This window comes from Psammomys obesus, unplaced genomic scaffold (genome assembly GCF_907164565.1).
Source record: "Psammomys obesus unplaced genomic scaffold, mPsaObe1.curated_primary_1811, whole genome shotgun sequence".
Taxonomy (NCBI): Eukaryota; Metazoa; Chordata; class Mammalia; order Rodentia; family Muridae; genus Psammomys; species Psammomys obesus.
The window spans coordinates 10,105,009-10,249,187 of NW_026589732.1; the positions used below are offsets into that span (position 1 = coordinate 10,105,009).

Genomic DNA, 144,179 nt, shown 5'->3' on the forward strand with positions numbered 1-144,179 from the left:
TAGAGAGTCAGCATTATAAAAAAAAGGCCAGAGGGATTCTTGTATGAGACATTTCTGGATTTCTGAAAGTCAGAAGGCAACATTCCAAATCTGCTGGGTCCTGGGATCTCGTGGTGTGTGTTGACTCAGGAATTTTAAATTGTTCATGTACAAAAGAGCCTCTTCCCACCCTGCTGTCATCGGGTGAGTTTCAGTCAAGCCCATTCTCACTTCCTGGGCTACTTTCCTCCTTGTCAGCTTCCGTGGATGTTTGTCTGTCCATCCCAGTGGGGGCAGGAAGCATAATCCTGTGGTAGGCATCTCTTCTCTTCCCAAGCGGGTGGACTCAGAGTAGTATCAATCTTCTTGTTAGTCAGAGATGTGAGGCCAGCGCAATCTCACCAGGTAAAGGTACTTGCCATGCAGGCCTGATAACATGAGTTTCATCCCTGCAATTCTCAAAAGGCTGGAAGAAGAAACCTGGCTCCACAAAGATGTGAGGTACCCCTTAGTGGCCTGTGATACACTCCCCCTCGCTGCCTGTCCATCCTGTATCAGGAAGTCCATGTCAGACAATGGCTTTACAATTGCAGAGTCTCAACAAACTTGATGGATCTCAGCCCACCTGTCTGGTCCAAGTCTGGTCCCCATTTTAACTTCCTAACCTAGTACTTTCTTGGGTGTCAGGATACCTTCTGGGTTCCCAGCTCCAGGTATGTTGGTTAGGTTCCAATGCCAATAGTTAATCTCTGTTTTGGCTGAGCATAGTCTGTTTTTATCTCCGATGACATCACCAGGGTCTGATGTTCTGTCTTGGCACATAGTAAGAACTGAGTAAATATTTATTGAATGAATAAATTGTAACCATTCAAGGGCAGTGGATATTGCAGAAATAGTTTGTGATCAGGTGTTTAGTTTCAAAGCCAGGATGATTTTAAAAGTTCTGTTTATTTTCACCCAAACTCTAGCCTGTTAAAGAAACATGCAGCTGATTTCCTTAGATTTTAAAAGGTGCCAGAGGACTTAATTTAACACGCTGAAGCTCCTCAGCTTCCAGAGCAGCTGCCCAGACACTCTCGCTACATCATCCCAAACCCTGTTCACATTCCCGTCATTTGGATTTGATCTGTGTTTCTGTTCAGCTGGGGATAAACAGCTTTTTAATAATTCTGCAATAAAATGACCGCATCTATCTCTGCTGTTTAAAGTCCAAGTCAACTCAAAATGTTTATTTAAGAGCAACCCCCTTCTCATGGTTTGAAGGGACTCAGATACTGTGGAGGTTTTTCGAATCTAAAACTTTGCTTTTAGAAAATAATTCTTTTGCTTTCTTTTCCGTGGGGAAACCAAACACTTTAGTGATGAAATGAAGGAGAATAAGTTGGTCAGGCACAGACTGAAAGTGAGGTCAACTTAAGGGAAGGAAGGTGTGGAAAATGTTCCATCAAGCCTTTCTCTCAGTGCCTCTTGCTCTATGACTATCACCAAGGGAAGTCTTGAAGCCCATTTAGGAAAATGGGCTTGCTTTCCAGAGCATTCCTTGTGAGAGTGAAGCTCTACCTGTTTACTACGGATCTAATGCATACTACATGGCCTGCATTATAAACCGAATTGTCCCAACTCTCTGCCAAACCCATATTTGGTGAAGCCCTGTTTGCAGTGTGGCAATGAGAATGTAGTGGAACAGTCTGTTGTGGAAGGAATCAAGATTGAGTGAGGTCAAGAGGACACTTCCCACGCCTTCTGTCCCTTTCTTAAGCTGGCCTCACATTCAGTCTGTGCCTGGCCACCTTATTCTCCCTAATCTCATGGCCATGCTCTTTAAAAGGAGGAAGACACGCAAAGAGCTCCCTCTGTGCATACCAAGGCCAGTAGAGGACACAGTAGGCATGCGTCATCCTCTAGCCAAGAAGATGTGACCAGAGACTGATGTTTGTGACAGGACCCTGACCCTGGCTTCTTGTATCTGCGTAAGCTAATCTCATGCTTTGTGTCCGCAGCCCAAGCAGGAGAAGCTAGCCACCTTCTGGGTTTCCTTTTCTGTTCAGTTTCGTTTTCCTAGGACAGTGGATTGCTTTCTGTGAAGGCTAATCTTGATTGTCAACTTGAGTGGCTCTGGAATCAGCTAAAGAATACACCTCAGGGCAGGTCTGCTGAAGGTGTTTTTAAGAAAGATAAATTGAGGGGAACGGACCTTTCCCCAGAACAAGTAACGCTGTGGCTGGAGAGGACCGAGGAGGAAAGGGTGCTGTCATCTGCTGCTTTCCCATCTGCTGGGGAGTGCTAGGCGGCAGCAGCAGAGCTACCATCACTTGCTGCCTTCAGGCAGAGCTACCATCACTTGCTGCCTTCAGGCTCCAGCTTCTTTGATTCCCACATGAACTGATAGTCACCGGCTCTCGGAGAACCTTCTAGGACTTTAGTTAGTACCCAGTTAGGGTTGCTGATGCATCCGGCCTTGTGAACTGAGCACTGTGGCTTCCCAGCCCCTCTAACATGTGCCATTTTTGGGCTACCAGGGCCTTATTTGGTTGTAAACTATTCTAGTAAGGACACACATACACACACTCTCTCTCTGTCACACACACACACATACATACACACTCTCACACACACTCACACTGCCTCTGTCTCTCACACGCTCATATACAAATATTTCTTGATAGATCGAGATACCCTTCAATACCTATGTGACCTTGACTAACACCCAGAGAGATGGCTTTCATCATCATCTTCATCCTACAGGGAAGAAGAGGAAGTTAAGTGACCTGCTCAAGGGCATGTCCTGGGACAATTAAATAGGTGCATTTTTAACTCAGGATTTTGATTTCTTGTCCCCAAGTTTCATGCCCTCGTTGTGTTCCACTGGCTCTCTCAGCATAGATAAAATGAAGACAGTACTACCAAGCAATATAGCTGGAAAGCTTACAGTGAATGCTTCATCGGGCCTGGCCTCAGGTTTTGTGAGTGTGGCTCTAGATGCCTGTGTGCCCACGTAGAGGTCAGAGGATAAGCTCCAGCCTCGGTGTCTCCTGTTGTTCACTGTTGTGTATTTCAGGCCAGCTGTTCTGAGAGCTTTTGCTGGTTGTTCCCGGATTACACACACTGTGCTACCGACCCCAGCTTCCTGTGCGTTCTGGAGATCTGAGCTCAGTTTGTGAGGCTGGGAGAGAGGTCCTTCCTCCCTGACCTGCCTTCACTGACACAGGTTTTGCTTGTGTTAGCCAATTCTCCCCATAACTCTGACAGGTACTGCTTATTCTTTCTGCCCTCAGTGCTGTGATTAGAATGCTCGCACCCCTCACACAAAATGGCGTGCCTGCAGGTCTTTTTCTTTAGTTCCTTGGTTTCCTTTCACTTATCCATTAATCAGATGAACACTGCCTTTGTCAGACAGTTAAAATTTTGCTCAAGAAAGGTGATGACACAGGTCTGCCAAGGTAGGGACAAATGCCCAGGCAGCCTGCCGAGTCCCGGGACTGAACAAATAATGATGGTGTTATAATTAGTAGCCATTTTACAGCTGACACTGAGCTACATCCTCACCTTTTTTTCCTGTATCTTAACCTGGGCCGCCCACCATAGGCTGCCAGCTCTCCGATGAATACTACTGTAAGAAATGATTTTAGGTATAGGATCACACATTAGGTCCCTCTGACCTGCAGAAGTTCATTCTGTCCTCCCAATGACTTGCTGCTCTTCCTATCTTACAGATGAGAAAATTGAGCTAAGAAGACCAGAGCTAGCTTCTCAGCTTAGATCTGAGACCGGTTTTGGTACAAGCACTTCAGCAAGATACCCGTTCCACAGACAGCAGAGGACTGGAGGGGACACTTGGCTCCGCCAGTAGCCTCATGTCTCATAGCGCGTGGGTTAGCTCTCTTCAGCTAGATCTTTTTCTAGTTGCCTCTACCCAAATGCTAGACAAACGTCCCCAGGTTTCCGGATGGTATGGGTAAAGCGGCTTGTGAACACACAAACTCTCCAGGCTGTGTTTGCATATTCACATGGCACTGCTGGCCGCTAAGATCCTCCATTTGGACAGCAGCCTGCCCAGCTGGCTTCTAGAGCAGCAGAGATGCACAAGCGTGCCATCGTTCTCGTGGCGCAGCGACTGCTCTTCCACTGCTGTGCTGCACTGAGGCCTCCCCCAGCTTTGACCACCTCTGTCGCCAGGGTGGAGAAGCAGGATTGGCGTCATGCTTCTGCGCCTGTACAGTGTCTAAAGTCCACGTACAGGGCAAGTCCCTGCTCTTGGCTTGACATTCTCCTGCCATTGTCTTGAGAGGCTCAATCATTTTTAATCAGTACCCCCACCCCCCAGCCATGGCAGTGGTTCCTCTAAAGGCAGCTTATCTCAATGTTATTCAACCCCAAATCCCATGTAGTTCAAAGCCTGAATTGTTCTTTAGATACTGGGTACGTAAACCGATCTGATGAAGTTTAATACTCCTACTTTCTCCATTTTTATTCTTTTGCCCTTGGCGCCATGATTAGAAGGTTTTTCCTCTATTCCCAAAATGATATGTGTATCATTTCTATGTCTTTTTATTAACTTCTTTGATTTTTTTTTCATTTATCCACTAATCGGAGGCTTCAGCTAAACACTGACTTTGCCAATCAGACAGTCAAAATTTTGCTCAAGAAGTACGATGACATAGGTCTCCCAAGGAAGGAACAGACGTCCAGTCAGCGTGCTGAGTCTTGGGACTGATCAAACTCTGAACTGGATTGGATTTAGAACAAGGGCTAGCATAGATGGACACGTGCTAGCCTTAATTCCTGGCCCTGGGCTGCCATCTTCATGTTCTCTCTCTCTGGAACACTGTGTGTTGACTTAGTGATGCTGTCTGGAGTACGACTTGGCTGAATTATCATCTGTACAATTTGTGGAAAGTTGATATAAAAACATGATAAAGAAACAAAGTCCCTGTCCTTTTAGAACTTAGAATTTAAGCAACAGAGTACACACAGGCAAATCACCAAACAGCTTAAACAGCGAACCTGCATGATAGACACAAAGAGGATGTCAGGGCACAGAAAAGCATCCAATAAGGAGTGTCACTGAAGACAGAGTGGAAGGAGGCCTTCCAGGGTGAGGACAGGAGACTGGGTGACAGAGACTGCAAAACCTCTGAGGTGGGCAAAGGTGTGGCTGTGTGAGGCACGGAACATACACAGGGGAGAGCAGGGCCACTGAAGGTCAGGAGGTGAGCTGTGATCCTGGAGAGGAAGGCCACATTCCAAACAGAAATTAGGATTCTTGTTTTGGTCTTTAAAATCAGACATCACTGAAATGCTTTAAGTTTTCTGTGGTTAAGATTGGCTCTTCTGAACTCAGGGGGGTGGGGAAGAGTGGCTTGATGGGAAAAGAAAGGGGAAGTGGTCCACATATGAGTTTATGCTGGGAGTTTAAACTTGCTAGTGCGTGGTGGAAAAATCGGAGGGACACTGAAAAGAGAGAGAACAGGACGGGTGAAAGACTGAGAAGCAAGGATGCAGTGGACCACGCCTGCGCACAGCAGACAGTAAAGAGTAGCTGTTTCCTCATCCTTGAATCTCGGTCTCTAAGGCTACCATCCCTTGAACACACCCTTAGCAATAGAGGCTTACCTAGGGGGTTCTGCAGAGACTGATGCATCATCAGAGGATCGTGCATGGAGAGGATCTAGACTGCCTGCTCAGATGTGGCCGATTGGCAGCTCAGTCTCCATGTGGATTTTCGAGTGAGGGGATCAGGGGATGCCTCTATCATGAACTCAGTTAACTGCCCCTGGCCCCTGGTGATGCTGCCTTGCCAGGCCACGGATGAAGAGGAGCCAGGCAGTCCTGATGAGACTTAACAAGCTATTGTCATACGGCAATAGTGGAGAACTCCCCCTTCATTGGACTAGGGGAAGGAGATGGGAAAAAGGGGGGGGAGGGTGAGACAGGGGGAGTTGAGGGAGGGGGCTTCAATCAAGATATATGATCAATTTTGAAGAAAAAAAGTCATAGACGCTTACATTTCTAAGTTCCAGCGTGGAATGCCCAGAAAGCTAGGGGTATCCCCCACCTCCTTTCTGGTTTCCATACCTCTTCTGCCAGGGATGCCCACCTTGCTGTAGGGTTAGTGAGCTGTTCTGTCTTCTATTGAGGTTACTGTCAGTCAGGGCATGTAGTCTTTTTCCTTATACTGCTGAGCCACACCTATGCCATCATAGAATTGTCAGACCCCACAGGCTCCATGTGAGGAGAAACCATGTGCAAGTAGGAGCCTCTAATGCTGAGGTGGAGCTGGGATCCCGAGAAGGTGTCCTTGGTCTCTGAGCCACGGAGTAGGCAGCCGTGAGTCCTCAGGGCAGGATTTGGTGCGGCAGAGATCTGAGGCTTCTGGGTTTATCTGGGAGGGTGGAAGTTACAAAAGGGGCCATGTGGAGTGGGGGACTCAACCAGGGACCACGGTATATGTCCCTACGCTTGTGCATGTGTGTACCTGTGTATTGAGTGTGTAAGCGGATGCACACGTCAGTATACGGCATTGTGTTAACGTCCATGTGCTTGCATTCTTAAGCTAAGGGCTTCGCGTGTGCATGTATGGACTTACCTAGCTCTGTATATGCACATGAACGTTTGTATGTGTGGGATGTGTGTTGTCGTGTATATAACGTGTGTAGTGCCTGTGTGTATGTGTGTACAGGAGCCCTGGCTTAAGCAGCTCCTCCCCCACAGTCACATATGCCCCTTACTGCCAGCAGGTGGCCCCTGAGCACCGTGTGCTGGGCTCTGGGGACATCAAGCCTTCTCCTTCTCACTCCTCCAAGGATCTTTCCCCTGGTCTGGCCTCTTCTCTCAAGGCTTTGGTTCTGAGGGATATGGACTGTGGAAGACAATTCTAACCTGGAGAACGGGTCTGAGAGTGGTGGGGTTGGACTTCGGGCGGGGCCGCTGAACTTTGGTGCTCCTGATCTGTGCTAGGCTTTCAGCTGTACCGATGTGGTCAGTTAGGCACATAGGCAAGAGCAGACCTGGGCTGAGCGAAGGAGTGTGGGCTAAGAACAGGAAGATGGCGTTTCTTGGGAAGGCGGAGAGCTGATACTCATGTCTCATAAAGAAAACAACCAAATGCCCAAAGGCAGCTAGCTAGTATCTATCACATCATGATCATCTGGTCTTTGAACAGTCGGGCTTGAGAAGGGAAATTGGATTCACGTACATGCTTCCGAGGTCCGTGAGAATTCTAAGAGGCTCCCTCAGCCCATGCTGCTCGACCTGTCTGTTGCTTAGGTTTTTCCTCGAGTGCGGCTGTGAGCAGAGAGAATCTTAGACTGTGCCTGATCTTTGGTGCTCATCCAGGGACAGTTAGGATGGGTGCTGGATGATGACTTGGTGAGTGCCTCGGAGGAATAGCGCCAGATAAGTTGGGGCTGTGAATGGGACGCATGGGGCTTGCAGCCAAGTTCTGGACCAAATATATTCTGGATGGAGTTGGAAAGAGTCTAAAGAAAGTGGGTATTCTCAGAATGGAGGGAAGCAGACCCTTGGAGACTGCACTGGAAAAACCAGAGTCAGTGGGCAATCCTGTGGTTTTTCTTTCAATTTCCTCCCAGACCTTGGGGCCTCTGGATGTAGCTCAGAGCAGCCAGTGGCCGTGGGGGGAAGAAGAGTGGGGGGGGGGGACGTTCAGTTGGTAGAGTGACTGCTCAGCACACTTGTAGCCCTGTGTTTGACATCGGGCACTGCCTAATCTGTGTGTGGTGGCACACTTCCACACTGAAGAGGAGGATCAGAAGTTCAAGACCATCCTCAACTACATAGTGTATTTGAGACTACCTGAGACTCTGCCTCAAAAGGCACAACAAATAAATGAAAGAAAATAAAGAAGAAGAGTGTTGCATAAGATTCTGGACCTGGGCTCTAATCAACTGTGGAAGTTTGTTTTATTATTATTGTTATTGTTATTGTTATTATTTTTAAAGATAAATTGGAGTCCATCAAAGAATTCATCATTTTGTGCCTGTGTATATTGTGTAAGTATGTTTATGCCTGTTTGAGTGGTGTAGGCACATGTGTGTATAGATCTTTATGCACAAGGTTCTGTGTGTATGCAAAGGTCAAAGATTGATGCCAGGAATTGTCATTGATTATCCTTTCACCTTCTTCATAAGTCAGGGCCTCTCAATCAAACCAAGAGCTCATCGATATGTCTGCAGTGTTCCTCAGGGTGTTCCCTGTGTCCTCTGTTTTTGGCTGGAATTACAGGTGGGTCATGAAGCCCACTTGGCATTTACATGGATTCTGGAGATCTGAACTCCATGCCTCACATCTATACAGTAAGCAACCATTGAGCTATTCCCCTTGCCCCTGGAATTCATTTAAAATTGGGAATATTTGTTTATTAAGATTCATGGTTCCAAATTTTACTCTTCTATGGATGGCCAGGTTCCTGTTTCCCTGATAGTACATTCTAGTCGGGAGACAAGGAAATAGATAAACGGACAAGTTAAGTCTGGGTGTGGAGTGGGAGGAGCATAGCAGAGCTCCTGGAAGGAGGACTCAGGGAGGAAGAGGGCATGAGCTCCTGTGGTTGGAGGCTGAGGCTGTACCATGTGAGGTGGAGATGGCTGAGCAGAGTCCTGTCTTGAGGCGAAAAGAACATTTCCTGAGCAAACCTTCTGGAAAAGGCTTTGTTTGAAGAAAAACGTGGACATCGGAAAATCATCACCCAGTCAGTCTTGTTTTAGTTATATTTATTTAAATTTAAGGTAATACAGATTCATTGTAAAAATGTCAAACTTTACACACACACACACACACACACACACACACACACGCACACACACACACACACATGCACTCACGTATATGGCAAAATGTTCTGGCAGTTTCTCTCTCTCCTATATCCCCTTCTCAAAAATCCCCAGATCAACCTACTGCATAGGCTTCTACATTGGTAGGTAGGTAACTGCTCAGACATTTTTCTGGTTTTTTTGCAAATATATTTCTTAATTACTGATTTCACTTATCTTTGAGGATGTTTGAACTTAACAAGCCCCGCATGGGACTGTTGATTCTCTCTACTAGACTTGCTCCTTATCCTGGCTTCTTATTTTAGTAAATTAGTGCTACCACTTCACAGAATCTTTCAGGCCCCAAGGTTCCTTCTTTGCTGTGGGGTCACAAGTTTAATGTCTTGGCAAGTTCTCAGGCTCTACTTTGCAAGCACACCCTGAGTCTGGGCACTTCATTGCCCTCAGCCAGGGGAGAACTCAGGATACCTTGCCAGCACCTTCTACCTGCTCTTTGTCCTCTCGGTGTTACTTTTTGCAGTTTGTTCTCCAACCAGCTTGCAGGGAGATCTTTCAAATACACTAAAGCAGGTCATATCCCTCCCTCCTTGATGCTCCAATGGCCTTCCTTTTCCTTCAGCAATAAAACCCAAACATTCCATCTGAAGTCTAAAATTCAGAGGCTAAATGCCTGGGCCCCTGCTTTCTTTCTAATCTCATCTTGTTTCTTTTCTCTTAAACACTAGCCTGAAACCACACTGCACACACTCTATTCACCCTTCCTATTGTGTATAGAGAGAGACCTTGGGCTTACTGGGATTCCTAAGAACATCATTCTTATCTGAGCCCCAGTGTTGCCCTCCAGGAAAGCCTTTCCCATGGCTGAAAAGTCTGCCCTCCTTCCTGCTTCCTCCCTCCACAGCCACCACTTTACTTGATTCCTGTTTTTTTCCCTTTACAATGCTTACATTACCAGACCTCCCCTTGCTCCTTATCTGTCTCTCTGCTCCCTTGAATTTCAGTTCCATTAGCAGAGATATGACAGCTAATGTATCTGCTATGATTCCTCCTGCAAATACTTTGACTAGAGAAAGTTAAGGACATGGTTTATTTTGGCTCAAAAGTCCAGGTTATAGTTTATCATGGCGAGGAAGTTACTATTGCAGGAGCTTGAGGTGGATGGTCAAATTGCGTCTACAATCAGGAAGCTGGGAGAGATGAACATTGATGCTCAGCCTACGTTATCACCTTTATTCACGTGCGAACCCCAACCCAGAGGATGCTGCCTCAGACATTCAGAGTAGATCTTTCCACATCAAGTAACCTAATCCATCACAGACATTTCGAGAGGCTAATCTAATCTCACTAATCTCCTGTAGTTATGCCCAGAATCTTGTCTTCTAGTAGACCCTCGATCTTGTCAATTAGCAATCAAAATTAACCACATACCTGGCTTTCTTATGGCTCTATTGATGAATGAATAAAATAATCTCCATGCTGCTGTTAATGCAAAAAGCTGTAGTGAACATTCTTGAAGATATATGCCTTTGGGAAACTGTGCAAGCATTTCTGTGCATGGATTCTTGGAAGTGGCTTCATAAATTTTAAAATTCAATAGATATTAAGAATTTCCATCCAAATCACTATATCAGTTTGAACTCCTGTTTACTTTGGTGGAGGGCTGTATTTCCATACATTCATCCCTATCAACTCTAGATAATAGTCATAGTTTTCTTCCATTTAGGCTGTGTTACAAACAAAACATGTGTATTTTATTTTGTTTTTATTTATGCTTTTCTTATTATATAATGTTGGATATAGCTTTATATATTCTTTGATCATTTGTAGTTTTTCTGTTATATGTGGGTATTAGCTTTTAAGTTTTTGGCTTATATGCTATAATCCAAATAACCACAGAGGTTAGGTACCTAGGGGACAAGAGGATCTTCAAAGTAAAAGGAAACAGAATACAGTGTTGTAGAGCATTGAAAGGGGACAATTTTACCTAGAATTGAAGAATTCAATAGGAATGGGTTTGAAAGAGGGTACAAGGAGAAATATGTGGAGGGACAACCAACACCAAAGGACATTGAAAAACAGTATGAAAGTGTGCTCCTGTAGAAGCTTCCTAAAATATATACATATACAAAGAGACTCTAAAATGAGTCACCAAATAGTAAGGGAGACAGTGGCCTAACTAGATGTTTTGTGCCATGAAGCAATACCTCCAGTGCCAGGAATGGATTACATCTTGATGAGTCATTGGCCAAAGGAGTCACATGGGCGCCCCCAACTTCCAACATCACAGGTGAATGCCAAAGCTCCTGGTTGTTCCCCTCGTCCCGATAGGAAGGTCCTACTGTTGAAAACAATACTTGCTTATGCCCTCAAACACAGAGAAGCCAAGTGAGTGGCTAACTAACTAGACGCTTCAACCTTCTAGCTAATGTTCATGGGGCTAGAAAGGTACTTTACATGGTGCTGGAGGAAAAAGGTAATCATAAATATCATCCACCTGCAAGTCGCATGATCCATAGCAGTGATCCGCTTGCAAGCTATCCTGATGCAAGTAGTGGCACAAATGTTATGGGAGTGATGCCACTTTTTGATTAGATTTAAGTCTCACACTATGAGATGGCATCCATGCCCGACATTGCTCAAGTGGCCAAAATCCTGACAGTAGACAGGTCATGGGCCTAGGGGAAACTTACTGGTATTACTCTGCTAAGGGGACATAGCAGTAAAATGACTCCTAATGACATGTCGGTACACTGGTAGAACAAGCCTCGTCTTGCAGTCGATGAGAATTAACAGAGAGACCCACAACTGGGACAATGTGAAGAGAGTGTGTGAGACTTTGAAACACTCCATCCTAAATGGGATATCTTTATCAAGATCCCCTTTTCAAGGCTCAGGAATTTATGTGGAAGAGAAAGCAGAAAGATTGCAAACATTAGAGGTGATGGACTCTAAGGAACAATGTCTTCCAGACGTAAAGGAACGAGGCACTTACGAAGTCACAGAGGTTGAGGTAACACACACAATCCTTGCACAGGTTCAGGCCAGGCAAGGTCCCAGCACCAAGAAGGAAAAAAATGGACACAAGATCCTAACCCCAACCAAGAAGCTATTTGCAATTGCTGCTTGCTGGCAAAGGTAAGATCAATGCTTTCAAATGGCGTTTCACTGGCTGTATCAACCATGCTCAACTGCAGGCCCCGTGTCCAGGAGTGGTTGGCTAGCAAACACCAGACTCTATGTTATGTTGTTATTTAATTTTTGGAAGTGGAATGTTTTGACTTATCGGTCTTTTGTTTGTTTTGATTTTTTTTTTTTTTAAGAGAGAGAAAGAGATCATAAAATTGGGTGAATAGGGGTATGGGAAGGATATAGGAGGAAGAGAAAAACATGAGCAAAATATATTGTATTGTACAAAAAATAAGTTTTTTTTATGAGTTTTTGCCACATATATGTGTATCACATGCACACTTGGTGCCTGAGGAGGCCAGAAGAGGGTGTTGAATCCCCTTGGCCTGGAATTACAGATGATTATGAGCTGCCCGGTTGGTGTAGGAAACCAAACCCAGGTCCTCTGCAAAAGCAGGCAATGCTCTTAAATGCTGAATCATCTCCCTAGTGTCTCTCCTCTTTAGTTTTTATATTGAGATACTTATTCTTTAAAAACATTTTAAATTGATTTTAAATTCTGATTTGCATGAATAGTTTTGTCTGTTATATGATTCTCAGATATTTCCTTCTATGATGTCATCCTCCTCCTGTCAATGCTGCTTAGGGTACAATCATACCTGTTTTGAGAGGGAAGACTGTGCAGAACAGGTCAATTTCCATTTAGAACACGTTCCTCTGTTGTCTTCCTGTAGATGCTGGAACATATATTTACGTAGTCTATTGTTTGTTTTCAACCACTGTTCTTACTGCAGAATGAGTCTCTCGCTGGCCTTGATGTTATTTCCTCTACCTTGACAGCACGTTCCACTATTGATTTGCATGTTTTCCTACAAGTGAAAGCATCTGGCTTTGTTCTCTAAACTATTAGGACTCATGCCTTTGTGTTAAATGCAGAACAATGCCTGGCTCCTCAGTCTTAGTTACCGTCATCATCTTAACAGCTATTCTATGGGTTCGTGGTGGTTTAGTGGCTGTGACTAGGGGTTCTTGTAGGGGTCCTATGCCTCTCCAGTCTGAATTGTGACCATTAGGCTTTTGTGTGATTTCATCTAAAGAAACCAATGGTCTCTGTGCTTGACCATATTGGTAGCTGCTGTTGTGGATCAGGGTCTTTATTTTCTAAAAGCTATGAATGTCTGAGGCCCTCAGTGTGATTTTATTTATTCTGTTATCTTTTTTTTCTGTTGATATGGAGCCTGTCATGAAATTCAGTGGTAACAGTAGCTCATGAAAGCTCATAGATGTTCAGCAGGAAGATTTGGATTGCTATTAAGCTGCCATCAGGTCATTTTATTTTTTTTCCATGAATTTTTTTTTATTAAGGTTGATTAATACCTTTTTTTTGAGCAGTCTTTGCCCATTCCCACTCAAATATGTGGTCTCAATTTAGCCAAGAAGTTCATTTGAGGCAAAAATAGAACAAGGGAGAAAGAGAGTGAGTCATAATTCATCAATCAAAGCCAATAACTTACTCAATAGTCATGCTGCTTTTGTTGGACTTGAGAACCCTGAGCATGAGGAAAATAGCAGTATCTTTTCAACAAGTCCAAGGTAGGGATGTTTCAGACTTAGTTAATCTCGCAGGTCAACTGGGACCAAGATTCTTAGCCTCTTGTATAAAATGGTGTTGGTAGTTCTCAGTTCAGGTGCAACACTGAACAATAGATTTTACTACTGGATGATTCTCTCAAAGTGAGGAAATCTCTCAGAGCCCCTTAAGTTGATTTCCTTATGTTTCATTTGTCAGAAATGAACCCTATATCCTCATCTAAGCAAGTCACTCCAAGGAAATGAAATTAGTCTGGCCAATGATGGCCTTCTAAGATTTTACCTTGAGCTAGAGAGGGCTGCTTGCTGATGAGTGGTGGTTGCCTGGCTAAAACATGAAGGCTGGTGTCAGCAAGAAAGCAGGGAATGGGTAGGTAACGAATAGGCAGATAGGATACTACCTTTATTTTAATTAATTCATTTTCTCCATAAAACATTTCATGATTATAGTTGAAACGATACAATCCAGTATTTTGAGATTTTTGTAGTACTTTTCCAGTATTAGTACATTAAGGGGTTGTGTCCTAACCCTGGTTCTGCTTGTTGAAGGGGCGCTCAGTGGGAAGAACAGAGTCTTGTTGTCAACACAGTTTTGCATTCAGGAGACTGAATAGTTGTTGCCAAGGAAGAAAACTGGAGATTCATTAGAAACAGAACTAGGTGTACAGTTCTTTCATATCCGCCACACTCTCTCTTCTTTGATACTTAACACACACCATCCAATTTTAGAATTTCATCTGTTTGAATTTTGCATCCATCCTGCATGGTAACAAAGCTGCCATGCATTAACACACATGTAAATTAATTGTTATTATTATTTTTTTAGAGGGGCTGAAAGGAATTTGGTCACAAGGCTGGTTAAACAGTGCCCAGCTGCTTTCATATCTTTCTTCTTCTATTCAATGAAGCCATGGCTTTTGCTTTCTCAGATGAAAAATTTCAGGTTCCACCAATTTTTTGGCCGAAGATAACAAGGGTGGTAAAATATGCTGACAGAATATTATATACATCCTGAAAGTTAGCTGTGTGGCAGGTTAAAGTGGCAAGGTACAGATTCCCAGTGGCAGACATGCGACTGAATGTATTCTGACTAGTGCTACCTTGGCGCTCTGAAGACACTGGGAATCGAGTTGTCACTTGCAGTGCATGCTGTTAGTGGCATGGCAAGGGTAACGAGAAGCTCTGCGCTCTGGGGCGGGGTGTTTGTGGCGCCCAGGGAATGCCACCAGCACCAGAGAACATGAATTATGCCATATGTACCTTCCAGCTATTTGTGCTAAATTGACCCTCCAGGGTCTGGAACCCAGCCCAAATTTCCCCCTGCTGTTATGCTGTGGAATGCAGGAATGAGAAGAGAAAACTCACCTCTTGCCATGCTTTTTATACTCTTTGAAAAGCAGCAGAAGTGATTTTTTTCTGATAATTTTTCTTCGTGTATCCAGACAGATGAGCAATGCAACCTAGAGTCAGATCCTGAGCTCCTATAGCAAACCATCCTGAAGTTAAAACCATTCTTAGGCTAGGCAAATATCCTCCACCCTCCCCACCCCACACTTTCTCAGAGCACCAGAGACCTGGTGGTCCTGACCTATTGGGGGTTTCAGAGGGTTGGGGAGACATCCTAAAGATGATGGTTTCAGCATGAGAATTGAGAGGCAAACAAAGGATGATGCTCCCCGAGAGAGAGAGAGAGAGAGAGAGAGAGAGAGAGAGAGAGAGAGGAGAGAGAGAGAGGAGAGAGAGAGAGGGGGGAGAGAGAGAGAGAGAGAGAGAGAGAGAGAGTGTGTGTGTGTGTGTGTGTGTGTGTGTGTGTGTGCTTGAGAGGTGGGGAGATAAAATGTGCCTGTTTCTAAGAGAAGCCCTGGTAACAGGTTTCTGGGTAAATGCACGTTGCATTGTCTTCAATCAGAGATGACTGGAAAGGAAAGTGCTTTAATGCTAATACTGCAGATGTCTGCAGGAAACTCAGCACTACACTGAACGTGGTAGTTAGATAGCTGTGCCGAAAAGTACATGAAGGAAAGGGCTAATGTGCAATACTTCTATTTAAGATAGAAGGAGGAAATAGAAATTGTGATAGCATGCTATTTCAAGTAATAATAGAAAGTACTTGATGTTTACATGGTGAATGGATCGATACTAATTCTGTAGTCAGTGCACATAGAGTCGTTTGGATTATACTAGTGACAAATGCACTCGGTATAGCAGAAATTTCCATCCTGAAACATTTATTTCTTGCTGCGTGTTAGATGGAATTTTCCACCCAAGTATCTGGAAAGATTTGCATAAGAATGGTGATGGAGCAGTATTCTCTAATGATGTGCTTTTCTTTGTTAAACTTCAAAAATGTCTATGGTTCATGATGAGGTTTGGGTGAATTGCCAAGCTAATGCTTTTATATTTTCTTTAAAGAGCTTATCTTCCCTGTGTTGTGGGAGTTACTTTATATTGTGGTTAGAAAGGCAGTGGCAGCAAAACTGAATCTGTAGCAACCCCAATAAATGTGTCCTCTTCCTCTTTCTCCTCCTCAAAAGCTGGGCCCTGGGAAGAAGGGAATTTGGAAAGGGGCTCAGCTACACTGGGTTCATTCTCAGCTCCCATACCTGGCTCTCCTGACCCAGAAGTGAGGATGCCATTCTCCAGCTCAAACAATGACCTCTTGTTAGCCTTCATCAGCAGTGGTCCTGTCAACGGGATTGAGATCGACCACGGCCTGGTGTGCTTGCTGAGGTAGAGTTGAATTATTCAGATGAGAGTCTGGGAGCAAATGCTGTTTGGAAAGTGACCTTTTTGTCCTTTCCACAAGAACCTAATGCTCACAAAGTGAGGAGGCTAAGGGACTGGAATCCTGGGAATTCCCGGAATGCAGCCACCAAGCAAAAGAAGACTCCTTAGATCCTGCTCCCCAGCAACTACAAAAGTAGAAAAACAAAGCCCCAAGCTGGAGCCCAGTCCAGTCAAGGACTGCACATTAACCTGGGGTTTAAGGAAACAAAGGCTTTGAAAGCCATGTGTGCGAGGAGACTCAGAGGTCGCCTAATCCACTCTAGTTTCTAATGCCCCAACCTGTTTCCCAGTACAGCTTTCCAGCTCACTGAACACCAACTGAGGCTTGACTACCTCTGAGGCCAAAGAACTCACTTCCTCACAAGGACAGCAGAAGACAACAGAGGACCTGCCACACTCTGGACACAGTGAGAAGCCCTCTAAACTCATGCTCTTCCTGAATGTACACAACAACCCTCTAACTTCACACATGGGGAAATGGAAACTGTATGTTGTAGAGAAAGGCTTTAAACCTCTCCATCTCCAGTGTCTGTGTTCGTAAGTCCTCTGCTTCCTTGCCCAAACTATACCATCATTGGTAGACCTGATTGTAACTCTTCTGAACTTTGGAGGCACGGTGACCAGAATTTTAGGCAAAAGCCCTCACGATAACAGCTTCAGCAGGCGAGGCTTGGCCGCATGTTCCAGCACCCCAGTTAAAGAGACTTGCAATAGTGAAAGGCAGAGACAGGAGATGTCAACACTGAGGGAAGAAGAACAAGAAAAGAAATCCTTTGACTCTAAGTTTATCTTTAAGTTGCTGATGTGAGTTGTAGGTGATAGAAGAGAAGGAATTTGGGCCATGGGCAACAGGCAAGCATGGTTCCTGTCATGGTGTGGTCTGGTTGGTCCTTGTTTTGGCCCTGCTTCTGTGAGATTTTCTGAAGAGGTCGTTAAGGGGTCCATCTAGTACATACAAGATGACCATTTTTGCTACCTCATCTTCTCAGATAACTGCCTATATCTGGAGGTAGGGATGTGTGTCTGCCTGGATAGCATTGCTGTTTCTTGCCTCTCTTTTGTTCATATATATATATATATATATATATATATATATATATATATATATATATATATATGTATTTAAAGAAAAACATGCCTATTTATGTCAGTCTAAAGAGAGTGTAGATTCATTTCCATTCCCTAAAGTTTTCAAAACATTATTACATTAGTAGCAATCCCTGTGTGTGTGTTTTCTGAACACAAATCATTAAAGATACAGTTAGCTTTTCTCATCCACTGCATTAGTTACTTTTTCAGCTGCTGAGATAAAAATACCCTGACAAAAGCAACTTAAAGGAGGAAGGTCTTATTTTTTTGACATGGTATGAAGTCCGTGATAGGGAAGTTCTTGCAGCAGTATCTGAGGCACTGGTTGTATCTGCAGCCAAGAAGCAGAGAGCAATGGATACTGACACTCAGTTCACTTTCTCCTTTTTATTTAGTCCAGAGCCCTAGACAACAGGAGGGCACCACTCACCACTCACACTTAAGAGGGGTCTTTCCACTTCATCTAACCTAATCTATTCATCTCTCAGAGGCATGCCCAGAAAGCCTCGTCTTCTAGGATAGTCTAACTCTTGCCAAGCTGATAGTATTAACCACCATTTTGTCTAGTCACCTTTCTTGAATTTATTTTTATTTTTTATTGCTTTAAACATTTATTAAATGCTGAAGGTATGATGGTATTTTGTTATTCATTTAGTTTTTTATAGTGCCGTGGTCACTTGTGTTTTTGTGAAATAAAGTACAGAGGAGGCTAGGCTGTGTTGGAGATCCAGTTCTAGGATGATTCTGTAAGACCTTGAGAAAAGCCCCCTCACTTTCTGGATCTCCCAGCCTGTCTTTGTTGAGTTTGGTGAATACGCTTGTCTCCAAATCCAGATGCCATATGTGCTTGTCAATGCTCTGTTGTTGTAACAAATGCCTGTAATAAATACACGTAAAAAGAAGAAAGGTTTATTGTGACTCAGAGTTCAAGAAGTTCAATCCAAGATGAGTTGACTTGATTGCTTTGGGGCTTGTGGGAAAGTAGTACGTAATGATGGGAATATGTAGTGGATCAAGGTATCTCATCTCATGGCTGGAAGTTGAAAGGAAGAGAAAGAGATGGACAACTCTCAATCCCCAGTGAGGGACTCATTTCTAATGGCCCGATACATTCCATTAGGCCCCATCTCTTAAATCTTCTACCCCCTCTGCATAGCATTGGGAGCTGAGGACCAACTCTCTTAACACATAAGCCTTTGGAAAGATTTCTGATCTGTACCGTGGCATCACTTTTCTCAGCAGCTCAAGGCCACAAACAGTCACTTTGGTCAAACCTATTGTAATCTCTATTAAGCACAGATGCTTATCCTGGGCATTGAGCCACAGAAAACAAAGCCAGAGACACAGAGATTCGGGCCAGCCCCAAGCTGCCCTGGGGTTATTTCATAGCATCACATCTTATTGTGAGAGAATTGATACCCATCAGTTTTTTTCCCCTCATTTCTTTAAGGGATTGTGCAAGAAAATTAATTATATCCATATCAAAGGTTTCCTTACCTATAGTGCTTAGCACCTTATAAACAATCAAATAATACTGATTAGGAAGATGTGAATCAAATAATCATACAAAAAGTGAAATATTTCAGTGTGCCAAGTGTCTTGAGGACCTGTATGTGGAGGATTTCCTTGGCATGGGATGTAGTAATAGAGGCTGTAGGGATTTGAATAAGAATGACTCATTTATTTGAATGATCTGTCCCTAGATGGTAGAGTTACTTTGGAAGGATTAGGAGGTATAGCCTTGTAGAAGGCATGTTGCTGGGGTTGGACAGAGTTTGAACCTAAGTCATTTCCATTTAGCTCTCTCTGCCTCCTACACTGAGGATAAGAATGTAAGCTCTGACTAGGGAACTCACATGGAGACTGAGCTGCCTGTTGGCTACATCTGAGCAGTTAACCTAGGTCCTCTGCATGCATGGTCCTTAGTGGTGCATCAGTCTCTGAAGGGCCCCCTGGGCCCAGATTTGTTGGCTCTATTGCTCTTCTTATGAAGCTCCTGTCTTCTCTGGGTCCTTCTACTCCCCACCCCCCACTCTTCCATAAGACTCCTTGCACTCTGCCCAAAGTTTGGCTGTGAGTCTCAGCATTTGCTTCAATCTCCTGCTGGTTGGAGTCTTTCAGAGGACATCTGTTGAAGACTTCCTTCCTGTTCCCTCTCTTCAACCATGTCTGGTATCTATTCTATTTGCCCTTTTGAATGAGAATTAAGCACCCTCCTTAGGGTCTTTCTTGTTAACTAGCTTCTTTAGGTCTGTGGATTCTAGTATAGTTTCTGTATTATATGGCTAATATCTGCTCATAAGTGAGTATATGCCATTTGTGTCTTTCTGGTTCTAGGTTATTTCACTCAGGATGCTCTTTTCCAGATCCATCCATCCATCCATCCATCCATCCATCTGCCTGCAAATTTGATGATGTCCTTCTCTAATAGTTGATTAGTATTCCATTGTATCGATGTACCACAGTTTCTTCATCTCTTCTTTGGTTGAGGGACATCTGGGTTGTTTCCAGTTTCTGGCTATTATGAAAAAAGGTGCTATGAACATAATTGAGCAAGTGTCCTTGTTGTATGGTGAAGTATCTTTTGGGTATATGCCCAGGAGTGGCATAGCTGGGTCTTGGGGTAGAGCTGTTCCCAATTTTCTGAGAAAGCATAGATTGTACAAGTGGTTGTACAAATTTGCACTCCCACCAGCAATGGAGGAGTGTTCCCCATTCTCCAGGGGCTGTCTCTGACATGGACTCTGTTACCTGCCATTTGATCAATTCCCCCTTGGTTGGGGGGGAGATGGCCTTGCCAGGCCACAGAGGAAGAGCAGGCAGTCCTGATGAGACCTGACAGGTTGGGGTTGGTTGGTAGGAAAGGAGGGTTTCCCCTTTCTGAAAACTAGGGGAGGGTGATGGGGGAGGAGGGAAGATGGGACTGGGAGGAGATGAGAGAGGGGGCTACAATTGGAATACAAAGTGAATAAATTAAACAAATAAATTAGAAATACAAAAAACAAGAACAAACACAAAACAAACAACAACAAAAGAAAGACTTCCTGGTGATGCAGTGTGTAGAAACACTGGAACTGGATTTTATAAGTTTCTTATTTAGTATTGTTTTGTGTTCAAAGTCTTACTGGATACTATACATAATACTAATCATCTAACTCTTATGTCTTTTAGTAAACTTTAAAAGAAAGAAGAAAAGAATTTAAGCTCTCAGCTACTGCTCCAGTGCTATGCCTCCCTGCTTGCTACTATGCTCCCCTACATGATGGTCAGGGACAAGAACTCTCTGGAACTGGAAGCAAGGCCCCAACAAACTCTGCCTTCTATAAACTGCCTAGGTCAAGGTGTTTTGTCACAGCAACTGAAAAGTAACCAAGACACAGGCTGAGACCTGAAATCAGTGCTCACTGGTTGGAGAGAGTAAATTAGAATCCCAGGTCATACAAAGGACAACAGCTCATCTCTTATGTTGGGAGAAGCACAAGTTTCTGGGAACTTATGGTATGCCAGAGGAAATATGAAGAAGGAGAAAGAAGATCTGGGAAGGTGGTCAGGGAGCAGGTTTGGCATGGACTCTGTCTTCTTGCCTAGAATGTAGAAAAATTATTTTGGGTGTGTTTCCTGAATTCAAAGTGTTGGATACCTGGTTCCCAGTTCAGCATACTGGGAAGTGGGACCGTGGGAGGTGTTTGGATCATGAGGGCTCGGGAATTATGGGTTATTGTAGCAGTGCTCTGCTGTGATGTCCTTAGACGTGCTCAGTTGTTCTCTGACAAGCTGGGTGAATGCCAGTGCCATGATTTTGCATTTCTCAACTTTCAGAACTGTGAGCTAAATGGACTTCTACTCTTATAAATCACCTAGTTCCAAACATTTTGTTATAACAATTGATATCAGGATAAGGTGAATTGATTTTCATTCATTTCTGGAGGTCAGTGTTTCAGTTATACTCATGACTTGGGCATCCTGAAATGATGGCTGACAAGGGTTTTGCTTCTTTCAGGGTAGAACCTAGCAGGAACCAGTTTCTGAGTTGTGGTCTAGAAGGGTTGGTGTCACCTGAACCATTATACATTTGGGCCACTCGGTATTCAAACTGTAGGCTGAGGTCAGATGATTTCTGTCCACTCTTCCTGTGAGTGGTGAGATCTAAATAGTCTTGAAGGATCAGACTGAATTTTTATCTGGAGTGCATTTTCAGGTTGGCTTTTTTGAGTCTTCCTCAAGTCCGGGTGTGGTCTCATATTTTGTCTTTCTATCATAAACAACATCTAACATGGAAGACTATGAGTTCTCACTCAGTATCTGTCTATTTTATCCTCTTACTATCATTGCTGTGATTTTGAACCCTCATACTTTCTCCTCGGGGCATGATAGTTTCCTTTGAATTTCTTTGTTTGGCTTTAATTTCTTATCATATCTCCAAATGAGCTCTATGCATATTCTAGAGAAAGAAGTTTTGTTGGGGTTTGGAATATTGTGAGATAAAAATTAATTAAATTGTAAATATTTATTTTCAGAATAAGGTAAATAAGGCATATTATAGGTGTTTTGGGAAATCTACACAAAGTGAAAGAATCCATGGTGTCAGCATCTACAGGCAACTAGTAGTACACATTTATAGCATTTTTTTTGTGACAAATATCTTATTTATAGCTGAGATCAAGCTGTATTTAGGTCTATTTTTACATTTAAATATTTTGCTTAATATCTTTTTTTTTTAGCCCAAAGGCATATGTGTATTCATCTATTTTTGTTACACAGTGTTTGATATACACAAAAGCAGAGGCCACATTATGATTTTCTCATTCCCACCACATACAAATATCTAGATTAAAAATTTCCCAGAATTGTAGCAGTGAGTTTTTGATGTGTAACAGCTGGTTCCCAAACCGTAACTATGCATTTGATTCATTATTCTCTAAAGCAGCTATTTGAGAGGGCTTAGCTTGGTTGATCTTGGGTGATCTCGGACATCTGGGCTTTGCAGTCCCTTGGGGAGGTGGGCTTTCCTTGGGGGACATCTTGGCTTGCAGGACAGATTGGTTCTTATATCTCTCATCACTCAGCAGGCTTTTCCACATGATGATGGAAAGCTTTCAGCCTGATCAGAGGACAAATGCTTTTCAAGTCCCTTCTTGTATCCCATTGACTAATATTTCATTGACTAACATAAGTCTTGGTGGAGAAATAAACTCTACTTCTGAAAAAATATTGTGCATCATGTTGTAAAGGTACGGCTATGGACAGAAGATGAATTTGTAGCCATGTTTATAACCTACCACAAATGTGCTGCTAATCTTTCATATCAGTAAATCATCGTTTTTATATGTTATTGGTGATTTGTCATGAATATAATTTAGATGGCTGCCTATATGTCACCCAGTAGATGTACCAAAGCTTGCATAACCATTCTTCTTTTGTTGGGTAGTGAGGTCATCGTCATTTTTCTATTGGTATGAATAAGGCTATCATAAATGCTTTTCATTGAAACTTTTTTTATTCTAGTTTTAGGATTATTTCCTTGGAGTAGTCACAGAAGTGATATTACTGTGTCAAACATTTTAGCACTCTTAGTACATTTTGCCAAATTGCTTTCCAAAAGGGTTGGATCAATTTATACTCCCTCCAGAGTGTGTGAGAGTACCCCATAGGGATCCTTCTAGAATGCAAATCTGATTATCTCAGGCCCAGTTTAAAAGTGCTCTCTGATGCTTTCACTGTAAAGACCATACTGTGGAAGAAAAAACTGCTTCTGCTATGTAACTTTAGAAAAACTAAGAGGCAGTTTTAACTGGAGAAGGTCATATATCCAAAGTTCATAGAACCGGGGGAGGATCGTCTGCTTTGGTTCTGAACAGAAAAAAGGATATTTTAATGTTATTCTTCAATGTAGGTGTCATGATTATGGAAGAACTGACTGAGAGAGAAAGTCGAAAACTTTTCTATCTTTGATATCAACTATTTTGTATTATATAATCTCTATATACATACACACACATATATATATACATATATATATATAATTAAATGCAGATTTAATCACAAATACTTTATACCATACATTTATTTTGTTGGTATGTGTGTGTATATGTGCATGTGGGTGCATGTGCACACGTGTTTACATGTATGTGGAGGCCAGAGGTCAACGCTGGGTGTCTTCTTCAATTGCTTTCCACATTAAAAAAAAGATTGTGAAAATTAGTGTGTGTGTGTGTGTGTGTGTGTGTGTGCGCGCGCAAGTGAGTGTGTGTGCTTGTGTGTGAGTGCAGTGCCCTCAGAGAGCAGAGGATCCCATGGAGCTGGTGTGAGTAGTGGTTGTGAGCTACCCAACAAGAACACTAGGAATCAAACTCAGGTTTGTTCCAGGAGCAGCATGTGTTCTCAACCTCTTAGCCATCTCTGCAGCCCTTGGCCTTAGTGTTTGGGACAGGGTCTCTCTTGACACCCAGAGCTCACCGATTTAACTAAATTAGCTTGCCAATGAGTACCAGTCATTGATTTGCTTGTGGCAAGACTCCAACATCAGGTCCTCATGGTTGGGCAACAAACATTCTACCAAATGAGCCATTTTCCCACAACATTCTTTAGCTTTTGACAGTTAAGGACCGTCAAAAATGAGATTGATTTGAATTCAGATTCTGTCAGATTTGTTAGCATTTGGTTAAGACAAGGTCTGTTAACCTCAACTTTGCTATCTGGTTCTGGGATGATAATACTTAGACTTCAGAAGGAATAAAATTATTGGAAATTGCAGACAAGCATCTTCCAAAACTAAGAGATGACAGAGAAAGTTTACTGTCTACTCAGTCACCAGTTTGTTCTCTATATTATTGAAGTATCATCTTCAGCCTTCTGGTCCAGTATGTCTGTCAGACATAATTGTGAAGCAGAAAATATGAAGAACTTGCTTACCCTGTCTTGGCACAGCTTGGCAGTCAACTTAGTCTGCATCCAAATCTTGTCCGTTTTGGACAGCATATTGTCTGTAGAGAGAGCTGGGGCATTTTTTGCCCTGTGGTTGGCTTGTAATAATTTCATTCCTTCTCAAGTCTCTGACAGGGTTCAAGACTAGATAGTTTAGTTTCACAGTTAGGCTTAAGTTGTTTAGAATTTAGGAAAATATTTTAAGGTCTAGAAAGATGTTTCTAGAAAGCTGATAAATATAAGATATGATAGAGAATGATTTAGGTACAAAACTTTACATTCACCTATGTAGAATAGATAGTATTTTCTTCCAGTTTGCCAAATACAAATGAGCTAAACATTTTTCAAAATATTTAAAAATTTTTTATCTTTTTGTATTAATTACAGTTTATTCATTTTTTATCCCAGCTGTAGCCCCTTCCCTCATTCCCTCCCAATTCCACCCTTTCACCCTCATCTCCTCCCATTCCTCTCTCCAAATCTACTGATAGGGGAGGTCCTCCTCCCCTTCCATCTGACCCTAGCTTATCAGGTCTCTTTGGGCTGGCTACACTGTCCTCCTCTGTGGCCTGGCAAGGCTGCTTCTCCCTCAGGGGGAGGTGATCAAAGAGCCAGCCACTGAGTTCATGTCAGAGACAGACCCTGTTCCCCTTACTAGGGTACCAATTGGATACTGAGCTGCCATGGGCTACATCTGATCAGGGGTTCTAGGCTATATCCATAAATGGTCCTTGGTTGAAGTATCAGTCTCAGAAAAGACCCTTGTGCCCAGATTTTTTGTTTCTGTTGCTCTCCTTGTGGAGCTCCTGACCTCTCCAGGTCTTACTATCTCCCCACTCTTTCCTAAGATTCCCTGCACTCTGCCCAAAGTTTGGTTATGAATAAGCATCTGCTTTGATACACTGCTGGGCAGAGTCTTTCAGAGGCCCTTTGTGGAAACAGGCTCCTGTCCTGTTTCCTGTTTTCTCCTTCTTCCAATGTTCATCCTGTTTGTCTTTCTGAGTGAGGATTGATCATCTTACCCAGGGTCCTCCTTCTTGATTAGCCTCTTTAGGTGTACAGATTTCAATATGTTTATCCTATATTATATGTCTAATATCCACTTATAAGTGAGTATATACTGTGTGTGTCTTTCTGATTCTGGGATACCTCACTCAAGATGATCTTTTCTAGATCCTACCATTTGCCTGCAAATTTCATGATTTCCTTGTTTTTACATTGTGTAAATGTACCACAATTTTTGTATCCATTCCTCAGTTGAGGGACATATGGGTTGTTTTCAGGTTCTGGCTATTACAAATAAAGCTGCTATGAACATGGTTGAGCAAATGTCCTTGTTGTGTACTTGAGCATCTTTTGGATAAATGCCTAGGAGTGGTATAGCTGGATCTTGAGGAAGCACTATTCCTAATTGTCTGAAAAAGCGCCAGATTGATTTCCAAAGTGGTTGTACAAGTTTCCATTCCCACCAGCAATGGAGGAGGGTTCCCGTTTCTCCACATCCTCTCCAGCATGTATTGTCACTTGAGTTTTTGATCTTAGCCATTCTGATGAGCATAATGTGAAATCTCAGGGTTGTTTTGATTTGCATTTCCCTGATGACTAAGGACATTGAGCATTTCTTTAAGTGTTTCTCTGCCTTTCTACATTTTTCTACAGAGAATTCTCTGTTTAGCTCTGCACCCCATTTTTAATTGGCTTACTTGATTTGTTGCTTTTAAACTTCTTTAGTTCTTTATATATACTGGATATTAGACCTCTGTCAGATATAGATTGGTGAATATCCTTTCCCAATCTGTAGGCTGTCATTTTGTTCTGATGAAGTGCCCTTTGTTTTACAGAAGCTTTTCAGTTTCATGAGGTCCCACTTATTGATTTTTGATCTCTGAGCCTGTGCTGTTGGTGTTCTGTTCAGGAAGTTGTCACCTGTGCCAATGAGTTCTATGCTCTTCCCCACTTTTTCTTCTAACGGATTTAGTGTGTCTGGTTTTATGTTGAGGTCTTTGATTCACTTGGACTTCAGTTTTGTGCAGGCTGATAAATATGCATCTATTTGTATTTTTCTACATGTAGACATCCAGTTAGACCAGCACCATTTGTTGAAGATACTGTCTTTTTTTTTTTTTTTTTTTCCTATTGTATGGTTTTGGCTTCTTTGTCAAAAAATCAAGTATCTGTAGGTGTGTGGGTTTATTTCTGGGGTTTCTAGTATATTCCATTGATCCACCATTCTGTTTCTATGGCAGGACCATGCAGTTTCTATTACTATTCCTCTGTAGTACAGCTTGAGATCAGGATGGAGACACCTCCAGATGATATGTTGTTGTACAGGATTGTTTTGGCAATTCTGGGTTTTTTTGTTTTTCCATATGGAGTTGAGAATTGTTCTTTCAAGGTCTGTAAAGAATTGTGTTGGTATTTTGATGGGAATTGCATTGAATCTGTAGATTACTTCTGGCAGGATGGCCATTTTCACTATGTTAATCCTACTGATCCATAAGCAAGGGAGATCTTTTCATCTTCTGATATCTCCTTCAATTTCTTCAGAGACTTCAAGTTTTTTTCAAACAGGTCTTTCATTTGCTTGGATAGAGTGTACCTAACCATTTTGAATGTAACTTTTACATATGGCTTTCCTGATTGTTTTATACTGTTCCTACTGTATATAGTTTATTATAAATAAATAAAATCCATAAATAAAATGCACTTGGAAAAAACATAATACTTACTGTTTGGGGAGTAGTGATGGTTGAACATATATGTGAAATATTTTGTAGACTCACTAAATAGTAATTTATTTATTATCAACGTTGTTGTTTGAGATGACTAAGTACAAAGGAAAAGTAAGTGACCAGATAAGGAGGCTCTAACAATTTAAGAATAAAACCGAAGTTAATATGTAACCATTTAATTTTAGGGTTGTGTGTCTGTGTGCCTGTTTATCCACACTTGTTTATGTGACTATAGAGACATGAAGCAGGCATTGAATCCCTTGGAGCTGGAGTTACAAGTGAGTGTGAGCTATGAAATGTGAGTGTAAGGAACCAAACTCAGGTCCTGTGGAAGAAAAGCAAGTGCAACAAATGCTCTTAACCACTGAGTCATCTCCACAGCCCCTGCATGTGACTTTAAAAACTTTAATCACCATGTTTGCAGGCCTAGTTTGTTTCCTGGTATTCTTATATTCTTGTATCCTTTCCGTAGTACTCTCTAGAGATCTCAGGTTCCTGAGTCATGTGTTTTCTTTGACCCGCATCTGCCTCCTTCCAGAGAAGGAGAATAGACATGAAGATGCTTTCTTGAGGTGAGATGTTCTTTATCAAAAGATTTTTAGTTAGCCCGTCTGCAGCCTTGTTGCCTCCAGCACCGTGTGGCAATGAACGGAGTAGGGAGTTGTTGAAGAGAGCTGGTTCCAAGCCTCAGCAATTTTCCAGAAAATGTCTGATGATGAAGGTTTCTGGGCCCAGGGTTCCCAGGTCTTGTTCACATGAATCTTTGTAATCTGCTGTGTGTTTTATAGCTCTCGTACTTCTCAAGGTGAAGTCACCGTATTTTAGGTGCTCAGTAGTCACAAATACTTTACAGGTTACCGTAACCCCAGAACAAAACTCTCCCTACTCACACCTGCTTTAACTCTCTGGGGAATATAGGTCTTGATACTTGATTTAATTCTGGAGCCTGAAAGCCATCTTCAGGCTCCAGCATGGATGGGTATGTAGGGTCAGTATTCTCTGTATGCAAGTCTGCTCATTTAGCCCGGGTTTCTCTCAGTGTCCTATAGTGTTTACTCTTTTAATTGCAATGGGCCTGATCTGTGAGAGAAAAGCGTTTTAAATCTTGAATATCAGCGTTTAGGAGATGGCTCGGAGTTCAGGTGTTTTCCTCCAACAAGGCTCTATTGCTCCTATGTGAATTTGTGGGAGATGTGTGGGAACCTGTAACCCAAGAGCATCAGGCCAGATGGGGACAATGGCCGGCAGTGTCTGAGCCTTAGGCAATGGCCCAGCTCAAGTGTCCTGTTACAGAAGTTAGAATGGTGTCCTTGGATGTGCTGTTAGATGGAGTGTAAAGGAATGACTGAGTGCAGAGAGGGAGAAGTTCTGGGCTGGGTGAGACTTCTTGGAGGTCGCATGCTGTGGAAAGAGTTCCCAACAATGACAGATAGGGTCATCAAAATTCTACTGTACATAAGAACTTCCGGGGCTTATTTGTTTCATAGGTGAAATAGTGAAGCTCAGAAGGTTACATAATGTACTTTAGGCCCCAAGAAAGCACCAGGGTCTAGAGTCTTCACATACCCTTCCCATCCATCATGTCATTGATGCTGCTGAACTGACTGACAGTCAACTGGGGGGGCCCGACTCTAGGGACCAGCTGGATCGAACCTAAGGACACTTAACTAGTGAACAAGAGATATTTCAGCAGGCAGTTGCTAAAGCACACCGCTGTGCTGTTGCTGTAGTAATACAGACGACTCTAAAAAAAAATGGCGTAAAATGACATCTTGAAATGTTCAGCAAAGAGAGAGGCTGTTCATTTCTGTTCTGTGTTACCCAGGTCCTCAGCTAGAAGACTCAGAGAAGAAGCGTGATCTGAGGTTTCAGATGGCACCTCCTCTGGTGTTTGGGGCTGGTTGCAGTGTGGACACCCCAGATGTCTCCATGTGGCCTCTGCGTATAGTCTGTCCATGTGGAATGACTTCAGCTCTTTCAGTCTGGTGGCTGGCTTCTTCAGGGTAAAAGTAAACATGAATCAATTGGTTGCTTCTTTCACCCCAGAAATACTGTACTGTGCACTGTATACATCATATTCAATAAGGTGCCAGCACAAAGGGGAGGGGAAATAGACCTGGACTTGTGTGTGTATGTGTGTGTGTGTGTGTGTGTGTGTGTGCATGTGCTTGTGCACAGATACATTGAACCCTCTGGAGCTGGAATTACAAATGGTTGTGAGCCATCTGACATAGTGCTTAGAAGCAAACCCAGGTGCCCTGGAAAGGCAACACGCACTCTTAGCTGCTGAGAAATCTCTCCAGTCTTACTGTATTTTCTGAGCCGGGGTCTCTCACCAAACCTGGAGCTCACCAACTGAGCTAAACTGGTGGGCCTGCAAAATCCAGGGATCCCCTCTGGATCCCAGCGCTGGCTGACAGGAGTGTGCTGTAAGGCCTGGCTTTTCACCCTTGCACGGGATCCAAACTTAGGTCCTTGTGGTTGTTTGTGGCAAGCACTTTACTGACTGAGCCACCTTTCCAGCCCTGGACTGAGTTTCCAGAAGGGCGTATGGGACGAGAAATACTGGCTGGAGCCAGCTTTTGGAAAATATAGTCAGAGCCATCAACATGTTTGCCAACAGCTGGCTGAAAGGTGGCTAGGTAACTAGGCTGGGAAAGAAAACGTTGTATTCAGATGCCATGGTCTCTAGTAAATGTCAACATGGTGAAAGAGAATTACGGAAATTCTAGAAAGGCAAATTAACTCAAATGAAAATGGAGAGGAATTTGAAAAGGCCTCTTCAGCTGAAGACCCTTCTAAAAGGCAGTTGACATCACCTTTGGCTCAGGCCACGGCCTTTATTTCTCAGGGGGAGAGCCCTGTGCTCTGGGGAATCTTCCAAAGCCCAGTCCCAGGCAGGGGTAACAAAGCTTGTGTTGGGCCTGCCCTCTTTCCTTCATGGCTTAACCCCCAGCTTCCTTTCCCTAGAGATTGGGGATTTCATTAAACCAGGGCTTGAACTCCGGAGTAACGACCACCTTTATATGCACTGGCTCTTTACTGGCAAGCTATTAGAGGGAAGACACCATCCTAAAACACCGCAGAAATAAAGCCCAGAAAATTATGCGAAAAGCTCCGCCACCCAGGATAAATGTTATAGGAGGCATTAACCTTCCATAAAAATCCCTTTGCTAGGCAGGAATTTAAATGACAGCCACTGTGAGAAAAGATATTTAGCCTGAGAAACGTATTATACTGCCACCTTCTCTTAGAATAGCGAGCTCTTTGGTTATCAGAAGTAGAATATTGTCCATCTTTTTCATAGGCATGCTAAGAAATAAAGCAACTCCTATTTCCCTGGAAGTCATATAGATAGTTTTTGCTTTTATTTAAGGAAACTGAATAAGAAATTAATATTCAAGCAGAGGTGAAACAAGCCCCCACATTGCCAGCCTTGAAAAAAAAAATTATTATTTTTTCTCCCTAAGGCTTTAAGTGTGATTCTGTAAGAGTGTGCTAGACCAGAAATTACAAAGATTATATAAGATTTCGGTCTTCCAGTAAACAAGCCAGGAGATAAACTCAATGAAGGTTTTTATACAGAAGCTTGTGCATGGTCTAAACTCAAGAAAGAGGCTTCTACCTTGAATGTTTGTTCTCATTGTCCCAGTGTGGAAGCCATCTGTCACAGAATGAGACCCTGGACTCTTCTCTGAGTCAGAGCAGCCCAGCTGCTGCTTATCTGCTTCTTACCTTCCGGAGTTTGATATGGGGAGATACTCCATGCCCCAAGAACTTGGTAAATGTGAACTGTAAACACTGAGCTGTGGCTTGCACTGTTCCTGTGAGCTTCTGGCCTGGGATTTCATAAACAGGGTAGTAATTTCTTTTCTGCTGATGGATTAGCTTCGCAAACAGGTTTGGGAGACCCAGAATAGAAACTTACTCTGGGAAGGGACTTACAGACCTATGCTTGCCTGTTCCTCACGTCATCAAGTGAGCACACTATGAGGTAATGAGGCAATATCTTGAAATATTTTAAGACTTTCTGTAGATAAAAAGCATAATAATAAAACCCACTGAGATTAATTATAGAAGGTGGAGACAATGTGAATAAGAAAAATTGGAGGAGGAAGTGGAAAAGAAAGAAGAAGAGAAGAAAAGAGAAGGAGGAGAAAGACGAGGAGGAGGAATAAGAGGAAGAGAAGGAGAAGGAGGAGGAGTAACAGCAGCAGCCATGACTTCCCTGAGAGGTAGGTAGTGCTTGCCTCTAATCCCAGCACTTGGGGGTAGGAGGATCAAAAGTTCAAGGTTATCTTTTGCCATGTTATAAGTTTGAGGCCAGTTTGGACCACATGAGACCTTGTCTTAACAAAATGAAGGGAAGGAAGAAATAGAAGCAAAAATAGAACGAAAGGAGAAAACAAGGAAGAAATGAAGGAAGGAAAAGACAGAAGAAAGGAAGGGGACAATGACAATAGGAAGGGCATTGAAAATAGTTCTTTGAAAGGCTTTGTGTGTTTTTCTTATGTAAAGTAATAATGCAACTTATTGAAATGTATTAGAAAAATTGTTAATCAGACAACTGGATGTCTTATATTTTACAGTGGATTAGGTTACAAAGGATGCTGTATCTTGTCTCAGTAAAATTTGTTGCTTCAGGAGTGCTCACTGCTGGCTGATACAGGCCAGGAATTATGCTCAGTCACTTCAATTGATTACTGTAGGTATTGCCACCTCACTTTCCAACATCAGAAAAACAAATCCCAAGAAGTCCAGCAGCCTCCCCAGGCTCCTGTTTACCTAGAGGAAATGGGATTTTGTCAGCTATCACTTAGAATCACTTTCCGTTTTTAGGAGTTCTCTGTTACTTCTTTCTTCTTCTTTTGAGACAGGGTCTCATATAACCCTGGTTAACCTTGAACACTGCACATAGCTGAGGTTGACTTGGAATTTCTGATCCTCCCACCTCCATCTTCCAAGGGCTGATATTATAGGCCTGTTTCATCACAACGGGTCTATGTGGTACTGGCTATCCACCCAAGGCTTTGTGCAGGTTAAGCAAGCCTTGTACCAACTAAGTCACATGTTTGGAATTTCATGGCCAGGACCTTTTTAATTTATAGGCTTAGGAGAAACATTTGATCCTTCATTCCGTGAAGTCGAATTGATTAACAAATCTTCGTAGTTTTAAAGAGTTGACCATTGTCTTCTGTCGTCTTCAGAGTCTCTGCTAGAGTCTGAGGCACCACTGTCGGCTTTTTGCCCAAGCTCTATCTTCACCATCACCCCAGAGCAGCCAGAATGATCTTTCAAAGAGTAAGGTAAGATGTCTCTTTCTCCTCTGCCTGGATTGTGTGTGTGTTGATGTCTATGTCTGTGTTCATGTTTATCCTTACACATGTGTACATGTGTACATGAGCACACGTATGTGCATGTGTGTGGAGGCCAGAGAGCAACCTGGGATCATATTCCTTAGCTGCTGGCTACCAAGGGTCTCTTGGCCTGGAGCTCACCGAATAGTTAGGCTGGCGGCCAGTGGGCTCCAGGAATCTGCCTGGTTCCACCTCCCCACTACCGAATTGGACTATGTTTGGCTTTTTATGTGGATTCTGGGGATCAAAACTGGGTCCTCATGCTTGCTAGGTAAGCATGCAATCTCCCCAGCCCTCTCTGCTGGCTTTCTATTGCATCTGGAGTAAAGTTGCAATTTTTAACCTTACTCTGTAATGCTCGGCATGGCTGTCTCAGTCCTGTTTGCTTCTTGTTCACTCCCACTCAACTTAGTGTATTTCTCCCCTGGCCCTTCCCATGGACGCATTCTTGCATGTCAGATCATAGCTCCTTAATGACACTCCTCCGGCCACCCTGTTTGAAGAAGGCTCTCAGCCCGTTAACTCCCCATCACAGCCCCTGCCCTGAGTACTTCTTGGCACAGCCTGACATTATTCAATGTGTCGACTTATTACTGATGTATGCTTATTACTGGTTCCTAATCCTGTGTGGTCTGTAAGCCACAGGAGCGCAGGAGCCCTGCCTATCCCGTTGTTTGCTGTTACATCAGTGCTGGACTCTTGGTTCTCAGCTGCGACCAACCTCTCAGTTCCAGTCTTGACATCTGGTGCTTTCTACTTTCCCTCCAGCTGTCCTCACACAATCAGCCTTCCTAGAAGTAGCTATTTCTACTGTTTTCCATGAAGAAATATAGCCTTGATTTGCCCAGGGGTACCTAGTGTTTCCCTCTGTTGGAGACTTCTTACACTGTGTTCAGGATTTGCCATGTGCCATTGTTCAGGTGGAAGATAAGCCTTAGACAGCGATGCCCAGGAGGACAGACAGATCTTTTTATTTGCCACCCATCACTGTGATAGTCAGAGGGGACCGGAGATTGGTCTGCCATTTTTAACACCTCAGCCTGGCTGAACAAGTATCGGGGAGGACGAGAACCTACTAAGATATAGTGTTGCTTATACATCACCCATCCCAGTTCACAACAGGCGTTTTCTCATCAGAAAACATAGTCTGACAAAGGCCATGGGAGGCTGAGGAAGGCAGGCTGCAGAGTGGTACCTGCGTCCGTGCTGTGTGGAGGATCCTAGGTGGCCGTCTCTCCTGCACTTCTACCTTTCGATGCTCTGTCCCCTTGCACGGTCTGTCTGATGCAGGGAGAATAAACTGGCTCTTTGCTGTGCTGGATGCGCTAAGGCATCATGTCACTGAATACTGAGACCCTCATTTCTGCGCAATGTCCACTTCCTTCGTAGAAAGATTAAGCACCGGTGTGAGAAGTGCTTACTCTGTAACCCCTCTGTCTCCATATTCCCAGGCTGGGACCATAGAAGGAAGAGCCACAGTAGCACATGCTTGAGAAGCCAGTGTGGTGGGTGGAGGGCGCTAGGATTGTAGCTGGCAAATTCCCAACAACCAAGCCTTATAGCTTAAAAAAGTGAAATTAGGCAAATTGCAGCAGATGTCAAGATAAAGGCCAATAAACCGGTATGAAGAATCTTCTGTTTAATAGGGAAAACAAAAACATTGGCGTGAACTCTAAAATTAGAACAAATAATGCTTCATTACGTTCTCATTGACATGGCCTTTGGCCATCATAATAAGTCTAAACATTTCTACTGAAAAGTGTGTGAGGGTCAGAAGGGGGAGACGCTGCCCGCTGTGGGGGGCCAGTGCTGGACTAGCTTCTGCTGTGTTGAAAAGATGGAGATGACACAGCCCTAACCCCTGGGATATCAGGCTAAAGTGGAGGCAGGGGACAGATACTGTGTGTGCGGTTGAATGTTCTGTGGTTCATGCTGCAACAGACCTGAAAATTAGGAGCCTAGGATAGTAGAAGGCAGGAAATTCTGAAGAGGAGGGAGCTCTGAGATGTGGCTTGAGAGGCAAGCAAGAGAGAAGGGGAGGGGGAGGGAGAAAAACAGAAGGATCAGATGGGGGAAATTATTCAGCCACAGACATGTGTTACTGAAGGCAGTAGGAAGGAGGCTGGAAGAGTTGGTCATATGTATTTCATTAGAAAAAAGTGTGTGTGTGTGTGTGTGTGTGTGTGTGTGTTGTGTTGGGGGTAGTATTTGCACTGGAGTGAAGGTGCTTGTGGTGGCCAAAAGAGGGCATCAGATACACTGGAGTTAGAATTACAAACAGTTGGGAGTCATCCAACATGAATTCTGTGACCAAATAAGGTTGTCTCCAAGAGCAATGTGAGTGCTGAGCCATCTCTCCAGCTCCTGGAGAAGTTGGTGAGAACCAGACTATGAATGCTGTGTGTGTCAACTTTTGGAATAGGTTAGGTAGAAGTTGCTTTACTAGTCCATGTGCATGTGAGACTAACACACTCTTCACTGTGGTGATAATAATTCAAAACTGAGGGGAAGAGTGGTCTCAAGCATTTGAGAAATTCTACTGTTGGGTTCTTCTACTAAAGTGGCAAAAGGGCACGAAATAGATGTTCACTGTATGAATGAAAGCATAGCATTACGGAGAGATCACCGGCGTACAATAGACATTTATATAGCAATCCACATTCACACATACCAGCTATATAATTTCTATGATAAATAGATATTTTAGTTAAAATATTTACTTTCATAACAGAAAGTGAATGCAAATTATGGCAATTTTAAAGCACCTAATGCTTCATACAGCATAATGACAAATTGTTCTTACCAAATAATTCATATTTAGTAACAAAGTTTTCTGCTTGATTGCTTATTATTTTGTTGTACTATTATAGATATTGTATTTGATCTTAGAGTGGAATTTGCTGTTCCATGTCATTAAATAAATTCTCTGGGATATAATTTATTTTGCTCCTTAGAGAATAGAAGGAATTCAGTAGCTCTGAGGCATATTTTCTAGGGAGCTAGGAAAATGCAAAACTCCTTTGCTGTGATTTTTTAAAATATACTAAAAAAGACAGGTTTCTTTCTTTGTCATTGATGATGCTGAGGACGGGATGTTTTTGTAGTCTGATGGAGGTAGGCTGCATTTTAGATTCATGACTATCTGACCTACAGGGATAGACAGCCACCTACCCAAGTGTCCTAAATTAGATGTGCACCCTTAGTCCTTCCCTTGGCATTCTGTTCTCGTCTTTCATAGCATTTCTCACAACCATAATTTCTATATCTGTGGTAGACTCTGTATGCCTGCACATTCTGCTTCCATGAGGAAGATGTGGGGTTTGTGTGTCTCTCCTTTGGATCTAGGCAGACATGGCAGAAGTTACGATGTGAGAATTTCTGAGCTCAGCCCTTAATAGCCTTGTAGCCCTTTCCTTCTCCCTTTCTCTTGGAAGACTTTTGGAACCTTGAGCCATGGAACAAAATGCCTGATGGTACTAGGAAGTGTCTGTATAGGAGTTCTGGTCAACTGCTCTCAAGGAGCCCCATAATTCATGTATTTCCACTAAGGTATAGACTGTGTTGGTAAATCACTTTGGATCTTCTAAACTGCACCCTATATGCCAAATAAATGGCAGGTAGCCTCTAACTGCACCATGTGGTACAGAGTGACCTAGCTGATGTTGGCCTGACTTTCTGATCTTCAGAACTGTGGCATGTAACAAAAAGGTTCTGCTTTAAGCCCTTACATTGGTTATGAACAAATTAACAACTAGAGCACTTTTCATTAGTGTTTATTGCTATTGTCTACTTAGTTCTTTAGACCATGGAACCATGAGGATAAAGGGGATCATACTTATTTTATTGATGCACTCAAACAGTTAGCTCAGTCTTAGCACACAGTGGGAACTAAATAAATATTTATTCAAACAAGGAAAGAACATTTCATGTCATATAACACACAAAGCCAGGTGTGGGTCCTTCTCTCACACCCTTTGGTTTTCCTCCCATGTGTTTTGATAATAAACTCTTCTATTTTATTTGTGTGTGCCATTCTAATATATAGATATATATGTGCATTTTAGTTATGGGTTCTATTTCTGTGATAAAACACCAAATACAGCTTGGGGAGGAAAGGACTTATTTCACTTACACTTCTGGCTAAAAGTCTACCACTAAGGGAAGTTAGGGCAGGAAGCTGGTAGCAGGAACTGATGACTTAAAGGCTATGGAGGACTACTGCTTACTGGATTGTTCTCCATGGCTTGCTCACCCCTCCTTTCTTGTTCTACTCAAGATCATCAGCCAGGTGTGATCCCACCTGTAGTGAACTGGTCCTCCCATATCAGTCATTAATCATAAAAGTGCACCAAAGGCTTCCTCCAGGCCGATCTTGTGGGGGAATTTTCCGAACTAAGGTTGCCTCTTCCAAAATGCCTCTACATTTTCACATAAAACCAGCCTGCACAATGTAGATAACTGCATATGTATGTAGATGGAAATATGACAATTATTAAACACATGTGTAAGTATTCATGTGCACAACTTCTTTTTCTAGAATATCTCACCCAGTTTTCTTTGAAAGGTGATGTAGAAAAGGAAAAGCATCATGTGAACATGTAATTACATATGAAGCAATCTATCATCTACTCATCATCTATTTATCATCTATTCATCATCTATCGTATCTTGTTCTTACATCTTTCAATTATCTGTCTACCTATTATCTATCATTTTTACCTACCTGTCAATTGTCTATCTAATCAATAATACTTTGGCTCAAATTAAAAATCTAGAAAATAATTAATTCTTGGTCTGATATTAGTATCTGATATGTCATTGTACATACAAGCAAGCATATTTATATAGTGGGAAAGATAGTTTCCTTACTTGAGTTGCTTTGACAGCCAAGCTTCTGTTCTGTCAGTACTCACAAATCATAGCTCTTAGGAAGACACTCATTAGACAGTGGAATGCTGGAACTGGGTGCTTTGTCTTTTCAGTACATAATTCTGCACCAGCGCCATCCATTCTAATTATTATAATTATTGTTGTGTTTGGTTTCAATTTCACCTTCTATACAACATCACCAAATAAACACTTGGTGACTCCTGAAGCATTTATTAACTTCTCTGCCCATCTTTTCTGTCTTGTAGATGGTAGCCTTTTGGAACTGGTCAAGCAGATGTGACTAGGGCAATTTGTTTGCTAGTATCGTTCTGTGTGGCTTCAATAACAGTCTTCATAGTAGCCCCTTATAATGAATGGGAATTGCTTTGTGACTTTTGAGCAGGCTGTTGTAATAAGTTCCCGCCTAAATGTTCATCATGAGTAGGGTCCCTCAAGATTTTCCAATTGTCCCAAGAGGGGCAATTGGATAATGCATCAGACTTACAGTCTGGCAATCAGACTAGTTTATGTTAGGTATATTGGTCTCTAAAAGCCTTGTTTTATGTGTATATACCTTTTTTTCTGAAAGAATTTGATTTCAATGTATTCAGAGATAATGTAAAAAACATCAATGCTTGGTAATAATTTATTAATATGATCAGTGCTATGGAGGAGGCAGGGAACACATCCATTTAGGGGAGAAGGTGTTCATGTTATCAGTGATTGTGTAGAAATCTAAGTTGTACCAAGAGAGCCTTAAAATTTCATTAACTGTGGAAAACAATCAAGAAGGAGTTGGGACTTCAGGAAAGATTCATTTGGTTACAAATGATAATATAATAAGATGTTCTTAAACAATTGATTAATATGATTGCTTTTTGTTTGTTTGTTTGTTTGTTTTGGCCTCATATCAGAGATCCACCTGGCTCTGCCTCGTAGGTGCTGGGATTAAAAGTGTGTGCTACCACTTCCCTGATGACTGGTATGATCAAAACCTAGGTCTTTCGTTGTGGTTCGATCTAGATGCTCAGATCAGTCTATTGTGTTGGACTTGCTGGAATCAAGTTTTACTAGGCGGCACAGGTGGTCGCTAGCAACCCAAGACCTTTAATAATCCTCAGTTTCCTGCAATAGAGAACTCAGAATAGAATATTTTTTTAAAAGTCCCAGCAATGATCCCAGAGGAGATTCTCGGTGACCTCACTTAGGTTATGTAACTGTCCCCAAGTTCATTGTGGCAGAAAAAGGGTTCCTCAGAGTTATCCAGGTTTGGGACATGCCCTTATCGCTGGCTATGAGAAGAGAGGTCAACCTAATTGATTAAATTAGGTAGTGATAGAGGACTCTGACCAGGAGAGCCTCAGATCTTCCCACACTAGTTATTTATTCATCTTCTGAGACACCAAGAGTGATAATACTTCATGAGTAGATATTTGAGTAGAGATCTACTCTGCCATTCATTCACTTCATATCTTTGGGGCTATCCCTTTCTCACATAGGGTCTCAGTGACCTTATTGTTTTAAAAGATTTACTTATTTTTATTTTATATGCATGGGTGTTTTGCATGCGTGCATCGCTTTATACCATGTGTGTGTAGAGCTCACAGTGGTCACAAAAAGGCATTCGATTCTTTGGAGCTAGAGTAACAAACAGTTGTCAGCCACCATGTGGGTACTGAAAGAGCAACAAGAGCTCTTAAATGCAGAGCCATCTGTCCATCACTCAGATTTCTTACTTTTATGGCAAAGTGAACTCTGAATGATGAGTCTGACACTCACATCCAACTTAAAGATTTCATAGTTTCTTCAGCTGGGAGGATTACTATAAATATCCAGGAAGGTGGTGATTTTTTATTCCAAGATAGGATCTCTCTATGTAGTCCTGGATGTCCTGGAACTCAATCCATATACCAGGCAGTCCTCAAACTCAGAGATCCAACTGCCTCTGCCTCCCTTGCACTGGGATTAAAGGCATGTGCCGCCACCACCACCTGGCAGGAAGATGAAAATGGTTCCAGAATGCCTAAATTCCCAGGGTGTTGTGGCTCATACCTTAATCCCAGAACTAGGGTGGCTGAGGCAGGAAGATTGTCATGGGTTTGAGGCCAGCCTAGGCTACATGGTAAGTAGTAGGACAGCACACTTCAGTGTGAAATCTAGGTTTTTCAATTACAATTACAAGAATCAACCAAGTTTATCCTTTTAAAATGAGTTAGAGGTAGTCTAGATTTTATTATAGCTTGTATCCAAACTCATGGAGTATCTGATGTGAGTGATGATGAGGTGACAGCTTCCTTTCCTCAAGTAGAAACAGGCCAGGTCTTCCCTGTTCTCAGAGACCTTGCTTCTGAGCTCTTCCTCCCCCACCCTCCCACTTCTCCATGGCTCAGCAGCAATCCTGTCAAGGCACTGTTTCATCATTGTAAGGTCACTGGGATAAATGGGAAGGCTGGCCGAGTGCCTGAAAATGAGTTTGGCTTGAAAGTTCCTTGCCCAAGAAATGGAAAGAAGAAGCCTGCTGGGATAGCCAAGGGGAGAGAGAAGAGTGAGTGGCCTCTTTTGAAAGAGCTGCAGCCCTGGAAATGTGGCTAATGGCTGGAGAGGGCTCATGATGATAACTCACAGCGGCCACTTGGATTTAATTATAGCAACATTTGCAGACAATAAGTGGGTCTTGAGTGAAGCCAGCCTGATGATATGGCAGTGACAAAAGCTCATCTCGATTTCTGGCCAAAAGGACAGATGAGAGATGACTTGGAAATGTTTCCTCTAGAATATACGTGTGTGTCCCCATCACCATGTTCAAATATTTATTAAGATTCCTGGAGTGGAGATGACAGTGTTCTAAACTGCGGAAAGAGCTGTGAACTTGGAGTTGGGCAGCCTAACCTCACTTCTGGCCTTTCTATTTGTCCACAGGAGTTCATTTTCAAAATGATCTTTGTTCTTTACCACCAGGAAAATTAGTAATTTTGAGACTAGAGATTTGTTGAGGTAAATTCTATTTTTAAAAACATTCTGTGCTTTAAAAAAAGCTTCTGTTGTTTACATATAATGAAAAGAAGATAAGATTTCTGACATCTACGTACTCTCAACAAAATGACTCATTAGAATAGTAGAACATTTAAGGATTTTTTATAATAAGGTGTCAGTAGAATTCTAAGAGAAAAACAGAGACTGAACAGCAAACATTATTCCTCCTGGCTTTCTCTTTACAGATTGTCTTTCCTATGTCAGCATTGTGCTTGGTTCTCTGTGATATGTTTTGTGAAATCCATTTTAAAGGGGAGGAACCTGAGGTCAGTCAGATTAAACAACCAGCTCTAAAAATTAACACTCCTTGACACATTTGTAGTCTCAAAAGTGTTGATTTTTGAGGCTGTAAAACATCAACCTTCTGTTTTTTTTTTTTTTTTTTTTTTTTTTTTTTTTTTTTTTTTTTTTTTTTGCCACTAAATAAAGTGGGGTTCAGTAACTGAAAACAAAAGGAATCCATGTTCCTCACTTCTGAGTTGTGGTAGTTTGGATGAAATGCCTCCCATTGTCTCAGCCACCAGCCAGTTGGTGGCACTATTTTGGAAGACTTAGGGAGTATGGCCTTGTTGGAGGAGGTGTGTCTCTGGAATCAAGCTTTGAGAGCTTAAAGACATTTTAGAGTTTGCTTCCTCTGCTTCCTCCTTGAGGTGCAACTCTCAGCTGCTCCTGTCCTGATGACTAGAGCCTGCTGCCCTGATTCCCTGCCGTGGTGGACTCCTGTCTCTCTGGAACCATAAGCCAAAATATACTCTTTCTTCTAAGAGTTGCCTTGGTAATGGTGTTTTTGTCATAGCAATTGAAAAATAAACTATTATATAACTCCAGTAAGTAATTTAATAAGGTATAGAATTGGAATTCAAACCTGTCTGAATCCAAGGGCTCACTACTCCTACCCCTTTTCTCTCCTCTCCTCTTATCTCCCCCTCTTTTCCCCTTCCCATCTCTTCCCCTCCCCTCACCCTTCCCATCCCTCATTCCCTCCTCTCTTCTCCCCTCCTGACAAGATCTCTTATAGCTTAGCATGACCCCAACTTCGCTATGCAGTAGAGGATGACCTCGAGTCAATTCTCTGGCCTCTACCTCCCAAGTGCTGGGGTCACAGGTGTGTGCCATCCACAACAGTTCCTAAGGCTTGTTTTCCTAACACTGTCTCCTTTTGCATTTCTTCTCTAGCTTTCTTTCAGTGCAGGTAGGTTTGGAGCTATGACCTTAGGAATCATGATTTAGAAGTAGGTTTTTTGTGAGATGCCAGTCTTTTGAACTCCAAACTTTCTGAATAGTGAAAACGAGGCTCCTTCGGAGTTCCACAGTGCATGTGAGGGAGTAGGACTCAATCAGATGTGGTTTAAGAATCTTGCACCTAGCTAACATTGCAAGAATATTAGCTGTTGCTGATTGCTTTTAATCCATTCAAATGACCTATTTTTTTAAAAAAAATGAAAATAAGGTGTTTTGTTTCTCTATACAATGAAGTAGTACATTCTGAAAGGATTCTCCTAAAAAGATTCTGATTATATCTCATATCTATCTAATATTCATGACTCTCACATGATTAGTTCATTTGGGTGAATGATTATTTTCCAGGCTTCATCTCAGTCACGGTACCAGTAAGAGCTTACTACTTACAAACCTTTCTCACATGTGATGGCTGAAAGCAACAAACAGGTGCTAGCTATTGGCTGGCGAGATGGGAACAACTCTGCCATATTGCTTTTGCCACCTAATGAATAACATGGCCTTGTTCCACAGTGTCGAACAGTCCACACTGTGGCTATACTGGATGCCATGAAAGAGTGGACCTGTTCAAACAATCCTGAGTTTTGAAACCGCCTTCTTCTTACTTCTGCTTTATTCTGTTTGCTGAAAGCAAGTCCCCATACCCACTTTGACTTCCATATCATTGTGATCTGCTGGAAACACTGAGTGGGAATAGTCTGGTAGACACATAAGGAGCTGGAGAGGTGGCTCAGTGTTGAGGAGAAGTTGCTATTCTTGCAGAGGACTTGGGTTCGGTTCCCATCATTCAGATGATGGCTCACATCTGTAACTAAGCACCTAAGAGGTTGGAGGCCATCTTGGTCTCCTCTTTGTCTGCATGTACACATATATGCAAATGGCACAGATGTGTACATGCAGGCAAAATGCTTACATGCTTATGAAAATAAAGAAGCCATAAAAATGACATGGTTTAAGGAACTATCAACTCTTTGAGGGAGAAAAGATGTAACAAGGATGATAGTGCAAAGATTAATTTTTCTCTTGCCCTCTTTTTTATGTGTATAATTTCTTTTGATTTTTCCAGCCTCCTTTAAGCTATTATCTCCTTTGAGCAGATGATTAACTGTTGTAGGTTCTTTTGTTATTGCTGTGGCAGAATACCCTGACAAAAGAAATGTACAGAAGGGAGAGTTTATTTTAGTTTACAGTTCAAAGTGTAGCTCATCATGGAGGGGAGGTCAAGGCTGTAGGAACTTGACTGATAACATCATGTCCACACTCACGAAGAAGGGAACACCGAGTGTACTCATTTACTTTTTACATTTATACTGTCCTGGTTCCCGCACAGAAAGAGATGTTATCCACAGCAAGCAGGCTTTTCCACCTTAGTCAATGCAGTCAAGATGATCCCTCACCAGCATTCTCAGAGGCCTGTCTCCAAGGTCATTCTAGATTCCATTAAGTTGATAATTAATACTAATCATCTCTTAAAGTGAGGCTTAAAAAGCATGAACAATTTGACTCTGATCTCCCAGGCGGTGGTGGCAACACTAAAGCGTAGTCTGAGGTCTTGTTCTTGTGTGTGATCCTGGAAACTTATCTCAGATTTTGGAAACCTTTTAATTAATGCTGGTTGAGACTGGGGCAGGGCTGGCATTAACAAGAGACACTGCGAGAGCATATAAACCAGTGTGGAAGCAGAATCTGGAGATCAGAACCGACACAGGCTGCTAAAGCCAACCAGTTGGAGAGAATAAATACAGGGGCATAGAGTCAGATGGACTGGCAAAGATATGGGTGGAAAGGAGAGGCTCAAAAGAAAATAAGGCAGAGAGGTGGTCAAGATGGCAGGGGATGGTCCAGACTGGTTCAGAGAGAGATCTGAGGGACTAGGTTCATGGTGATCTTTCCGAATTGCTGTTATTATATTAAAAGGGTACCATTTATACATTCATTCAACACAAATTAAAAGGGTTCCTTTTGAGTGGTGGGCAAAGATGGATTACATCTGAGCTGGACATTAAGAAAATCTCAAACAACCCTGAGAAAAATGGTGGAAGTTCTGGTTGACTAAATAATGGGGTGTTATCAGAATGAGGATCTTGGGATGGACTTTTGGGGAATAAGAAGAGAGATTAGAACAAATAAAAATAGAAACAAAACCAAAGAAGAATGCTAGCTATAAGAGAGTATAAGCCAGGTAAATATAAGAAGACATTTCTAGTGCCAATTGTTGACAGCTAGTAGCAAGACCCTTAGCTTTGAGGGTCATGGAGAAAGCCTAAGTCTGGCTCTCCAGGCAACTGAGGTAGAGAGTCTGAGAGCATACTGAATGTAAAGATGGGTTTGGAACCACTCTGAACCCTGGCTGCAAAGCATGGTTAGTGCTAAAATACATACTAATGTCTTACTGATTTTTTTCTTTTAAAACAAACAAAAACAACACACTGCTTTTTATGATAATAAAAGTTTATGAGTTCAAGGTTGGAGAGATGGCTTGGTGGTATGGAGCACTGTTTTCTCTTCCAGAGTATGGGGTTCAAGTCTTAGTACCTACATGGCAGCTCACAGCTGCCTGTCATTTCAGTTCCAGGGACTACAGACATCCATGCAGGCAAAACACCCACACCCATAAAAACAAGAAAGCAGCATGTATTCATTCCAAGACGTGTAAAAATGTCTAGGGAGCAGCAATGAAAGATGAAAACCACCCGCTAGTAGACCACGCCGATAGAAAGACTGTGAACTCCCTCATACTTTTACCTCTGTTACTTGTCCTTTGCAGCTGTACCCAGAGAGAACCTGGCCTCTGACCATCTTTTCAAGGCTCTCAGAAATGGTTGCATGGTTGCATTACAGTGACCTTATTACTAAAATTATTTCTAGGGAGAGTGTGACAATTTCTGCTCTCACGATACATGAGACTAGTGCTAAGTCACTCTTTACCATGACAAAACACATACTAAAAATTAACAGAAAAAAAGAAGTGGTTTGTTAGCTCATGGTTTCAAGCGTTACATGCCACAGTTGCTCGGCTCTACTGTGTCCTAGCCTGAGCATGCTGAGGTGGTGAGTTATGGAGAGTTTCAGGGGCAGACAGGAGGCAGAGGGACCAAGAGGAAATTGTCAGGGACAGGCATGCCCTGCTAAGGCACACAAAAGTGACCGCTTTTCTCTAACCAGGCTTCACTTCTTACTCTCTGTCACCTCACAGTAGGACCATGAAATTATGAATCCATCCGAGGACCCATTCATGAATGAGGTCAGAACCCTCACTTCTGTACCACCTCTCAGTGACTGGTGAGTCAGTACCAGCTGTGACCAAAACCTTCTGCAAGGAGCTCACAGAGACATTTCAAATCCAAACAACCACTCAATATAGTAAGGAGTGTAGTGATTAAGAATAAGTTCCCCAAGTTCAAAAACCCAGTATGGCCAAGAGTCAGACAATCTGACAGAGAGACACTTTGCAAAATACCTGACCATCTCTCCTCAGAACTGTCAGCATCAACAAAAACACTATAAACCCAAGAAACTGTCAGGCAGGAGGAGTCCAAAGAGACAGAGTGAGAAAATGTAATGTGGCATCCCAGAAGTGATGTGACGATAGAAAAATGACACTGGGTTAAGGGAGGAAACACTTCGAAGGTAGGCAGTTGGGGAATGTTCTCTATGTTGTTCCTCGGACGGAATGTCCAGCATGGGGAGAGCAGTGGAGGTATCTGGGGGGAGCAAGAATTTGATCCCGATGCACTCATATTGGTAAGTCAATCGGAGTAACCCGAAACTAACCGGGAAAATGTCGCCAGCAGAGAATCTGGGTGTAGGGTGTATCCTCTGTCAATGTAAAGCGATTCTGAAAGGTTATGGAAAAATAACTAAGGCATAAGAACGCTAAAGTGAATAGATGAGAAACACTTGGTATAAAACTGCTCAAAGTACAAGTCTGTATGTGCCTAACGGTGTGAGTCATGAGTGAGAGAACGAGCCAGAAATCACAGATGGAGTTGGTGAAGAGGGCGGCACAGTAGTACACAAGGTATGTTCTACTGTACAGTGGTCGAAAACAGAGACACCGAACCCAGAATATTCAGGTATAAACCGTTCTGCCGCTGACTGTTAGTCTTGGGTTAGTGATCTCACAAGTCTGTGCCTGGCTTGTTCAGTCTGTAAAGCGGTGACGAGACAGATTGGTTGTTCTGAGATTGAAATGTGTTGCTGTTCGTGTAGCAATTAGAACCATGCTAAGCATTTAGAGTTATGCACGTTTCTTAGTGAATAGCGAGAAAAAGTGCTACTCTCTTTGTGTATGGGTACGGCTATGTGTGTGATGCCTATGAACATTTGTGAAAGTGAATGCCGAAGCCAGAGGCTGATGTCATTCGTCTTCTTTAATCATTTTCAACTTTATTTTTGAGACAAGTGCTGTTGCTGAGGCTGAAGCTTGCCGCTTTAAGTTGGGTGGCCAGTAAACTCCAGGGTTTTCCCATCTTCTCCTCGAACACGGGGGTTGCAGGGAAGTGCGTCTGAGGTGTTTTTAACATTTTATTGCTTCTTTCTGAATTTCACATCATGCACTCCCCCAACCCCACTCATCCCACTGTTGCTTCGTACCTGCCCTCTACCCTTACACCCCCGACCCCACACCCCCAAAAAAGAAAAAAAAAACATGTCTTTTTGGAATCTGTAGTGTGTCACAATGTGTCTGCTGTATCTTTGCTTTTATTAGCACTTCTTTCTTTGCAAATGTTCATTGGCATGAGTCATCGGTGTGGTTCAAGGTCCCTCTCCCTGTCCACTGATAGGAGAGGTTCTCCTCCCCTTCCTTCTGATCCTAGACTATCAGGTCTCATCTAGACATTGTCTTCCTCTGTGTTCTGGCAAGGTTGCTCTCCCCTCAGAGGGGAGGTGGTCAAAGAGCCAGCCACTGAGTTCATGTCAGAGAAAGTCCCTGTTCCCCTTACTAGGAAACTTACTTGGAGACTGAGTTGCCATGGGCAACATCTGTGCAGGAGTTCTAGGTTATCTCCATGCATGGTCCTGGGTTGGACCCTTGTGCCCAGATTTTTTTTAAAAAGAGAAAAAATGTGAGTGGTAGGGATTTGAACTTAGGTCCTTTTACACATGCAGTTGTGCTCTTACCCACTGAGCCACTTCTCCTCCCCTAAATTATGGTTACCTTAGATGTTTATATTCACTTTTAAGTTAACTCATCTTTTTCTTTTGCGATAAGATATATTTTGCTATGTTTCACTTCTAACTTCTTTTGCTAAATACATTCTTGTTTTAGTCACAGTCACTTTGTTTAACACAATTTTTAAGGCTGTGAATTTGGTTGTAATTATATATTTGGCTGTATTACGTAAGTTTTATTTATGCAAGAAGCACATTGTCCACATTTTCTAAGTATGCTGTAATTATAGTTTGGTCTTTTCACCAATAATTTACATAAGATAGAATTTTAATAATTAAAAATGCTTATTTTTCTTTATTTTGTTATAAACATTGTAAGGGCTGAGAAGATGGATCCATGAATAAAATACTTGCTGTGAATGTATGGGGCCCCGAGTTCAGATCCCAAGCAACCATGAGAAAATGTGGGCATGACCCCGAGTACCTGTAAACCTTGTACAGGGAGGCAGAAACGGGGATTCCAGGGACTTGCTGGCGAGCTAGTCTGTACAACCTCTGAACTCCAGGTCAAGTAAGAGAAACTTTATCAAAAAGAGGTGAGAATGATTGAGGAAGACACCTAGCGTTGACCTCTGGCCTCACACCTGGGCACATGCAGCTGTGCTCATGTGCAACATAAGCACACACACACATACACACACACACTTTTTATTCATTTTTAGTTTTATTATTCTGTAGTCAGAAGCTGTGGCAAACCATTAATGATTTAGAGATTCATTTGAGTTTTCATCATCAAAAAATTTACATAATAATTTAAATATAAAAAGGAAATTTATACAGCTTGAAAAAAATGAGTAGCACAGTGAAGTTTTTTTTGTAAAATAGGAATAGGAGTTCCTCCTCAAGCCTTTGTCCCATTCTGTCTGTTGGCTTGCTGTCTGCTGCCTTTCTGTCTCTTGTGAATTTTAGGTTTTTGGAGGTCTCACCATGACTCCTTGTGATTGGTTCATTTCTTGGCTAATCCATTGTAAGTAATGCTAATGGGTTCTAGAGCATGTAATGGGACAGTTATCGCCTTTACATTATTTTTCTCCCCAGTTCTAAACTTTCTTTTTAAAAAAGTTTTAAGTGGGTGTGCGTGTGCGTGCGTGCGTGTGTGTGTGTGTGTGTGTGTGTGTGTGTGTGTGAGTGTACAGGCATGCAGGTGTCCACAGAGGCTGGAAGAGGGTGCTGAGTGCCCCTGGAACGTGAGCTATGGGCATGTGTATGTTGTTTCCTGTGGGCTCTGAACCCACCCCATCTTCCACAGGAGCAACAGTGGAAGAACAGAGATGGTCCCCTTAACTGCTGGACCATCCCTCCAGCCTCTGCCCCCTAATTTTTGATGGTAAAATGAGTCTTTTAATTATTTAATTAAGTGCCCGTACAACATTAAATCTCCCTGTTTGACTAAATAAATACGTTTATTTATTGCCAAAGGGATACAAATTTCTCTGTTTCAAATAATTTTACTTTTATTTATTTATATTGTTACATAATTCGACAGTAAAGCAACACAGTATTAGTTTTACACATTTCTTATCGTTTTACATATTTCATATTATTACATATTTCATTACAGGATAATGAACCTGCTCTTGTGGCTCCCACCTTTGTTTCTAAATATATTGACTTTATACTATTCATCTACACACCTTGTGAAAAATTTCAGTATAAATCAACATTTTCCATCAGATTGCATACTTTTTCTTAAATTCTAGAGTTTTAAAAATGTTAATGATACGGTTTGTATTCTTCTATTTCATGTTTTTCTCTTGATTTTGACCAAAATTAAAAAACAACAACAACTTTTAATTCTTTTCACTAGTGTTCTTGCTAAAAGCATTGTTTGCTATCTTAGCTACTGAGAGGAGATTTATCACACAGGCTAGAGAAATGGCTCAGTGGTAAAGAGCCCACACTGCTTTTGCAGAGGACCTGAGTTCAGTGTCCAGTGTTTACATTGGTGGCTCAGAAGCCCCTGTAACTTCAGCTCCAAGAGATTCAAAAGTTCCATGGAAACTCACACTCATAGGCACATACCTACACATACACACACACATGCGCACACACACATACACATAATTAAAAATTAAAAAATAAAAAAGATTTATTAGAATGTGGAAGTCTTTGTTAGATTTATCTATCATTTAATTTTGTGTTTCTGGTCTTTATACTTTCCTAAATTCTAAGTTTTTGCCATATGGATATGATTTTTTTATGTTTCTAATAATTCTACTTTTATTTATATTCTCCCACAGCTCAGCAGTAAAGCAATGCAGTGTTATTTTCACATTTTCTTAACTCAGGCCAGTGAGCGTGTTCTTACCTTGTGCTATGCTTGTCTGGCTTTCAGCGCAGCCTATGATTTGTAGACCCACGGTTTGCAGTAAGTCATCTTTTCACACTTGCATTTATTTGTAGGAAATTTTGTTTTCTGGGCATTTATTATTCTTACTTTGACTGTTATGTTTCTGATTTTATGTAAAGTCTATTCTTCTATACTATGCAAATATTTGAGTCTTTGTTTTAAGTTAATTCTTGATCAGTTGGAGTCAAACTTCAAGTATGTTTCTGAAGAGTGCTAAGGTTACAGGACTATGCCATCATACCTGGCTGTGCTGGAATTGTTATTAGCCTTCTGTTGAAACTACAGGTACATATGGAGACAGACACCTTAATCATGTTGACCCTTCTAATCTAAGAACACAATGTTTCTCTTCTCCATTTATTTAGATTTAATCTGCTAATTTGTTTCTGGAATATTCTGTCCTTTTTGGAATAACATTTATTTTTATTTCATTTATTTTGCTGTTGACTTCAAGGTTTAGTAAGATAATTATGAAGTAATTTTGCTGATCAATTAATATTTTCCTTTAAGTCTAAGGAATCTCTTAGGAATCTCTAGGGCTAGCTGCATTTGAGGACAGCACAAGGCTCCTCATCCCAGAAGCTGCTACATGAATCTGATATGAACTGTAGGAACTGCAAACACCTCTAAATCATGAAATGACATAATCTTAATTTTAAAAGAAATGACTCAGGAGGCTTACAGTAGGAAAATTATTTAAACCCAGAAATTCAAGTTCAGTGGGGACAACATAGTAAGACCGATGTCTCAGGAAAAAAAAAAGTAAAGTAAAAATAAAAGAAAAAAATATATTAGACATATAATGTAAGATAAACATACTCAAATCTGTACATCTAAAAAAGCTAAGCAAGGAGGAGGACCCTGGGTAAGATGATCAATCCTCACTCAGAAAGGCAAACAGGATGGACATCAGAAGAGGGAGAAAACACGAAACAGGACAGGAGTCAACCAACTTTGAGTGTCATGGTGAGTTTCAAGTCATTTCTGAGATCTAATACCTACATAAAGGTAGGTATTAGATTTAAGGGAGGAAATTTATTTTGACTCCCGGTTTTAGGTACCTGAGAGGATGGGGACTGGAGTTCCCTTTGCTGTATGGCCCAAGAGTGAGTCTGTTTACTCAGCTGGGCCGGGGACCAGGAGCAAGGGCAAGCTGGAAACAGGATTCCACTATAAACCTCAAGGTGGGTCCCACAGTGACCCGCTTCCGCCAGTGAGGCGTCATACTGGCAGGCCCAGCTTCAAAAGCCTGCGTGCTGCAAGTGTCCTCTGAGTGAGGAAAATCACAAAACCACAAAAGTTCTTAAAACATTAGGAGGTTCTTCTCTCTCACCGCTCTCTCCCTTTTTTTCCTTCCTATGTGTATGTGTGTGTGTGTTTGTGCCTGCGTGTGCATATGGAGACCAAAGGATAGTTTTGGGTATCATTCTCAGGTACGATTAACCTTGTTTTTGGAGAAAGAATATCTTGCTGGCTTGAAACTTGACAAATAGGCCATCTACATGTGCTAGGGTTATAAGCACATGCCTGTATACCTGGATTAAAAAAAAATTTTTAAATGAGGTTTCTGGGGCATCAATTTCAGGTCTCTATGCTTGATTGAGTTACCTCTCCAGTCTACCATTTCAGTACTATTGTTTAATTAAAACATTTTCATCTTATGTATATAAGTGTTTTGCCTGCATGTATGTCTGGGCAACACATGCATGCAAGGAGGCCAGAAAGGGGCATCAGACCTGGAAACTGGAATTACAGTCAGTTGTAGGTTGCCATATGCGGGTAGGGAATTGAACCTGGGTCTTCTGCAAGTGCCCCTAGTGGTCTTAACCACTGAACCATCTCTCCAGCCTCTTCCTTCTACTTTTTTTCTTATAATCATGCCACCTAAACTCTGAAAATCAGAGAACCAACGTTTTACGAAATGAGCAAGAGTGTACCTTCAAACCAATACATATCTAGCATAAAAATTAAGGCCATGAAAAAAAAAAAGATAGAAAAGGAAGGAAAGAAATAAAAGGGGTTAAAAAAATCATTTAAAAATCAATAATGAGTGGCTGGAGAGATGGCAGTTATTATTTATTTATTTATTTATTTTCAACATTAACCATTTTTTTCAACATTTCTAAAGGCGTTCCATAATCTTCCAGTGTTCCAGCTTCCAGTGTTTCTGCTGCGGTGTGCGACTCTCCTCACTGTTTCGCTGTGTGTGATGTTTCACTCAGCTGCTTTCACACTTCTGTCTTTGTCTCTGCTGCTCAGGACTTAGACAGTTCCTCACATTGAATTTTCTTTAGTTTCTTGACTCTGTAACTGTCTATCTTTTATAAATTTGGGTTTCTAAAATTTAACTAATTAATCAATCTTGAGAGAGGAGCTTTTTAGGTAGAACAGGATGGCCTCAAACTCACTGATATCTACCTGTTTCTGCTTCCTGAGTGCTGGGATTGAAAGCATGTGCCATCATGCCCAGCTTGAAATTTCTTTGTACTAAAATTTTTTCTGTCCTATTCTTTCCCAGGCAAAGCATTTTGAAACCACTAGTTCTTACATGGCTTCAAGAGTCCACTTATTTTCTTCAGCGTTTTCTTTTTAATCTCTTACTTGAGTTGAATGATTTATTTATTTGCATATAAAATTTGCTTTGTTAGTTTACATTTTATTTTGGCTGGCAACTAGCATAGCTTGACTTAACTGCTAAGCTGTAAACTCATTGATGGGTGGAAGTTCAGAATGCTTTATATCGGTAAGCCTTATCTGTTATCTGTTTTCCATTTGAGCTAATCATGTGTAATTCATGGGTCAGCCAGTTACCTATGCTGGGTTTAAATGACCAAAATTGGTGTATTTATTCCTAGCTCTTCTCTCTCCTTGCTCTCCTGTTGTCTAGTTTCCATAGCGCCCCACCCCCTTCATATCCTACCATACCATGTTGGCTATAATTTTGGCTGCCCTCAGGGAACACTTAAGAAATGGATGTAACAGTTTCCTGTACAACTTTGTCTGCCCTTGCACCTTAGAGATTTCTGGTATTTATATTGTTTTCTTATTCATTTCCATTTTACTGAAGCTAGTTTGATTGTGTTTCTGGTTTTTGTAAAACCGTAAGAGAAGCCATTCATCACAGAGTCCAGGACTGTTGCAGGCCTGGCAGAATGGTTCGGTAGCAAAGGTATAGCACTGAGAAACACAGTTATAATAGCAGTTAGCTTTATTATATCAGTGGGTTTTGAAGAACAGAAATTTGGCAGCTCTTTAGAATGAGATTTTTGTCTTGGATCCCTTATGAGGTTGCTGTCACATTTTTAAGCAAGTCACAGTACTAAAAACTTGACTAGGATGGTAAATTCTTTTTCTAAACACACTCTTGTCAAGATGGAGGTCTTTAGATTTTTTTTTTTTCTGCATTGACTGAGCTAGAGATACTTCTTGGAACATGGCGTCTCCCGGATAGTAGGAGACATAGACAGGAAGGCAGACTCCTGACTGACTTACTTTACAACAGCGCATCTGTCCTGGGCTTTTCTTGGTGGGGGGAGGCTCTTGGTTAGAGCCTCAGTCTCACTGCACACGATGGGTCTATTCGAGTTACTTATATCGTCTGCCTTTAATTTTGGTAGATAATACTTACCTAGAGACTTATCCATTTCATGTATGTTTTCCAGCTTTTTTTCTGAAGCATACATTTTCAAGTATTCTCATATGATGGCTTGGATTTCACTGGAGTCTGTGGCGAAGACACCCTTTCTTCTCTAATTTCACTTTTTTGTATGTTGGTCATGCTTTTGTCAGGCTGTCTAAGGATTTGTTAATCTTATAAACTTCACATAAATGAACCCCTTTTCTTATGGCACATTTAACAATTGGCTTTGAGTGGCTTTGGAATCTAAACTGCTAGATGGCTGCTTTACTTCCATTTTGGAACCACTTTGAAGCTGTTGAAGGGTCTGAGCTCTACCACCTAAGTCTCTAACTTGAGTTTTCTGTAATTTGTAAATAAGTTCATAAATATAAAAGAATCCCAAATGTCATATTTTAAGTTAGTAATAGCCCTAGAGTTCATTTTGTTTTTTCTGGAAGACCTCAGAGCAGAGCTAGCTACCCACAACAGTCTACTCTTCTTCACCCACAAATCTCCAGTTCCATCTCTCCTCATAACGTTCAACCTGCTCCACTTCTCTTTCTCTTCCATCTGTCCACCACATAATCACACATTGGGCTGGCCTCTGCTGCAGCCTGGCCAGGTGGCTGGCAGGCCCTTGGGCAACTTCCTGCATTTGGGCTGCTTGGTGTGGTGGCAAACAGGAAACAATGACCTGCCTGTGCCACACACTGGAGAGCAAGTCTGTGGATGGCATGGAGGTCTTCAAGTCTCTGTCTGCTTTCCTCCTCCTGTGCTGTGTTGCCTGGATTTGATTTGATTTGGTTTTCACAAGTTTTAGGCATAAGACAGCTTTGGCCACCAAACTAGGCATCAAGCTAGAATGAGCAAAGGACTCCCAACTGCTCTGCTCCTGACTGATAAAAGAACCATACCACCAACAAGGTGTCTCTTTGCCCATTTCTGAGGTGGGGGTGGGAGACTGTGGGTACTTTTGAAGCTGAATCAAATGCACTTTGCATCATAACATATCTGTGAGCTCATGCTCGCCAGGGATAAAACGTTATGGTTTGACTGTTATTGTCCAGGGGGCTCATGTGTTTAAAAGCTTGGTTCCAAACTGGTGGTACTGTTTTGGGAGGTTGGAGAAACTTGGAGACTGTGGCTCAGAAGAGGTGAGTCATGAGAGTAGGTGTTTGTTTAATTTCTTGGCTTTCTGATTTAAACAAGCCATGCTATAAGCTCTAACCATCTTGGACTGTTATGCCTCCCTGCCATGATGGGGGTAGGTTGGTGTGTATTTTTTACACTACTTTATTTTGGGGTTCCTTATGTTTCCAACTCCCTTCTCCACCCCAATCCCTTCTAATACCAGGAAGGAGAAAAAGAAGGTTAGTGGGGAGAGGGGGCATAGTTTTCTTTTGGATACTTCCTGCTGTTTAGAGTCATTGGGTTCCTCAGGGCAAGTTCAATATTTCTTTTAGGATATCTCCAACTTCTTGTTATCAAACTGCAACAATAGCACCCAGGAGCAGCAGGGGAGAGCAGCAGCAGGCTTCTTTTTCCTTGGCGTGTGCCTGACCCTCTCTGGACTCTGGCATTTATTCCCTCCCAGAGTCTTCAGAATTAAACTACTTAAATCTGGCAAAGATCACACCCTCCTTAGAGCCCACACGAGGCAAATAGTTTGCTGCTGTGGACAATCTGAAACAGCCCCACATCTCACACCTGGGATTAAAACAAAAACATGTTTACATAACATAACCGAGTTTAAAAAGAAACCAAAACGCCCACTAAATGTTTGTGTATGTGTATGTATATGCACACACATATAATATTGAACACAGATAGGTTAAATAACTCCAAGGTGTCACAGTTAGGAGTGAAACTATAACTAATGATCTAGATTCAGGCATTAGAATTTTATTGTTGGTGCTTTTAATATTTACCTCACATTGCTCCTCTTATACTGTAAGAAAAGGGTCATAAGGGGGAGTTAGTATGACGTGGAAAGGATAGGAGCTCCACAAGGACCAAACATATCTGGGCACAGGGGTCTTTTCTGAGACTGACACTCCACCAAGGACCATGTATGGCTATAACCTAGAACCTCTGCTCGGATGTAGCCCGTGGTAGCTCAGTAACCAATTGGTTTCCCATAGTAAGGGGAACAGGGACTATTTCTGACAGGATCTCAATAGCAGGCTTTTTGACCTCCCCACACCCCAAGGGAGGAGCAGTCCTGCTAGACCACAGAGGAGGACTTTGCAACCAGTCCCAAAGATACCTGATAAACCAGGGTCAGATGAAAGGGGAGGAGGTCCTCCCCAATCAGTGGACTTGGAAAGGGGCAGTGAGGAGATGAAGGAGGGAGGGAGGGTGGTATTGGAAAGGAATGAGGGAGGGGGATAGAGCTGGGATACAGAGTTAATAAAAATATAACTAATAAAAAAAAGAATAAAAACTTTCTTATTATTAAACTTTAATGTATTTGAAATATAAAAAAAAGGAAAGAAAAGGGTCTAGGTGTCTTGAAAATAGAAAACAACCTGAAGTCACTCTACACTGTGTCTGTCACCAGCCTGTTTCAGATTATGTCTGGACAGAAGATAAATTTAGAAGAAATGAAGAAGTGGCTTCAGCGAACATCAACCATGAAGGGGCCTGCTATGGACTGAATGTTTCCATCCTTCCAAGGTTTGTATGTTGAAATTCTGTCTCCTAACTTGTTGGCAACTGGAGTTAGATGCTCCAGGAGGTGTATTGTAGCCTAGTCTAGAGCACTTTGATTAGTGACATTAATACACTTATTCAAGAATACAGGGAAGCACACTTTCTCTTTCTTTCAGCCATGTAACTGTACAACATGGTAGTATCTATGAAAAGAGGAAGAGTGCCCTCACCAGACACAGCGTTTGTTGCTGTCATGTGTTTTTCGAGCCTCTTAATCTCCCGAACTGAGAGAAACACATATCTTTTATTTAAGGTCTGATTTGATGAATTAGCCCCAACCAAATACGGTGGTATTTGTTTATTCTCTGTCCTTTGGCTAAATATCCTAATGTGAATGCTGCTTGGGTTCACATCTGGTTTTCTTTTTTAAAAGCATCATGATGTTTCTTCCCAGTGGCTGTGACCTCATCTGTGGGATATTAGCATTTTGAACTTCTATAAGGTAAGCATCCCTCCCACAGCCAATCATATGGAATTCATAGGATTGACATTACCTGGATTCCAGTTTTGGCTTTGAATTTCTCATAAAAAAAAAAAATCTTCCCCCTTAATCCACTCTGACTGGCTTAGTGACTGGCACATGAGTAAATCTACTCCAATCAGAAGCTTACTCCTACGATGAAAATGCACACATGTTTTTTTCTTCATGGAAGTTGGTCATGGGAAGTTACCAGACAAGAAACTCCATGAAGGAAGACCTGCAATTCCTAGGAGGAGCTTAAAAGTGGAGTTATTCAGGTTTTATCCAGAGCCTGAAGACAGATTTATTCCCTAACCTTTTATTATATTTTGGATATAAAGTGTCCCTCAAAAGACTTGTTTTTTGTTTTGTTTTGTTTTGTTTTTTGCTTGTTGTTTGTTTGTTGAAGACCTGTTTTCAACTGGTATATCGAGTAATTGAGTAATGACTGCTGCTTCCTTATTAAAAGCATTCATCCGTATACTATAGAGACCAGGGAAATTTCTGTTTTGTGGCCTGACTCTTCAAAGAGGTGCTTCCGTGTTCCTGCACATTTCTCCTGACTTGGGTTTGCTGTTTCCTCAGTTGAAGAAATGATTCTGCCTCATTTTTCTTGTAGAATTATGGTAAAGCCAAAATGGCACATTCTGTATGCCCACAGTTGAACTTCTAGGTAGAGAAAGAGAGTGGCTCTCCCTGTAGGACTGACATCTTGCAGAGCACTCACAGCTCTAGTTCGTTTAGTGGGGTAGAACAAAGCACTCCAGAACTTCCTCAGTTGCTTCCTTGGCTATTGTCTAGGGTTGAAAGATGCCATTTGTGTATTGGTTAATAGGCACCTTACTCTCCTAGTGTCTATAGGAAAGGTTTTATCTTCAGTTTTCTCAGATTTTTCTACTTTATGTCAGGACTAGAGGACAAGAAAGGAGCAGATGACCAAGGGCACTGTCATGCTGCTGCCTTAGATGATGGCTAGATGGCCATGTTTTAGGGATGCCTAGAGGGTACATCTCAACCTGCATCAGACATTCATTCCTTGATGGAAAATTCTGTGTAGTTAGCACAGCATTAGACTAGAGACAGATATCCCCACTTTCCATCCAGGTACAACCCTTCTCTTCCACTTCTGGAAGCCTAGGTTTCCTTATCTGTCTGATAGGAATCTAGGGCCTGCCCTGGCCTCATCACACTGCAGGTATGAGAACAAAAGCAAGGAATGTAGTGAAAATGTTTCATATGGGCAGAAGACCCAGAAAAAAAAATGCTCTGTTTGCTAAAATTCAGAAGGTCCCCATATTTTTAGGCTTGGTTCTTAGTCACTGAAATACTTTCATAGGAAATTCTTGCTCGAAAAATTATCCTTTCCAGTGAGATATCCCACAGGGCATGGTGGCTTCAAGTTCTTGAAGATGTTAAGGACTCACTTACGCAGCTGCTTTCTGGGAAAGACTCAAGGATCACCACAATCATCATCGCTATCATCTTTGCTTTAGTTTCTTCATCAGTATACCATTCATCAAAGACCAGAGCTATATTAAGCAACACAGTTGATACATCATAGACATTCTCTTATTAAAACACTCCTGTTTTCATATGAGTTGTTATTGCCCTCTTGCATATGAAAGGATAGACATTTTAGAGAGACGGAGTTTCCTAAGGTCATGTAGCTAGTTGAGAGCTGTGCCAAAAGCCAAGCCCTTCTTTTCAGTGAAGCATATCGGCTTCCACCAAGGAGAGCTTTAGAATTAGACCTGGAAGTTCAGATCTCATTCCATTGCTTTGGCAATTCAACACAAAGGCTCCAGTCCAACCTTTTTCCTTTTGTGTCTCAGTAAGTAATATTTCATCCCGCTCCCCTCTGATCCCACCCTCATTGCCTGATTCTGGAACTGTCTGCGTGTTTCTGGTCTATAGTTCAGCTTCTCTCCCCAGGCATTTGAGAAAGGCATTCTCCACAAAAAGGGAAAACACATTTTATTAAAGCAAACATGCAGTCCTCAGCACTTTTACTTATCTTATTTATACACTGCAGTGCAGCTTTCTATGACCTGGTGATTATCATTTCCCAGAGCTATCATCATTTTAAAGCTACCTGTTCATCCTGCTTCAGCAGATGGTTCTATGCTCAGAGTATTGTAAGGCTTTAAAGAAAGCAAAGCAAACAAACAAAGGAATTACGAGCAGTTGGGTCAGCTAGAGGAAGGACTCATTTGGTCTGTTTCCTGACTCAGTTACCTTTCAGCTGGGGCTATCAGATGAGAGAGGACACCTAGAGGTAGGGAACCAACCTGAGGAAATTTTTTTTAGGTGTATTTTGTTTCCTTCTCTCCCGACCTATCAGCTGGTAGTATGAAACAGGCGATAAGCATCCATTTGGTTACAACATTCTCTCATCTGATTTCCCCAATCAAACCTCTGTCATTCTTCTCCTATTTGTCCGTTTTGTAGGTTTTTTGAGGGCTGACCCCATTCAGGGTGCCATTCTGGTGTGAGTCCTATTTGCCACAAATGCTTCTATGCCCCTGAGTTAAGCATTTACCACTTCCCAAGATCCCAGTCTTTCTTTCAGTGACACAAAAATAAGGAAAAGGTCAGATGGCTATCCCCTCTCAGGAACAAAGGGATAGAGACTTGTAAATGGCCTTCTGGGTACAAATGTTATACAATCCAGGCTTATTCAGAGGGCATGGAGTCCAAAAGGACCTCCTCCTAGACCGACAATTCGGTCGGTGGGATTCTCTGCCTTTGCGAGAACCAAGCTTTCTTCTTTTCTGTCTCAAATTCTAATGCCTTAGAGCATTAGAGAACCTGCTTTCATCATTTCTCCTTATAAAAAGCCATTTAGAACATTATTTCCTAGTCCTTCTCAACACCGTGAAATTTTTACAGCACAGAAATACTGCATACACGATGACGGTCCTGACCCTGGGAAAAAGAGAACTAACCACTGTAATATCTAAATTTTCTGGCCTTCAAGAACCAAAAATTTTAACCTTTGGTAATTACATGGCCCCTCCTTACCATGAGAAGCTATACCCTAGAGCAGTGGTTTAGCCAGAGTGGTTTTTAAAAACGTATGTGAATCTTGTGTAAAATGTAATATATGAAAATAGCTGAGAAGCAATATTTTAGGCAGCCAATGAGAAAACAAGTTAGTATCTTAGCAGTCTCTCAGAGGTTAACACGGGTGCACAAAGCAATAATATGCCTCCTGTTATTTTACTTTTTATTATAGTTTAACAATATTTACCAGCATCGTGGTGATTCGTAGAGCCTCCTTTTCCTCATCTGTAAATTAGATATTGGATGGAGATATTTACCACCTCCCCCCGCCCCAGAGGTAACCAGAAGATCATCACTGTGTAATATGCTCTATAACACTTCACCTTGTTCTCTGTGTACTCCAGTCATCTTTATAGTTTCTTCCATTGATCATGGCAGCTCCTGCTTGGACACTCAGCAAACAATAACTGCTGAGGAACTCCTGGCCAAAGAAAGCAAACGACTTTGGCATCACTCTCAGTGGCTGTGTTTCACTTTTCCTGACATTGTTCAAGGAAGGGTATTATTATGGTAACTGAACTGTTTTGCTTTGGCATGAATCCTTGCCTTTTGTTAAAAAAAAGGAAAGAAAGGAAGAAAGAAAGAAACTAGTGGATCTAGTTATTAGCTTTTCATATCCTGAGCAATATAAATTTTACCTTCTAAAAATCATGTTTTTAAATGAAAACTACCCATTTTGTGAATAGAAACACAAAATATTTTATAATAAATAAACACAGTGAATGTTACCCATAAGATTTGGCATTGCACATGATATTTTTGGTTGTTTTTGGATACAAAATAGTTTATAGATGCATGGATTGGAGTATCTTGAATATAACCACCACTCTTACGTATTAACTTCCATGTCATCCTCAAAGTGGTAGTTGGGACTTCATTCCATAAAGGTAGGATGTGACTTTCTAGGGTTGGATACCAAGATTATTAAAAATGCCACTAGCAGATATAGGCATTAGAAGGAAAAACTCAGAAAAGTGGGCTTTAGTTTTGTCTTGTTTGAGTTATTTTTGGGATTTTGCTGTGGTCTTTAGCAGGACTGTCAATGAAGGTTTGTATTTTATTATTATTTTCCTTAGTCCATCAGGGTGTACAACAGGAATGGTGATTGTCCTGGTTAGTGCTGTCAGTGACAAAATCTAGGATCACCCAAGAGACAAGCATTTGGTGTGTGAGGGAGGGATTCTTGAGAGGGGTTTGAGTGAGCTAAGAAGATCCATGAACTCACAATGCCATGAGCTGAGGTCCCAGATTACAGAAAGGGGATTCAGTGAGCCCAGCAGCAGCAGCAGCAGCAACAGCAGCAGCAGCAGCAACAGCAGCAGCAACAGCAACAGCAACAGCAACAGCAACAGCAGCAACAGCAACAGCAGCAGCAGCAACAGCAGCAGCAGCAGCTACAACAGCAACAGCAACAGCAGCAGCTACAACAGCAACAGCAACAGCAACAGCAGCAGCAACAGCAACAGCAGCAGCTACAACAGCAGCAGCAACAGCAACAGCAACAGCAACAGCAACAGCAGCAGCAACAGCAACAGCAGCAGCAACAGCAACAGCAGCAGCAACAGCATTCATGTCTCATTGCTTCCTGACTGAGGGCACAGTGGGTCCAGCTGCCTCCTGTTCCTGCTCCTGCTCCCCTATCGTCCTTTCCATAATGGACTCTACCTTCAAGCCCTGAGCCCTCTCTGTCCTTAGGTTGCCAGTGTTGTCTGGCATTTTGTCACAACAAGGAGTAACACAGTGGTTTCAAATGCTCTTCCTCCTCTTGGACACAACATGTCTCCAAGAGGCAGAGGTGGAAGGAGGAATGAGAAAAAACATGGTGGGATGAGGGATTTTTTTCCTTTAAAATTTCTGCCAGGGAAGAAAGGAGGAGACAGAGAGAGAGAGAGAGAGAGAGAGAGAGAGAGAGAGAGAATGACAAGAAACTGAAGTTCTACATCATAGATTCACACTTGGACATTCAGTTCTGAGAACCTTCAGCCAGCCCTTATCACCTTGCTGTGAAGTCACAATCAGTAATGGAATCTGCTAGCCTGTTAGGTGCTAAAACTGGCCTGGATTCTTTCCCCAAACACGTGTTCCAAAGCCACATGTGAATTCTATGCACTGACCCAGCCAAACAGTCACTGCTATGGAGGAGGCTTGTGGCCAAAAAAATAAAAATAAAAAAATAAAATAAAATAAATCTTTTTTTTTTTGGAGGGTAAAAATAAAATTTCCTGAGCCTTCTTCTGGCCCCTAATAAGTGAAAGCCTCTTCCCTTCACTACCATGAAGAAAAAACAAGGGCGTTTTTCTTTGCACTGGAAATAATCAGTTGTGCTCTGGGATCTGTTTGCTTCTTTAATATGAAAACTGATACCTGTCTGGATGAGACATTTCCTTGAACATTCCACATAAACTGAGCCCTTAAGCTTTAAAAAAGAAATCCTGGGCTGGCTTGCCTGAAACCTCTGGGTGGAGCTTGGAAACATTGCAGGTTTCTTGATTTAGTCTAAAAAAGCCTGTTCCAGGAGCTTGCTAAAGTATTCTCTGATTAATATTTAAGAGTCATCTGAGATAATTCTTAGTTGTCTGTCATTTTTTCCTTCTGTCCCGTTATCTCCCTCTTATTCTGTTGCTTTCTGTCCTTTCTCTTCACATCTCCTTTCCCTCTCTCTTTCTCTCACGTGTTCACACACACATGTTCCTCCCTTTTCTTCTTTGCATTCTCAAGAGACTCACTCCCAGCTCAGATATTGCAAAGCTCAAAGGTAAGTATGCAGGAGAACGAAGTGTTTTTTTTTTTTTATCCCTCATAGTGACAATTACAATGACAACAGCAAGGCCAGGCTCCTTCATCATTGTTTTTTAATACTGTCAGCATCAACTTGGCCAGAATTATCCTGTCTGATGCATGAGTGGACTTAAGTCATTTTTCACACTGTGTGATGCAGAGCCTCAAAATCATTTTAGAGAGTAAATGAGTCTCCATCTCATTTAAATGTACACCCCAAAAGCCCTTTGACTGTTGCACGCTGCCCTAGTTATAAGAGGTGAGGTGGGAAAGTAGTCATAGATGAGGATTTGCAGGCAGGTAAAGCCTGGTGTAACAGGCTTTGATTTTCTAAGAGCACACAGTGGGTAAATTGTAGCCACTCACAGTAGGATTCTTCCATGCCCCTCAACCATTCTTCAGTTCTACAAAATTCCCAGGAGCTAAAGGGGCCCTTCCATGGCTGGCTGTTTCTCAGTGTGGTTTGCATTCCTATACCAGACAAATGATATCCCCATACAAAGCAGAGACCCTGACTGAATCTTTTTGATAAAGGCAACCCCTTCCTGTGTCTCTTACTTCTCTTTCGTCGCTTGTAATTGGTAATCCATTGAATGGGACTCCAGGAACCCCTGGATTCATGGCTGCAGCTGCAAGCAACCAGATTTTATCCCCTGCGTGGGTTTCTGGAGAGTTAATGGGATGGGGGATGGTTACAAGGCAGATGCTAGGGCCACTAACACTTTACTTGAAGAGACTAGAGTCTCATTGTTCTTGTATCTAAAAGAGGTCCTGGACTGACATCAACTCTCCTTGCCTCCTTATTTAAAAAAAAATTATTTATTATTTATTACAACTTATTCACTTTGTATCCTGGCTGTAGCTCCCTCCCTCATAGCCTCCCAGTCCCTTCCTTTTCTCCCACTATGCCCCTCCCCTAGTCCACAGATAGGAGAGGTCCTCCTCCCCTTCTACCTGACTCTAGCCTATTGGGCAGAGTGCAGGGAATCTTATGGAGGAAGGGAGAGTTAGAAAGACCTGGAGAGGACAGGAGACCACAAGGAGACCAACAGAACCAAAAACCTGGGTCCAGGGAGGCCTGCAGAGACCAATACTCCAATCAAGGATCATGCATGAAGAAGACCTAGACCCTCTGCTCAGATGTAGCCCATGGCAGCTCAGCCTCCAAGTGGGTACCTTAGTAAAGGGAGCAGAGGCTGTCTCTGACTTGAAATCAGCGGCCGGCTCTTTGATCACATCCCCTTGAGGGGTGCAGCCTTGCTAGGCCACAGAGGAAGATGATGCAGCCAGTCCTGATGAGACCTGATAGACATCAACTCTTAATCAGTATCAGGTATAGATGGCAGAGACTCAGAGTTGTATGGTCCAGAAAAGCCAGAATACTTTTTTGTTTCCGGAGGCAGTGGTTATTTCAAGACATACTTCATTGTACAGAGATCTGTGTCCACAGTTGTCACCTCTTGTTTTTTTTTTATTTTTTATTTATTTTTTTTTATTTTATTCTTGCACTCATTCTTCTAATGACTAATCTCTTTAAGGCTCAACTCAAATGGCTATTAAAACAAACAAACTGGCCAGTTCTCAGGCTGTTTCCCCTCATCTTGTCTGGCATTTGCTGCATTAAAATCTGGATACTGTTTTCTTTTTCTCTGCCGGGCATTAGCTGTCTTACAGCAAGGGTGGTGTCTTCCCCATCTCTGTGCAGTGAATGTAGTACATGCCACAGTCTAGGTGTCAGTGAATACTGAATGCTCTCTTCTTGAAGACCAATTTATGGAAAGCCCCCTAGAAAAAGAAGTATTTTGTGCTCAGTGTTAAGATTTTCCCAGATTTAATTCAGGTATGTGTTTAGAAAAAAAAAAATCAGAAACCATGACATGGAGAAGGGTTATAAATTATTTAAGCAAAGTCAAAGGATACTGAACATCCCTGATAAGTCATCAATCCTAATTTAATAGGAGGGAGAGAAGTTTCCCATTTCAAATGCTGCCTTTATGGGGAGTTTTGAGGGGAACACCGTATTGACCAATTGTTCATGCCCAACATTTTTCCCTCCCCTTTTTCATCTGCGAACAACAATCTCATTGATGTTGGGAGATGTTCGCGGACGTTGAAAGCATTTCACTTTGTTGTTTAAAGAAGCCTTTGTCCTGAAGGCATGAGCTTATTCTTTCACACGAGGTGGAAAGGCGAACGAGAAAGCCTCCTTCTGTCCTTGGGTTCACATTGTAGGAGCTCTTTCTTGCGGCAATAAAAGCCTTTGGAAGGGGACCTTTCATTATAAGGCCTTCATGTTAAGTACGGCACATGGGGATGGAAGCTAAATCCCAATTTACCCTGCTGCATTCCCCAAGATTTGTTCCCTTGCAGTGTCTGCACTCTGTGCAAGCTCCACCAGGCCATTGCGGACCAAGCAGAGGATTTGAATATTAATGCCATTCAGCTTTCCTTGTGAGATACTGCCTGCAAGCCCATACACGAACCAGAGAATAAAGAGAATAAAGTGGAGTCAGGAAGACAGCACAAATCATGTCCAACTGTCCAACTCTCTATGAGAGTGTGGAGAATGCTTTCTGGAGGGATGTGTTCATGGCATAATAAAAGCTTGTCGTTTAGGAGACAAAATAAAATCAGCTTCCCATGTAGTCAGATACATTCTTGATGAGATTCTGGTTCTCACAAAAGAATGTCACAGATTCCTTCCACTCACATGAAACATCGAAATGTTGATCTGGAGAAACAAAGAAATGGAAAAAGAAAAATGATTTTGTTGTCAAATTGAAATACCAATTTTTGTATTGCTGGCTGCTGTGTCTGTAATTCTCATCTGCCACTTCATAGTGTGTGTGTGTGTGTGTGTGTGTGTGTGTGTGTGTGTGTGTGATTTTCCCCTCCAAACCTGCAAAACATTGCAAAACTGGATTTAAATATTTCAGGCAGACTGCACCATGCATTTGCATTCCTCTGACTCATTCAGAGAAAAGACATCTGAGCAGAAATACTGCAGATAAAAAAGAAACCATTAATCCAAGGAAGATTACTGGCGTAGAATCTTTATCCTGTACCCTTCCTGAACCGAGACAAAGATCTCACTATGTACATCCCTCTGGCTTAGCTTCAGATAGTAAGCAATATAGCAGTGTAGACATGGTCTCCTTTAAAGGCGCACTGCCTGTCTGAGTGCAGAAGCATCCCACTTCTGCTAGAGTCTTGCCGTCTTTCCTGGGGCCTTCTGTTCTTCTGTTTATTCCTTTCCCAGTGTCTTTCTGAGGTCTTTGCCAATGTGCTTGGACTGACTCATTAAAAGACCTTTGCAAGAAGTCCAAAGGAATACTAAGTGCCTTAGATTAAGTGTGGAGATGGGCTACGTGTTCTGGAGTAAGCGTAGGTAGGTTCTAAGCATGCCTGTACTTCAGTCAGTCTCAGTGCAATGCAGAAATTATTGCACTCCAGGTATAACCTCAGTTTTGTCTGTAAAATGGGTGAATGCCGAATCTTTATGCTTTACTTCACACATACCAATTGTCTTAGTTATTTTTCCTGTTGCTGGGGTAAAATGCTCTGGCAACCATAACTTAAAGGAAAAGGGCTTATCTGAACTCACAGTTTTAGGGGTTATAGCCCATCATGATGAGGAAGTCCATAGCAGCAGGAGCAAGAAACAGCTGGCCACACTGCCTCTATATTCAGGAAGATAAATGCTGGTGTTCATCTGCTCCGTCTGTCTGCCTCTGTCTTCTGTCTAGAAAGGGTCTCATTGAATAGCTGTGGCTGGCCTGCAACTCTCCACGAAGACCAGGATTGGCCTTGAACTCACACAGAACTACCTCTTCTCCCTCTGGAGTGCTGGAATGATTAAGGGAGTTTGCCATCACACCTGGCACTTTGTTCTTTTTATGCCATCTAGGAAACAACCCCATGAAATGGTGATAGTCGTTTTCAGTGTGGGTTGTCCTCTCTCAGAGAACTCGGTTAGCAAAATCCCTCCTGAAGGAATACCTGGGTGATGCCAAATCTTGCTGCATTGACAGCACTAACCGCCATTCACAGATCTGGAGTTCATTTTAGAAAGTTTTAGATAAACAAAACAACAACAACAAAAACTTGAAGTTTGTAATCATGCAAGTCTTTCACTTGCTTGGTTGGAGTTATCCCAAGATATTATATATATAATTTGAATGTTTATTTATTTATTTTTTTATTATTAGTTACATTTTATTAACTTTGTATCCCAGCTATATCCTGCTCCCTCATTCCCTCCCAACCCCACCCTCCCTCCCTCATCTCCTCCCTGCCCCTTTCCAAGTCCACTGATAGGGGAGGACCTCCTCTCCTTTCATCTGACCCTGTTTTATCAGGTATCTTCAGAACTGGCTGCAAAGTCCTCCTCTGTGACCTAGCAGGGGATATTTTATATTATTAAAGGCTATTGTGAAAGCTGTTATTTTTCTGATTCTTCCTCTAGCTTTTTTGTTATTTGTATATAGAAGGGCTACTGATTTTTGTGAGTTAATTTTATATCCAGCTATATTGCTGAAAAAGCCTATTAGCTGTAGAAGCATCTGGTGGAATTTTTTTAAGTCACTTATGGATACTATCATATCATCTGTAAATAAAGGTACTTTAAATTCTTAAAAAAGAGAAAGCTTTAGATAATACAAAAATCCAGTCATTACTATTTAAAGAATGATATTTAAAAGCAAGTCAAATATAACATTAAATAATTTTGAGGGGGCATTATCTCTGATTACTAAAGACATCTAAATTTGCTTTTCTTAGGAAAGACATGTTCTGCCTTTTAATTTGAGGTAAATACTCTGTAGGCCTTATCCTTACCTTCTGGGAAACAGCTGCCATACTGTGCCAGTTTTCAGAAGTGACCTCATTTACATCCTACAACATTACATAATTGAAGTGTTAGCTATCAGCATTCCCATTGTGTAGACCAAGCAATTAAGGTTTGAAGATCTCAAGAAAATTGTCCAAAGATAAACAGGGTTTGAACTCAGGTATGAGCCTAGATTATAAATTCCTTCCAACATGTTTTCAGTTCTTACAGTGTCTACAGGGACAGTCATGTTACATTTCCACTTTGATATATTCCCCTTTAAATATTTCTAGTCCACATGCATGGAAATATGCACAGGTATAAATGTTTACATGAAGCATTCTAATAATCAGCTTCAGGACTGACAATCCCTAATGTCATTTCCTAATGAAATGTCCATTCTTTAAGTCAAGCTCAAGTCCTCTTCTTCTTGCCAACAACCAGGTACTGGTCTTCCCTCTCCATACAAAGTCATATTCTTGCTGCAAGGATCCCATGGTTCAGGGAATGCCAAGTCTGAACTTCCCATGGAGAAGTAACTCTTGTCTGAAGTATCTCTGGCACTTCAGTCATCTCCCTTGTATATCGGAAAGGTGTTAGCATGTGAGATGGGCCCGGACCCACTGACACCTCAAGCCTTCTGCAAAGGGAAGGGATGATGCTGATAAACATGATAATTACTTAAAGAAAGGGTTGACAAAACAACGGCCACTCAGTAACATGTTAAGCTTTGTGGGCTATCTGATCTCTATCATTAACTGTAGATTTCCACCATTGCAGTGAAGTGTAGCTGAAGAATGTAAGTGAATCTGTAAGTGAAAGAGCATGGTGGCATTGCAATAAAAAGACAGCGTTTATTCACCCTGGATTTCAAAGTAGATGATCCAAGTATATTTTTAATTTGAAAAGATGTTTTATCTTACGGGTATGGATACTTGGTTGCGTATGTCTGGGCCCCACATGCGTAGCTCCTATCCACAGAGGACAGAAGAGGATGGTGGACCCTCTGAAACTGGAGCTACAGAGGATTATGAGCTGCCATGTGGGTGCTGGGAACTGAACTTTGGTTCTCGGGAAGAACAGCCAGTGGCCTTAACTGCGGAGTCATCTTTCCATCCCTGACTAAAGTATCAGGAATGAGATTTAGAAGCAATTTGTCTTATTTTTATTTCAGTGACCCCCTTTAACCTGACAGCAAGAGAACTCAGGAAATACGTAATTGACTTTTGTGAGCACTGTCCCATTGTAAGAATATCGGAAAAATACAGTGTAGAATGATGATGGTGATGATGATGAGATGGTGGTGATGGCAGTGATGGTAATTAAAATAAGAATGCTTATTCACAAACATGTAAAATTGACATAAGTAATTCTGTCTCCAGCGATAATTGGAATTAAAACTCTTCTCTGACCACTGTGCCTGCTGAGTTGGCAATCATTACCAGCTACTTTTAAAATAACTGATTTCCATGTTGCCACAATAGCAAAACCCGCTGCGAGCAATGAACGGTCCACTTACTGTAGCCCAGGGCATGAGCTTCCTTTCTGGAGATATGTGTCCCTACGACCTCATCTTCCTATACTTTGCAATGAGTTATGACATTAAGTTGCAGGAAATGATTTAGTCATCAATTGCATCAATTGCTCAATTCAAAGATTCAGAAACCGAAAGTTCTTCTTTGAGTGGCGAGCATGTGGGCTGCACTTAGATGGAAAACCTCCACAATTTAAGGAGGTTTTGTGGTTTCTACCAGTTCAGGCACCAGCAGGCTAGGTGGGACCCCTGCTTTCATATTTGCTCCAGCCAAGTCTTCCAACACATGCTGTTTTTTGGCTAAAGAGAATTTACCTTTTTTGTTTGTTTGTTTCCTAAGAAATCTCTTAGTCTGGTTTTGGTTTTAAACTTTCTGGTAAGGAATTTTCTTGAGTCTTCTTTCTAACCACTTCTGAGTAGGAAATGGAGGGTCAGCATTAAAACTTTAGGTGAAGGAAAGTTATGCCAATTAGAACTAAGCTGTGATTCTTTGTTGATTTAAACCAACCTGAAAGAAAGGTCTGTGTAAAGTCTTGTTTCTCATGTAATTTTAATGCCATGAGCCATGATGGGTCCCCTCAACCTCATAATATTTAAATGACCCATTCAGGGTGATTTGATTTCAGTCTGAGGCTAGAGATCACAGTAATAATCTTTCTCAGTGTGAAACACTTATTTACAGGGTAGTCTTTGCCATTTTTAATTGCACTTTCCTCTCATGCCCTTATTAATTATCTCGCTAGTTCCTCTTAGGTCTTGTCACAATGCCAAACATTGAAACAGAAAGGTTTATTTTTTTTTCCAAAAGCATTGAAAGATAGGACTGGTTTTACAGCTTGCTGTTTTGATTCTTAAAGGGTCACATTGTCAGAAGGCAAAGGTGCTTTGTGGAAATCAGATTGCTCCCTGGACTGTCCATTGGCAATACACTCTCGGGTTGTTATTTATCCAAGGCATCCCTGGACGCTTCACAAGTCAGAGTGTTCTGTGAATGTAGTGGAACCATAGTTTCTAATTATGAGGTTCCTTTGCTTGATGATGCCCAGTGGTCCCAAGCGTTTGTGTGATTAAATGCAATTTCCTCTAATGTGACCTCAGTCTTAACTCTGTCTCACTTTACTTTCTTCTCCTTAGGATCAAGTCTCTTTAGGGTGCCCATGTGGGCATCAGCCTCTGTCTCAGTATTACATCATTCTTCAATTTGGAGTGTCCTGCTTATATTTGTTGACATTCTACATACAATATTTCAAAACTCATCAAGTTTTTTATGTCTAATGGAACAGTAAAAAATGAATTTGATTTTGGCAAGAGAGCACTTGGATAAGCCTTCTTCAGTGTTATTCTTTTCATGCACCTGCCTCTGCCTCCCAAGTACTGGGGTTGAAGGCATGTGCTACCACACCAGCTGCATTTTTTTGTCTCAAGGCTCACAACTTGTCTGGGTGCTCATAAGGACAAGATGGCACCTGTTGGTTTTTATTCAGCTACTCAGTTCTTTGACAGTGTGTTGTGTGTAGTAGATTCCTACTTAGGCTGGCTGAACTCAGTTGTGACAAAATGTTCCATATCAGTTCTTGAAGGTCTTTTCTGAAAAGGGTTGGTAGTGAAGAAACTCTTGAAAAAACAAGTCTCATTATTTTACTTTGGCGGTGAATACTTCAGGGAACTAGGGAAGATGTTAAAACAAACACAACAACAACAACAAAGTTGATACAAACAGCTATTTAGAAAAATTCCTCTCCTTAGTTTTAGATGACAGGTATGTAGAAAAATGAAAGAACCTTTGATAGTGCATACAACAGAATTCACAATGGCCAAGAAGTAACATGAGCTGGATACCGAGAAAGAACTCAACCTGTCTGTAAATGATGGATGGCTTTGAAGTTGGTATCTGTATGTTTCTGAGGTTGGCTCCAGCCTTCCTAGGTGAAAGGAAATCTTTTGCAACCTCTGTGAGGGATGAGAGTTGCCCAGAGAGCCTACTTTTGGGTTTTGCTTTTAAAGGACTTCTTCCAAGCCTTACCTTTCTCCAGCATATAGGGCAGTTGAATGTTTCTGACTAAATTATCTCTGTGGGCATCCCCAGCTTCTTAGGAGGTCAGCATGTCTGAGAGCATTTGCTTAGAGAATGCTTGAAACAAGCATAGGTACTCAGAGGGCAGTCAAAAAGCTCAGAAGGCTGTCAAGCCTCTGTGTGTGACACACCTGCACATTCATGTGTGACTGTGCCACTCACTTGGAATGTTTCTCTAGCAACCTGTTTCTCTCTCTTAAGCTGATTCTCTGCACAGGTTTAATATGTAATAGGATGCATATTATGTTGCCCTCAGAAGCTTTTAAAGGAAACAGTGTTTCTTTCATGTGAATCAGCATCTTATTGAGACATAAAAGAAAGGACCTTTCAGAGAAGCTGATGAAATGGTAGATTATTATTATTATTATTATTATTATTATTATTATTATTTAATGTAATGAAGTTTTCTGCAGTATCCTGAGCTCAAATCATCAGCCAGACAGCTTTCCTTTGTGTGTGTGTGTGTGTGTGTGTGTGTGTGTGTGTGTTTTGGAGTGGTCCTTCATAGTTGGACATTAATAATCAGCCTGGCCATTGATCTTGGCAGACACAGAGCATCTTTCCAGATATGCTGACTGCTGTGTTTAATGCAATTTTAGTTTCGTTCTAACTGCGGAGAGGAAAAATGGACCACTACATATATGTCAGATTTATCTGCTTTTGACATTTGGGCATTTTTTGGACTCTTTCTTTTTGTAGCTACACCTCCATGCAAATTCCTGTCCACCATCAAAGATTTAAATGTGCCATTCTGTTTGCCGGGTTCTATGCTAGGAACTGGAAAGTAAAAGATGTCCTAGGACACAAGTGAAGAACAACATCCAAGATAGAAAGAAAGAAAATGCTTCATACAGTCCTGGGATGGCTGTCCTTTCAGAGCCACAGCCTCATGCAAACCTTCTTTCCTTCTTTATAACCCTACAGCCCCAAAGAAAGACCTTTGTGTGCCTTTGAGGTCAGCTCACAGATATGGCCTGGGGACACACTCGTCTCTATCTTTATTGTACTTACAAGAGTTGGAGGTGCATGGGGCTCTTTATAATTTTCTCCTTTTCTCTTTTGATTAGCATCCACACAAATGGCCTCAGCTCATCGCTTTAAACTAACTAATCCGGCTTGTTAAGGAGATTGTCATCCACAAGTTGTTATTCTCAGGCTTCTAATGGAAGAGAGTCCCAGCCAAAGCAGGACAGGCTTGGGAGAAAGGTTATATAATATAATATGTTCTTCAGGCACCAAAGAAGAGGGAGACAATGGTGGCTCCCAGGACCCCTTCTCAAGAGCTACTTCACCGGCTTACATGGTTCTGGCTATTCTAGTCCATGAAAAGGGAGATCCAATCATTGCTCTCTGGCAACTATTCTCCTCATCTCTTTGGCTGTCATATGTATTTAACAGTAGTGCCCTCAAGGACAATGGGGTGGGGAAGCGTGCTCAGGGGGGCTTCAGTCTCCAGCCTGTAGTTTTCCATTTCGCATTGCTGGCATGGCTAAGAATGGTCGTCTTTGTTTCCATTTTGAGTCATGACTGAATTCTTACATGTTGTCTGATCTTCAAACTCAAAGACCCAAGGGACCAGGCAGCTGTGAATCAACCCGTGTGTCAGTGTGTGCGTGTGTATATTTGCTGGCAGGTACTGAGGCAAAGAAGGCAGTATACTTTTCCTTATTTCTCTGAATCAATAGGGATTTGGAGAAAAGACTTTAATAAAATAGAATTGTGACTGATTATTTCCCCCATTCTTTCTACTGCTATAAAATCAGGAGGCTTTGAATAGCAGGATGAGAAAAAAAAATAATGGAAAAATAACAACACACCCCACCAAGTCCCTTTCTGATAGAGTCCTGTGGGTTTAAACCCAAACCTTTGGTTTGGTGTCTACATACCGACCTCTTCCTTGATATTGGGTATCCTTTCTGACTGTGGAGTGTAAAGAAATCTTCCACACGTGTTTGCTCATCACACTTGCTTATCTGTTGTTTACCTTCCACGTTATGATTTGAAAATCCGACATCATGTATTTTCCCCCAGGCTGGAGGTTTTATCCTGCTCTGTTAAGTCATCTTGATGTATGGCTACAAAATAGAAGCAAATATCTTTATTACAAAGTACGTCTCATGCATCTTAATTCCTCATAGTTTCCCTGGCTGCCATTCTCTGATCTTCTCCATTCCAACCCCCCTTTTGCTCCTGAAGAAGGCATATTGTAATTGTGTGATGGTTGAGTCCCAGTGGCTAGAGAGGTTCTAGATAGCATAATAAATATGCAGCACATTATCTCCCGGGATGTATGCCTGTGTCTTTAATCACAGCTGGAATGCAAAATCAGACTCCACCTCTACCTCCATCATGCTGAGAGAGGGGAGGGGAAAGAGAGAGAGAGAGAGAGAGAGAGAGAGAGAGAGAGAGAGAGAGAAAGCGCCTGCTAGACAGCTCGAAAGAGATTGCAGCTCAGATGTCCTGAAAAACAGCAAATCCCTCAGACCTGGCAGATTCCGTTACCATGAGAACTGCAGATATTTCCATTGTGATGGTTTGCTCCAGCAGCCATCTGTTACACCCATTTGATTAGGAAGTACGTTCAGCTTGTATGGGATTTTCATCACACCTTATCCCAGGGCAGTATACAGAGGCGCTTGCTTTTTTATATGCTAAACTCCAAGGCTTCCAAGTACTGTAATTTACCAAGGCAGAGGGCATTTAATGAGATGGTTTGAGAAGGTCACTAAAGACCAAAGCTTCTAGAAGAAATACACAAAAGAGATGAAGAAGAGGATTAGACTACATAACAGAAACACAACTAAATCAGGAAATTAACCACATTTAGCAATTCTTTCTCTCAGCAGAGAGAAGAAAACTGTAGACCTTGTGTCCTGGAGGGGGAAGATGTAGTCATGGCATGCCTGCTGAGAAAGAGAGAGAGAGAGAGAGAGAGAGAGAGAGAGAGAGAGTCATTTTTCCCCAGGTCTCAAGGACAGAAACAAGAAAGGGAGAGAAGGGGGATGCCTCAAACCTATCTCAACTGATGAGATGAACCAAGTGTATAAAGATTACATTAGCTCTAAAAATTTTATGATGCTATCTAACTTATCCATAGACACAGAACGACCTTAAAAGTTACTTGAAGCAGTACTGTAATTTACAGATTTAAACCAGTTATTTGAACTAGTTGCCCCTCTGTGTATTTTTGTGGGTGAGGAAATGCTGATGGTACATCATCTAGACATAAAAATAGGAATTTCCTTCAATTAAGACTCTCCAAATATCCATCCCAGGTGGTAGGTATTCTATGTCCAGGCTCCAAGAGGGCTGGCCTGGTCCAAGAGGAACTGCTGAGAGTGTCTTAAATGGACTAGAGTTCCTGCAAATGTGAGAAGCCAATTAAATGCGTATACATGGATATTGCTGCACAGGGGCCCTTGACAGGGCCTTTTCTTGTTTCCCAGCTTGCATTTTTTAGGTTTGACTCAGATAATGTATCACTCAGGTTGGGTGAGAACAGCCAAAATGTCCAAATTTACTCAGTTTGCAAGTCCCGTTATGCCATTTTCTTTTTGTCTGTTGCTTTGGATGACTCTTTCTGAGTTGTGGGAGTCGGGGAGCAGGGGGAGCATGCTCCCTACACGATAATGAGAGGGGCTTGAGGACCTTTTTCCACCCTTAGTTCCTATCAGGTTGTTACCTGGGGAGACTAGGTTGCTCGTAGGAACTGGAGAGCTCATGCTCTGCTTGAATGCCTGAAAGATGTTTGGGGTGAGAAAGAAAAAGGCAGCCACGATGCTTGTTAAAGACCTAATAAAGACTTTATTTAACAAGGGGCATGGTAGGAAGTAGAGGCCCAAATACAATGTAGTCTCATGGGTAGCAGGACAGAGACTGGGACTCAACTCTGCTTCCAACAAGGACTCAGGAATTTATCCCCAAGGCTCAGGGTACAGGCCAGTGGATAGGAAACTGTAAAAGAAAACAGGAAGGATGCTTGATAGATTGACTCAACAGAAGTTTTGCATAAGGCAGATTAAAGAGATGATACAAAATGGTGGCCAGAACCATTAGCCTGGATGATTCTACTGAGGATTCAAAGGTGCACTTAGTCAAGACATTCAGGAGTTGCCCTCTGGTTTAGAGTTCTTTATAAAATCTTTATAAAATCAGCATCCAAGTAAGAAAACCAAACATCAGGATGAAATATGGTTTATTTCTTTTCTTTTCTTTTTTTTTAGATTCTTCTCTTCTGTCCTGAGAGAGCTCTAGGCTCTTAGGGGAGGACATATGTGTTTCTTGAAGAGGAAACTGGCTATACCAGGCAACACAAGGAGTCTCCCATCAGTCAGAGTATCTCTGTGGAATAGGAAGTCAGCGGGCCCTCCTTCTCCATCCCAGAGCCTCCGTCTGCAAAGCCCACAGCAGTGTTGACTTTCCCAAGCCCTTATTCCTGCACCCTGGAGACCAGCCTTTCTCCAAGGCCTCGGAAGCAGGGGTCTGGTTTTATGAACACAGTGTTTGTCTTGAGAGGTAGCAGATGCACAGAGGGCTTACATCGTAACAATAAATACCATTCAGGTTTCCCATGGGATCCTGGCACAGTGGTGTCTTTGTTTAAGGAAATGGACTGAAAGGCCTTCTCCTGGTGTCCCTTCCCCCACCTCAGGTCGCCTCAGCAGCCAGGATGTCAACCACCTTGAGAAGGCAAAGGTTAAGCACCTAGAGGGGGAAATCATTCAACACACTAAAAAGAAAGAAAAGCAAATGTGAAAGAGGTGGGGCTATGAACTTCTGGGAAAGGGGGCAAATTTTAGTTGAGACCAGAAGAAAAACAGCCCTTGGAGGAGAGAGCTAGCTAGAAATATTCTCCTCTGAGCTGGAATGTTAACAGTGGCACCTTCTGACTTAATGTGGCATCTTTCTTCATCGTTATCAATCTCATGAGAGATTTCCTGCCATCTGTACCATCGCTGCTTCAGGCTTCCATATGAAAGTCCAATCTGGCAGCATAAATACTGGCTAATGAAGAGTAGGTGTCTGACTGACTGGAAGAGAAGCAATCCTCTGTCAATGATGGAACAGAATTCATTCATTAAAAAAAAAAACCACCCTACATTTATACAAGCCATTCAGGAAGAAATTTCTTTACTCTCCTTTTGTCCCCCTCCCTACTCTCTTTCATCCACCTTCCTCATTTTCTTTCTGTGTCATCCTCTGTTAATAGAGTTCATGACAAAGTCAGCATAAAAATGGTCTTTGCCTAAAATGTTATACCTTGGAGATTAAAAATAGGGATGTGATTTGGACTTGCTGACATGTGGTGGGCTATTTTTCCCCCTTCTTTCAGTGGGAAAGCTGTAACTACATAGATTAGCAAAACCTGTGCAGGGATGGATGTAAAACAGATTTATCTTGGTGTCAGCTTTATCTGATCCATTTGGTCTTGCAGAGTTTGGATGGCTTCCTTTGTTACAATAACCAGCATTCAAACATCTATATCCTTGGGGTATTAAATGTCAGCCTCCTGATGTACCAGTCAAGGAGAGATGGTTGACAGTCTGTGAGCTAGAGGAGCACTGTGTGCAAGGGGGAGACATTCCTGGTCCACCCAGGCTGGCTCCCGGTATGACCTCCAGGAACTCCTCACACCTCCCGGCATCACAGTAGCACAGGGGAAGGGTGCTGAAGCTTGCCATGACCATTAATATCCCTTTGCAAAGAATTCAAAAAGATTTCCTGTCACTGACAAGGACAGATTTGTTAGAGGTCTCTCAAGGAAATGGACAATAGCTAATTAATTGAGCTCTCCATGACTTTCTGTCCTGTCGTTTTTCATTTATCTGCTCTAGTTTCTTACCTCACAGGTCTAGCTTCTCCTTCTTTTTTCTTTCTTTCCTTTCTTTCTTTTTTCTTTCTTTCTTTCTTTCTTTCTTTCTTTCTTTCTTTCTTTCTTTCTTTCTTTCTTTCTTTCTCTCTCTCTCTTTCTTTCTTTCTCTCTTTCTTTCCTTCCTTTCTTTCTTTTCTCCCCACTTCCTCTATCTACCTCTTTTACTATTATTTCTGTCATTCTTCTTTTCTTCTTGTCTTATTTCTTATTCTCTTCTGTTTCTTTTATAAAATCTATCTTTTAAAAAATTTAAAACATCTCAGGTAGCCCAAACTGGCCTCAGTGTAGTGCAGAATAACTTTGAACTCCTCATCCTCCTGCCTCTGTTTCTGAAGTGCTAGGATTACAGGTGTGAAGTTGAACCTAGAGCCTTGTGGGTGCTAGGGAAGCACTCTACCAACTGAGCTATATCCCAGCCTACCATACATTCTTTTTAACCAAAACCCAAAACTGTAATCCTTCTTTTGAGATGCTAATTTATATATCAAGGACAAGCAGGAAATTTCTGAGCCTCCCTACAATCTTAAAAGATGACAGTCTTCAGACTCAGAGAAAATATAGTAATATTGTCTTCCCGTTCGTAAGACTTTGTGGCCTGGTTGGTTGGCTCTGACCACAGACTACAACTGAGTTTACAGGACATACTGTAACGAAGCTGTGTTCCCTCTACTCAGAGAGTTAAATTCCTTGAAGACAGAGGGCCTCGCTCATGTTTTTCTGAGCAACTCCTGAATGAAAGAAAGAGCTATGTAAGTGGGAACATGAGAGGCAACAAATGGGCAGCTAAAGGAATGAATAAATACAAGGGAATGACTTGATTTTTCCAAGTTTATTTTTTTATTTTTCATTTTTATATTTATTATTATTATTAATTACACTTTATTCACTTTGTATCCCCCCATTAGCCCCTCCCTCCTCCCCTCCCAATCCTCCCCTCCCTCCCCCTTCTTCATGCATGCCCCTCCCCAAGTCCACTGGTAGGGGAGGTCCTCCTCTCCTTCCTTCTGATCTTAGTCTATCAGATCTCATCAGGACTGGCTGCATTGTCATCTTCTGTGGCCTGGTAAGGCTGCTCCCCCATCAGGGGGAGGTGATCAAAGAGCAGGCCAGTCAGATTATGTCAGAGGAGGGTATACTCTTTTGTGTTTGGGTGAAAGGTTCCCTCTTCCCATTACTATGGAACCCACTTGGACACTAAACTGCCATGGGCTACATCTGTGCAGGGGTTCTAGGTTATCTCCATGCACGGTACTTGGTTGGAGTATGAGTCTCTGGGAAGACCCCTGTGTTCAAATTTTCTTGTTCTGTTGCTCTCCTTGTGGAGTTCCTGTCCTCTCCAGATCTTACTATTTCCCACTTCTTGCATAAGATTCCATGTACTCTGCCCAACAGTTGGCCATAAATCTCAGCGTCTGCTTTGATAGTGTGCAGGGCAGAGCCTTTCAGAGGCCCTCTGTGGTAGGTTCCTGACTTGTTTCCTGTTTTCTTCTTCTGGTGTCCATCCTCTTTGCCTTTCAGGATGGGGATTGAACATTTTAGTCAGGGTCCTCTCTCTTGATTAGTTTCTTTAGATGTACAAATTTTAGTAGGTTTATCCTATATTATATGTCTATATGAGTGAGTATATACCATGTGTGTCTTTCTGCTTCTGGGACAGCTCACTAAGGATGATCCTTTCCATGTCCCACCATTTACCTGCAAATTTCATGATTTCCTTATTTTTCATTGCTGAGTAATACTCCATTGTATAGATGTACCACACTTCTGCATTCATTTTTCGGTTAAGGGGCATCTGGGCTGTTTCCAGCTTCTGGCTATTACAAATAAAGCTGCTACAAACACGGTTGAGGAAATGTCTTTATTGTGTACTTGGGACCTCATGAAACTGAAAAACTTCTGTAAATCAAAGGACACCATCATCAAAACAAAACAACTGCCTACAGTTGGGAAAGAATCTCCACCAACCCTTTATCTGACAGAGGGCTAATATCCAGTATATATAAAGAACTAAAGAAGCTGAAAAGCAGCAAACCAAATAATCCAATTTAAAAATGGGGAACAGAGCTAAACAGAATTCTCTGTAGAGGAATATAGAATGGCAGAGAAACACTTAAAGAAATGCTTAACATCATTAGCCATTATGGAAATGCAAATCAAAACAACCCTGAGATTTCACCTTACACCCATCAGAATGGCCAAGATAAAAAATTCAAGTGACAACACATGCTGGAGAGGTTGTGGAGAAAGGGGAACCCTCCTCCATTGCTGGTGGGAATGTAAACTTGTACAGCCACTCTGGAAATCAATCTGGTGCTTTCTCAGACAACTAGGAATAGCACTTCCTTAAGACCCAGCCATACCACTCCTAGTCATATATCCAAGTTTATTAATAAGCAGCATGAGTTTTTAGTTTTGGATTGGCACTGATGTGGCATTTTAAGTCTCTTTATCTTAGAATAAAATTCCTCCATTCTCAGTACCTAAGTTCTCAGCCTTAACCATGACACTAGATTCCTCATATGCTAAATGATCTAGTGAGTTGGGGTACCACTAATCGATATGGCTGGGAGAATGTGATGCTGCTTTCCTTAAAATTGTATGTACTCATTAAGGAAACTAAGGTAAAATCTGAGTGGCAAGCACAAAAACTGTTCTAGTTATAGCAGCAAAACCATTCCAGCTATTAACTAGTGAGTCTAAGGGAAAGGTAGACTCTTACCTGGTCTAGCTGTACTCCAGCTTAATTCCTTTAACTACAAGGTTTTTTTTTTCCTGTTCTTTTTCTTTTTTATTGATTTATTATTTATTACAATCTAGTCACTTTGTATCCTGGCTGTAGCCCCCTCCTTTTATCTCCTCCCAGTTCCATCCTTCCTCTGTCTTCCCCTCCCCATGCTCCTCCACTGATAGGGGAGGTCCTCTTCCCCTTCAATCTGACCCTAGCCTATCAGGTCTCACCAGGACTGGCTGCATCATCTTCCTCTGTGGCCTGGCAAGGCTTCCCCAACTGGGGGGAAGTGATCAAAGAGCTAGCCATTAAGTCCATGTCAGAGACATCCCCTGATCCCCTTACTAGGGAACCCCCTTGGAAACTGAGCTGCCTATGGTCTTCATCCCTTGGAAACTGAGCTGCCTATGGTCTTCATCTGAGCAGAGGATCTAGATCCTCTCCATGCATAGTCCTTGGTTGGCACATCTGTCTTTGCAGGTCCACCTGGGCCCAGTAAATCCAAGTTTTTATTTTAGATGTTTGTGGTGACTGTAATTAAACTCCCAAACACCATAATTTTAGGATTTGTTTTTCAGTGTTCAGAAATACATGTTTATAATCTGTTGTGGATCCTTGAGATGTTAATGGTTGGCTCTTCTCAGTGTTGTCCCCCATTTCCTTCTCAGTGGCCTGTGAGTCTTCTGACTATGCTATTATTATAGTCATTTTAATGATTAGCTATTTGCTTTCACAAGCTCTCCACTCCCCATTTGTTAAGTTGGATTTTTAATTATGAAATGCCCACCACAGGGAGCCCCTGAAAGACTACCCATCAGGGTATTGAAGGAGATGCTGAGACTCATAGCCAAACTTTGGGCAGAGTGCAGGGAACCTTATGGAAGGAGGAGATAGAAAGATTGAAGAGGACAGGAGCTCTACAAGGAGGCCAAAAAAGACAAAAAAAAAACCTGGGCCCAGGGGGCCTTCAGAGACCAATACTCCAACCAAGGACCATGCATGGAGAGAACCTAGACCCCCTGCTCAGATGAAGCCCATAGGCTGCTCAGTTTCCAAGTGAGTTTCCTAGTAAGGGATCAGGAACTGCCTCTGACATGAACTCAGTGGCTGTCTTTTTGATCACCTCTCCTTGGGGTGGGGGTGGGGGTGCAGCCTTGCCAGGCCACAAAGGAAGATGGTGCAGCCAGCCTTGATGAGATCTGATAGGCTAGGTTTAGATAGAAGGGAGGACGCCCTCCCCTATCAGTGGACTAGGGAAAGAAGGGAGAGGGTGGATGGAACTGGGAGGAGACAAGGAGGCTACAGCCAAGATACAAAGTGAATAAATTGTAATAGATAATAATAATTAGTTAATTAATTAAAAAAGAAATTTCCGCTATATAGCATACTTACATTTATTGCTACATCTTTCCCTTGCTTCTGCTTTTTTGTTGTGTTTATGTTTAAGTTATCAAATTTTAAAATATTCATGTTGCTTGCATTCCACTTCTCTTTAGTGCTACTTTCTCCATGTATTAATCCCCGCTATTTAACTTAACTCATTTACTTTCGCTTATGCATGTTTATATGTGTGGGTGTATGTGTGTGTTCAGGCGCTTCTGAGTATGTAGAGCAGAGGTCAACCTCATCATTCTTCAGGTGTCACATATCTTTTTGTTTGAGTCTCTCACTAGCCTGGGGCTTGCCAATTAGGCTAGACTGTCTGGCGAGTGTCCTCAGAGGGGCCCAGGTGCCTCTGCCTCCTCAGTGCTGGGATTACAGTTGCATGCTCCTATACCCTCTCGGGTCCTTGCCCTTGCAAGGGAGGCACCCTACTGATTGAACTATCTACACAGCTCGAAGTCTAATTATTAGTCATCAGAACAATAATATTTATAGAGCTCACCTTGAGGAATGAGTGGATTCAAAGAGAAGGATGGGGAACTGTAAGTCACCGCAAGTACCCTACATCACAGAGGTCAAAGGCTTCGCTCTTGATTTCCTTGGCATGCCTCTCATCTAAGTCATGGTTCAGAGTCATTTTCCTTCATACACTGATCCTCTCTCACTTTTCTTCTACATTTTCATTTTATTGGATCTTTTCTCCTGGACTTTTAAAAATTATTAAATATAGAGTGTAATAGCAAAAACTTTGTCTAGATTTACTGTATGTCTGAAAGTGTCTGTTTTGACGTCCCTTCTGATCAACAGTTGGACTAGACCTACGCTCTAAGTTGTAAACATTTTCCTCAAAAGTGTTCAGGAGACAAGAGGACTTGAGACAGGGTCTTATTGGATAGCTCAGGCTGACCTCAGCTTTATTATGTACTCTAGGCTGGCCTTGATTTCATGATAAGCCCTGCCTGGTCTCACTTTTCTCAATGCTGGGATTATAGGTATGAACTTCCATACCTATCTTCATCTCAGGATTTGAATATTTTTTTTTCTCATTGCTGGTAAGAATTACGCTTTTTCATCTTGTTTTCTGGGTAACTTTCCTTTCTGATATCTTGTAGAATTTGAAATTTCATCAAAATGTATTCAGCTGTGCGTGGTTTCTGCTGGGGATGTAGCTCAATGCCAAAATACTTGTCTAGCAAATGTGAGGACCTGGGTTCAACCCCGAGCACTGAAAAAAACCCATCCAGTCATGAGAAAATTTTATTAACTTTCCCTTATCCTGTCACAATTTTTCAACATAAACCATGATCTCTATACTTCGGTTGTTTCTCTGTACTGTTGTTTTTCTGAATTAGTTTTTCATCTTTTCATATCTAATTTTTGTTCTTAAGATTTATATTGGATGAATAGAGACCCCTGGTCTTTTCTTCCAAGGTCTCGTAATTTCTATGTCTTTTTAATGAGAAATTTTCTCTAGTAAGACATGGCAACTATACATTGTAATTACTTAATTACCTATTAAACTATAGTCATATCTTTAATTTTCAGATATTTTTTCCTTGTGCTTGGATTGCTTTACTTCATAGCAGTGATGATTATCTTTTTATTCACCTATTTATTTTGATGTGCCTTCAATATCTGCTCAGATACCATTAAAAACACATTTTTGTGTGTATGTTTGTGTGTATGTACATATATGTGTACAAGTGTGCGTGCCCAGGTATGCATATTTGTGTGGAGGTTAACATTGAATACCTTTCTCAGTTATCTTCCACCTTAGTTTTTGGGACAAGCTCTTTCACTGCATGGGTGCTCTCTGATTCAGCCAAATTGGCTGGTCATACTAGTGTCAGAGACCTTTCTGTCTCCACCTTACCAGGGAATATGGACATGCTGAGTGTCAAACTTTTACGTGGTTGCTGGGCTTGAATCACAGAAGTTTATGCTCTAGGGCAAACATTTTACTAATTGAGCATCTCTCCATCCCTTAAGGATACATCTTAAAACACTAAGAATTTTATTTTCGGCTTCTTCCGATGTCATATTGAGTCCATTTAAAAAATGACGGTTGATTTCCTCAAATGTCTTACTATCCTAAATATAAATAAAGAAGTTATTTGGTCTATATAAATGGCTCACAGGACACCTTCTGTACTTTTAGGCTTCTCTCTTGATTTGAAAATCTTACGTAGGGTACTCAGATGATGAACACATGGGTCAATTTTCTCATAGACTATGAACAAAGAAGAGGCCTCTTCCCACTGCCTCCAAAGCAATGTAATTGTATTATGGAGTATTTTAGTTACTTTCCTCCATACATAGCACTAACTCTTTCATCTTCCTCCTTCTAAGTTCCAGTAGAGACCATTACCTCAGGGATGGATCAAGAGCTTACAGGCCCTATCTCCAACACTATTTACCTTTCCAGTCCTATCTCCAGTATTGCCAGAGAGAGCCTCATGCTTCATCTTGAGGCAAACAATGTTTCTGCTGATCATGCTAGGCTCTGTAAGCCTGGGAACACAGCAAGGAGCTGATTAATATTGTTATTCATATTAAAATTCTATAGTCTAACAACTTGATGATGATGAAGCCTCTGTATAGGCTGTTATACTCTTGGAGTAAATTATTTTGAGAGTTGATTTTTAGACTGTGACTTTTTTCACCCTTATTCTTTTTTAAAGATGTATTTTTATTAATTCTTTGAAAATTTCATACAATATGTTCTGATCAAATTTATCTCCCAGAACCATGTCCTTTCCATACCCCACTCTAACTTCCTGTCCTCCTCCTCTACCTCTTCCTCTTCTTTTTCTTTCTTGTTCTCCTCCTCCTTTTTCTCTTCCTCCTTCCTCCTCCTCCCCTTATTTTTTCCCTCTACCTTCTCTTCTTCCTTCTTCAGCTCAGTAATCCATCAACTCCAATTTGTGCTGTCATATACTTCTGGGGTTGAACTGTCCTCTGGAGTCTGGTAAACATATCATTAGCCATGCCCTTGAAGAAAACTGACTCTAGCCCCAAGCTCCAGAAGTAACCAACTATCCTTAACTCCTCAGTTAGGGCCTGATGCTTGCGAACCACCTTCCTAGTCAAGGCTAGAGTATTGATGGCTTGATCTTGTAGAGATCTTGTGTTTACTACTATTCTTCATAAATCTTATTCTAGTTACTTTATATTATAGGATTCCATCAATATTTCTGGAGACATCTAGCTTCTCTTATACTTGGTTTTCACAGAAACCCTTTTTATTTTCTCCTTTGGTATCAATGCATCCCTATGGCCTCAATAGGTAGGGAAGTGATAGACTTGCTGGGTATATCAGCTAGCAGTGAGAAGTACAGTAAAATGTCTGAGAGCATATGTACAGCAATGGTGTATGTGTGATGAGTTTAGAATTTATTCCTTTCCTTAATCCAATAACAACATCCTTATTTCTTTGAATAACTGTACTCCTTTATTATTTACCCCAACTGCCCAGAAGCCTTTGCACTTTCTCTCTGAAACTTCTTTTTGACTTTTTTAGCTCACCTAAGGTCCGAGTTTCTGAAACCACAGGACAACCTTCTGACCGTGCCAGAGAGATGAGTGTGTATGACAATTCGTAGCTTTTGCCTATCTTTTTTTTTTTTTTTTAATCTCTTTAACACATGGTAAGGTCTCTTCAGAAATGAACCACGTGCCATTTCTCTGGTGTATTTATATAAGAGTACATGCCTGTAGGGAAGGAAGAGGAGGGCTAAATGGGTGAAAGGGAATGGTTTACCAGCCCGGTAGCACAGGATTGCTGAACATTTGCTGATAAATTGGAAAAGTAAAAAAACATTCTCAAAATGAGACTTGACTGTGCATGGCTTCTTTTCTAAAACTTTACTCAGGAATGTGTTAGAATTGTGCTATTGAAACCTAGATAAAAACACAAGATTTTTTTTTTAGCATTTTAAAATAGTCCATTAGTGCCTGAGGGGCTTAGGCTTGTAATACATAATTAGGCATTTTCAGTCAGTAAGCCTGAAATCACATATTCCTGGCAATCCAACATCTTTGTAATCTTGCTCTCTTTTTCCTTGCACAAGGAAGGCTGAAATATTAATTGCTGTATCAGCCACTTTAAGATTTAATGTATTTTTTTGTCTCTTTTTAAGGGGAGCATACCTCCTGCATGACTTCTGTCTATTCTCACAGCTGCCTGAGAGATAAGCAACTGTATGTCTCTGGAAGTAATCTATAAATCATATTCAAATTCATGTGTCCAAATGATCCTTTCTTTAATCTCTAAAATGACTCAACTGGAGGCTTGTTAGTGAGCTTCAATTGGAAACATTATGTTTTCCACCTACTCATATTCCCGTCAGACATGTTAGTGCTAAGAAAGGAAGACAGTGAGGTTGGGGAAACAGGCCTTCCAGCTCTGCCAGCTAGAGCATTATGGGTACAACAGGGTTTGTGAATTTTGTAAGGCAAACAGAAGAAAGAGAATGGAGTAATTTGTTTGTTGCTAAAAGAAGGCATCTCTTGTGACTTCTCTTTGTGGTGCCATTACTCTCACACAATGAGAAAAATGTCATGAGCTCAATCATTGCTTAATGTTTTAAAATAGGCCGAAGTGAGGGTTAAGGTGGTCTACCATATTAGTATCACAAGACAACCATTTATTACAAGATGGCTGAGTAATATTTCAAGATCTATGATATTATCTGGTCTAGTTCATCAGTTCAACCGTGTTTCTAGCACCCATTCTATGGAGAATCACAGTCCTTGACATGAACCATATCCAATTCATTGTTACCCTGGTACCTTTCACTCTGACATTCTTTTGCCTAGAATGCTGTCATTTAGTCTTCTTCAAGGTTTTTTTTTTTTTTTTTTTTTTTTTTTTGCCTTGAACAAGTAACCCTTCCAGTTACTCCTCAAAACTGAAAAGCTAATTGAGGCCTTGTTTTGTTTCTTTACACACTGCTAGCTGAGTAAGATATAGAGAAGGTGTTTAATTAACATTTACTTTTGCAGGCACTAGACTAGGTCATACTCATTGAACACAAGTTTTGCTCTTACAACTTGTCCAATTTCTTGCTTGTACACAGAGAAATAGAAACTATCAACCTAATAAATGGAAGAGCTATTATTAATACCCCCTGTCTGTGTGACTGCAACTGTGCTTTCTACTTCTGTATACCACAGTGTTCCTGCCAATGGGCTTGTAACTTAGCTGGAGCGCAGGATAGATTTATATAGAACCACAAAAATGTCCAATCATGAGGTAATGAAGGCCTTTCAACATCATGGAGTTCAGTTCTATCCTGGATAGTGAATATTTTGTATGTTGCAAGAATAAGAAAATAACTTTTTCTTAGAAAACCTTCAGTGACAGTTCGTGTTGGATGAATGGGCCTAGGTGAAAATCTTTCAATTTGTTTCTGTTGAAAGCTGTATTGCATGGCTACTCTCTTTTTCTCTGCCATTTCAGAAAGTTTTCTATTATTACTGTCATTAATACTATTTCTGCATGTTGGTTATTGTCTCCGAATGTCATAGATATAATCATCTTGACTCAAAAGTGTTGTTGAGTTGGATCTGGTGCACACTGCTAGAGTTTCCCCATTTACTGAAATGTGTGTAATGGGGTCAGGGGAATGACTTTGTAAGAAAGTGCTTACCTTGTAAGTGCAAAGGCCTGATTTCAGATACTTAGGACTCTCCCCCTTCCCCCACCCCCATACACACAAGTCATATGCAGGACTGTGTGTCTGTAATCCCAGCATTCCTGTGGCGGAGACAGTAGATTTCCTGGAAACTGATAGGCCTGCTAGCTTGCTGCACACAGTGACAAACATAAGACCCCGTGTCAAAGAAGGTGGAAGGCAAGGACTGACGCTTGAGGTTGTCTTCTGATCTCCATAGCATCAGCTATAGAACAAATGTGCCTAAGCTCACATATGTGAACACAAATACACACACACACATATACACAGACGGTAAAAAAATGAATGTCTTTGTCAAGCAAGTCACTCCTCTTGAGTTAGTGGACAGGTGTATCTTTGTTAACTGCTTGGCAGAATGTAGCACTCATTCTATGTTTCAAGTCTGACTTCTTAAAAATCTCTCAATAGAAAGTAATTAAACTGCTATGACTTGTTTTTGACGAGTTCAGGTTCACATCCTAGCTTCTTTTCATTGTTGCCCGCCCTCCCCCACACCGCCCACCTGCCCAATCTTCATAAGGTACTTATTTGGTAATCTGCTTTAAAAATTGTCTCAAAATGATACAAATGCCCTATTCCAGTCAAATTTTTGCAATTTTAAAATATGTGTGCGTGCGTGTGTGCCTGCATGTGTGTGTGAAAATATAAAACAGAGTCTTGGTAACAGTCTATATTGAAATGCAGAACTGTTTTGCATAGACTTTTGCGCACATAGAACAACATGAGGTTTGATCAAAGAAGGCTTCATACATTGAACGGACATTGGAGGATGGTTGATTGGAGCGAGTCATGAAGTAAGGAGATGAAGGAGAATTTCAAGAGGTGGTAACTGGGTGAGCACAAGGTCTAAGGTGGTACATTGATGGGACCCGGAGGCATTAGGGTTTGTCTGGAGTAGTGAGAAAAGCTGGGGATTATCAAGGATACTAGAGTAGGCAGGGTTAAGCTAGCTGGTGGGATAAACTGCCAAGTGGATACAGAGAATGTTGCTGTGAATATTGTAGTAGGATAAAGCATACTGAAGGTATTTTTTTTGCTTGTGTTTGTGTTTTGTTTTGATCAGAGAAGTGACATGACTTTGAAAGAAGAGGACCCCAACCATGTGCGCAGGAATGCGGAATGCGAAATGTGAGGCTACTTCTGGAACCCAGGAGACGTCGCTGGAACCAACAGCATCATTTCTGCATGGTGTGGAAGAACTTTGCTGAATGTAGAGATGGCAGAATCACAAGGAAATGGACCCACATGCCATTTTAATGCAAAGTAAGCCAGGGTAGGTGGTTTACTAACTCACTGATGGAGCGGTTGACTGAGAAGTTATGAGGAGCAGAGGAGAAGGGTCAATCAAAATGAATATAATGCTTCTAGCCTTTCAGCCTGCCTGGGAGAATCTTGTTTCATTACGAGAAGCAGGATGAGCCAGTGTGTTCTGGTTACACAACTGGGTTAATTGCCAATGAAACATTGTTTTTGTAGGCATCACAACTACCTCTGTACTGAAATGTACATTTGGAGGCACGTCCATTGTCGGTATCTCTTTAAACATATATGCAGGGACAGCAAAATAACCTCCCATCTCAGATCTTTAAAGGAAATAAGAGGTCCTGCAACTCTTGTGGAAAAATACATTCACCCTCAAATTATATTGTTTTAGAGGTTAAAAGTATATAATTTCCCCAGAAACACATTGCGAGTCAGCCTGCTGGGAGGCTATTGCTCAATTACTCTCAGCAGTAGCAAAGGTGCCTACAATTCTGTCAGCTCTGCTGAGGCTGCTCAGAGGAGAGCCATCGCCCAGGCTGTGGGCTGACAGGGCAGATTTGGGCCAGGCAGGGCAAGTGGCCCTGCACTCTTGAGTCATGGTCCCCTTGTTTTGATGTTTCAAAACCCTGCCTAATCACAGGTTGCCTGCACAGGTGGCCCTGGCCTCTGCTCTCCAGGCTTGCTGGTTAGCTGCTATACTCCTGAGCATATTTGTCTTGTAGACACCATCCTTTGAGTGTGAGCAAGTGGAAAGATCCATGTAGTTTCTTGTTAGGGTGGAAACTGGCCATATCTGGGATTACTCTATTTGAGGGACCAGAGGGACTGCTGGGGTGACCCTGCCCCTCCAGCATCCTCTGTCCTCAGGGGCTTTGTGTTTCTCTGCATTTTCCCTTGGATATCTCTTGATGGTCTGGTTGTTTTGAGGAGAGTTGTTGAAACTCACTCCTCAGGGATTTTAAGTCTATATTTATTCTCAATGCTCTCATTTCGTTTTGTCAATTTGAATGTCACTTAGTATGAACAGGAACAAAAACATTTGACCTGGGCAGTAGGTAGAAGAAAATTTGGTGGCTTCAGAAAGTGTCGGGAAAGCCAACAATCCCAGGAAGATAGTAGTGGTGGCTTTGAGGACAGGAACTGGGAAATCCCTGTTCATCCACGTGCTCTCTCCCATGTCACCCATCTTCCCACCGGCAACCTTCCAGAGACAGCTGTTAAACATACAGAGAAATGTGCAAACCAAACAAAACCACCATCATAACCCCAGACCAATTCAGGGCTGCAGTTTTAGATTCTGGAAAAGGATTAAAATTAGGTCTCAATGTCAGTCAAAGGCAGAGCCTTGAGAAGGGGAATCTTTGACTCTTCAAAGAACACTCCCAGCTCTTTTCTTTTTTTCATTATCTCTCTTGGTAACAAGCAGAGTTTGGAAATTGTTTTTTAGCAAACACATTAGAGGGAAGGTAGAAGGGAAGTGACACATTGACAGGTGACTGAGGAGACAAGTCTGGGAAAGGATGGCTAAAACAAAAGCTGCTGAACACTCAGGGCTCCTGAAATCTCTTCAAGATTTAATTGCAGGTGGGCAGCTGACCCCTGTAAACTGAAAAGTGCGGGGGAAGCAGCTGCCTATCTCCTTCCCTCTGAAAATGCAACAGATCTAAAAATGCCCAACAACAGAAGCACTCCCTAGCCTGAATTATTTAGAGCTGGCTCTGGCAGCAGTATCTGTCTGTCCTCCATCTACAACCACTTGGTTTACACCTTCTACCTTTGTGCAGGCTTCCACCCCTACCACTCTTATCTCCACCACTGCTACCACCATCATCAGCAATCATCATCATCATCAGTAACAGCATCTTCATCCATCATAATATAAGGTAGTATAGATGTCAGGGACTTTACTCAGGGACTTTTTCTCCTGAAGACTAAACCTATGGGGTGGTTATGACTACATGATCACAGTTGAATGAGAAAGGAGATTCTTATTCATGAAACTATTCAGTTTTGTCAATGAGCTTAGTATAGGCTGAGGCTAGAGTTGTCTCTGAGAGAACATTGAAATTTAGGAGAAAGGATAGGGAAAGGTTTATGTTAATGAGATGAATATTCTTTTTAATTTTGTTGGAGGGTTTTCAGCAAGATACAGGGGCTAGAAAAAGCAAGGTCCTCAATGTGCTCAAGAAGACCTCTGTTCTTGTTTGCTTCCCTGTTGCTATGGTAAACACAATGACTAAATCCATCACTGAATGAAACCAAGGAAGAAACCTGGAGGTGGGAACTGAGGCATTGATCATGAGGCATAGAACCAATCTGTTCTTCCTCTGTCTTGCTCAGCTAACTTTCTTATATAGCTCAGATCTTCCTACCTAGGGATGTTACTGCTCACTATGGACTGGGGCCTCCTATATCAATTAGCAATTCAAAGATGTCTCACAGACATGGCCACAGGCCAATCTGATGGAGACAATTTCTCAGTTGAGGTTCCCTATGTCAAGTTGACAACTGAAGCTGATAATGACAGCTCCTTCTGAGAGGGATTGCTATGTATCAGGATTTAATGGCAGAGTCTGCTCATATTCATAAGAAAATATCTGGAGGGATTATTCTTAGGTCTGTCCGCTTAATGCCTATTAAAAATGTTCAGACTGATGAAGGATAATGTGGTTTGAATAAAAATGCACCCATAGGCTCATATGTTTAAATACTTTGTCTCAGTTGACGGAAATATGTGGGAAGGATGGGAGGTATGGCCCTGTTGGAGAAGCTGTGTCACTAGGGGCAGGCTTTGAGGTTTCAAAAGCCCATAGTGGGGCTGGAGAGATGGCTCAGAGGTTAAGAGCACTGGCTGCTCTTCCAGAGTTCAATTCCCAGCAACCACATGGTGGCTCACAGCCATCTATAATACGATCTGGTGTCTGCGCCTGGTGTGCAGGTCTACATGCAGACAGAATATCGTATACATAATGAATAAATAAAAATTTAAAAAATCCCATGCTATTGGTGATTTGCTTTCTCTGCTTCCTGACTGTGGATGAAGTTTTAAGTGCCAGCTAGTGTTCCAATGTCATGCCTACCTGCTTGCCTGCTGCCATGTTCTCTGCCATGGCGGTCTTGAACGGTGATCCTCCAAAACTCTTTTTTTTTTAATTTTTTATAAGTTGCCTTGGTCATAGTGTGTCTTATCACTGCAATAGAAAAGTAACTTAAATAAATGTCAATATGTGTCCTGAGGTATGTCACCTTCTCATTTGGGACAATGTTATATATAACAGAGCCTCTGGCAATAACCTGGAGAACTCAAAAATTCTCTGGACTTGGATCCCATGTGTCTCAAACACTTAATTCAACTTGATTCAGACACTGGAGTGCTGCTAGAGTGAGTACTCCTGATTTCGAGGACCTTTCTATTACCCCTCTTCCTCCACCGTCTGGTTCCACCTCATATTCCTTTTCCAGGTAGGAGGATCAAGGTCACTGAGTTCTGGTGTGATGCCATGGGAAAAATCCATCTGCGTGTTCTCCTACCAGGGTGGGTAGGGCAGAGGTGTGACAAGAGGGCAATGCCACATCTGGGGACAGAAACCGAAATGAATGTTTGACAGCTCTCTGATGAGCCCCTTATTTAAAGGGACTGCAAAGAGCTATTGCATTCGTGGTGAGACCCAAGAGAAGGGAGGGAGGAGAAGAGCCAGAATGGAAAGTCCAAGATGCATATAAAGCCATCCTTTAAAGAGGGCAACCGGGGGGATCCTTTGCTAAAGCTCCTTTGACCTGGGGTTTGGACAGTTTAATTCAAGCCTTGCCTATCCCATGTGACTTTCCCAGTCCTCTGAGTGCTCCAGGGATTCTTTTTCTGGGTTACTCTGACCTTTTCTACTTCTTTTTGTCCCACAGGTTACTGCCCTACCTTGTAATTATACGGGTATTTCCCTCTCACCTACTGGGAACATTTTGGCAGCTGGATAATGTATTCTTATTTGCAAGTTTCCATCCAGCATGTGGCTCATAAAAGAAACTCAGTGTATATATTGATCCTAATTATAAATTTTAAAATGGCTATTTTAGCTCTGTTTAGTTTCACTTGTGAACCTAAAACTGCTTAAAAAATTGTCTGTGTTTTTTTTTTTTTTTAAGACATTAAAAAGTGGGATTCAGCCAGGCATAGTGCCACATACCTTAATCTTAGGAGTTGGAAGGCAGAGGCAGCTGCTTTTATATGAGCTCATGGCCATTCTGGTCTACATAGCAAGGTCTAGAATAGCCAGAGCTACCTAGAGAGACTGTGTCAAAGAACAACCAACCAACTAACCAACCAACTAAACAAACAAACAAAATCAAGAAAGAAGAGATTCATTGAAACATCTGTTCTTAAGAGCTAGGCTATTTGGGTTAGGATATGTTTGTGTGCCAAAACAGTGAGGGTTATGCTGTGGCTTTCGGTGTAGCAGGCCCAGTGAGGTCAGGGCTTATGCTAAGCTCTGACTTTAGACAAACACCATCTTTAATGCAATGGGAGTGAGTCTGCCTCTGTCGCTTAGTCTGCGGGATTGCAGGCCGCGCTGGCACATGCTTAAGTTGGTGATTCTTCTCAACACATTTTCTTTCGCTAGTAGCCTTGGCCTGTTAGGCCTGGTGCTGACAGAGAAGCCTGAGAGCAGAGAGAGTATATGAGGGGGTTGTCTTCCCATGCCTCAAATGAAACCCGTCCCCAGGGAAAGGCATGTTTGACAGTCTCTGAATCATCTATTGTGGACCCCTTAGTGGCTCATGATCTTACTCAGCCTCATGACCTTACTCGGTTCCCGGCTCTAGGATGGAAACATCTGCTTCTGCCCTCAGAGCCTTTCTGGGCTTCTTTGTGAGGCATTTGTAAGCAGTGCCTGCATCATTTCTGGTGGTGAATTGATTTAGAAGGTCCTTTGTTGATAGCCCAGCTTCAAAAGTGCTCAAGTCTGCAGTTTATCTTCTTTTCCCTTCCAACCACAGAAGAGATACTCCAGCAAGGGAGAGGGGAGAAATAAAAACGCCCTTGTTTTGGTTTAAAGATTCATTATGCCCTCTCTATGTGTTTATGCTGTTAAATGTAGGACAACTGTAAATCAAACCATCCTATCTAGTGAGAGTGAACGTTGCATCAAATGTTGATAATTTTCTTCTGTTCCAGATGCTTACTTAATTTCATTTTAGCAAACACTCACCAAGCACTTTACTTGTGTTAAGTGCAGATAAAACGAGATCTACAATTTTGAGGAACCCCATGGGCTAGTCAAAAAGTGATAGGAGCAAATAAAAGAACAGCTGTGGTTTTCAGGGTAACAGGGTACCAAACATGTCAGTGTTTACCATGAACATCATAGTTCCCTGAAGACACCATTCAGGCATACATTGTCTTTATATACACCTTTTGTAGATCATTCATTAGTATGTGGCGAGTCAACATTTATTGAATGGATGACTGATGGGATGAATTAAAATTTGAATCCCGTCATTCTCACATTCTTGCATGTGTTTATCTAACATGACAAAAGATGACTTGTTCTCAAGAACTCCTTGGCTAATTCTCCCCTCTCCCATCTGAAAAAGGATGTTCAACTCAATATTGGTTGGAATTTAAAGTAAAACACTAAGTGAGATCTGAACCCTGCTTAGTAAGTGGAGGAGGCTGGAATGTATCTTTGGGACATTTTCTAGGGTGCAGGACTGGATTTTAAGGAGCTAGACATTCAGTCTTCAGCATGCAGCAGTGGAGAATAAACACCCACTGGGTGGAGTGAAAGCCAGATGCGTTGTAAAAATGCTCTCGATTTTCTGCTCCCACAAATTCTTGCCCTTAGCAATGTGACTCAGTAACTGCATCTATCAAAGGCTGGAGCCTTTCCCTAGTCCTCAAATTGGGGGAGTCTTATAGTTTCCTTGGCATGTCAAGTGAGCTGGCAGTTATAACGTTTGGGTTCAATACTAGCCTCAGAAGAACTACACCCTTACGTTGTTAGATCCTTGATGCTCTCATGTGATTGAGACCAAAGCAGCTTCCTGAATAATGCATCAACCTTGACATCATGGTCAGCAGTCCAGTCAACTCGTAGCCATGAGTGTGAAGAGAATCAGACACCCTCTGCTGATTGACCCCTGCGGACCACATGAGCAAGATAAGACAAGCTTAGCCAAATCTGACCCAGGAAACTAGAACCAATTCAGCAGACCTACAGACTTGTATACAATGTATGTATCAATTCCCGTGGTTTAGTTCAGGAGTTTCTCTAAAGAAAAACTTACACACACACCAGAATTTCACATCTTTCTCTCTTTTGGAGAAACAACTCAGCTTCAGTGCTAACTGACTCACGTCCACTGGCTTGAACAAAGGATTCTATTGTCCTTATTAGCTCATGGGTGACTCAGGGACAAGGTGAGTCAGGTTAAGAACAGAAGGAAGTGCTTAGTGAGAAGATTCAAGTGTTCAACATGGCTGCAGGCACCTCTATGACTTCAGCTGTTGAGTTAAGCTACACACTGCTGTAGAATCCTACATCAGACCTTCAACTTTCTTGAAGTGCGAGTTGCAAAGATAAGAGTCTATAAAACAACCTACAAGGTCCTGGGTGCCAAAATGGGCAGGTAGTTGGAGTAGGTGCTCTTCATTTTTCTTAGTTTTCTTTGCTGCCCTTTGATTTGCAAGAATGCAGTATCACAGCACAGCCAAGTCTCACCCTCACCGAGGAGCCCCTCAGAGCTGCCGGGGAGGACACATTTGTTCTATGCTTTACCTCTACTTTCCTTATTGCTTTCCTGTTTCCAGCTTTGTAATACTATTCAAGATGCCCAGTCCCCCTTCACCTTGTAAAATCAGGCCACAGCTGGTCCCTGCTCTGTTGGGTTTTACTTTGTGAGTAGAGAAGTTCAGTCATGAGTGGTGAGAATTTAGAGGTTTCATATCAACCTGTTATCTCTGAAACGGCCAAGAGCTTGGACTCATTCCATTGAATGTGATATAGACCAGGTGAGGGATTGTTAAACTTGTGTAGTGAGGCATGGGTGGTTCAAACGTCATACCAGTCATTTCAAATGTAATAATACCACAGGACCAGTTCTGAAAGACTGGAAATAAGGCACAGATATAGACTGGCTGACAGACTGATGCTAAAAGACAAAACTGGTCTTTCGTACTAGAGTTCAAGAGTTAAACAGTCTTGTCTTACCAGGCATCATTAAAGACGTGCTTTGAAGTGGCTTGAATGAGAGACTCCCCCATAGCCTTAGATTTTTGAATACTTGGTCCCCAGTTAATGATAATGTTTGGGAGATTATACATCTTTCAGGAGGGGTAGCCTTGCTGGAGGAAGCATGTTGCTGGGGCTGAGCTTTAAGAGTTTACAGCCTTGCCTGTTTCTAGTTTGTTCTCTTTGATTTTGTTTATGTGTTTATGGTTGAAGATGTGGTTGCTGAACTTCCTGGTACCATGCCCCCATCACCATCATGAACTCTATCGCTGGAATCATAAGCCCAAATAAACTCTTCTTCCTACAAGTTGGCTTGGTGATGGTATTTTTCTCACAGCAACAGAAAAATAATATACCATTCATGCTCTATGTAATTGTTATTTTATGATTGAAAAGCTAAATTATATGTATTGATATTATAATTTATTTAAAATTATATCTATTTAATAAATTGTATTTATTTAAGTGCGTGCACATGCCATGAGGATAATATTCAGGTATCAGTCTCTTCTTCTACCATGACTGAACTTACGTCATCAGACTTAGCTGAAGGGAAGCTATCTTGCTAGCCCTACTTGATGACTTTTAATTGACCCATTGAGCTCTGGACAGTGAAACTAAGAACAGTGATTAGATCCATGTGGGAGACATGACACAGCTGCCATGGCTGATTGAAAAGGGGAAAAAAATGTTTCTTCATTTGTCTCCACCAAGGCCTCTACAGGGACATTTCTCTGTGTTGTGCAGAGGGGGAGAAGTCTGTTCTTTAATTTGGGTTGTTTTTTAGTTGATGAGTGGCCTTTGTGTTATACAGCAAGGCTGAAACAATTCACCAGGCTCAAGTGGAGAAGCATGTGAGGATGTAGAAAGGGGAGGTGGGGGTGTAGCTGATCTTAAAGAAGCCTAGAATCAGGTACTCCATTTTTACCTGGTTCTTTTCTACCATGTACTGCCCTTTGTGTCTGCTCTGTTCTCAACATTTTCTTTGACTAAAATTTGTTTTCACCCAAAGACTTCAGCTTTGGCTGTGGTTAGGTTGTGGTCTGCATCTTTTTGGCATCAATGTCTGGGTGAAAAAAAATCCTTTGTTTCTTTGTTCTGGTTTGGAAAATCGTGAGGAAGAATTGTGTAGATAACCACATGACTCCCAAGGACTGTAAAGTAAAGTACAGCTGGTCAAGTGCCCTAGAGCTGAAAGAGCTAGAAGGACAGATTATTATAAAGTTAGGCCCGGAGAGGTGACTCAGTGGATAAAAGTGCTTGCCACCACCAAGTCTGACACCAAGTTTGATCCCTACGTCCCACATGATGAGCATGAAGACATGAGCGCCTGTAAGCTGTCCTCTGATCTCCACATATGTGTATCCCCCGACCTATTTGACAAGAACTTCAAGTCTCTGATAGGATTAACATGGTAAAAATGGTGACCTTACTCAAAGCAATCTACAGATCCAATGCAGTTCCCATCAAAGTTCTAACACAATTCCTTACAGACCTTGAAAGAGCAATTCTCAGCTTCCTATGAAAAAATAAAAACCTAGGATAGCTAAACCAATCCTGTACAATAAAAGAACTTCTGGAGGTGTCACCACCCCTAATTTCAAGCTGTACTACAGAGCAATCATAACAAAAACCACATGGCAGTTGGGCACAGTGACAAACTGCTATAATTCTAGCACTCAGAGAAGCAGAGCAAGCAGATCTCTGTGAGTTTGAGGCCAGCCTGGTCTACAAAATGAGTCCAGGACAGCCAAGGCTACACAGAGAAACCCTGTCTCAAACAAACAAACAAACAAACAAACAAACAACAAAACCCAAACCAACCAATCAACCAACCAACCAAAAACAAACAAACAGAACCCCACATGGAATTGGCATAAAAACAGACTGGTGAATCAATGGAATCAAACTGAAGACCCAGAAATAAACCCATACACCTATGGATGCTTGATTTTTGACAAAGAAACAAAAATCATTCAATGGAAAAAAAGAAATCACCTTCAACAAATGGTGTTGGTCTAACGAGATGTTTGCATGTAGAAAAAGTGCAAATAGATCCATAATTATCACCCTGCACAAAACTCAAAGAAACTGGGAAAAAGCCTTGAACACATTGGCACAGGAAACAACTTCCTGAACAGAACACCAGCAGCTCAGGCAGTAAGAGCAACAATTAATAAATGGGGTCTCATGAAACTGAAAGCTTCTGTAAGGCAAAGGACACTGTCAATGGGATAAAACTGCAGTCTGCAGAATGGAGAAAGATCTTCACCAACCCTATATCTGACAGAGGGCTAATATCCAAAATATGTAAAGAACTTAATCACCAACAAACCAAATAATCCAATTAAAAATGTGGCACTGAGCTAAACAGAGATTTCTCAGCTGAGGAATCTCAAATGGCCAGGAAGCACTTAAAGAAAAGCTTAGACTCCTTAGTCATCATGGAAATGCAAATCAAAATGACATCTTACATCCCTCAGAATGGCTAAGATCAGAAACTCAAGTGAGAGCACATGCTGGCGAGGATGTGGAGAAAGGGGAATACCCCTGTTGCAAGTGCCAACTTGTAAAACCATGTTGGAAATCAATCTGGAGGTTTATCAGAAAATTGGGAATAGATCTACCTCAAAACCCAGCTATACCATTACTGGTCATATACCCAAAAGATGCTTTACTATACCACAAGGACACTTGCTCAACTATGTTTCTAGCAGCTTTATTCATAATAGCCAGAAACTAGAAACAACTTAGATGTTTCTCAACAGAAGAATGGATAAAGAAATTTTGGGACATTTACATAATGGAATACTACTCAGCTATTAAGAACAAGGAAATCATGAAATTTGAAGGCAAATGATGGGAACTAGAAAAGATCATCCTGAGTGAGAAAACCCAGATCCAGAAAGACATGCATCGTATGTACTCACTTATAAGGGGACACTAGCCGTAAAGTACAGGATAATCATACTACAATCCACAAGCCCAGAGAAGCTAAGTAACAAGAAGAGTCCTAGGGAGGATGCTTGAATCTCATTCAGAAGGGGAAATAAAATAAACATCTGAAGTAGATGGAGGGAGGGAACGGGGGTTCTCTGTTTAGAGAGGAACAGAGGTCGAGAGGGAACAGTGGAGGATCAGGTGTGGGATAGCAGAGGTCAAGAGGAGAAGGCTCAGAAAGAGAACAAAATCATTGGGGGTGCATCTCTGAGAAGGGGCAGCTCCTGGGAGTCTGTGGCAGTGACTTTAACTGAAACTCCTAGCAGTGGGGAATAGGGAGCCAGGAGCCAGGCAAGACTTCCAGTGGATCTAGGGGAACACCAATCCACTCACAAAACTTTTAACCCAAAATTTGTCTTGCCTACAAGAAGTATAGGGAAAAAGAAGGAACAGAGATTGAGGGAATGACAAACCAATGACTAACCCAACTTGAGACCCACCCCACGGGAGAAAGCCAACTCCTCACACTATTAATGATACTCTGCTATGCTTGCAGACAGGAGCCTAACATAACTGTCTTCTGAGAGGCCTCATCTATTAGCTGATGGAAACAGATGCTGAGACCCACAGCCAAACAATAGGCGGAGTTTGGGTAGTTTTGTGCAAGAGTGGGAGGACATGGGAGGGGTCAAGGATACCATGAGAAGACCTACAGAGTAAACTAACCTAGGCCAATGGGGGCTCATGAAGACTGCACCACCAACCACAGAGCTTGCATGGACTGGTCCTAGGCACCCTACACAGGTGTAGCAGATGTGCAGCTTGGTCTTTATGTGGGTTCCCTAACATTTGGAGTGAGTGCTGTCTCTGACTCTGTGGCCTGTCTTTAGATACCTTTCCCATAGCTGAACCACTTGTCTGGCCTTAAGAGAAAAGGAAGTGACTAATCCTGTTGAGACTTGATGTGCCAGGATGGGTTGGTACCCACAGCGGGCGGGGGAGGGTTCCCTTCTCTGAGGAGAAATGGAGGGAGAATGGGGGAGGATGATGTGAGGGTAGGACTTGGAGGAGAGAAGGGAGGAGTCTGATTTTAGTATATGTGCTGCCGAAGCGAGCAAGGGAGGAGTCTGAGATCAGGCTGTAAAGTCATTAAATAAATTAATTAATGAAGAAGGAAAAAAGTAAATGAATAAAGATATAAAGAGTCAAATATTAATCTCAGAAATAAGGAGGCATGTTAGGCAGACAAACTGTAGCTATCTACCCCTGCTGAGAAGCCCTGATTAATACTGATTCTTGTTTGAAGAGAAAACCAAGTCTAACATTCAGCTGCTTGGGATGTTTTCATCTTCAGCCACCCCTTCTGGATGGGACCTTGTAGTGTGGCCTCACAGTTATCATTATGTGTATTTGGTAAATGTCTCCTATAGGTAGGTACCAGCCCAGGGGTATTGTGTATGTTGTTTCATTTATATAATAATCTTATAAGAAAAACTATTTTCCTACTTTGTTGAGATTCACTCCCATTATGTGGCTTTTGCATACCTTTGCATATGACTTTCAGACCTGCCTTCTTCCTGTGGCCCAGTTGCTGCTTGGGTTTTGTGCATCTCCAGGAAAATGTGTAGTCAAACTCAAAGACTTTTGACCCCCAAAATCACCACGGGAACTTCTATGGCAATTTGTGGTCATGTTTCACTAAGGATCTAGCACAATGAAAGGATGGATCAGAATGGATGGCTCAGTACTTCTCCTGGCACATATAGCAGGTGAACATAGCTAGCCAATTGACAAAACAAAGAGTGATAGTGGAACACATTGATTATTGCTTGTTTGTCAAAGGAACCACTTAAGGTATCTGTCTATGGCAACTGCTTTTATGGAGTGTTTGGGAAAAAGAAGTTGAAGAAATGTTCTTAAAATGTGTGTGTTCCCAGGAGCAAGTTCATGGCCAGCAAAGCAGTAGTCATGGAGTAATGGCAGTGGTCAATGCCGACGACAGCCTCTAATGAGTCTTACTTTCCTTGAGCAGTAGAATATGTGGAAATCAGGTAAATTTTGTCATATTTTGAATAAAACCATCAAGATCACCTAAATCCTCTTAGCATGATGTAGAAAGGTTAGTTTAGCTTTCTTGGTGCAGAACAAATCAAGTTTATCCCTATCATAACGTTGACAGTAAAGATGAGGCTACTAATCATCCTTTGTACTTTGTCCTACGTCTCCTGAAGAAAGGATATACTCCACCTACTGTGTGAGGGCAAGACCTGCCTGAGGGATGTTCCAGATTACTATTTGTTCAAGGCTTAGCCTTGCATCTAAGTGTTGATTAAATTAGGCTGTAGTACTTTGTACTTTATGATCCTTTTAATATGCAGCCTATTAAACTTTTGTAGCAGCCCTACATGGCTTGTAGGACAGTGACCATTGGAGCCATTACACAAGCAAAGAGAATATAGGGCTGAAAGGCTGAGGAGATGGTTCAGTGGATAAGGGTACTTGCTCAGCAGTAAGAAGACCTGAGTTCAAATCTGCCCTATCCCCATAAAAGGGAGGCACAGTCACATACACCTGTAATCCTAGCATCAGGGTTAGAGACAGGTGGATCCCTAAAAAGACCCCCTGCTAGCCAGCTTTGTCAAAGTGGCAGGCTTTCAGTTCACTGAGAGATCCTGTCTTAAGACAGTGATACTGAGAGCAGTGGAGGATGACACCTTTTGTCCAAATTTGCCTTCAGCATCAGCAGGCAAGGATGGAAATAAGTGCACACACCACAAAGTCATGTGCATGGAGCACATACAACACACACACACACACACACACACACATGCACACTCACAGACACACAGACACACACACACACACACACACACACACACACACACACACACATCTCTCACAGAAGACAGACTATAGAGCTGATATGGTAAAGGACCAGATTAAGGTTAAGGTTAAGCACTAGTTTTAGAAGGGACATGATGCTTAATTTTGACGATCAACACCATAGGTTTTAGGAAACAACAAGGTTGATGTGTGATTGCTTCCAGAGGGATTTGACTGAAGTGGAAGACCCACTCTGGATGTCTGTGGTGCCGCTCCACATTCTGGGGTCCTGGACTGAATAAAAAAGAGGAAATACATATAGCACAGCATTCTCTGTCATTTTTGACTTTCAACACAGTATGGCCGGCTGCTTCCTGCCTTTCCCACCACCATGATGGACTGCATCCGCAAACTGTGAGCCAACACAACTCCTTCCTGCTTTACATTGTTTTTTTAGATATTTTTTTGCACAGTGATGAGAAACGTAAACAAATGCAACAGATTAATCTGAGATTCAGGACTGTGTTTCTTTGTTGGAAGCTCAAGCTATTAGATCAGCAAAGAGTTAGTTTTCATATAAACAAACAAACAAACAAAAAAAACATGAAAAGGATGCATGCTACCCTTTCTTCTTCCTTTTTCTCAATTCATTCTACATCCATCTTGACTTGCTTTGTGCACAGGAGCCTGACCTCATGAGCTGCCCAACAAGGGTCCCTTTACCGAGTAGTTTCCTATTGGTTGTAGCCAATGGACGTCTTGGTAGGAGACCTAGTAGTACAGGAGAATTCTGCATGCTGAGAGTTTTGGTGTCCCCTGTGGTTTCTCTGTGGCTCCAGCTCTCTCCAGGATCTGGTGACACCGTTTCTTCCCCTTGACAATTGTCACCTTACTACCCTTGTTTATTCTCCCAGCCTTCCCAGCTCTGTGAGTGTTCTTTCATTTAATGCCTAATTATTTGAACCATCTGGGGTGAATTCTGTTTATTGCTGAGACCGTGACCATTACAATATTGATTTGTTTATTTTTAGTGGCTTAAGTAAGGGCCTAAGCAAATAAGCAAAATCAAAACAAAACTGCCATCTCATTTAGCTTATTAAACAAAGATTTCTTTCTTTGTTTGTTTATTTGTTTATTATGACCTGCACACAGGCAGACACAAACACACACCCTCACACACATTGGGAGTGGAGAGAGATAAAATCATAGACGTTTCACTCTGTTACTCTACTCCTAGTTTATTATGATCTAATAAAATGTTATTGGAAATCGTGGGCCATGTACGGGCAATGTTGGGGAGCAAATGGATGAACTCACTTTACCATGCTTGCTGCCTGTCTCCTTGACCACTGTTAGAAAGTGATCCCAATGGATTGTATATATTCAATCCCCAATACAGTTCACGATGTACTTTGGAGTTACATGAATGCTTTGTGAGCTTTTTTTCAACAGGTTTTCATGAGCAGTTATTCTGTTCTCCAATCTCCTCCAAACTGGTGATACACTGGTATGTGAAAGACATAATTCCTGTATTACAGTCTAGTTGGGTAGCACGTAGGAAAAGAAGCAGCTATAGCCTTTTGAGGACAATGCAAGGAAAAGGGCAGTACAGGGATGTTAAAGCACACTGCAGAGGTAGCACTTGCTTTTTGGGGATGGGGGTGGGGTGGTGATGTCTAGACCACGTGCCATTTGAGCTGAAGCTCTGAGCATTATCGAAGTTTGTCTAATGGACAAAGGAAAGGGCATTTCAAGTAGATTTTCAACCCTGCCTTGAATAGCAGTAAGGGGACATGGCAGAATATGGCACCCAGGAGATGGTGTCCTGAAATTAACTCGGTGAGGCTGAATTGCAGGATCGGGAGTGAGGCGCAGAATGGAGCTAAAGGATGTGGAACTCTAGACTCAGTGCTTAAGGATGGAGGCTCTCTCTGCAGACAGCTGTGATTTACTGGAGATTTTTAAGATTTTTTATTAAAGGGATGACATGGTCTGATTGCCATTTTACAAAGATCACTCTGGTTATCATTGAGGAGATGGATTAGAGACTCTGAGATTAGGGACTCGGATTCCGGTTAGGAGGTTACTGCAGTGGTGAAGGAAGTAAAGAAGTAAGACTCTTGATTAAAGGGACAGACACGATGTGAAAGTCCCAGGGCAAATCCCCTCAAATCCGCTGCTGATCAGGAGGGAGGTCAGCAAGCTGTTCTCTTTGAAATTTTCTAGTAGATTTTGCCTCCAATCTATCACCTTGTAACCCCGCGTTTCAGACTATCTGTGAGAAACAATGATTTAGTAGTTTCTACCCTCTTGTGGGCTTTTGGACTTGTATGGAGTTAGGAATCTCATGAATGCTGCTATAATTTACAAACTAGTGTATTGGTAAAATAAAAGGCAGACTGCGTGCTAGGAACTATCTCCAGGCAAACTCCATATCCTTTGATTTTGACTACTTTGCCTGTGTGTTTGTACAATTAGGGCCTCAAGGCAATGGGAGATGCTTGCTTTCTCATTCTCTGTGTGTGACCTCTTCTCATGCCCGGTGTCACCTTGGGAAAAAACAAAAAAACAAAACAAAAAACCCTTATTTGCTACCTGCCTGGGAGAAAATCTACTACTTCAAAGTTGTACTTGGGGAAGTTTTGGGTCCTGTTGGGCGATTAGGGTTACCTTTCTTTAGCCTTTTTGTCAGGTTTTTCATTCAAAAACAATGAAATTTTAATCAACATCTACTAAGCATTTTCTGTAGCACAGGTTTCAGTTAAGCTAATCACATGCATCATGTGGTCTGTGAGTTTGATTATTTGTGTTAGAAATTTTCTTGCTATTTCCACGGGAAACTGCGAAACTTGGTTTCTACAACTCTCACGTTCTCATCTTATTGGGTGGAAAAGCGACCGGCTGGTTACAGGCTTCTCGGAAATTGAGTGGAATGGTTGGTAAAATGAAAGTGGTTCATAGACTCCAAGTGTAGTTTGAATTTCATTGCTGTTGCTAGTATTTTGAACAACACAGTTTTGGTTGTATTTCAGACACGGCTGTTACATTTGGAAAATTTTATTTCTGACTATGCTAATCATGAGTGTAGACTCATGTTTGTTTGTCTATTTTTGCAGTTCTTTTACACGCTGTACTTTATAGGTGAGAGTTAGCCAAACACAATATGTGATAACGCTAATTACTAATTATTATAACTGTGCTGTTCTTTATGTGAATTAATTTTCTATGCGATAGTCTGAATGAGAGGACGCGGGGAAGGTGCAGGGGTTTTGGAGTGAATGGTAACATCTAAAGAGGCCATTGAAGGGGCTGGTGAAGGAACCCAGATCAAGATAACTGAGAGTAATGTTTATTAAGGCACACCAAAGGGTCAGCAGCTCCAATTATATAGCAAAAATCCTCTCCTGGCACCAAACAGTATAGCTGTGGTGACTTCTTGGGTTTCCTTGGATGTTGTCCAGGGTAGAATGGCATCGGGGGCTGCTGGATTGCCTGTAGTTTATGTGTTTGGATCAGAGCTTTGTTGATGCTGTGTTCTAAGCCCTTCACTCTTACTTCATCTCTTAGCCATTCTGACTGCTTTTTTAGTTTGGTTCTGTAAATCATGACAAAGGAGAACAAGGATTTTCCCCAAATTCTCCAAGAAGCTACAAAACCCGATTAGTAGTTAAAAGGAAATGCCATATTCCTAATAAAAAATGTCTCTCACAAACCTCTGATTTGGCACTCTCGGGAGAATCCTTTGACTGGGGAGGGCACATAAATCAAGATAGTTTGCCTTTATCTCCAAACTCTCCTTCCTGGTGCTTCTTGTGTCCTATTGCCACCTGATACTGTCCTTCAAGCACAACTTTCTGCATCTATTATTTGGAACAAACGACAAATAATGCCTCCTTGACTTGTGCAGCTAACACGTGGGGCAGACTTTTGGGGGGACGCCGGTAGGAAATACAGAGAAGATTAGTGGATGCTGACTTTGATTTAGGTTACACGTTGCTAGCTTGAGGACCAGCATAAGTCTTCCTATTGTCTTATCCCTCCACAAAAGGGATGTCCTTTAGTCATCCACATTTTGGGTAGTAGTTGCAGGTACCACCACTTCTTACAGCTCCGTGTGGAGACAAGAGTGGACCTCTGTCCTCATGAGGATTGTTACTTTTTTCTGAACTACCACCTCCTTTTGGGGTGACTTGAGCTTCAGGGATATGTTGTACACCTGGGGACCTATGAGCAGCCTTCGCTTTAAGTCTCAGATAGATGAAGGTCACAGTCCAACGATCATAGTGGTGACAGGAGAATATCTATACACAAGAGACTTGCTGCCTCACAGCGAGCTTGGTGAAGAGTCATAGCAAGAGAGTAGAACAACAAAATGATTCTTTGTGTCATTCGCCATCTACTATGTATTTTACCCTTTAAATGTGTTGTCTTTAATTCTCCCATTAGTCTTGTTGAAAGGACTACATCATTTTGTTTTATAGACGTAAAAACAACAATAACAACAAAAGGGTCCAAAATGAATAATAAAATAACATTACCAGACAAGAATGTTGAAGAATTTAGATTTTAAGCAGCTCTACCCGACCTCAAATTTATGTCTTCTCCTACTTCTTTTCATATACAGGCCAGGATGTTGAAGATGGGTGTGGCTTGCAAAGGGCTGTATTTGCTTCCAGTTGTGCCGGATTACAGGCCCCTCTTAGGGACCAACCATAGCCTTGCATAAAGGCCAGTAACATTGCACCGACTATTGACTGGGTTACTGGAGGAGGTGCTCTCCCTCCAGTATTGACCGAGACAGTCTGCAAAGTATCCTGAAGTTCCCCAAGGCTTGCTGTACCAGAATGCAGTTTCTCAGGCTTGTGCAGGTTTGCATCAAGCAGTCATACAGCGAAGCCTTCTGAAGTAGGAGTCGTGGCTTTAGTTGCAGTGATTCTGTGCCTGGAGTGTTCTAAGTGATCGTCAGATGTCTCTGATGACAATCTGTCCTGTTGCCAGAGAGAGGGGTGCTCAGCCCATAGTTAACTCTGTGCTCTGGAATGACAGACATAAGGAATGAGTCTGTCTATTACAATTTAAAGGTCTGAATGAACAATCCCACATGGTTTCCTCATTCACAAAAAGAAAAAATATGTAAGGCATTTGCAAACAAGGTTGGGAGAAATGAGACTGTGTCTCAGAGTTGGGAAGCATGTGCAGATGAAGAAATGATTCACACCAAGTCAGGCCAAGCAAAAAATACTCCTAGTAACACATATGGCCGGAGTGTGGGTTGATGTGTCACATCTGAGTCCAGTTTATTTCTGAAACTAGAGAGCAGGTCTGAGGCCAGGTCACGGAGAACCTGTGGACACTGCTGCAGAGACCGGATATTACCATGAAGCCAAAGAAGACACGTGTGCCTTTCACTTCCACCACTGGCCACTTTTGATTCGAAATCAGATTCTCAAATCAGTTAGAAACTCACCATGAATTTCTCTTATTATGAGACTTGAGACATACAATACTGCTGTGCCCTCTGCCTCAGTTTCCTTATCTGTACAGTAGGATTTTACTAACATTTACTTCACTATGATGAAATTAGAGCTAAACGGAGAGGGCTTCCTGAAGGTTTGCTGTTCAACACTATTATTAGGGCCTATTAATTTGTTTCTCTCTTGCTTTCTTCTCTGCTTTTTTTTTTTTTTTTTTGTAAATTGCCTTGTTCCCATGGTAAGAAACATGCAGAATACCTCAGGCATCATTTTCGATGTGAGCATTTTGGTCCAGAAACACATTTTAATCATGAAGAGAAAGGGGGTGTTTAACTTTCATTTTGCCCCTTCACAGAACTTGAGTGGAGGGGAAACAGCAGTCTTCAAAGTTAATTTCTTAGAAGTGGGTGGCACAGCTGAATGGCGAAGACAGGGGAGTGGCTGGCGGCTCCTTGAGCACACAGAGTTTCTTGCTTTAGTCCTATGCCATTTAATACTCATAGATTTTTAGTTACTACTGATTTTCAAGGTAAGAAAACAGACCTAACCCATATCCACAAATGGGCAGAATTTAACCCAGGTCTCCTGATTCCATAACTTGTTTTTCTCACCCGCCCCTCCCCCACTTGCCCCACTTGCTAGAAATTAAATGGGAAAGCCAAATTGTCCTCTGAAGTCACGGTGACAAAGGTTGGCTGCTCCTTTCACTCTTCATTGGTGAGATTAGGGGAACGATGGCCGTTGTGAGATCCTGCTGGCATCAAAGTGGTAAGATGCGTGAAACATGGCCCCGCATCCTAGCTAGGATCCCGCTTGTTTCTTAATGATTTTTCCTTCCCTTCACCTCATTCCTCATGCTTGGTGAAGTTTTGTTAGTGTCATTTGTTTTGACTATCACCACGTGTAACACTTTATAATATTTTATATATGAGAATTGTAGAGGGAGGGAGAGATGGCTCAGCAGCTCAGCGGTTAAGAGCACTTGCTGCCCTGCCAGAGGACCCTGGTTCAAATTCTGGCAGCCACGCCGGGTGCACTAGCCACCAATCTCAGAGGTTCACTGTCCTCTTCTGGTAACCTCCAGCACAGCATGCATATGCATATGGTACATGGACACGCACGGCCGCAAAACACACATGCAGACACCCACACACCCACGCACGCATGTACACACACACAAGAATCCTATGATGCTTATTAAAGGTAGCGGGGAAAACGTAGTTGGGAAAAATGAGACAATGGGAAGGGGAGCTGAATCTGGAAAAGCATCCCGGGGACCCACAATGTCCCCGAGGTGTTACTTCAGCCAGAGAAGTAGCTGGGCTGGGAGAGCCATGTCTGGCTAAAGCTGATTATTCAAGATGAAGCATCCCTTTATCTTCATACTTTGCATCATTTGCTCTTCTTTGCCATGCTTCCTTTTCCTCTTTGCCTTCCCCCTTTTCTTTTTGATTTGAGAGTTTTTTCCCATGAATATCTACTTTAGTTAAAGAAGCCAAGACTCAATCGGAAGATGGGATGTTGCTTTAGAAGAGAAAACGCCTGTCTTAGGAGAAAGAACAGTTCATTTCCTGGGGGAATTAAGAAAAAGAAGCCCATGCCTGATTCCTGGAGAAGTTGCAGATCAAGGTTGTGTAGCTTCCAGATTGTGCGGGAGCAACACGTAGGCTTGAAAAATGAGCCACTCCTTCACCGGTGAAAATTAACCCAAGCTCCTTCTATCATAATTATCGACAGATTTAGATGGAAGTGATTGTGGGACACATTGTCCTTAAAGATAGTCAGGGACGTGACCACAAACGACTCTGATGGAAATGACTGAAAACAGTGCAGTTCATTATCGCAGCCCCCAGAACGGCTGAGATATGCAAAAGTGCTGGTTTGATCCAAAAGGTATAAATAGCACTGGAGGGAGGCGGCGGTGCAGGGCTCGCAGACTGCTGTGTTTGAGGAACAATTTGACAGAGACAGAGCAAGATGATGATAACTTGGAAAAAGGATAATTTGTCATGATTACCCCCTCCCCCCCACCTCCCTAGAAAGAATAGCTTGCACCTATTGGAATTCATGTGTCGGGAGGTGAAGAAAGCAAATTGGCTTTGTAACAAAGAAAACAGATCATTTTATCCTTTTTCTTTTCTGGGTCGACACTTTGGTGGCAGCAGACTGTGAGAGTGCTAACTGAAGAAGTGGCATCTTCATAGGGTTCCCTTTAGGTTTTGGACATTTCCGTTTGAGTAGCCATCATTGTTAGTGAGTGCTGCTCCCAAATTCGGGTGCTTCGGGGTTGTACTCTTAAGCAGTCATTGTAGGAGGAATGAGGTGCCCTCTTCCACCAATTTTGCTGCTAGTACACTTTTCCTATTAGTACAAATGAGCTAACTACTATTACAGGTATAACAGGGTGGAGAGCTGGCCCAGGGGGAAACGCTCTGCTCTACAAGCATGAAGTCATGAGTTCAAATCTCCAGCACCCGCGCAGAAAACTGGGCATGGTTTGATGTCCTTTCAATCTCAGCAGTGAAGAGGTAGAGACGGGTGGATTTTGGAGCTCCCTGGCCAGGTAGGCAAACCAACATGACAAGCTTCTAGGTCAGTGGGAGCGCCTGTCTTAAGGGAATGAGATGGAAAGTGGTAGAGGAAGATGCCTAAGGGCTTCTTCTCAACTTTGCGTGGACACACACATCTGTGCCTCCTCCCCCATCATACAAACAATAAGTAAAACAACATATGTGTAAGTAACATGTTATGGACTCAACAGGTTATATTTAAGAATATATGTATATACAAATACATACAAACATGTAGTAACAATGAATGAAAAAAGAGGCCATGAATTTTTTTAAGTTTATATATTTATTCGCTTTACATCCTGAACACAGCCCTTCCGTCCTCTACTCCCTGTCCCACCCTCCTATCCTGTTCACCCTTTGCCCCCTCTCCTTCTCAGAAACTCAGAAAAGGGGAGTCTGCCCCACTGTATCAACCCTCATGAGCATATCAAGTCACATCAGGACTGAGCACATCCTCTTCCACTGAGGCCAGGCAAGGCAGCCCCACTATGGGGAAGTGATCCAAAAGCAGGCAAGAGGGTCCATGTCAGAAACAGCCCTGTTTCACTTGCTAGGGGACCCACATCAAGACCAAACTGCCCATTGGGTACAAATGTGTAGGGGGCCTAGGTCCAGACCATGCATGCTCTTTAGTTGGTGTTTCAGTCTCTTTAAGCGTCTGTGGGCATGGGGTACTTGTCTTCGTTGGTCTTCTTGTGGAATTCTTGTCCCCTTCATGTCCTTCTATACTTCCTCCCCACACTTCCATAAGACTCTCTGAGCTCCATCCCATGTTTAGCTATGAGTTTCAGCATCTGATTTGGTCCACTACTAGGTGAAGCCTCTTAGACAAGTTACGCTAGGCTTCTGTCTGCAAGCATAACAGAGCATCATTAATAGTGTCAGGGGTTGGCTGTCTACTATTGGGTGGGTCTCAGGTTGGGACAGTCATAGGATGGACATTCACTCAGTCTCTGCTCCCCCTTTATCCTTGCGCTTCTTGTAAACAGGGTAAATTTTGGGTCAAAGGTTTTGTGAGTGGGTTGGTATTCCCCTCCCTGTGTTAGAAGTCCTGCCTGGCTTGAAGATGGCCACTTCTTAGCCTCCATGTCCCCATTCTCCCATTAGGAGTCTGCTGTAGGTCTCCAGCTTGTATCAGAGATGGCCCCCACCTAGGTTTCCCTCCTCTCTCTCAGCCTTCTCACCTCCCACCCCAACTCGACCCCATCTGAGCCCAACCTTCATTTCCCTCCCCACACCATCTCCTACCCATTTCAAAGGCCATGAATTTGAAGGAGAGAGTGGAAGGATATATGGGAGGGCTTGAAAGAAGGAAAGGGAAAGGGAAGAGAGAATAATTTTGATTAAATTCCAATCTCAAAAAATAAACAGAACAATACAAATAAAAAATAGCCTGTCTGATTTTCCCTTTTAAAACATCGTTTGCTATTCTGGAAACAAAAAGCACATATGTAATATAGTATACTTCCAGAAAGACAGAAAGTTTATAAAGAACGGAATATTATCAATCATTTCATCATACCATGTGGAAGCACATTTGGCTTCCTGAGGATTTTGTGGTCTTCTGTCTGACCTAAGTCAGGTGTGGGTTCCTTTGTCCTTCACTCCTCTTGTCTTTTTACCAACTATCACTGTTTCTCATTCTTCTCTGTCTGCTTTTATGTCTCTGACTTTGGCTCATCGGCTCTTGGGAACACAGCTATGGTTTCTTTAGACGACAACTTGTTGGATCATAAGAATATTATGAGGTGACAACTCTTCGGAATTACCAATAGAAGATCACACTAAAACAGAATTTGAATATCTCTCCCCTGTAGTAGGAAAATGCCTTCTCCAGGTTCCCAATTTTGGGAAATGGAAGAGACAGTGGAGAACTCTGGCAGGAATGGAGCTGGAGCCAGTGTTGCATACTTAGAAAGTAAGGACACAGGAGGTGCAAATATCTTATGATACATTTAAAGACATGTTTGATTTGAAATTCAAATGAACCAGGCATTCTGGATTTTATTTGGTCAAATCTAGTTGAAACCATACCGGAACCACCAGGAAAGCAAGTGATTGTAAAACCAAAGAAGTCACCAAGGAGGGTAGCTTTGTTGTATCAAGTGGTGGTCAGTTGTGGTATTGGGGTTCTCACTCCCTCTGACCTGACCTGCTTGCTTCTTTGCTCTCTGACGGTCACTCCACCTGATATTTTGCCACATCGGAGGCTCTGTACCAGCCCTTTCTCATCACTTTTGTCCATGTGGGCCTTTGGTGGTGATCACCCGGAAACTGCAATGCTTCTTGGCTTCTAGTATGTTCTCCCTCCATCTGGTTCCTGCTCGGTTCTCTTGCTGGGCAAGCTCTTTCTAATCACAAGCCTAGTTAGTTTCTCTTGCTGAAAGCATGTCTAAGGGCTCCCACTGCCGTCAGCATAAAGTCTCAACTCAAAACTCATGCTCAAACCTGTAGATGTGGCCTCTTCCCTGCTTTCTGTCCCTGGCTAGGCCTTTATTTACACCCATTCTAGTGCTTACTATAATTTTCCAAAATCTTTATGCTCCTCTCATATTTTAACTTTTAGACCCTTTTTAATTGCTCTCTCAAAAAAGTGCTTATTTCTTCTCTACAAAGTGTCAAGAATGATGTTTGAACTAAAAAATGTAAAGTACATAAACAAATCTTTTGGCCTTGGAAGTATAGATCAGGGTCTCAACAATTAAAGACATGCGTGGACTTCATTGGCCATACTGTCAAGGACAAGGGTGAATAAGTACAAGGATAGGGCGAAACATGGCTTTCTCACTCTACCCTGTTTTCCACGTTTGATGGAAACTTCAATGTGAGAAACATTTGCTTTATCTTGAGCTTTGCTGTTAGCACAGATTTGATAATAAATGACAAGCAACTTAGGCCTCAGGACTGGGTGAATGGCTTAGTCTATTTCAGTTGCTATAATAAAATTCATGAACCCCGGTAAATGATAAACACTAGGATTTTATTGTTCACATTTCTGGAGACTGAGGAGTGTAAGACTGAGGTCCCAGTACTCTTGGTGACTTCTTGCTTTGTCTTCACTGTGGTGCTCCCGGGCTTCTTTTATAAGGATGCTAATTCCACTCACTAGGACTGTACCCCTTTCACTGCCTGTGGGCATTACCTATCAGTGCTATCTCAGTCACAGTGAAGTCCCAACATGTAAATGTTAAGGAACATCCTCATATATATTGAGTACAGGGAAGTCTCAGAACAACTGGGCAAATCTGGCCCCATCTAAAGAGATGTTCACTGCTCAACTTCAGTCAATTGCTTGGAGAGGAAATTTGAAGACAAATCAGAAATCTGAATTTCAATGTGAAAACATTTCTGTTCACTAGTGATGAAAAGCAAGTGCACATAACTCTTTGAGTAGGAGTAAACCTGTCTGGGGCAGTACATTTCCTGTTGGCCTTTTTGTGAGGAGTCCTCTGTTCCTACTGTTTCAGTCACACAACACATCCAGTTTACTCTGACTCATTTAGTATATTGAAAAATCAATGATACCCCAATGAAGGTACCCAGTTATTATATGCCAATTAAAATAATTTAAAAAGTTACTCCTGATAGCATTTTTACTTGCTATCCTCAGCCCTTGACTATGTCAGGTTTTTCAGAAGATCATTTCTATAATAGGGGAAATACAGGGACTACTTCTTTGCTCATCACAGCATATATTCTGCTCTATGATAATTGCCTATAATCATCCCTCTCTTAAGTCCATAGTAACCTTCATAGGGCCAGGAGCTTTGTTCCCATGTTGGCTGCTGTTGTTCAGAGTCCAGCATCCCTGGAGCATAATGGGTACTTAGACATCTCTGATCATAAGAATTAACAAGGTTTTTGGGTCCTCATCCGTTTGGCTAGTAAAACCATGTTTTAAGTGTTGAGGCTCTTCTGTGAAGGTCTTTGGATTAACTGCCTGTTTATGTTATGTCCACACCAAGGACAGCTTTCGACACATCTTGAAGAGATGTCTGATCTCATTTGCCCACATGCATAGGTCCTGCATTTTCCTTGATCCCCTGAGAAACAGGTTCATTCATTTGCAGTAAGTTGGGCCTCATCTCTTCCCTCTTCTGAGTCTCCAGGCTTTCGTCCACTACCATTGGATTCCATTCTTAGTAAAAACTTGTACAGTATGTGAGGGGTGGTGGAACCCTTCTTGCTCTTTACATGGAAGACCAGAGTATGGCATAAAAGCAGATCCTTTGGGCAGAATCGTAGGTGTTTTGACATAAGCCCATCCTGTACTTCTCTCTCCTACATCAGTTTTGTTTGCTATTTCTGTACCCATGATTCTCTGCACCAAAGACACTAAGGAATGTCTTTGTGGTAAAGTGAGTTGTGCCAAACACTCTTGATGAATAAGAATATATACTCAGACATTTTTTTTTACAAAGACTGCTTCCAGAAAGATCTTGATATTATCCAAAGTACTTCTATTGTATTTTTTTCAAAAGTCAGAATGTTTTTTATGTTTTTGCTTGTTGTTTTGTTTCATTTTTTACTTTGAAAATCTGTTTTTGATTCTTCTGTTTGATTTCTGGTGCTCTCTATGAAGTCCAAGAGGTATTTTGTGCGTGTTTTAGGGAAGGAGATAAGGTATTTGTCTGTGTGTGTGTGTGTGTGTTTGTGTATACATGAGTATGTGTGTGTTTGTGTGTTTAGGGGCAAGACTGTCTGTCTGAATGCTACAATGCCAAATTTGTAGGTAACCATGTGATGCATCCAATAATCTCAACTTGGACAAATGTGGACACAGTTTCATGTCCCTAATGTCTCCAAGGATCATATTCTACACTGTGTGTGTGTATATAGGACCACACATATGGGTTATGACTTGGGTAAAGAGGTGGCTAAACTCTTAAGGCATGGGTATATGAGCATCTCCTTTGGGCAGATGACAGGTGACATGCTTTCTTCCATTGACTAGTAGTCCTCAGTAGACAACAGTGAGGGGCCCAAAGTCCCAGTGGAGGTGGTCATGAATGGAGCTGCTGAGGCAGCTTTGTCACTTCTGATTTCTGATTCTGTCCAAGGAATCCCTCCTTCATCTTCACTTCTCTCAGTGGATGAATATTTTATCTGTTTTAGTGGCACAATAAAATTTGCATTCCTCAGCCTTTCTGTCTTACACCTGTGTTTGAACCCGATGTTTAAGACTATGTCCTCTTTGTTTTCTGATTCTTCACTTGTCCTTTGTCTCCAAGCAGTAGAAGATTCATAGCTAGTGCCAGGGCAGAGAGGATATTTTCAGAGTAACAGTGAAGGGATTTCCTGACAGCAGATGATATGAAGGAAAAATACCCTGATTATCGGATATAACATAGGTATGTGTTCTATCCTACTTGCTTGTGAATATGTTCAGAAATTTAATAAGACAATTTCTTTAGAAAGTAGACTTGTTTAAAAGTAAGGCATATTTATTAATCTGGCCTTAAAAATAAGATGAGGATGAAAGCTTGTACCACCCTTTCAGTCTCCCTTAGTCTGAAAAGTGCTTTTACATTTGATAACATTCCCATACCCAGCTTATGAGACAGGAGGGAGAGTGAAAGCACAGAGGAGTCATGTGACTTCCAGAGATGCAAAACAGGTAGACAGCAGAGGATCCAGGCTTCTGAACTTCAGTCTAAATCTTATTCTGCTGCCCCTAGAATAGGCTAATGGAGAAGGTTAATCTGTCACTGAGGAGGCTCTTCCATGGTGGTGTCCATCTAGGGTCAAGATGTCACCTGACACACCACCTCACATCCTGTGACATTGAGTTTTAGACAGATGAGCTGCCATCTTTGACCTTTTCTGAGAAGGACCTCTCAGCCTCCATTTCTACCATAGCATACAGGATTGTGGGAGCTTCTGACCTTTTGCTTAGGTTAAGTATTTAATTAATTGATTGGACTGCATATCAACTATGGAAAAGAGCTGTGTACTTTGTTCTCTGGTAAAAATGAAGAGGAGTGGGAAAGGAGGAGCAGAGCTTGCTGCTTGGGTGGGGGTTGCATGTTAAAGTAGAGGTGCTTTTGTGGTGTGGGAAAGCAGACATGGGACTATTAACCAAAACCATGGTCAAGGAACACCATAGAGATATGTTGATCAGGCCTATGTGGAGAAAGATTATACCAGAATGTAGGCTTATGTGACTGGTTCAGAATGGGGAAGATGAGTTTTGAAGGGAGAAAAGAGCTGCGGCGATGGAGAGAGGTCAGATCCTGAGAGTGGACATCTGGGCTTTACACTGAGGAAAGTGTGTGTATGTGAGCGCGTGAGTGTGTGTATGCAGACACTTATGCTTGCAAGATGGTAATAAAGGGGTAAAATAGCAGTTAAGAAGTTCTTATTGTGTAGAAGGTGAATTAGAGGAAAATAAGCTGGAGATTTTTACGATCCATTAGAAGATGAAGAAGGCCTCCAGATCCAAGCTTCATCAGAGCTGGGAGAGAGAGACATTTGTCTGCAAACTCAGAGGAACCATCACTAAGTTGTTAGATGAAGGAGCTGACATCAGTAGAAATGAAGTGGATGTTTATGAAGGGACAATTTTAGGCTTCGCATCCCCCTCCCCACTCCTCAGGCAAGTGGAAGGAAGAAGCCCTGGGAGAGATGCAGGTTATGGGAATGGAGGTTGGATGTGCTTGGCCATGTTTATCAGAGGGTCAGTGGTGTATTTAATGGCAGGAGTGAGTAACAATTTAATGTCTCAGAGTTAAATGTGAACAGACTTGGGCACTTCCAGACCTAGACCGAAGTGAATTCTTTTAGGAATGTTCTCCATACCTGCCTGGGTCCAACTCAGATCAACCTGAGAAGCAAGAGGAATCTGAATCAGTGCAGGTTCTCATCTGTGTCCATGCTTAAGCACCTCTCAGGCAATGAGAGAGGGGGAGCACTTCCTGAGCAGCTGCGATTAAATCAAGAATGAAAAAATAATGTCCTTGCCAAGCCTGCTAGGGGACAAGAGGAGTAACTTCAAATCAAACCTCAGTTGATCCCATCTGAAATAGATTTAAACCAGCTCCCTGAAGCCTGGGTAGGTTTTTAATCAAAGCCTGTGTTTCAGGTTCCTTTTGTTAAAGAAATGCCCTTCCTAGATGGAACACCAAAACCTCATTAAATTGCAAACATTGGACTATAAAAGATGGAGAATGAGCAATTCCATTTAAATTGTGGCTCTGCACACTTGCCCCAGAAGGACAATGAGTTCTAAAGGTCAAGGCTACACATGGCAGGGTGAGCAGTTTTTTTTTTTTCCTTCGAATACTAACAGGCTTGGAAAGGGGCCAGTGTGTGTGTGTGTGTGTGTGTGTGTGTGTGTGTGTGTGAGAGAGAGAGAGAGAGAGAGAGAGAGAGAGAAAGAGAGAGAGTTGCAGTTAGTCTCCTTCCGAATGAAAATCTTTCCCTCCTGAAGGAAAAAGGAAAAAGAAAGAAGAAAGCTGCTCACTGGTTGTCTAGCTGTCTATTTGTGGACACTTCCTTTCATCTTGTCATATCTTTTGTGCTGTTTGAAATGTTTGGAGCTTAACAGTGGAGGAACACTCAGAGGAGTCCAAACTTTTATCAAAAGGAGGAGAGAGGGAGGCAGCAAAGTTCTGACAACAGGAGTGTGTTGAAGATGTGGGGCCAAATGCTGCCCAAATACCAGGCAGAGGAGTGGTTTAATTTTAGCTAAATGAATAAAAAATACTTCTATTAAAGATTGTAGAGATGATAACATGAAGGAAGGCAACCTTTTTTTAGTGGGGAGACTGCTGAGGAACACAAATGAACCTTGAGAAGGGGCTGGAGGAGAGGGGCCTCCTTCCCAGGCTAGGCTAGAGTTCCTTTGTGTTGCTTCATTGCAATGCTAATTTCTGCTTCTTTGTGGCAGAGAAGCCACTTGCTTCCCCTTGCTGGAAGCCCTTTCTCATTCTCTTGTCTTTGGTGGTCTTCACCAGCTGCTTCTATTAGCTTAGAGCCTCAGGAGGCCGTGTTTCCCTCAATGTTGTTTTGCCCAGACCTTTTTTTTTTTTTTTTTTTTTTTTTTTTTTTTTTTTGATTTGATCGATCCGGATCCCTCTATTTGATTTTCATTCGTCCTTGCATTCTTCGCCTGGGCTTAGACCACCAGACGATGGCTTCCTTGTCAAAATTAGAAACTCAAAAGTGGACTGTCGCACTGATCCTGAGGCTTTTTGCCTTTGACATTCATTTTGGAGGAAACGGAGATTGAAATCTTAGCTGGAGAATCTCTTCAGGGACTCTGATTTTTCCCTTTAAGAGAAACGAAGTTCTGAATTAAAATAAATACCTAGACTTCAGATGAGGCATCAGAGAATCAACAGAGGCTCGGGAGTCTTTGTTTCTGGCTGGCTGTGCGCACCATAATTAGGGGGAAAGAGCCGAGGGAATTCAGCCGCTCAGTTCTCATAGCCAGTTTTCTTTTCAAACTGGATCTTAAACACAATGCTCAGAAAGTATATTTGAAAGACTTCTCTTGGTGCCTGTGGTACAGCGTGGCACTGACAGATGGGCAGAAGCTGGGGACGCAGATGGGCTGTGCTTGCTCATGGCCTGAAATACCAACAGTGCTTGGTTGGTGCTTCTCTGTGGTCCTGAAGGCTTTTTATCTGGCTTTACAGTGGCACCTGCTCTTCTCTTCTGTGCATCAGGAGCAGTTGGGACAGGGGGACAGGATAGCATGGTTGGAAGAACTCAAGCAAGAGATAGCTAGATCTGACTTCCTCTGAACAATCTCTGTGGACCTTGTTTTAGGGTAAAACTTTCATACAGTAGCATTGATCAGGGTTCTCTGGAGAAGCTTCTCAGGGCCCATTGGAAAAGCTGACTTCTCTGTCCTGGGTGGAGGCCTAGCTTTTTAACCTATCAGAAACCTAAGATTTAATCCAGTTGGGCAGCCCAGTCACATAAGGGATCATCCAGTAGGAAGATGGGAGCATCTCTAAGAAGGTGGATCCGTCTTAGGCCATGTGGAAGTAATAGAGAGGAATGAGAGAGAGAGAAAAAGAGAGGGTGAGAGAGATGGTGGGGGAGGGAGCACCCCAACAGAGAGAGGGGAGAGAACAAGAGAGGAGCAAGACAACAAGAGTAATAGACAAAGTGGCTGGTTGGTCTTTATGTCTGCCAGGTGTGTCTGCCACACACCTGGTGGGTGACACATGATGACATCATAGGTTACTAGGCAACCCAGAAGCAGACTGCCTATACGCTAACAGCAAGACTCTCTCCCCAGCTTAAGTTCCCACACATGACTCTACAATACTCTCTAAAACTTACCTTTATAATCTGTGTGTTTTGTTTTATAATTTGGCAGACAAGCACCTGAAAAAAAACACTGGCTCAGGACAGCTTTGGTGACCACTGAGTTTCTTTTTTTTTTTTTTTTTAATTTTATTTTTCTTTTTAGTTACATTTTGTTAACTCTGTGTCCCAGCTGTATCTCGCTCCCTCATTCCCTCCCCAACCCCACACTCCCTCCCTGGTCTCCTCCCTGCCCCTTTCCAAGTCCACTGATAGGGGAGGACCTCCTCCCCTTTCATCTGACCCTGTTTTATCAGGTATCTTCAGGGCTGGCTGCAAAGTCCTCCTCTGTGGCCTAACAGACTGCTCCTCCCCTGGGGGGGGGGTCAAACAGCCTGCCCTTGAGATCCTGTTAGAAATAGTCCGTGTTCCCCTTACTTTGGAAAACTACTTGGTTACTGAGCTACCACAGGCCACATCCGAGCAGAAGTTCTAGGTTATATCCATAGATGGTCCTTGGTTGAGTGTCAGTCTCAGAAAAGACCCTGTGCCCAGATATATTTGGTCCTTGTAGAGCTCCTATCCTTTCCATATCATACTAACTTCCCTTCTTTCATATGATTCCCTGCACTCTGCCGAGGGTTTGGTTATGAGTCTTAGTATCTGCTTTGAAACACTGCTAGGTAGAGTCTTTCAGATGCCTTTTGTGGTAGACTCCTGTCATAAGTTCAATGCACATCCCATTTGTCTTTCTAAATGAGGATTAATCACCTTCGCCTGTGTCCACTTTCTTGATTATCTTCTTTAGGTGTGTAGATTTCATTATGTTTATCATGTCTTGTAGGTCTATATAAGCGAGTATATACCAAGTTTGTCTTTCTCCTTCTGGGATACTTCACTCAGAATGATCTTTTCTAGATCCCACCACTTGCCTGCAAATTTCATGATTTCCTCCTTTTTGATTGCTGAGTAGTATTCCATTGTGTAAAAATACCACAATTTCTGTATCCATTCCTCCGTTGATGGACATCTGGGTTGTTTCCAAGTTCTGGCTATTACAAATAAAGCTGCTACGAACATGGTTGAACAAATGTCCTTGTTGTGTACTTGAGCAAATTTTGGGTATATACCTAGGAGTGGTATAGCTGGGTCTTGAGGTAGCACTACTCCTAGTTGTCTGAGAAAGCGCCAGATTGACTTCCAGAGTGGTTGAACCAGTTTACATTCCCACCAGCAATGGAGGAGGGTTCCCTTTTCTCCACAACCTCTCCAGCATGTGCTATCACTTGAGTTTTTCATCTTGGCCATTCTGATGGGTGTAAGGTGAAATCTCAGGGTCGTTTTGATTTGCATTTCCCTAATGGCTAATGAGGTTGAGCATTTCTTTAAGTGTTTCTCTGCCATTTGATGTTCCTCTTTCGAGAATTCTCTGTTTAGCTCTCTACCCCATTTTTTAAGTGGATTACTTGGTTTGTTGCTTTTCTGCTTCTTTAGTTCTTTATATATACTTGATATTAGCCCTCTGTCAGATAAAGGGTTGGTGAAGATTCTTTCCCAATCTGTAGGCTGTCTATTTGTTTTGATGACAGTGTCTTTTGCTTTACAGAAGCTTTTCAGTTTCATGAGGTCCCATTTATTGATTGTTGCTCTTAGAGCCTGTGCTGTTGGTGTTCTGTTCAGGAAGTTGTCTCCTGTGCCAATGAGTTCTAGGCTGTTTCCCACTTTTTTTTCCAGCTGATTTAGAGTATCTGGTTTTATGTTGAGGTCCTTGATCCACTTGGACTTTAGTTTTGTGCAGGGTGATAAATATGGATCTATTTTCATTTTTCTGCATGCAGACATCCAGTTGGACCAGCACCATTTGTTGAAGATGCTGTCTTTTTTCCATTGAATGGTTTTGGCTTCTTTGTCAAATTGAGTATTCATAGGTGTGTGGGTTTATTTCTGGGTCTTCTATGTGATTCCATTGATCCTCCTTTCTGTTTCTATGCCAATACCATGCAGTTTTTATTACTGTTGCCCTGTAGTACAGCTTGAGATCGGGAATGGAGATACCTCCAGATGATCTGTTGTTGTACAGGATCGTTTTGGAGATTCTGGGTTTTTTGTTTCTCCATATGAAGCTGAGAATCTTTTTTTCAAGGTCTGTAAAGAATTGAGTTGGTATTTTGATGGGAATTGCATTGAATCTGTAGATTGCTTTTGGCAGGATGGCCATTTTCACAATGTTAATCCTACCAATCCATGAGCACGGGAGATCTTTCCATCTTCTGAGATCTTCTTCAATTTCTTTCTTCAAAGACTTGAAGTTTTTTTCAAACAGGTCTTTCACTTGCTTGGTTAGAGTCACACCAAGGTACTTTATGTTATTAGTGGCTATTGTGAAGGGTGTTGTTTCCCTAATTTCTTTCTCAGCCTTTTTGTCTTTGGTATACAAGAGGGCTTCTGATTTTTTTGAGTTGATTTTGTATCCTGCCACTTTGCTGAAGGTGTTTATCAGCTGAAGAAGTTCTCTGGTTGAATCTTTGGGTTCGCTCATGTATACTATCATATCATCTGCAAATAGTGACACTTTGACCTCTTCCTTTCCGATTTGTATCCCCTTGATCTCCTTTAGTTGTCTTATTGCTCTGGCTAGGACTTCAAGTACAATGTTAAAGAGATATGGAGAGAGTGGGCAGCCTTGTCTTGTCCCTGATTTCAGTGGGATTGATTTAAGTTTCTCTCCATTGAGTTTGATGTTGGCTATAGGCTTGCTGTATATTGCCTTTATTATCTTTAGGTATGTGCCTTGTATCCCTGATCTCTCCAAGACTTTAAACATAAATGGGTGTTGGACTTTGTCAAATGCTTTTTGAGCATCTAAGGAGATGATCATGTGGTTTTTCTCCTTCATTTTGTTTATGTGGTGGATTACATTGATGGATTTCCGTATGTTGAACCACCCTTGCATTCCTGGGATGAAGCCTACTTGGTCATGGTGGATGATATCTTTGATGTGTTCTTGGATTTGGTTTGCAAGTATTTTATTGAGTATTTTTGCATCAATGTTCATAAGAGAGATAGGTCTGAAGTTCTCTTTTTTTGTTGGATCTTTGTGTGGTTTAGGTATCAAAGTGACTGTGGCTTCATAGAATGAGTTTGGTAGTGTTCCTTCTGTTTCTATTTTATGGAATAGTTTGAGGAGAATTGGTGTTAGTACTTCTTTGAAGGTCTTGTAGAATTCTGCGCTGAAGCCATCTGGTCCAGGGCTTTTTTTGGAGGGGAGACTGTTAATGACTGCTTCAATTTCCTTGGGAGATATAGGACTATTCAGTCTTTCTACCTGATCTTGACTTAATTTTGGTAGATGGAATCTGTCAAGAAAGTTATCCATTTCATTTAGATTTTCAAATTTTGTGCCATATAGGCTTTTGTAGTATGACCTAATAATCGTTTGGATTTCCTCAGTGTCTGTAGTTATGTCCCCATTTTCCTTTCTGATTTTGCTGATTTGTATGGTTTCTCTCTGCTTTTTAGTTAGTTTGGCTAAGGGTTTGTCTATCTTGTTGATTTTCTCAAAGAACCAGCTTTTTGTTTCATTGATTCTTTGGATAATTTTATTTGTTTCTAATTGATTGATTTCTGCCCTTAGTTTGATTATTTCCAGCCGTCTGCTCCTCTTGGGTGTATCTGCTTCTTTTTTTTCTAGGTTTTTCAGTTGGGCCATTAAGTTGTTTGTATGTGATGTTACGGATTTCTTCTTGTAGGCACTTAGTGCTATAAATTTTCCTCTGAGCACTGCTTTCAATGTGTCCCATAAATTTGGGTATGTTGTGCCTTCATTTTCATTGAATTCTAGAAAGTCTTTAATTTCTTTCTTTATTTCTTCCTTGACCCAGCTGTCATTGAGTAGTAAGTTGTTCAGTTTCCATGTGCGTGTCGGCTTTTTGTTGTTTCTGTTGTTGTTGATGTCCAGCTTTAGTCCATGGTGGTCAGATAGTATACAAGGGATTATTTCAATCCTTTTGTATCTGTTGAGGCTTGCTTTGTGACCAACTATATGGTCTATTTTGGAGAAGGTTCCATGTGGTGCTGAAAAGAAGGTGTACTCTTTTGAGTTTGGGTGAAAAGATCTGTAGACATCTATTAGGTCCATTTGATTTAGGGATTCTGTGAGTGCTTTTATTTCCCTATTTGGTGTCTGTCTGGTTGATCTGTCCCTTGATGAGAGTGGGGTGTTGAAGTCTCCCACTATTAAGGTATTAGGATCAATGTATGATTTAAGCTTTAATAGTGTTTCATTTACGAATGTAGGTGCTCTTGTATTTGGGGCATAGATATTCAAAATTGTGATGTCCTCTTGTTGGATTTTTCCTTTGATGAGAATATAGTGGCCCTCCTTATCTTTTTTGATTAACTTGGGTTGAAAGTCTATTTTATTAGATATTAGGATGGCTACTCCAGCTTGTTTTCTGGAACCATTTGCTTGAAAAACATTTTTCCAGCCCTTTACTCTGAGGTAGTGTTTATCTTTGTTGCATAGGTGTGTTTCTTGGATGCAACAGAATGTTGGGTCCTGTTTCCGTAACCATTCTGTTAGCCTGTGTCTTTTTATTGGTGAGTTGAGTCCATTAATATTGATAGATAATATTGACCAATGCATGTTAGTTCCTTTTGTAATGGAGTCGATGATCTTACCTTGTTTCATTGCTTGTTTTCTTTTCATTTTTGTTGGGATATTATCTGTATGCCCTGTTTTCTTGGGTGAATTCGTTTTCGTTGGATTGGAGTTTTCCTTCTAGTATCTTCTGTAGGGTTGGTTTGCTGTATAGATATTGTGTAAATTTAGTTTTGTCATGGAATATTTTGTTTTCTCCATCTATGTTGATTGAAAGCTTTGCAGGGTATAGTAGTCTCGGTTGACATTTGTGATCTCTTAGAGTCTCCATGATGCTTGCCCAGGCCCTTCTGGCTTTCATAGTTTCTGATGAGAAGTCTGGTGTGATTCTGATAGGCCTACCTTCATATGTTACTTGGCCTTTTTCCCTTGCTGCTTTTAATATCTTTTCTTTGTTCTGTAGATTTAGTGTTTTGACTATGATGTGACGTGATGTGTTTCTTTTCTGGTCTAGTCTATTTGGTGTTCTGTAGGCCTCTTGTATATTTATGGACATCTCTTTCTTTAAGTTGGGAAATTTTTCTTCTATGATTTTTTTTGAAAATATTTTCTGGACCTTGGAGCCTGGAGTCTTCTTTTTCATCAATTCCTATTATTCTTAGATTTTGTCTTTTCATAGCATCCTTGATTTCTTGGATATTTTGTGATTGGAATTTTTCTGATTTTACTTTTTCTTTGAGAGAAGTATCAATTTATGCAAGTGTGTCTTCAGCTCCAGAGATTCTCTCTTCCATCTCTTGTATTCTGTTGGTGATGCTTACTTTTGTGGTTCCTGATCTTTTCTCCAAGTTCTCCAGCTCAAGAGTTTTCTCATTTTGTGTTTTCTTTATTGATTCTACTTCTGTTTTCATGCCTTGCACCATTTCTTTTATGTGTTTGAATTTGGATTCCTGTCTCTCTACGATGGACTCTATTTCTTTGTCCATTTCCTTTTTGTATGCCACTAATTTTTTCCTCTACTTGTGCCTCTATTTGTTTGGCTATGTTTGCCTGCGTTTCTTTAAGGGTTTTGTCTATTTCTTCTTTCTTTACCTCCAATTGACTGGCCAACTCTTTGAAAGATTTGTTCATTTCCTCCTTATGAGCCTCAAATAATTGAGCAAGCATGGCTTTAAGGTCATTTTCCTGTGCTTCTGATGAATTGGAGTATCCATCGATTTTGGGGTTTGCTGGTGAAGTCATGATGTCCTGATTTATGTTGGAAGTGTTCTTTTGCCTACCCCTGGCCATTGGCTTATCTGAGACCTTCCCTGTTTGTTTTTGGATTCTGCCGATCAGACTGGTACAGTCTCTCTCTCGAGTCTGGAGAATTCTTCAGGAAGTTAAGAGAGGTCCCGTGTCCTTAGCGTATGCTGAGGACTAGCTGTACCTGTGGGAGGAAAGTACGCAGGCGCAAACAGAGGCAAATGCAAGCGTGCGTGCGTGTGTATATGTGTGTGTGTGTAAGTGGGTGTGGGCGTGTGTCTCGAGGGACAGAGTGATGGCTAATGTTGAACCCTTGAGTGTGAGGGAGGGGCTCTGCAATGTATATGTCGCAGGCGCTAGTGATGATCGCAGTGCAATTTCTGGCATTAACTGCCTTAACTCCTCAATTAGACCCACAGAGCAGGAACTTCAATGTTCCAAGTGCCCCTCTGTTTCCCAAAGTGGGTATATGGGTGGGAGGGGGTTCGATGCCTGGCTTCTGTTTTAGAAGAACCCAGGATGAGTGGAGCTGCAGATTCTCAAGGGTGCACTCACTTACAGGCAGGACACTTGGCAGAGATCGGCGTATCTGGGCTCTCTGCTCTCTGGTTTGGCCCTGCTTCTTTGATGTGCTCTGCCAGTTCCGTGCTGCTGTCACTGCCAGGTTATGAGGTCTTGCTGCAGCTGGAGATTTCAGGGTGGTCACGTCAGTGGGAATCGGGGTAACCAGCCTTTCTGTTCTCTGGTTTGGCCCTGGTTAGTCTTAAACTGGAGGGCTGATGTGCCCCGCCAGCTCAGTGCTGCTCCGCCGCCAGGTTAGAAAGTCCCGCTGTAACTGGAGACTGGGTTGCTAGTCCAGATGCTTTCTGGGAAGTCCTGGGGTCTCTTTACTGTGCTCTCCAAGCTTCGGAGGCCCAGCGCCTGGTGTGTCTAGCTTGTATGGCGTTTCTGTCTGGTTTTGGTGAGTATATAGCGTATTCTCTGTCACTGTGGGATTGGGCGGGCCGTACCGTCAGTGATGGTGCTCCTGTGGAGCTAGTATGGCGTCTAGCAGACTCGGGCCCTGGGAGGATGGTGCAGCTGTCGCGCGTGAATCTGGGGCTCCGAGACACAGTACTGCTGGCCTTTGCCGATAAAGGGCTTGGGGCTCCGCCTCAGTGGCTGCAGGCCCCAGGCAGTTAGGTCTGCGCTGAGAAAGGCGAGTCCGCTGTGCCGAGGAGGAGGGAGGTCTGGGGGAGGGGAGTGCCGAGAGATCAAAGGATCGTTTCTCACCTTCCCCAAACAAGTCCCTGGGTGACCCGAGACCAAGGTTTTCACCTCCTGCGATGTTCCCTGTTGTTTAGAAAGTCTCTCCGTTGTTTCCCTGGCTTGAGAAGTTCTTCCACTCATCAACTCAGAACTTTATCTCTTCCACAGCTCGGAAACTGTGTGTGCTAGTCGCCATCTTGGCTCCGCCCGACCACTGAGTTTCTAGCTCCCTAGCTTCCTGAGAAACTTTTCTCAGAGAGGACAATATAGGGATCTAGAAAGTATAAGAATGTGTTATAGACCTTATTTCTTCGCTTCTCTTATAAAATCCAGGTATTTTCTTTTACTATAATCCAGCATTTGAAATCACATGCAATTTGTATGAAGCTTAATGATGAACACATGTCTTGTTTACTAGACTGCCATTTTACTACCATCTATCCGGCATTTAGAACGAGGCTTGGCTTGATCAGGTAATCCTAGTTTGTGTGTTGAATGGATGGCTCTGGCCATAACCTTGAGTGGGGTTTGTGATCACGATGCAGTCTCCATTACCGCACAGTTTGGGCTAAGAGCACTGCAGGTATTATCTCTTCATGTAGACGCTGTCAATTCTCTAAGGTCTGAGGTTCATTTTGTAAAGGCATTTAAGCTTGTTTCTTTTGTTGTGCCTGAATCGCGATACCCCAGAAGACCACCACCAGGAGCCGAGTCCGTTGCAAACCACATGAGGATCTTTTTATTACAAATTACAAGCTGCAGTTTGGGCTCACACCCCCCACCGCCGAAGTGGTGAGAACGGAGAGCCCTGTGCTCAGGTTAGTTGGGTGATTTAAAGATTCTGGTCCCTCCCAGCATGCCCAAGGCAGGGGGGATTCCTACCTGGCAAGCTACAATTTTGAAATGATTGGCTATAAGAATGTCCCCAAACCATTGATGATCTGGTGTCCATTCTTAGGGGGATGGGCCAGTTTCTTAGCAACTATATCTCTAGTGGGTGGGGAAAGAATGCAGTAAGGCAGGTTCTTCCCCTCAGGGCATGGCTGGACTTCTCCACCCACATAATTCAGGCCTTAATTAATAATAGCTGCTAATTTTTAATCTTTTGACCTCTCACTTTTACTTAATTTATACATGATGCTAAGAGATCTTCAGAATACCACAGGCTGCAATGTTGTATCTTTGTTTTTCTGTGATGAAGATGTGGAGTTTCCCCAACAGGTCAAAGTCTGTCCATTTAAACATGACTTTGTGCTTGACTTAGGTTTAAAATGTATGAGTTTGCCTACATCCTATTGGTTCTATTTCTCTGAAGAATTTTGACTAATATAACTCTCAAATCAACCACCAAGTCACACTGTGATTTTTAATCAAGTCATATAATTTCCTTTCTCTAGAGTTCCTAGTCTAAAAGTTCCCCTGATATTGTTTGAAACTGCTATGCTTCTGCAAGCCATCTTCAGGGCAATATCTTTAAAATGCCTTTTTGTGCCACAGGTTTGGGTCTTTTTACTTTATGTGTACTCTCAATGCATATGAGTTTTTTTCGTTTTTGTCCTGAATGTGAGGTCTAGACCTTAGACTAGTCAACACTCAGGGTTTGACAGGAAGAGACAGGAAGGATTATATTTGTCTTGGATAGAGATCCACCATTGTCTTAATCACTGTTCTATTGTGGTGAAGAGACACCATGCCAGGCAACTCTTATAAAAGAAATTATTTTATTGAAGCCTTGCATACAGTTTAAAAGGATTAGTCCATTATCAATATGGCTGGGAACATGGTGGCTTGGAAGTGGGCATGGTGCTGGAGAAGTAGCTGAGAGCTATACTCTGATACACAGGCAGAGAAAGATTCTGAGCCTGGTGTGGGCTTTTGAAACCTCAATGTCCACTGCCAGTGGCACACCTACTCCAACAAGACCACACCCAATCCTTCTAATCCTTCTCAATAATGCCATTCCCTGATGACTAAGCACACAAATATATAAGCCTATAGGGACCATTCTTATTCAAACCACCACAACCATTGAACTGAGAGAACTGCATTCTCTTTCACATGAATTTTCAACTCCTGCTTAACATTAGCTAAAACCCCTACTACCTCTTTAATTCTTCAACCTAGGTTTATATTCTTATTCATTCTGGTTAGTCTGGAGATGTAGAATAAAATTTTTGGTTGCTTTCTTGTTGATTCCTAATTTATTTTATCATCTCTTGCTGCAAGTTCAGGAAAAATTAAGGTCTAAGCCAGTCAAATGTATTATTCTTTCACTTTGCCCAGATACTTTTGTGAGAGCATCTTCAGGGCAGGATGTCTTAGCATCTCTCTGACCATCGAGCAGGGCCCAGGCTCGTCCCAGTGGTCCTGAGCTGTGATGGTTCATCTTGACCATCAGTTCCATGGGATTCAGGATCACCATAGGAACAAATCACTTCACATGTCTGTGAGGGTTCAGTTACTTGAGGTGGGAAGACCCAACTTAAATATTGGCAGCAGCATCCCATGGACCATAGTCCAGACTACATTAAAAAGGAAAACAAAACAAAACAAAACAAAAACCAAGCTGAACACTAGCATTCATTTCTCTGTGCACTCCCTGCAGTGAAAGACTCCAGCCTCAAACTGAGCCCAAGTAAACCCTTTTTTTTCCCTTAAATTTCTTTGTATGGGTTTTTGTTGCACCAACATGACAAAGGACTTACTCACATGTACTGTTAAAAGAAGAACCTAACACCAACTCATACAAAGATATCAGAGGCCCTCAGTGTGGCATTATATACATGAACCAATGAAGGAAACTTTTCTCATCTAGATGCTGTTTATGTCTTTGGCCTGATCTGTGTGCTTTAGGCATTTTCACTTTATGTATGTCCCCTGTCTTGAGTATTGTTAACTTCTAAAGTCTTGGCTGCTATTTGCTAGTTTAATGCTTCAACATAGCCGTACAACATCATGCTCTCTGTTTTTTTTTTTTTTTTTTTTTTTTTCACTGATGTGACCCAGCTTTTTCTCTGGCCTTGAAAAAAAATAGCCTTCTCTGCTTGATCAGAGCCTGAGGCCTTCACTCATTTGCCTCTTATGGTTCCCTTGATATGCCATGTTTCCCTGTGTTTGTAGCAGCCACTGTAGCCAAATCTGAAGGGCTGCAATGCTGAGCTTGTCCAACTGAGTGTGAGCTCTGATAACAGAATCGGCGTGTGTGTGTTTGTGTGTGTGTGTGTGTGTGTGTGTGTGTGTGTGTGGTTTACAGCAGAGCTTCCTCCAAGCCTGGGAATAAGGAGAAAATCCAGTAGCTCAGCTGAAAAGGAGCTGCCAGCTTTTTCATATATAGGACCTAGTCAAACATCCAAGGTCATAGACAAGGAGCTGGACTGAGGAAAGAAACCAAGCCAGAAGCCTCTCAAATAGCCCATGACAAGTGATGGTGGTTAAGGAGTAAGAAACATGAAATGTAGCCAGTTGCAAAAGGCTGTGAGGCAAGACTCTGGCCAACGAGGAAATCACACAAACACCACTTGTGTTAGAGTAAACACCCAGTGCACTTCATGTCCTGTGTGCTTTCTCTTTAGAGAGCACCCTCTTGACATGAGAAGTTTTGCCTTGCTGGACTTTCACTCTGTGAGGATGGTCCTTTGTGTGACACCAAGAATATTTCTAACAATGGGAAGTAAAATTCTAATAATGATAAGGACAAATGCTTACATAATTCTTTCTGGTGGACTGGGCACTGTTTTAAACATTTTGTACTCATGGCACATAGGATGCACTATCATTTTTAAAGACTGAGATAGTGATAATGACTGAAAGTAGAAATTGGTTAGGCGGTTTATGGGTAGGGACCACAAGAGCTGCAGTTTGAGGAATATCCTTGCTAGAGTCCAAGAATGTGGGAAGAGAATCCCCTAAATGAACATCACTGCCTGGAGGGTGTATATAACTGAAACTCCCATCTAGACCCTAAGCTCTTTTGATGAAAAGCTTTGGAACTAGATTTTTGGTCTTTCTTGTTTAAAAAAGAGTCATATCTATTTTCCAATGTCAGCCCATCTTCTAAATGACCTAACCTCCTTCGAGGGCCTGGAAGACATCAGGATTTTGTTGAGGTCCATCAGGAGAAAGCTAGTTATTTCCTCCTGAATGGAATCTATGTCTGGACTGGGTGGAGACATGAAACACCATTCTTTCCCACCTTGAGAGTTAATTTAGCTGGGCTTGTCGGTCACCTGGCCAAGAGAGTACCATTCAGAGAGACAGATTCATTTAAGGCCATGCTAACAAGAGGGGAGGAATAATTATGCCCTTAATGTTTCATGTAAACCCTGCTGTCAGTGTGGCCACTTAGGGAGCAGCCTTGTATCTTTGCTAAGTCTACTCTCTTGTCCCAGTCTTAGTTCAAAAAAGTTTCTCTCCCCATTTTCCTATCTCTTTTCTTTTGGATGCTGCTGAAGCCCAGGCATGCTTTCTGTAACACTTTGGGTTTCTTCACTCTTTCTCTGAAACTCTCCCTACCCACCTCCCATCATGCGGCTGCTTATTGGCCCCACCTTGTTGAACATGCCAGCTTTACTCAAAAGGCATAACCTTTTCTTTCTGTCTTCTCCAGCTCCCTTCTCCAGGCAGCCACCCAGATTTCCAGCTTGCCTGCCCTGCTATTTTTTTTTTTAAATTCTGATACAATTGTTCTCAAACTTCCTTAATTCATTCTTAACTTCTCTTATTAATGAAACTAAGAACCCAAAGAGTTTCCCTAGTAATCTCTGGTGACCCACAGGGATATCCCCAGATTTTCTAGTAACAATAATGAAGAATCAGAGGTTTAGTAATCTTAGGTGGGCTGAGAACTGGAGTGTCCAAGAACGTCCATAGTCCTTGTATGGAATGGAGCTGTTTCTAGACAGACTGAACTGAAATGCTGAGCTGCCCTTCTGGGCAGACAGAGGACTCTGTGGTGCTAACTGGGTGGGCTGATTGGTAAGAGGGTGGATTAAAAGTAGATTTTGAGGGGAATTGTAATGATGTGTTCTACTGGGTTTGGTGAGCTAGTGTTTGAGAACGAAACTGCTGTGGTCAGCATTCTGCTCCATCTTCTTCTCCAGGTTGTCTATGCCTACAAATTTGCATCCTCCTCCATTTCCTTATTTAAGGATGGGGCACCTAATATAACCTGTGCTCTCTTCAGCCTTGAAAAGAAGTTACAAAGAAGTTGGGACATGGAGCTGAACATATTTGTCTTTGAATCTAGTGTGGTGTGACTTTGAGAAAATTTTTCTTTGTAAGTTTTATTATCTCTGAAAATGGAATAGAACTAGCTTGTTGAATTGTTATGAACGAAAAAGTGATATTGTAGAGACCTGGGCATTGCATGAGTCTGAACAAGCATCACCCTTGTTTGTATGCTGCCTTGTGTTTGTTTGTTTTCTGTTCTGTCATTGTCTTTCTTTGTCTTTTTTTTTTTTTTTTTTTCCTGAGCTAAACGTAAAAAGGCCTTGAAAAGCCTGGTTGCCTTGTCTTTGGGTCTTGGTTGTCATTGTCTTCTCTCTGTATAAACGAAGCATCACCTCCTGGTTCCTTGTTGATTTTCAGAGACATGACTGTTTGACAAACCATTTCAGGTGCTGTCTGCAGGCTGCCTAATGAGCCCTCATCTTTCACATCACTGGCTGTTCAACTGATTTAGGAGAAAGTGTCCCCCGCTGATGTGGAAGAAACAGATGCAGCATAATTGTTGCTTCTCTCCTCCTTTTCTTTTCTTCCATACCGATTTCTGTGCAAGCTTTCCAAGGAGACCTGATGGTTTTTCTTACCATTTCTGTTTTGAGAGTATTTGCTAATGATGTATTTTATTGCTAATTGAGGTATTAGTTGATATTTATGATTAAAAAATCTACCATTTGTTGATTTTTTTCATCTGACACTTATTACTTAATGGTTTGGTTTTCTATTTTTAAATTACTTTAAATGTTGAGAATGCTATCAGCCTTTCTTTGAATGTTGCCTCTTGCTTAGTGGCTCTCTTTCTTTCTCAAGGTGGTAAATATAGATTGTGTTAGTGCCTTTAGCAAACTTTTCCAGCTGCGTGATTCAAGTAATAGCACCTGATTATAACCTATGCATGTTCTTATCAATTCCCTTTCTCCAGACTTGTGGTTTGAATCCTGAAGAAGCAAGATGTACACTGGAATCACAGGACCCTTAGGCTACCTGAGACTGGAAGAGTGTTGTAGTTCAAGCATCTAGTATCAGTTGCTTTACCTCCTTAGGCAAGACAGAACTTTCAGAAGCCTCAGCTGCCTGTGAGTGCTGGGCAAACTGGAAGGGACAGAAGGAGGGAGGAGAGAGGGGTGGGGGAGAGACAGGGAGAGAGAGAAACAGAGAGACAGAGACAGAGAGACAGAGACAGAAAGAATTGTAGTACAGAATTTGACAGAAGTTTCATTTTGGTGAATATACCTATGGCCATGTTAATACCAGAGCCCCTTTCATTATGGCTAAATTAAAATGTGTGGCCTGATGGTAAGGGTATGACAACTGGTGGTTCCATGATGACTCTTCGAGAAAGCTATACTACTCCTTTACAGATGCACTGCCTGACTGTGGCAGTGTTCTGCCCCATGGCTGAGGGAGCTGGTCAGTTGAAGTGATTCAGTTAATCTGGTTTTGAAATCGAGATGGATAAACTCAAGGAAAACTCAATCACCTCTCCCAAGATCCCAATGTTAAACAGCTGATCAATTGTGGTGGTTCTTTTAGGGAGAACTATTTAAAGTGGAAATTCCAATATTCTTTGGAAATGAATTTTTATTCTTCTTACACCAAGAATTTGGAGCAGGTCAAATATTATGTTTCATTACACAACAGTCCCTTTTCTCAAAGAGCTGAATAAAATATGTTTATTTTCATATTAACATAAATTGAACTAAATTGTATTTTGGACATTTTTCAAAAATTAAATGTATATAGTAGCAGGAGCTCTAGAGTTGGGATCAGAAGGCCCTGGCCTCCTTTCCCAGCTTCATGGAATAATGGTTGATAGTCCTGGTCAAGACATTTTGTTTTTCCATCGAAACAACAGGGAAAATAGCACTGATGATGCTAATAGCCACAACTTTTCTTTGTTTACGTATCAGCTCTTAAGTGTTCTATTTCTCTACAAAACTTAATGTCCTGTCTATCTGTCTGTCTGTCTATTTTGTGTGCATATGCGCAGATGAGTCACAGCATCTGTATAGAGGTCAGAGAAAAACCTTTGGCAGTTAGGTCCTGCCTCCTACCTTATTGGGGCAGACTTTCTCTTGCTTCTGCCTAACTGTGTACTCCAGGCTAGCTAGCCTAGGATTGTGTGTGTAATTACCCACCTCCCGTTTCACCATAGAGGAGCTGAGTGATCGAATGCATGTTATCAGGCTTGTTCATTAAGTGCTTTTAACCACTCAGCCATCTTGCCAGCTCTCCTTTCCTCTGTTCTCCCCTTTCCTTTCCTTCTTTCTCTCCCCTTCCCTTCTTTTTCTTGTAGTACTGGGGATTGAACCTAAGGCCTCACACATGCTAAGCAAATACCCTGCCACTGAGCTAAGTTTGCACTCCCTAGTCCCTACTTTTCTCCTTTTTGGAGACAAGGTCTTGTGAGCCTTGGCCTTGCGACCCTCTAGTCTTACTCTTCTAGTTGGGCTATGGTTTGAACCACAAGTCCTAGATGTTTTAAGGATGAGAAAAAGGCAGGCTGAGGGAAGAGATTTAAACTGTCCACATAAGCCCAACCAGGCTAATGAAAGTCAGACATGGTTTCCATTCCACAGTGCCAGGATGTCTCTAAGCAGAGTGAGGAGCTCAAGGAGTCTGATTCTGTTTTTAAGTCTCTCTTGCTCATGAGGAGGTGGCCCATGAATTGGGTGCCTGCCTCACTGAAGGGACAGTTGTCTCACAGAGACTCCTGAGATCCCCTTCTATTAGACTTTCATTTGACAAACTACCTGTATATATCTCAGTTCTTACTCTTGCAACAGAAGAAATAAAGGTTTGTCAGAAAACATGTGTGCATGGGGATTTGGGGAAATAATCTCTTTTAGGTTGCCAGTGGGACTGTGAATTAGTGAAGTGACTATGGACCTTGGTATGGAAATTCTTAAAAAAGCTAAAATGGAACTACCATATGATCTGGCTATACCACTCTGAGTATATACCCAAAGAATTCGAAATTAGATTATCACAGAGAAAGCCACATCTCCATCTTACTGTTGTACTAATAGTAGTAGCCTAGATACAGAACAATCTGAAGTGCTGGTGAAGCGATGAGAGAGGAAATGTGGTACACACACACAATGGAGTTTTAGCCAGCCATAAAAAAGAATTCAATTATGTTATTTGGGGGACACTACATAAATTTAGTTAATACAGGCATTAACTAGGATCATCATGTTAAGTGAAATAAGCCAAATTCAGAAAGACAAACACTGTGTATTTTTGTTCATTTGCATAGTCTAGATTTTAAAATGGAAGTAGAAGGGCAACTATTTGGGGAAGGGGCTGTATATGTATGTGTGTGTGTGTGGTATTAGATGAAATGAATATGAACAAATTGCAATGATAAGTATATATGATATGAGTATATACTCATATATATATATATATATATATATATGAGTCATAGTGAAAATCATTATCTTAGACACTAATCTAACAATAATAGAAAAGAGGGGACAATGGCAACAAAATTTAGGGTTCAGGTGTCTAACACAATAAATCTCAGGGCAAGAATTAAACATTTGTGGTAGAATGATCTGGGTCTAAGTTTAGCTGTGCTTGCATTACTTAACACAACATAATTCCTTAAGTCAACACACATTTATTATATCATAATTGCTGTGGGTCAGAATCCCAGACACAACTGAGCCGGGAATCTGCTCAGTCCCGAAGGCTGCAGCCAAGGTGCTTCTTGTTTGCATTTACATCTGTAGGCTCCGGTGGAAGAGATAACACTTGCATGTCTTTTTGAAGTTTAAGCAGAAGTCATTTGCTCATGGCCTACAAGCTCCTGGGGTCTTGGCTGCTCACTGGCTCTTGCCTATAGACCTCTAGGGGTCCTAGGAATCTTCCATAAGCTATTGGCCTTGGCAGTTTACAGCATGGAAATGTGCTTCGTCCACCAAGAAACCTAAATTGGGTCTGCTGACAAAGTGGGCAGAATCTGCTGTAAGCAAAGTAATCTTAGGAGTTATGTCTGATCCTCCGTGCTGCAATCTAAGGGTTAGACAGAAGTCATAGTTTCTGTTTATACCCCAGGGAGACTTTAAAGCACATTTGGAGTTTTCTTGAGGGAGTTGTGGCCATCTTCCTTTTAAAGTAAGTGTGGTCTTTCTCTTGGGAAAGTTTAGCTTCAAAAGAGATCAGTGACAGGGCCAAGTGACATCTGTCTAGATGAGCACATGGACAAAATCAATTTGGGTCATCAGTGTCGAAGTCAGATAGCATTACATGAAACTGACATTTGGGAAGTTACTTATTCTTTCTGAATCGCCTAATTGTAAAATTGGGATCATAATTTCTGACATTCCAGGGTTTTGATGAAATGGTAGATAGCAAACACTTATTTGCAAATGGTAACAAAGTATACTTACTGGTTACCTTCTGGATCCGCAGCACATTAGCTTCTGAGGGATGGCACCAGGCCAGCTTCTTTTCTAGGAATTCATCTGCTCCTACCCCACAAAAATAAAAATGCAAACACTTTCTGGCATGATGAAAAATAATGCAATGATTTGCACATTTTGGATGCTTAAACATCAACCAGGGCCACTGTGAAGAGTCTTCCAAGCATTTTTTTTTTTTTAAAGGACTGACATGTCATCATTTTACTAGGAGTTTTCATCTCTTTTTCATTTCACCTTATAATGTTCCTTCTGGACAAGTTAGCAAAAAAAAGTTTCAAAAACAGCATGAAAAGAAAGCCTTAAGAAATCACTCTTAGGTCTTATCCAGAGGTTTTTGAAATGGTCATTTCCTGTCTAATTCTGGCCTCCCATCCTTATTCAGGTGCCTGGGTTGGGAATCTTTGGTTAAGCAAACAGGACCATAATGATATCTTGTGTAAACATATGCTCACTTTTAAAGGGGTTCTTATGATTACCAGAATATTTATAATTTTCATCATAAGGATTGGCTGAATCGGAAGGCTTGGTTTTTGATGGTTCCAAATCTTGACATATTTCTAACAAATGGTGGATGGACTTCCCTTTAGCAGCCACTCCTTATAAAACTAGATGGTTCCGTTCAATTCTGATTACGACCATTTTCTATATTCCTCCTGGGATTCCCATTAACAGAGCTTAAAGATTTAAAAACAACGTCTATTGTACTTCTGAGTATACTACAAACTAACTTTCACCATTTTTGACTTACTGTGACACACAAATTATCCATGTTTGAGGAGGCTATCTTCTTGGCTATGAGAATATCTTTATTTTACTGACTTCTGTTCTCTATACATGAACCATTCTTAGTCTTAGCTCAGCAGGCTGGCCATTTTGAGTTCCGTAGAAGGTCTTAACAAAGCATTCACCAAGTCCGGATGACTCTGCCCCTCTCAACAAGCACAGAACTTTAAAGATGAACCTCTTAGTAAAGATTTGCAGTTGGAAACTATTCTTTCTGGAAGTTTCTTCCAGAGTCCATTCTGTATCAGACATTTTGCTTGTCTAAGGAGAAGCACAAGCATCATTGATTTAGCTGTAAGTTCCTTGAGGGCAGTGGCCATGTTTTACCCATCCTCAAACACACCAATTATAAGCACTTGAAACATGCCAATAGCTATAGAGAAATGGGCATTGGAGCCATTTTTCAATGATGAATTATTTTGGAAACGCAAAACTTAAATGAGAGGTGGCTCAGTGGCCAAGCACATGCAGAAGACCCAAATTAGGTTCCTTGGCACTCACATTGGGCAGTCTACAACCACCTATATTATCAGCTCCAGGGCACCCAGATCCGGTACTTTCTTCTGACCTCTGAAGGCAACTGCACTACTGCATACATAAGACCCTTCCACACGTACATAGTTTAAAAAAAACATAGAGAAAGCTTAACTGCACAAAAATTTATAAAACATAAAAAGAAAGAAATTCCTCACATTGAAAGCATTTTTTCCCCTCATTCTTCCAGACTCCTTTCTTATGTTCTGATTTTCATAGGAGGAGAGATCTATAGTCTTTAGGACAGTTAATGAATTACTTTTTTTGACAGGTTCTCACTACATAGCCCAGCTTGCTTGAAGGTCACTATATAGCCCAAAGTAGCCTCAGACTCAGAACCCCCTGCCTCAATTGCTTTTGTTTTGAGATGACAAGTGTGTAAAAGCAGCAGCCCATTTGTAGGAGTTTGTTTTGGATGAGTGAGTGAGGCAAAGAAGCAGGAGCAATTTAGAACGACCATTCTGGAATAGTCTGGAGTGGTGGAGGTGTCATCTAGGGTTCACAGACGGCACAGAAGCCAGCTGCTTCCTAGAAAGCCTGGTTTCTCTTAGTTTATAGTCCCAGTCTACCTAGTCACGATTCATGAGAACTACCCAGGATATTTCTAATAAAACATTTTTTTTTAAAAATATGCCTTTCTGAACTGGTTTGGTATTGCAGTTCTATTTGATAACCTTTTTCAAATGCACTCAAATCTCCCACCAGATCCTTCAAGTGTTCTTCTTATACCACGGAGATGAATTCATGTTCCTTTCTAGCTTCTCTAGCCTGAATATATTTCTTCATTTTCAATGAAGGACTCTGGTAGAGAATTATCATAGGAGAGGATTTCAAGTGATTGCCCCCCCACCTGCCAAGCGAGGGTGTGTGAATGCATAAGCATGGGTGCTGTGCACGTGTGCATGGGCCCTTGCAACTTGGGGGTCATTTATCTGTCCGAACTAGGATTGAAGGTGGCAAAAATCCAGATAGCAGTTAGAGAAAGGTCAGTGCCGGGAGTACAATTGTAAAACGGGAGCCTATGCTGTCACCAGTGGTGAGCCTAGAATGAAGTGCCCAGTGGAGACTTCAGGACAGCAAGTGGCCTTCTCCAGGCATGGAGGGGATGAGGAAGGCAAGAACGGTCGAAAAAGGTGCATTGGATGGCTATGATTAGTCCAGAGACAAAAAAACAAAACAAAACAAAACAAAACACAAAAAAACCCCAACAAAACAAAACAACAACAACAACAACAAAAAACATTCAAATGTATTGGTTCATGACTAAACAAAAACCTAGGAAAATTTAGTGCTAATGTGTCCTGCTAGCTCAAATGGAATGCTGTTTATAATGTGTAATGCCAGTTGAGTGCACGTGCCTAAGAGGTTCATGGTGTGAAAGTCGGTGCACGGCTTGGGAAGAGTAAGACAGGACGGTGTGGAGCAGAGATCCCACTCTTTCTCTCCCTGTCAATCAAATAGCCCTCTTCACTTGCACGCTCATAATAATTACATCTTGCTTAATGATGCTGCGCTGTTGCACCTTGTTCACTTGAGGGAACCGATCTGTAAGGCGAGGGAGCTTTTCCCATCTGTTCTTTATTTCTAAACAGCAACAGCAAAAACATCCAAACGCAGAATCACTAAGGGACTTAATTCAGAAGAAGACTTCAAATCCAATAAAATTGTAGGGTTTTACTAATTGCTGTTGTCAAGATACAGAACAATGTGTGTGAGAATGTGAGGTGCCCAAGATACTATCCTGCTCAGCTAGCCAGAGTGGATACTTACTGGCCTGAGCTGATTAAGAGTTGTGTGTGCTTCAGGCTGGCCTCAGTGAAGAGCTGAGTTAGATTCTCATCCCACTCTTAACCCGCGGATTTTTTTTTTTTTTTTTATATTCAACTTCAGAATTTAGAAGAATTCTCATTTGGGTTCTGTAGGAAAGACCAAATACAATCTCGTGGAATTTTCCATTTCTATGAAGAATAGAAATTCTACCTTTGGAGAAATTTCAGTTATTACCACTTGTATGAAAGAAGTCAAAATGTGGGGTAGAGATGCCTATAATGTTATTCTTAATTCTCCAGTGTGGTCTTAGAAATATTTGGAATAACATAATACTGCTATGACACAAAAGAAAGCTATAAACTACTCTTAATATAAAGTTGATAAAAATAAAGCTGGAGCTAACAATATTACAGCACATCAAAAGGATCATCCATCATTACCAAGTATGATTTGTTCTGAGACTCTGAAGGTAGTTCCTTTCTATTAAGATGAGAGGAAGCTGATTAATATAGAAGATAACAGTTCTAGGTAATACAACAAGAGCTGCATGTCAGCACTAGCAGTTAGTGCAATGTGCTTGGTAACAGGCTAGTCTACATTTTATAAAATAACTCCTAAGAAAGCAAGAGTAGGATTTTTCCAGTATGCTAAAAATAAACTATTTCATTTTTTAGTTTTTAATTTATTACAGTTTATTCACTTTGAATGCCAGCTGTAACCCCCTCCCTCATCTCGTCTCAAACCCCAACTCCCTTCCTCTCTTCCTCCCTCTCTCCCTCCCTCCAGTACACTGATAGGAGATGTCCTCCTCCCCTTCCATCTGACCCTAGCCTATCAGGTCTCATCAGGACTGGCTGCATTGTCTTCCTCTATGGCCTGGTAAGGGTCTCTCACCACCCAGCCGGAGATGATCAAAGACCCCGCCATTGAGTTCAAGTCAAAGACAGCCCTTGTTCCCCTTATTAGGGAACCCACTTGGAGACTGAGCTGCCATGGGCTACATCTGTGCAAAGGTTCTACGTTATCTTCATGCATAGTACTTGGTTGGAGTATCAGTTTCAGAAAAGACCCCTGGGCCCAGAAAAAATTAACTATCAAAAAACAAACATAGTGATAATACTGAAATTCTAGGCTTATTACTAACATACTCAGGAAAAAGGTTTTTAAATACTTTTTTTTTTCCTAAAAATTCTGGGCTACATAACATGCCATGAAACAGAAATGAGACATATGATTGTTATAAAGGAGAAACAAAGACATAGATATTTGCATATGATTAGCTTAAAAATGAGGTCAAGAAGTTTGGAGAGGTGAGGGAGTAGAAGGTGGATATGAGAAGAGTTAGGAAGAGGTATAAAAGATAAAAATTAATAAAAATACATTATAAGAAATTTTCAAATAATAATATATAAAAAGAAAGACCAAGAACACAAATTGTAAGTCACTGTGAACTAATAAATTCAGTAAAATATTCATACATAAGAAAAAAAAGCACTAATAGATTTTCTATAATCTCAATAAAATATTGAGATATGATAAGAGAGAAGAAGAACAACCAAAATATGCTAATAAAAATAGGTCTGTAGAAGTGGCTTAGCAGTGAAGAGCACTTGCTGCTCAATAATGAGGTCTAGAGTTCGAATCCTGACACCCATGTCAGGCAGCACGCAAACCATCTTCTGGACTCCATAGACACCTGGAGCACAAACACTCATACAGATATGCATTCCCCCAAACAAAATTAATACATGTCAAACATAATAACTTTAAGTATGAAAAAAACTGTTTAGAGTTAAATAGCCCATTACTAAGAATCTTTGTTCTCTGGAGAGACTATGGACCTGCATGTGCTCAGCTCCATGGGCTCCTGTGCTAGAAAAACCATTGCTACTTTGTTGCAGTCCCTGTGTCTTTACATAACTAATATGCCACATTGTGACTCTGCTGGCAGGATAGGTTCCTGCGCTCAGGATCCATGATTTATTAAGGAACGACTTGGTAATTGGTGAATTGGTAATGCGATATATTTGGTAAGCTTCCATCTAGGGTCTCCCACTTCCTGTCGGTTTGTCACCAAGGGTAGACAGACAGAGCAACCTTTGCTGCCACTGAAGGAGACTGGGAGACTTGGTGCCCCCCATTCAGTTTAGGAAGCATTGCTGGGTTCATGGGTGGGCTGCTTCCGCAGTGCAATGGTCAGCTTTGCATCACTACCGTGAAATATACGAGTCAACTAGTCTTATAACAAGAAAAGTTTACTTAGCTTACAGCTTTCAGAGTCTAAGATTAGGTGTGTGGTCTCTTGCTCTATGTGTTGTGGATGGTGGCATATCATGACAGGAACATGGGTAAGAGCATATCCAACCAGTGGGGGAGGGGGAGGAAAGAAGAGAGGGAGGGAAGGTGGGAGGGACAGAGAGAGAGGCTGAGTTCTATCTTTCCTGAGGGCATACTATCATGATGTAAGAAGTGCACACAAGATCTTAAGGTTTCATATTGCTTCTCGGTACCATCTTCCTGACCATACCTTCAGCCACAATGCGGGACAGAAACCACAATCAAGCTACAGAGGTCTAAAGGAACACACATCTAAAAGGCTCTGGTCCAATTTCCAGATTAATATATTTTTTTATTAATTTTATTTTATTTTTATTAATTTTATTTTATTTTTATTAATTACAGTTTATTCACTTTATATCCCAGCTGTAGCCCCATGTAGCTCCCATATCCACTCCCAATCCTACCCTCCCTCTCCTTCTCCTATGCCCCTCCCCCAGTCCAATGATAGGGGAGGTCCTCCTCCCCTTCCATCTGACCCTAGTCTATCAGGTCTCATCAGGATTGGCTTCTTTGTGTTCCTCTGTGGAATGGTAAGACTGCTCCCCACTCAGGTAGAGGTCATCAAAGAGCCAGCCCCTGAGTTTATGTTAGAGACAGTCCCTCTTCCTATTACTAGGAAACCCACTTGGACACTGAGTTGCCTTGGGCTACATCTGTGCAGGGATTTTAGGTATCTCCATGCATGGTACTTGGTTGGAGTATCAGTCTCAAAAAAGACCCCTGGGCCCAGATTTTTTTGTTTCTGTTGCTCTCTTTGTGAAGCTCCTGTCCCCTCCAGGTCTTTCTATCTCCCCCTTCTTTCATAAGCTTCCCTGCTTTCTGCCCAAAGTTTGGTTATGAATTTCAACATATGTTTTGATACCCTGCTGGGTAGAGTCTTTCAGAGGCCCTCTGTGGTAGGCTCCTGTCCTGTTTCCCATTTTCTTACTCTTCCGATGTCTATTCTGTTTGCCTTTCTGAATGAAGAATGAAGATCATCTTACCCAGGGTCCTCCTTCTTGCTTAGCTTCTTTAGGTGTACAGATTTTAGTATGATTATCCTATATTATATGTCTAATATCCGCTTCTAAGTGAGTATATACCGTGTGTGTCTTTCTGCTTCTGGGATACCTCACTCAGGATGATCTTTTCTAGATTCCACCATTTGCCTGCAAATTTCATGATTTCCTTGTTTTTAATTGCTGAGTAGTATTCCATTGTGTACCACAATTTCTGTATCCATTCCTCAACTGAGAGACACCTGGGTTGTTTTCAACTTCTGGCTATTACAAATAAAGCTGCTAAGAATATGGTTGAGCAAATGTTCTTGTATACTTGAGCATCAGAGTAATATTTTATTGCCATCTTGAGATCCTTAACATTTTGACAAGAGACCTTGAATTTTCATTTTGCACTGGGTCCTATAACTTAGGTAGGGTGTCCTGCTCATTACAGTAGACCGTTATGTGCATGAGATCAGAGAAGATTCATCTGACCTCAGACTTAGCTGCTTCAGTTTGAATTCAGTTTAGCAACTATCTCAGTCAGAGTTCTCCAGGAGCATCCCATTACTCTCCTTTCTTCCCCTCACAGAAACCTGAGAACTTTATGGTGATTATCCTGTGTCAAATTTTAACCTAAAACTAGAGAGAGTTGTATCTCTGTCATTCAGGTCCCCTGTCATGTCCTAGAGTGTGATAGGGAAAGAGCACAAGGTGACATGAGAAAAGGGTGAAGCAGAAGAGAAAAAAAAGAAACAATTGACTATTTTTTAAAAATAGAAATGTAATGTTTGTTCTGGTCATTGAGGGTGAGCAGCAGCCAAGCATGGAGGTGAGGAGGGTGACCCATAGGACAGAAGAATGTGAGTGATGGTGACAGGGCTGGGAGGGAAGAGAATGCACTTTAGGAACAGCAGGGACTTGACAAGGACATGGAATTAAAATAATAATGCCATAGGAAGGGTGGGTTAGAATTAGACTGAAATTTGCCTACCAGAAAAAGAATTATTTTCCAACAGAAAATGAGGATGTTACAAAAGATTTCCTTTTTAAAAAAAGTTATATAAACAAAGAGTTGGCACATTTAGTAAAATGTGAAGATCTTTATAGTAAACAGCTGTGTATATCATCTAGAGTCTATCACTGTTGACATTTCCCCATAACTGGAAAAGCCAGATAGCTCTGAAGGTTTACCATCAAGGAATTAGGACTAGATCATAAGAGAAATGCTAGATAGACTGGAGGTACACAGAGAATAATCCATTAAAAGCCATTAAAAAATATTTAAGTCTGACATAGGGTAAGCTTCACAAGTGAAAAATTATATGCCTAGAGTCTGGGTTATTTTGACTTATTTATTTATTTTTTTGAGACAGTGTCTCTCTACATAGGCCTGACTGTCCTAGAAATTGTTATGCAGACCAAGCTGGCCCTGAACTCACACAAAACTGCCTGCCTCTGCCTCTCAGAGTACTAAGTCTAAAGGTGTTTGCCATCATGCCCAGTTTAGAATCCACGTTTTGATTCCACAATGTTTCCTTCTCAAACGCTGACAGATTACCTCATATGCTTCAGATATTTGTGATTACAGAGGCCCCTAAAGCCAGTCTAAATTTTGTGTCTTTCACACTACTTTCACCTCTTGGATATTATTTTTGGAATTATTTTTCTTTAATGTTTAATTCACAAAGATTTTAGATATCTGGGTTGGATTTAAATATTTTTTCTTAGATCACCTATTATCAAAAAGAAAAAAAAAACATTCTCTTTAGCTTTGCTAAATTTTCTTCAGTAATGTTTCTAATTATTTTTCTTTTTGTCATTTTTTTCCTTCTCATTTTGGAACCTCAAAGATGCAGCTCAGGGGCAGAGAACTTGCCTGGCTCACAAAACACCCATGGCCTGATCCCTGGAACAACCCGCCCAAACCCAACCAAACCAAACCCAACCCAACCAAACCAAACCAAACCAAACCAAACCAAACCAAACCAAACCAAACCAAACCCAACCCAACCCAACCCAACCCAACCCAACCCAACCCAACCCAACCCAACCCAACCCAACCAAACCCAACCCAACCCAACCAAACCCAACACAACCCAACCAAACCCAACCCAACCCAACCAAGAACAACAGGAGCAACACCACAAATGATTTCTGCAATAATCTATTAAGAGTAAATTGCAATAATATTTTCACCTTTTTTATTATTTACTTAAAAACATTGAGGTTCTCCTTTGAGGTCTTTTAATTTTTTTTTACTTTTAATTTTATGTGCTCAAATGTTTGCCCACATGTAAGTATGTGAAATATTTTACTATTTAGAACCCTCAGAGGTTGAAAGAGGGCACCAGATACCCAGGAACTGGAGTTACAGAGTGTTATGAGTGGCCCTATAGGTGCTGAGAATTGAACCTTGGACAATGTAAGAACAGCTAGTGCTCTTTGCTACTGAGCTATCTTTCCAGCGCTCTTTTGAGTTCTTACAAATGCTCTCTCTACTCTCCATGTGTGTTTTGGTTTTTCCCAGTACCGATTCTATGGCCCAGCTTATAATTGTATTGTAAGAAGTAGTGAAAATTGGTGAACATGGTACTAACTACATGAAACTGATATTTCCTACCAATATAACATTAACTGGGCCTTTGCATTTGCAATTTCTGGATCCTGCATCTCTGACATCCACTAGTTTTCTTATCTAACCCCGCAGAGATTTTTTTTTTTAAGGTAAGAAAACAGATGTCTAGGGATTATTTATGGCTATAAATAATAAATAATTTATTATTTATAAATAATAAATAATAAATTTATGGCTTCTATACATTTCTTCATAGAACCTTCAAAATGAAGATTTCTCATCCACCTTTAGGATTCTTTAATCTGAAGTGTGTTAGAAGGACAAAGCACAAAGTGTAGATATGAGTCTCAGTTTCTCCTTTGATACCCTGATAGGTAGAGTCTTTCAGAGGCCCTCTGTGGTAGGCTCCTGTTCTGTTACTTGTCTTCTCCCACTTCTCCCAGAAATGTCTATGACATTTGTCCTTCTGAATGAGAATTAAGGATCCATCTTCCCTAGGGTCCTTCTTGTTGGTTAGCTTCTTTAGGTGTATAGATTTTAGTATGTTTATCCTATATTATATGGCTAATATCCACTTATAAGTGAGTATATATCATATGTGTCTTTCTGCTTTTGGGTTACCTCACTCAGGATGATCTTTTCTAGTGCCCACTATTTGCCTGCAAATTTCATAATTTCCTTCTAGGTAGAGTGCCAGAAGCCTTATGGAGGAAAAGGGAGACAGAAAGACCTGAAGGGGACAGGAACTCCACAAGGAGAACAACAGAGCCAAAAACATGGACCCAAGAGTTCCTGCAGAGACCAATACTTCAACCAAATACCTTACATGGAGAGGACCTAGAAGCCTTGCTCAGAGGAAGCCCATAGGCTGCTCAGTCTCCATGTGGATCCTTTAGTAAGGGATACAGGGGCTGTGTCTGAGGTGAACTCAGTGGCCTGCTCTTGGTTCACCTCCCCCTGGGGGGTGCAGCCTTGCCAGGCCACAGAGAAAGATGATGCAGCCAGCCTTAATGAGACTTGATAGGCTATGGTCAGATAAAAGGAGAGGAGGTCCTCCTCTATGAGGAGACTAGGGATAAGGCAAAGTGGGAGAAGGGAGAGGGTGGGT

General features: G+C 41.8%; 1 non-coding gene across 1 annotated transcript; it reads right to left on the bottom strand.

The window, feature by feature from the left end:
• Window positions 1-53,465: 53,465 nt before the first annotated feature.
• On the bottom strand, window positions 53,466-53,608 carry LOC129675379 (small nucleolar RNA SNORA48). The gene has a single exon (XR_008719917.1). It is a non-coding gene; the product is annotated as a small nucleolar RNA SNORA48 (small nucleolar RNA).
• Window positions 53,609-144,179: the final 90,571 nt, after the last annotated feature.